At 38.5% G+C, this 144,179-nt stretch overlaps 4 protein-coding genes across 4 annotated transcripts in view; all 4 read right to left on the bottom strand.

The window, feature by feature from the left end:
* Positions 1-6,530: 6,530 nt before the first annotated feature.
* On the bottom strand, positions 6,531-10,448 carry LOC148836273 (chymotrypsin-like elastase family member 1). Its single transcript, XM_088913870.1, has 8 exons — positions 10,406-10,448; positions 10,020-10,102; positions 9,804-9,904; positions 9,313-9,432; positions 8,756-8,892; positions 7,434-7,579; positions 6,938-7,087; positions 6,531-6,669 (listed from the first exon to the last, which is right to left on the bottom strand). Exons 1-8 carry the CDS (start codon positions 10,446-10,448, stop codon positions 6,652-6,654), a joined length of 798 nt encoding a protein of 265 aa, XP_088769996.1. The 3' UTR covers positions 6,531-6,651.
* Positions 10,449-33,717: 23,269 nt separating this feature from the next.
* On the bottom strand, positions 33,718-39,290 carry LOC148836272 (chymotrypsin-like elastase family member 1). Its single transcript, XM_088914020.1, has 8 exons — positions 39,248-39,290; positions 38,517-38,599; positions 37,430-37,530; positions 37,110-37,232; positions 35,437-35,570; positions 34,855-35,000; positions 34,293-34,442; positions 33,718-33,735 (listed from the first exon to the last, which is right to left on the bottom strand). Exons 1-8 carry the CDS (start codon positions 39,288-39,290, stop codon positions 33,718-33,720), a joined length of 798 nt encoding a protein of 265 aa, XP_088770146.1.
* A 25,147-nt stretch (positions 39,291-64,437) lies between these two features.
* On the bottom strand, positions 64,438-130,785 carry nr1i2 (nuclear receptor subfamily 1, group I, member 2). Its single transcript, XM_088914617.1, has 10 exons — positions 130,453-130,785; positions 103,289-103,397; positions 95,833-96,040; positions 87,009-87,139; positions 85,707-85,900; positions 84,056-84,303; positions 83,714-83,859; positions 77,373-77,489; positions 76,933-77,038; positions 64,438-71,318 (listed from the first exon to the last, which is right to left on the bottom strand). Exons 3-10 carry the CDS (start codon positions 96,033-96,035, stop codon positions 71,174-71,176), a joined length of 1,290 nt encoding a protein of 429 aa, XP_088770743.1. The 5' UTR covers positions 96,036-96,040; positions 103,289-103,397; positions 130,453-130,785; the 3' UTR covers positions 64,438-71,173.
* Positions 130,786-140,346: 9,561 nt separating this feature from the next.
* cfap91 (cilia and flagella associated protein 91) overlaps positions 140,347-144,179 on the bottom strand; it is a 25,172-nt gene continuing 21,339 nt past the window's right edge. The window contains exons 17-18 of the mRNA XM_088914359.1: positions 143,544-143,730; positions 140,347-140,608 (exon numbers count right to left, since the gene is read on the bottom strand). Coding sequence (XP_088770485.1) covers position 140,608; positions 143,544-143,730 — 188 coding nt within the window. The 3' untranslated portion in view covers positions 140,347-140,607. The remainder of the gene's footprint in view (positions 140,609-143,543; positions 143,731-144,179) is intronic.

Genomic DNA, 144,179 nt, shown 5'->3' with positions numbered 1-144,179 from the left:
AAACCAAGTCACCCCTCTAGTGGCTTAATGGGATACAACCCCCTCCTATTGCTTGTGTAGCAAATCAAAATTTTTGACCTGATAAAATAGCATCCTTCAATCCTTTTGATAAAAGACTGTGTGAAGTACTGGCTGTATTACCACAATACATACTTCATTCCCTTAAAAAAGTGTAAATCCAAATTATGAAATTAAAATACAATATAAGGCATCATAAGCGCTTTGAGAAGTCACATTTAAAGGCGCTATATAAAATAAAGTTTTTTTATTATTATTATTATTTCAGGAAGACATGGGCTATGCTTGGTTGTTATGAAAAGAATGGACAAAACATGAGTAGTTAATTATAATTATCAAACTTGTATGTATTACTCAGAAGATGTTAAGAGTTGTCCCAAATACAGGACGTGTAATCCTATCTCTCCTGAAAAAAACAATAAAAATTCCTGAAGGGGAGGTTTGCAAATCACAGATTTAAGATTTAAGACAGGAATGTCTTTGAGGCCAATAAAAAGGGAAAGTCAAGAACAACACCTTGGAAGTTATGCCTGGAAGTTAGGCATGTGAACACCAGAGAGTAGGCCTGTGAGACAGGAAGTTAGGCCCATGAGGGGACTGGAAATTAAGCCTATGAGGTCTGGGAAGTTAAGCTCAAGAGAACTGGACGTCAAGACCCAAGGAAGCCAGCATTCAAAGAAGAAAAAGTAGCAAAGGGCTTAAATGGACAAGGGAGGAAAAGTCTGAAATGCTGCTCCACCCTCTCAAGCCAGCAGCCCTACTTGTGCTCCACAGCAACGCTGGATTAGCTCCTGAGCTGGGTCACAGCACTCTTCGCCTACCAAATTTCCCCAGATTAGGTGATACCTACTTCCCCGCTATTCAGAATATAAGCAATAGGAGCATACCAAGCTCTCTCATTTGCACACCTGTTAAAGGGATAGGTTGCATTCACCTTGTGCTTGAGTTCAATGCTCGATGGTATAAAATAGTTATCTTAATGAGAGTTTAATGTAACTTTATGCCTTTTGCCTCAAATTAGTTTGTTAACACTGTTCTGTATCTTCGCAACTTGTACTTTTCTAATTCTTTATTTTCATCCATTTCTTTTGTGATATAGCCAGCATCCATATCACTCTGCAACTCACAACTGGCAACCCATTGAAGCTAAGCAGGTGTGAGCCTGGTCAGTACCTGGATGGGAGACCTCCTGGGGAAAAAAAAAAAGGTTGCTGCTGGAATAGGTGTTAGTGAGGCCAGCAGGGGGACTCACCCTGTGGTCATTGTGGGTCCTAATGCCCCAGTATAGCGACGGGGACACTATACTGTAAACAGGTAAAAATGAAGTCCTGACTCTCTGTGGTCATTAAAAATCCCAGGGCATTTCACGAAAAGAGTAGGGGTGTAACCCCCCATCCTGGCCAAATTTTCCATTGGCCGTTACCAATCATGGCTTCCTAATAATCCCCCTCTCTGAATTGGCTTCATTACTCTGCTCTCCTCCCCACTGATAGCTGATGTGTTGTGAGTGTACTGGTGCACTATGGCTGCTGTTGCATCATCCAGGAGGATGCTGTACATTGGTGGTAGTGGAGGGGAGTCCCCATTACCTGTAAAAGCGCTTTGAGTGGAGTGTCCAGAAAAGTGTGATATAAGTGTAGGCAATTATTATTATTATTATTTCCTCAAAAAGTATTTGTTTGTATTAATGTTATTTCTAATAAACTCACCTATTTTAATAAACTGAAGAAGTCCTGATTTGAATTCAAGCAGATCAACCTCACCGCTATCTTGAATTTGGTTTGTTAAGCATTGTGTTAATTATCACATTAACCTGTTTTCAGAGGACATGGTCATATAAGGGAATATTGTATAAACAGTATCTTAAATTCACATCCAATATCTATGTTATATTCTGACTTCTGTAGGCTTTACTCATGCTTAGTGTGATGCTGCTGGGGTCATTGCTTTTCATGAAGCCTCGTTCATATTTTGGAAGCTATTCCTTCTCCAAAGGAAAAGCCAGAGCAAGAGCCTGTGCTGCAGAGATGGAGAAGGCAGTGAAACTAAAACCTATCACTGATCTGAGGTACAAGCTGCTGTATTGGAATACAAGCCACAAAGCCACAGTGCTGAGACACCAGCCGTTGTGCTTGAATACAAACCAAGGTGCAGAAATTTAAGCCGTTGTGTTGGAATACAAGCCACAGTGCTGAGACACCAGCCGCTGTGCTTGAATACAAACCCCTGTGCTGAGATATAAACCACTGTGCCGGGATACATGTTATAGTGCTGGTATATAAACCAATATGCTGTGATACCATTTGCTGTGTTGGAATAGAAGCAGTTATTGAAGATATTCTGCACTGTAAATAAAGCACACTTTGGACTTCAGACTTGTGTTTGGGTGTGTTAAATTATGATATAATTTAACCTTAATATAGTACATTTTGATAAACAAATATTTATTAACAATTACAGTGACACACACTACGCTACACAGCATAAACATACAACACACAATTTAGTGTATTTACAAGTTTACAGACAAGATGTTTTAGAGATCTAGATCTACCAGAAAGCCCCAGACTGCTAACCTGCTAGGGTATGTATTTGGCTCTTTAATAATGCCTACAGAGGTCAAAGAATAGATATGTTGCCTTCTTAAATAAAAGGAATACAATCTACTATTGAACCTCTCTAAACTGGATGCCACAAAATAAATGCGAAGCTATCTTTCTATTGTACTGCAAAATGCACCAACCAATGTGCTCACCCAGCAGGAGAGGCAGTTTTAAACAAAATAATTTCTTTACTCAGGAACTCCAAGTTCCCTAAAAGCTACAGAATAGCAAGCTCTATTAGCAAGATTCAAATACCTAGCTCCATTCGGGTTTTTCCTGGGTGATCCTGCAGTAGGGACTCGGCAGCACAGTTCCGTCTGTTTCTTGTGTGGTCCTCTCTCTCCTCTCTCTCGTGTGGTCTGCCCTTTTTCTTTTCCCCTTTTCACTCTTTTTTTTCTTCTGTCTTGATCTGATCGTATATAGTGTCTTTCTGGAATATTGAATAACACTTAATCAGAACCTAATCGATTTGTCAGGAAATCAAGGTAAACTTCATGGTTGCTTTGTTTACAGACTCAGGACCTCCTGCATCTCAGCAAAAATCCCCTATGCTTTGAAGCTGGAAACGTTTACAGTGCCAGGTGCTACACTCTTTATCTACAGTCTTAAGACACCCCGATTGGCATCTATCTCAGCCTGTAACAATATACAGTACATAATGTTTCAGTGAATTATTTAACCATAAATGTTGTAAGTCTTATTTCTATGACCTTACATGTTTTAAAATCCAGAATATTCCTCTCAGTACTTGGTACAGTTTTGTCAGCCTTACAATATGTGGATGAGTGCTACATTAGCAATTTTCCAGTCAACTTTCCTGTCCTGAGTGACTTTACTAAATCATTATCTTTCATGACATTTAAAAATTCTTGACAGGTTAAAATGATTGATACTATACGTAAGCCCCTTTTCTCCCTCACACTTGATGTTTGCATCCCTCCACTTTGCAGCAGCCTGGTTTGGGCTGGGTTGAGCCTGGTTTGAGCTCAGATTTCATGTAAAATCCAGCACTTCAGAGGAGCAGCACTGTTTTGTCACCCTTCTATGGATGTGGCCATTACAATTACTGAAGGAGTGGAAATACTGCAACAAAGCAAACAATGGCCAGAAAGCATTATTTACTGAAGCTTGTTAATGTAGAACTTCAAGGAAGTGGTGTAAAGATCAGAGGCAAGTCACGCACATACAATTTGCCAAATAAGCCACTTATTTGGCAGGTGAGACAGATTAGAAGGGTGTTCAGTATTAATAAGGCTACAAATGGAACTCTAATAGAACAGTGATGATGATGATAGAAAACAGTATGAAAAACACTATAAACTATAACCTGGTGCCCACAATATTTTCCCCCTTTTGAACACTGGTGAAAAGATGGAGGTTTTTGGAAGCAGTTATGTAATAATGTAACTACCAGGGTGAGACAAGACAAGTGCTACCGTCTTTCTGTATTTGTGGAAGGAGGGTAAGACGCACGCCAAGGTTTGTAGCAAAGCAACAAAAAGAAATTCAACAAGTCATGTTTCACTTTCTTTTGTTGTTATTGTGGTAACCATTTTATGCAACTGAAACAAAGATTTTTGTCGGTAGCCTGAAAACAACACTTAAAGTTATTAAGGGAAAAAGGGAAACGGTTTTCCTTGCTTACATAGAAAAAGATTAAGAACGCTAATTGCCCTGATGAGGAGGTTAAAAACGGCGTCACGCTTGGAGGAAAGAGCACTGGGTGGAGGTGCAGGACCCATCTGGATCAGTGCAGCATCACGTTGTTTTTGTTATACAGCACCTGCAGCGAAATGACAGGCTGAAGCCCGATACAGTGAAGTACGACACAGTGGCTCTTCGAGAGAGAGAGAGAGAGAGACCTGCCAGAATCACAACGGGTCCCAATCCTACTGGGAGAGGGAGGAGGGAACTCAGTTGAACTGGCAGCCCAGTATGTGATCTCCTGTCACAGCCTGAGGAACAGTGAGTCTGTCTCCCAATAATGCTCCAGCCGCCTACAGAATATGTCAATATTGTATAATATGTCTTTGTTGTAAATGTCTGTAATATGTCTGTAGATTTTATTTTACTTCTATTTTTGTTTTGTTTCATGTAAATATCATTACTTTCATTTGCTTTGGCAACACTGATTGTACCCATCGGTCATGCTAATAAAGCACCTTGAATTGAATTGAATTGAATTGAGAGAGAGAGGAACCGGGCAGGCTGAATATGTGACGGTGAACTGAGCCAACAGAAAGCAAGGTGAGGACTGTCTGGAAAAAAGGTAGAAAGTCCAGTGGGAGAGAAGCAGAGAAGCGCAACCGGAGGCGCCTCAGCGAGACAGACAGCAGCTTCAGCTGAAAAAAAAAGTTAAAAAAAAAGTTAAGGGGATAAAGACTTCGGAAGGCTGACAATAGCTTACCGGAGTGAAGGCGAGTCTCCTCTGGTTCAATGCAGAAAGAATAGAAAAATGGCTTTTAAAATAGATTAAGTGAATACATTTGTTCTAGTAGCTCAATGTCGCAGCAATAATGTGGATAAAGCTGCCTTAAACAGTCAGCCTAATGAACTGATTGAGAGGACGATATCTACTTTTAAGGCAGCCAGTGTAATTGAGACACCTCCTGATTTTGTTCGCACAGGGTCGCAGAAAGGCAGATAACTTATTATGCGAATGTTCAGGTTGCTCCTGGCAACTGAGGGATGCATGCTGCTCCCAGCCCAGGTGTAACAATATCAATCCATTCCAGGAATGTTTGTTTTACAATTACCTCCAAGTCAAGAGTCAAACTGGTGTTAAAAAGGCAGAGGTCTATCTTTTTTTTTTAAATCGGCACAAACCTTAAAGATTTGTTTGTTACGCGGTATGTTGAATGCTTTCCTTTTTAATATTCACCCAGTCATGTTATGATTTATATTGTTGTTGTGTTGTGTTAAACATTTTATGTAACTGAAAAAAATCGTTCTTGTTGTTAGCTTATAATAGAAAATACTAACTTTACAGTAAAAAAAAGTAAAGAAAACAGGGTTTTCATGCTTACATACTAAACAAGATTAAGATTAATAATGATGCTTGTTGCAATTTTCAATGTTCAATAATGAATTGTGGTGGTACTTATAAGGAGCTTTTTATTAGGGAAATGTTTTTATTAGTATCAGTTATTATTATTTCTCTCAGCTGGGTTTACATTTCTTTGACCTTGAAAAATATTAGCTAAATTCTGTTAGGCATCGATATAACCCTTGTCAGGACAATCGGCTTTCTGGAGCAGAACCTGAAGAAAATTCTCTGAATAATGGTGAAAAATTTTTGCATGAATAATGGTGACTTTAAGTGCTCAGCTTAGTTTTGGATCTGTTTAGGTGACTACATGAGCTAGTTACAATAACAAATAAATTCTGAATATGAATGCTAGTGATATTAAATCTGTTATGGATATTTGAGTTAATTTCTGTTTTGACTGAATATGTCTGTGTATTAGTTTAAAAAAAATAGACTTTTTCTAATTGTATTCATGACTACAGTCTACGTAAATAAAACATGCTCAAATATAAAACATTCTACTTGTCCTGCAGAAGGAACCTCTCAAATAGAAGACTGTCAGAGATTAGAAGGGGTGAAAGTTGAAGTGCAGAAATGACCCACACCAATCAACATTTTTTTGTTATCAATTCATAACACTTGTTTTTTATGGGTGTGCCCTTAACTTTGAGAAAAAGTGACAGAGAATGTGAATGTGAAAGGGGACAGTGATTCTTCTTATAAACATATATTTGAGTAAAGTAATTATTAGTATTGACATCATTCTGATCCACTATTTTCCTGTTGTGAATATTTCTACATATATTTTCTTCATCATTAAGATTTTTGATGCAGTGAGGTGTAAAGAAGATCATGAAAACAGGTTTGCTTATAATGTTTTATTGTTTGCATATCTACCAATTACATGCTTTAGAGATTTCCTTTCCTCAGTGGCAGTGTTCACCTTATTAAAGAAAGAGTCAGAATGCTCCATGTGGTCCACACACAGCAGCCCAAAGTCATTTAATTATATGTGATGGTCTAGAAGAAAAGAAATATATCAAAAGGGTGTTTTAACAATAATGCAAGAATTGAGACATTTATGAATTTAAAAGAATAAATTATTCAAATCTAACATTTAAAGTGTTTCAAAAGTTTGATCTGTTTTGATCCAATTCATCTAAACTTTTAATTGTACAGATTGGTCAATACAACAAAATCTCAATATTGTAATGTAATGTAAAAAAAACTAGTATCAACAGAACACATTGTTCTGTAAAACACAAAACTACCCAGTTTGCTTACTCACATTGCTGATCCAAGTAGTGTAAGCTGAGATGCGAGTGAAGACACTGGGCTTCTGGTAAACATTGCAGCCCAGTGAAGACATAAAAGACATAATTCCATGAACCTCATATCTTCCATTTGTGTAGCAGTTCAGGGCTCCCCCACCATCACCCTGAAAGATCATTGTGGGATTGTAAAATTAGATTTATGGGCCCAACCATCAGAGATGAGGCAGTGCAACCTCTATGCACACACTGCACTGGGTAGATCAATGCAGTCATATGAAGAACAGAGAAATCCTGCTTTCATGAACAATGTACTTGTTTTCAGACTGAACACAGCAGTGAGGTAAATTATTTCACTAGAAATAGAAGCAAATAGTCTAATACAAGCCTTTAATGCTTGTTTTCTTACATTTCTGCAACTCATTAAAATCCACATTTTCAAGTTTGTTTCAACAGTATCTTGCACTGTTGGACTGTTGATCAAAGTAATAGTTCTGTAGAGGGAATACTTACATAACAGGCTGCTCTGTAGCCATCACCACCGGCGCAGATCATGGTGGACTTTACTGTAGATCCCCACCAGGAGCTGCTGGAGCAGGTGGCGTAGTCCACAGTGGGGAGGTAGCCCTGCTGGAGGGTAGCTGACAGCTGTCCATAAGCTGCAGACAAAATTCATGTAACTTGCCAAAATTCATGTAACCACTCTGTCACCCTGCCACAATTCAACAAACCCCTTGAGTAATATTTTCTATTTTGATAAACATAGATGATGATATGCGGAAGCATATCCGATTATATTTATTAAATAAATTATACTCTTGAAATTTCCCTTCAACATGAACTCTCAGGAAATATTTTCTATTGTTAAAGAAGACATAGATGTGAAAACTATGAAACCTTACTTAACTGTATTTTTCAGATACATATAAAAAACACAACCAAGAAGAGAGAGAATTTTATATTGACTACTTATTTTTTAAGTCTAGAAAAAATGGATTATCAACGATTTTATATCATCCTCCGTCCCCTTAATTTAAAATCCTAAGTGAACACTTAGCTTTATAACTTCAGTCCCTGTATTTCACAGCAGTTTTTCAGAAGTGCTAAAACCTGAATGTATTATTACCATGTGGCTTCAATATGCTGATCTTCCCTTTTGTTTACAAAATTGCAGATTACGACAGAAGTCAATTAACCAGCTAGTATGTCTAGCTACAGTCAGAGGAAACCCATATGAAATATGGAGAGAACATACAAACTCCACACAGACAGCACCCCAGGAACTGAACCCAGAGTCCCAGGATGGTAAGGCAACAAAGCTAACCACTCTGTCACCCTGCCACAATTCAACAAAACCCTTGAGTAATATTTTCTATTTTGAAAAACATAGATGATGGTATGTGGAAGCATATCAGATTATATTTATTAAAGAAATTAAGAAATACAATACAGTAAATAAATAATTTGCTGTATGCTGAAAAATTATTTTGCAGGTTTATGGCTGCAGTTTCTGTACTACAGAGCAGTCAGGACCTGCAGACATTCTCCCTGTGGAAAACCTAAACCTACCCATTAATTCAACCGGTAAAACAGTATTTATTTTACCCACTATACTATAGATGTACAGTATCCCCAATAGTTTCATAATCTATTCTCTTTTTATTTAATGCCTTTGATTAATAGATTCTTCACCCTGTATTTATTATCTATAATGTTTCCATTTTTAAGTCCTAAATGCAGTATGTTGTTATCAGCATGCTTCAATGCACTTATGTTCCCTTTTGCTTCCAAAATAGAACATTATGACAGATTAAGTTTTCCTGTTACAAACTTACTGCTGGTACGTCCCCAGCCAGTGATGTAGCAAAAGTTGTTATGGGGAAGGATAGCGCCACTACTGGGCAGTGTTGCCACAGAGACGTAGGAGTTCAGAACAGCATTCTGGGTCAGTTTCAGCAAGGCAATGTTATATCTGCACACAACACAGAGAGCACAGGAAGAGACCAATTCATGATACTGTATTGGAACTCCGTACAGACCATCATACATACAGCTGTTTCATTCAAATTTTCAAGTAGAGTGTAATAGCACTATTTTTCTTTTTTTGTGGATACACATTCTTATCATTCTCAATCTTAATAAATCACTCTCTCAACAATAATACCAAGCAATTACCAGCATATTCTTTTAGCAGATTGAAAAGTTGGGGGTATACAGGTGGGATCAGATGCAGCACACTGGAAGTGACACAGAGGGACTAAGGCAACAGGTAGCCGTTTTGTCTTGCAGAATCCCCTATCCTGTGTCCAAGTCCTGTAACTCACAGCTCTTTGTCAGCTTTCTACCAGTTATTTATAATTTAATTGAAAGGGTTACAGTTTAGGATACATACCCTGCAGCAAGGTTGTTAGTCCAGCTGGGATGAATGACCTTTCTTTCCACAGGAATGATTTGCTCCTGTCCTTCAATCCCATAAATATTGTGATCCCCCAGGAAAGCAACCAAAGCTTCACTGTCCAATGAAAAGGTATTAATTTTGACAAAGTGTCTTTACTTAGAACACACTCAGCTACTGTACATGTTAATTCCACCAAAGAATAAGACAGAGCCTTTATATATCCTGAAGAGATATAGGAGCTTAACAGCAACATTAACCACTTCCTTAACACTTCTTTGTGAAACCAAATAATTAACAATGTTTTATGCTTGGAACTCAGATTTAATTATTAAAATATCCACTTTCCATCTTTTTGGAAAGACTTACATAAATATAATGAAATGAGATGATATCCTGATGCCTTTTCAATGAACAATGTTTTTAATGATATTGATATTGACTATTGATCTTTTGAAATTAATTGATGTTCTAAATTGTTTTCCTACCTTCCAGCGCAAGAGGCAGCTGTCAGAACCCAGCGACTATGGATCAGGACTCCACCACAGTTGTGGGAATAGCAGTCACTTGAGCTAACACGAATGGACACCTGAGTAGGAGGAATAAAAACACTGAGTCAGAGAGTCATTGAGAGACAATGGTATGAACTTGTCTTAAGTAAATATTCCTGCTGTACTGTTTCTTTCTAAACGCTGCTCTCTTACCTGCCAAGGCCAGGAGTTGGGTGTGGCCATCACCCCTCCCACAACACGCAGCACAGTTTTATTCTGAGCATCACTTGCCTGCCCTGCAAACAATTGTGAACATACGGTAAGTGGTCATTGATTATCATCCCTTTTACAATGTTCTTCTGATATACAAACTTGCATTAATAATACCTGGAAGCAAATAGAATATATATAGAATATAGAATAATAGGATTTAAAAAAAATTGGGATAAGGATGTAAATCACTATGAAAGAAATTAGATTTGTTTAAACTGGAATGAAATGACAAACTGGAATGAAAAAGACAAGTTGTTGTCTCCACTTGCAGCGAAAGAAATACAATACTAATGATATAAACTGCAGTCATGTTAAATTCCACTTACCAGGCAGAATAAGAAATGCAATTAATACAACATAGGGAAGCATGATGGCAGTTGTCGTTCTTCTCTTGGGTAGTTTTCAACGGATTTTAAAACTAATATTTATACCCCCAAACACTTCAAATCCCACCCATGTCTTCACCTCATTTACAGGAAAAGGAGAGGCTCTTCCCATAAAGACACACTGAACAGGTTATATTAATCCTGCCCCTACACGTTTATTTGTGTATTTCTTTTTTCTTTTTTGTGATAATAGTATGATAAATTACTACAGTATATTCATAATGGACCAATCAATTATACTTAAAATATTTAGATATACATTCAACACACAGAACAATGAGGAATGCAAAGTTTAAAAATGAAAGTAACGGTTAAGAATTTTGAAAAAACAAGAGCTCTGGATTGTGATTGTTTGGCAATTTACTTTGATATTTATTCACTTTGGTTATTGTTTAACGAACTGGTCATATGAACAATGTACAGTCATCGGGATGACGTACAGACATATCTAACTCCCAAAAAGTTAACTATATTGACTAATGCAGAAATCCTATGTGCAAAGTTTTACAAAAGGATATGTTTTTAGCCTTCAAAATGTGTAGTGAGTTAGCAATTCTTGTAGTATGTACAGTACTGTACCTTGCATATAATTTTCATATTATTGTAATAAGAATATCATATTTTAATTATATTTTCTCTAGAATGATGCCTAAAAAGTGGGGAATTCATTTACTGAACAGGATAAATATACAACTGGTATCATGATTGTTAATGAAACTTGTCAAGCAATCAGTCATCTGCTGCAGTGGATGCCAAGGCAATTTTAGAAGATATCAGTCAGACCATCATCTAGGTGAATGCAGGAGCCCAATTTTGCTCCTGTTTGAGATGAATAAATTGCACATTAAGAAATACCCTTCTTACCAATTCAGTAGTTTTCCCATATCCCCAATTAATGCAAAGTAAAGATGCAATGTGGATTAACTAATAAAATTGCCTGCCTGAGGAAACATCAGGATGAGACTGACAGAACCACTAAACAAAAGAGTGGGAACCCTATAATAATAATAACAATAACAATAACAATAATAATAATTGCTTACACTTATATAGCGCTGTTCTGGACACTCCACTCAAAGTGCTTTACAGGTAATGGGGACTCCCCTCCACCACCACCAGTGTGCAGCCTCACCTGGATGCTATTGATGCAGAATCCTTCAACAGCAGAGTTTATGGTGAACATGCTTTTGATGGATGAAATCTGAAATAAGAGTTGTGGCATAGGAAATAGTGTGAGAAACCACCTGTTGATTCTCATTGATGAACAGTGGGATGGATGGGTTGACTACGGAATGTTTTGACAGCATTCGGAATAGAGGGGTTCAAAGGGCCGTTCGTGTAATTTAGTTTAACGTATTCAATGAATGCACCTGGCATTGCGTGGTGTGTTTTAGTTTTTGAGATGAAAGGTGTACGGCTGGAGCAAATTAAAAGATCTGATGAGCAGGAATACAGAAGAAAGTCGAACGAGCTGCAAATGGCAATAAATTCAGATCATCTGAAAAGATGGAAGCCAGAAAGTATAATGGGTCAAGGGCTGAGGTGATAAGTGAGCAGAAGGCGTTTTGGAGTAGGAAGATGCAACAGGTTAAATTATTGAAGGTAATAGGTAATTATTTAGATGGCAAAAGTGCCAACTAATTTGCAGAAGTGCTAAGAAATGTGAGGGATGATACTTACTGGAATGTTACTGGAATGTGGCTTTGACCAGGGGGCAATTATTTTGTGTGATTTGGTTTAAGTAACCAGGGATATGAGCAGTGCAAATAATGAAGTGGGCATGTAAATCACTAGTGAGACTTTTGGTGGGAATTTCAGGTTCTCCTTATTTATAAAATGTATGTACTGTATGGATATGTGTACTGTAAAAATGAACTGACTGCTTTAAGAAACCACAGTGAGACTTGGCAGAATGTTCTTGGTATTCAGTATGGGTATTTTGAACACCTTTTATTTAACATGTACACTACAGATGTGTTGTCTGAGTGAATGAGAGGATATTTGGGTCTTGGTGGAAACTCAAAGAATAGCAGGTAAGACAAAAGGGTAAGCTTGTAAAGTGCTCTGGGGAAATCTGAAAGAAAAATTTATGAAATTTTGCGTGGCCGACGGGAGCCAACTCTTTTCCTCTGTAATAATTGCCAAAGCCATGGAGAGGGTGCAGAACCAGTGAAAAATTGGAGGTGTTGGATAGATGAAAGAAAGCAGCCAGTATAAAAGAAAGTGATATTCCACTTCTCCAGGAATAAGTGATCAGCATTAAATTCCACTGCAGCAGTTATCTAAAGAAACCTAGTGACAGCAGGAGGTTGCAGAGATAAGAAATGAAAGTGTGACCATGGAGAATGATCAACATCCTAGTTTATGTAACAAAGAATAGTTTAAAGCTCCCACTTTGAACAAGAGCAAGAGTGAAGGAAAGTGGTAAGAAAGATCTCAATGTTCTTACTAAACCTGACTCTGAAGCAGCTGATGTCTCAAAATTTTTTTCACTTTAAACTGCAACAAGACTGAAGTTATGCTTCTCAGCACCTCCCATCACCTGCTGTATGTAAAGCCAATGCAACCCTATCTATAAAGTAACTGTTCGGTATGCTTGAATGTCAACCCAAATTGAAGAATTTAGGGTTATATTTGATCCTGTCTTTACTTTTGACCCTCATGTGCAGAATATTGTAAAAACATCAGTCTTTAATCTCAGAAATATTGCAGAAATATTGCCAGACTACAGTATGTCCTATGATGTCTTTCAGTATTGTAGAAAAGCTGGTCAATACATGTCTTTTCTAGAACTGAATCCTGCAATGTCCTACTTGCTGGGGTATCTAAATCAACAAACATGTTCAGAATTTGGCAGCTAGAATCCTGACTAGGATGCATGCAAGTGATCACATTACACCTGTCTTGGAGTTCTTGCACTGTCTTGCTATCAGGATTCAAACTAACTCGAAATCCTGATGCTCTCCTAAAAGACTCTCAGTATCTATCTGACTTCTAACTATCTACTCCCCACCTCACAACCTTCATTCGTCAGGTTCTGGTTTCCTCTCTGTCCCCCAAGCTCATCTACAGTATATTCTATAGCTGACAGGGCTCCATCTATGGGGCTCCTGCTACTGTATGCCCCAAAGCTCTGAAATTTTATTGCCAAGGATATCAGGGAGTCACCTACCCTGAGTGCATTTAAATCCTGAGTGCATTAAAAAATGCAAAACCTTACTTTTCAGAAAGAATTGTACTTAATTACTGTCTGTGTCTTAGCCATGTATCTAATGCTGCACTTCTAACTGTCTTTCTTTTACATCCTTACTTTGTAAATTGTAAACTTATAACTGTTTTTCTTATTTTAACCCTTTTACTTTCACAAAGTACATGTTGTTGCAAACTCACTTTCGAGTTCCTACGAGTTGCGACAGGATGTGGCCCTTCCTGCACACTAGTCTGTGTAATGATGTACTAGTGAATAAATACAGGTTGTTTCACAGCAGAAATGTTCCAATGTGATCTGCATTGCAGAGTTAACAAGTAAGTAGTATTTGTCGAAAAAAAACGTCTCGAAATCAAGAGCAATAGTTCCATTGGACTTAAAGAGATGTATTCACAAGCCTGCTTATTTACAGTGTCATAGAGCCACACTTGTCACCGGATAATTTGTTGCCTACTTCTGAATTACAGAATATGGTGTTGCGCATAAATGTAAATTTAATCTATTTTGTGATGTAAATTGGAGGTTTAACAAGTTACTGTGTATATTTTACTTTTATTGTGGTTTTAAATGCACTCATCAATGCTGATTTTTTCTTACCCAAAAATATGAAAAATAGCTTTGCAGTTCCCCTTTAACTGTTTTTTAACAACTACAGGTACTTAAAGAACTTTGAGATGCAACTATTAAAAGGTGCTGTATGAAATAATCGTTGTTGTTCTTCTTCTTCTTCAGTTTAGGACTTGCTGCTCAGAAGGAATATGGATTAAGCGAGAGTGACTAAGATGTGAAAAATGAGAACTCTGTAACACTTAAGCAGAATCTTTTTTAGTGAAAGGAGGATAATGTGGATTAATAATGATTGGGTTCAGATTTCATGTAATCTAACTCCAGCAACTCAGAGGAGCAGCACACAAGGATTATTATGGCAATTACGATTCTTCAATGAAGAGTGGAAATGTTGCACCAAGGCAAACAATGGCCAGGTTGTATACATTGCCATAAGCCTTTTATTTAAAACTTCAAGGAAGTGCAGTAAAAACCAGTGGCAAGTCACGCACTTTCGATTTGTCAAAGCATAGTGGTCCAGATATGATGGCTGTGTAAAATGATATCAGAATTTGGCTCTAATTGGAACCCCAAAGATGAATAGTGATGATGACAGAGTACAGTCTTAAACACTACAAATGAATCTGAAAAGATTCATTATGCCTGGTGGCCTAAAACTATTTGCTGCAGTAGTGACACTTAAGTGCATGATCAGTGAGACACTGGTGAAAATATGGAGGTTTTTGGAAGCAGAGAGTAATCATTATTGAGGTGATCCATTCTCTGGCTCTTATAGAAGAATCCACTGCCTAAGTCTGCCATGTAGTTGCTTTCCTGTTTAAACATAGTGGTGACAATGTGTTTTTTAAGTGTCAGTAGAAGATGAGCAGGAGGGGGGTGAGCCAAGTAATGCAAGTGCCATAATAAGGAATTGAGAAAAATCCCTAGAATTTTAAATAATTTTTTCCTTTGTTTTCTCTAAGCTGAAGAAAATGCTTCCAAAAATAGAGTCAAGAACGAAAGGATTCTAGTAGTGGGACCATTAATGAGATAAAGTCAATCCGAGAAATGAGGGACGGAGTGGAACTTGTAAATGAAGGAAGGTCCAGCAGAGGGACACGTTTTAAGTAGTGAGACAGCTGAAACTGAGATGGACTATAAAATCATGCTGCAAAGGAACAAGTAATAGGTTTATTCCATGCTGAAAAGAGAAGAAAGAAAACACAACATTTCGGCTGTGGAGCCTTTTTCGGGTGTGAGAAAGACAGGGCAGTAAGCAAAGGCAATGTAAAGGGAGAACAAAAGCTGGGAGAGAGGAGGAGCGAGGGGCGGGAGCAGGGGACAGAAAGAGAGGCCAATCAGGAGTTGTGAAGTCAGGATAGGTGAAGAGAGGTGTGAAATGAAACCTACAATGAATAGAGAGAATTTAGAAAAAAAGTAGTCTGTCGTTAAAAGAAGGGGAAAGATGTGATCCTAGCTGCAGGATAATTTTAGTTTCTGTAGTCTTTCTGATGTATGACTTCGGAAAACTGTCTTTGAGAACACAGACGTAGAGATTAGTGTGATCATGGCCGTCAGAGGTGAAATGAGAAACAATAGGCTTGGAGAGATCTTTAATCTTCATAGCCCTAACATGTTCTCTGAAGCGGTCTCCGAGTCTCCTTCCCGTTTCTCCAATGTAGACGTCTGGGCATTTACCCAGAAGGCTCCACGGCCGAAACATTGTGTTTTCTTTCTTCTCTTTTCAGCATGGAATAAACCTATTACTTGTTCCTTTGCAGCCTATGCATGCTGATGCAGCTACCCACCTGAACTATAAAATCATGCTTACCACACTGATGCACGCAAGGCATGTGAGGTTTAGGAAGAGGAAGGGAATAAATGACAAGGCACATAGAATGCAGTATATGCTGGTGATTATACTTAGCTGGCTGATATTGAAGTGATCAAAGGGAGTAATTGAGAAAGGTGGGCAGGGAAAGCAAGCATCAGTGGCCTGGAGGGCTCCTGTAGTAAGGGAAGAGGTGAGTGATAATGCAATTGAAGCATGCAGGGTTACAGATCTGATGTTGAAGGAAGTGTGATGACTCCACTATACACTATGCATTTTTCCAATATTAAAATATCGTCTGTATTCACAAGGAATGAAACCCAGAAAGAAAATGCATTTTTATTCTATGCATAAGAAGCTAATTTACTGGGTTAACTGAGTTAACAACTAGGCCATAGGATAAGAAAGTTAGGACCCTCATACAGAGAGAAGTTAACCAGTGGGTAGGTGTAAAAGTGTAGATGTATTTAATTAAGAAAACAGAAAAGACACGTGAGCAAGAGAGAATTAAGGTAGGTACAGTATAAGAAGGTAGTTAAAACTGCAAACTAAGGAGTTATCAAACCAATATAAAAATATTGCCATGCAAACATATTATAAAGATAAATACTTACCCTAATACAGGGTTATCAATGATAAATGATAATCCTACAACCCCCATAGTCAGGGAATTCTGAGTGTTATGTGTTTTCTTTTATTTTCAGTACAGCCTAGCACAATGAGAATAATGATGGAAAACGGCAGTAGAGCCTTCTTCGGGTATGTGACACTTTCTGTAACCCTCACAAGCGTCAAGACCCAAAGATATGCACAGCAAAGCTATTCTCATAAGAGAGTGGGTACTCTGGCACCTGTGAGAAGATCTGGCAAATTCTGGCTTTCCAGAAGAATTAATTTCTTGCCCTTCTTTTAAATAGGAAAGGGGCATTTAATCAAATACTGCAATATTAAAGGAGCTCCAATAAATGGTGAAAGAAACAAAGTAGCTTATGTTGTAAACCTTTTAATTAGACAAAAAAAATGCTTTATTGAAGCAGCTCAATATAAATACTCAATAATGCATATGAATGAAGTATGGATTTTCAATTGATAATAGTGTAAGTCTGTAGTTAGGCTTGGAAGATTCAATGCTATCTGTAAAACAGGAATAGAAAAATCTATACCATATAAGAAAATGATAATTCATATGGATTTCAATTAAATGGTCTGTCTTAACACTGCTACTCTAACTCCTAATTCTCAATGATGGCTTCCCACGAAGCGTAGTTCAGGACCCTATGCAGACGTTATAATCTGGAACTAAGTGGAGAAGGACATCAGGAGAGGAGATGAAGAGGATCAGGACAGTTAGACAGACAGGTGGGTGTGACTATCGTGATCCGGTGCTCGGGGACCGTGGCAAGGGCAAACAGATCCAAGACAGTCCAAAAGGGGGAATCCGGGGTGCACTCCAAAGTCCAAAACTGGGGGATCCATCCAAGACAATACAAACAAGGTTATAATCTGGAATGAGATCCTGAACATGGACAGGGAACAAAACCAGAATAATGAGGCCAGGGGCTCCGAGTAACAACTTCAGGACAGTACTGTATATTGTACTGGATGAAGGTGCAGGTGAAGGGCCCATCTGGATCAGAGTAGCATCACACCTCGTATTATTTTCATTCTAGGAATGTTTGTTGTGGCCTCCAAGCCAAGAGTTAATTCTAATCCAATTTCACGAGGAATGACAGCAGCCGAAAGCTTGGGAGAAATTAGAATCGGTTATTGTGATGTGGAGATTTGGCGTAACCCGCTTGGCTGAGGGCCAACCTCCCGGCCGTTGGACGGGGAGGATAGGACCCCCATGCGACCAATGGGGTAGCTGCAAAGGTGGAGAGGGGGTGGAGGAGGGATGCAGAAAACGAACGAGGAAGAGGAGAGGGTGACGTTTGATATTTATGGAGACCGGTTGCTTACGGCAGGATTAGTGAGAATTGCAGCAGCTGTGTCGAATGAGCGCGGCTGCCTTCATTCCTCCCGCACTTTCATTAAAAACTCCATTTCACGAGGAATGACAGCAGCCGAAAGCTTGGGAGAAATTAGAATCGTTTATTGTGATGTGGAGATTTGGCGTAACCCGCTTGGGTGAGGGCCAACCTCCCGGCCGTTGGACGGGGAGGATAGGACCCCCAAAAGAACCAAGCGGGACCCGCAGTCACCAGTGCAGAAAAACAAAAACAAAAGATTAGGCCAATTCAACTGAGGAGAGAAAGTGCCTGCTTGAGGATACCGGGGTTAGTTTTAATGTATGCATGGTAAGCCTCGGAGGATCAACAGCCGAGTTGCTTGATGAGATACTCGGGTATGCCTTGGCGAGCGGCGGAGGATGCGGCCCCTGATCTAAAGGGGTGCCCGGAGAATTGTTTAGGAGGGTATCATGATGCGGCCCTTCTCTTTTGCGAACAGAGGGGCAGTAGGCGAAGCTCCGGCAGAGGTGCGAAGATGTGCGTAATGGGATAGAGGCTCGTAAGGGCTTACGTAGGAACAGAGTTTGAAATAATAGATGAGAGTGGCGGATCCGAGTTGGTTGGTTTTGCTTTTCTTGAGATAGAAGGTCAGTGTCTCGGAAGATAAGATGGAGATGTTGGATAAGCAGGGTTGAGGAGAAGGATCGAAGGATGTGGAATTAGCGGTAATTTCGGAGCGCCTTAGGAAGATAAAGAAGGCTAACAAGAATAAAGATTCAAGAGGGCGGTCGACCCAGGGTGAGTGGTAACCTGACCTGCCAACGTTGATGCAGGTTTCAAGGATGTCTGAGGTAAGTGGTGCGCGTAGGTTCGGAAGTGGTTTTCAAGCCACTGAAAGCCTTTAAGGAGAGTAATTTGAGGGTGGATAAGGGATGGACAGATCATGCTGAAAAGGAGTGGATGCCGCACAGGTATACTTTGGTGGTGGATGCTCGTACCTTGAGTGAGTTTCTATGATGGCAAACGAAGGATGATACGGTGAGAATATCGAAAGAACGGAATTTTATGTTCACGGAGAGGTGGAAGGATTGGAAGCCCTCCCAGGCAGTGCAGTAAGAGTTGAGAGTTCGAGGGGCGATCCCTAAGAGGATAGTTTGCTGGGCCAGCTGGAGATAGCGATGGAAAGGATGATTCAGAGGAACGTGAGTTCCGAATAGGGAGGTACTGTGCACGGGTTCGGTACGGGTTCGATACGCATGGCGTAATTGAGGTGGCCGAGCGGAGAGAGAGGTTCCCTCTTTGTGCGAAATTTGGCGGAAGAATAGATAGAGATATACATCTGGATCCTGTCGATTTTGTCGCGAGGCAGGGAAGCAGAGAAATTGATGGAATTGAGGGTGATCCCGAGGAATTGGATTATATGAGAGGGGCCAGTTGTTTTGTCCATGGCAAGGGGTACCCCTAGTTTCCTAAAAACGGAAAGAAGTGTGGTGGAGGCTCTTGCAGGTGGGGTGTGAGGAAAGTCTATGGTAAGGAAATCGTTGAGAAGGTGGACGAGAAAAGGAAGCTTATAGTTATTCGACGGGATCCAGCCGAGAGCGTCGGCTAAGGTACCGAAAATGTTTTGGGCTACTCCTACGTCCGAAGGTAAGGCGGACTGCGAAGAACTTGTTCCGCCAATGAACTCCGAAGAGGTGCCAGATGTCTGGGTCAGGAAGCATAACTTTAACGGCACTGGAGATGTTGGCCTTAGCGAGCCAGGCGCCCAGACGGACCGCTATGCCAATGGGATTGATGTGGTATGCAGGGAATGGGGAAGAGTCAAGTGGGCCAATCGTGAAACCAGTCTCGACTTTGGATGCTAGCAAGGAATCAACGGACTGGGGATCGGCGGTGGCAGATTGCAAATTTTTGCAAAAGACGAAGGAAGAAGGAAGTGTGCACGGGCCTGGTGAGAATCCGAAGGAAAGGCTGTCGAGTAGGATGTGGGTGGAAGAGGGGTCGGGGTGACGGAGCAGGCCGAAAGCAAGAGCGGGGATGTCGATTGGGGTAGACGGAAAAGCCAGTAGTCTTTTGGGAACGCTGAAGGTGGAGCGAGCATGGAAGGGCCGGCGGGGGCAGGCAGAGCGAGCATGAGCTTCGCCGCAGAAGCTGCAAATGTGAAGGAAGCGACGAAGGGGAGAGGTACGTGTAGAGGAATTGAAGATGTTGGAAATTTGTTGGCCTCTGATCATCACGATGGGGCGACTGCGAACATCTTTGGACCGGGAAGGTTTGAAGAAGACCTGGCGGGAGAATAGATGCTGTGGGGGAGAAGGGGCGGAGTCAGGGTTGGGCTTGCGGACGGTATCTGGGCAAAGATTTGATGAATGTGTCCAAGAGGAACAGAAGTCGCAGGAAAGAGCTTGGACACCAGTGAAAGTGCGGCAGTAAAGCTCAATGTCGAGGGCTCCCCAGTAGGTGCGCTGGTTCCGTTGGAGTAGGCGGGCAGCGGCCTCGGCCAAGAACTGCTTATGGTAATCGTAGAACAGGGAGCCCTCGAAGAGGACAGATAGATCGGGGATACTGTGCATGTAATCGTCGAGTTCCTGACAACGTTGGGGAAAGGCGGAGTACGTGATGTCGCAGAAAATGCTGAAAGCCAATCAGAAGTCGGAAATTCGAAGGACTGAAGCAGGGTGAGGGTCAGAAGATTTGAGAGTAACGGAAATCGAGCCGCAGTCGACTGTTCTAGAATCAGAGTTGCAAGTGGAGGAAGAGAGAAGGTGAGCTAGATTGACGTCCGCACCTCAGAATTTGCTGCCGGAGTGAAAAGGGAATGGGAGGAGGACTAAACGTTAGTGCGTTAGGAGGAGCTAGGAGAGGAACGGCTGTTCGGAGAGAAAAGTCCCTAGTAAAGGGGAAATTGGAATCCAGGGCCGAAGGCATGGGATGACGGATGCCGTGTTTGACACCGGGGAAGGGAGAAGATGACGAGAGAAGAAGAGCGGAAAGCAGATTGTGGTAGGAGGGGTTTGACGGATCTGGGGCCTGAAGCTCGGTGGCTTGGGATATGGAAGCCGAAGACTGTTGAGGAATTGAAGCAGGGGCGAAGGCTGCGTTAGGGACTGAGGAGGCTGCCGAGTCTTCTTGGACGCCAGGGGGTGGGGGAGGGTAAGGGCCGCCTGCTGGCTGAGCTGGGGGTCGTTTACTAGCTGGCCTTCGGGCCGTGGAGACAGCAGCATGGGCCGAAAGAAAAGAAACCGGGGCCGAAGGCACCAAGCTGGCGGATCTTGAGCCGTGTTGGACGCCGGAGGTAGAGACAGAGGAGAGTGCAGAAATTAGATTAAGTGGAGAAGGGGGGGGGGGGGGAGGGGCGTGAGCCTGGGGCCTTAGACTCGGCAGCAAGGAGTTTAGGGCAGGAGGCTGGGTGGAAGAGGCTAGGTGCAGTTGTTCAGCAGAGGAATGGATTGCTTGGGAGAAGAGACAGACATGGATATATCAGGACAAGACAAGACAGAAGATGTGACAGGCAGAGGCGCGGGCGGCCTCAGGGTCCTCACGTTGGGATGAGTGGCGGCGGCGCGGGTGATGTCATCAGAGGGCGCCGGGGGAAGCTGGGGAGTTGACGTTTCCTTGTGTAGACTGCGGTTAAGTACAGGGAAAACAGAGCTTTTTTTTTGGAAGCGTTTCTTTTAAAATGGACGGCATGTTTTCGAAGTATCCTCTGGAGGCTTGCTACGGTCCGGTTGGAAATCGCGAGAGATGATCCAGGAGAAGGGGGAGCCGATGTGCATGGAGCGCGGCAGGAGGGACATCCTCGAGAGAAGCGGGGGTTATTTGGAGATTTTGCCGTGGAGGAACGGGAAGGCTGGGTTTGTAATGAGAGAGGGACTACGACGGCGGAACGCAGTCTTCGGCGAGGAGTTGGATCTTGTGAGGACTGGCTGGGAGATGAGCGGCGCTGATGTGGCACGGCGGCTGAAGGAGGCGATGAGACGGAGGTGAGGGGAGCTGTGGGGGTGGACTGGACGAGAAGGGTAGGAGAGTCTCCTGCGCTGCAGAAAAGGTGTTCATCGGAGCGGCGGATTTGTAGATCCATGAGAAGGGAGCACGGATTCAAGCTAGGCAAAAACAAACCATGCAGAAAACGAACGAGGAAGAGGAGAGGGTGACGTTTGATATTTATGGAGACCGGTTGCTTACGTCAGGATTAGTGAGAATTGCAGCAGCTGTCTCGAATGAGCGCGGCTGCCTTCATTCCTCCCGAACTTTCATTAAAAACTCCATTAGTTTTTTTTTAATCAGCAGAAACTTTAAAGCATTGTTTATTAAGCAGTACATTGCCTGCTTTTTAAAAAGAAATTCAACTAGTCATGCTAAATTTGTTTTCTTGTTATTGTAAACATATTGTTACTGAAAAAGCTTCTTGTTAACTTACATTTGAAAAAATAATGTATTTTAAAAGTAAAGGAAAAAAGCAACAGAGCTTCTTCCTTGCATACTAAAATAACTGCTCTTTTTGCAATTTTCAGAGTAATTTTTTAATATTTAAGAGTGAATATCATTGGTTATTATAAAGAGCATTTTATTAAGAAAGTGTTTTTTATTTAGCATAAGTGTTTGATACTTCTGTTGCTCTTGGCTGACCTTTGATATAGAAAAACATTGTCTATCTCTGAACAGGTCTACTGATGCACTTAAAATAATAAAATACTGTGGGGTCAACCAGCTTTTAAGAGTAGAGGTCACAACCCATATTTATAGCACAAAAGGGTGACTTCCACTGTTTAGGTTACTTCCAGTGTTCAGGAGCCTACTTACGTGACCATTTTGGTCACACTATATCCCGTAACTCAGTACAACACCTTACAGAAATTCTGAATATGAGTGATAATTACAATAAATGTACAGTGCTTATAGAAAGTCTACACCCCCCCTTGGACTTTATCACATTTTATTGTGTTACAGCATGGAACCATGATGTATTTAGCTGAGAATGTTTGCCACTTATCATCACAAAGTACTCTATAATGTCAAAGTAAAAAAAAAACCTGCCTGACATTTTACTAAATTAATTAAAAATTAAAAACAGAAAATAATTGAATGCATAAGTATTCACCCCCTTGCTTTGACACACCTAAATTACCTCTGAAGTAACGAACTCCAAGTCACATACAGTAATTACTTGACTAGAGTCCACCTGTGTGTAGTTGAACTGTTTCACATGATTTCAGAATAAATACACCTGTCTGGGAGCTTCCCCACTTAGTGCATTTCCAAGGAAACACTACACCATGAAGACCAAGGAACATTCCAAGCAGATCCGAGACAAGGTTCTTGAAAAATACGTCAGGGCAAGCATATAAGAAAACTTCCAAGGCATTGAATATACTGTTCCTTGAAGCACAGTGAAGTCCATCATTAAAAAGGTGAGAAAATATAGAACAACTGAATCTGCCCAGAACTGGCCATCTTCCAAAACTGAGTGTCTGTGCAGTAAGAGCCGTAGTAAGGGAAGCCACCAAGAGGCCTATAGCAACGACAGAGATGGGAGAAATTGTGCATGAGACAACAATAGCACGCACACTAGATAAATCTGGCTTGTACAGCAAGATGGTGTTAGGAATGACCCGCTGAGCGATCGGGAGGATGGACCCTGTGCGGTACCTCAGGTGGCCAGGAGACCAGCAGGTAACTTCCAGAGCAAGCGAGGGCTAGACGAGAGACGTGGTCAGTGGCAAGTTCCGTGGTTCGTATCGTGAAGAGCGAAGAGAAGGTTTAGAAATAGAAGGCGAGGTAGGAGTTCCAAAGGGCGACCAATACCAGCCAAAGAGCAGAGGGTTTTGGAGGGTTTAAATATTGAGAGGAGAAAGGTGCGCTGATTGATGGAGTGTCGTGGTTGGCTGATTGGCAGAAGCGGTGTCGTTTGGAAGAAGTGCTGGAGGCTGGAGTGTAATTAGCGGTAGTGCGCTTCCGTGTGGGGATCTGGTTGGATGAGGGCGTGACAGATGGCAAGAAGAAAGCCTTTGTTGAAAAAAAACTCGTATCACATCTTGGCTGGAGTTTGCCCAAAGGCACGTGAGAGACTCAACAATTTGGAGGAAGATTCTATGGTCTGATGAGACCAAAATTGAACTTTGTTTGGCGCAAACCTAACACAGCACATCACACTGAGAGCACCATCCCTACAGAGAAGCATGGTGGTGACTGCATCATGCTTTGGGGATGCTTCTCTGCTGCAAGGACTGGAAAACTCACAAAGATAGAAAGAAATATGGATGGAGCTAAGTGCAGAAAAATCCTGGAGAAAAACATGCTGCAATCCACAAGAGCACTGGGACCTGGAAGACGATTCATCTTCCAACACGACAATGACCTGAAACAAAAAGGTTAATGTCCTGGAGTGGCCTAGTCAAAGTCCAGACCTCAATCCAATTGAACATCTGTGGAATGACTTAAAATTGCTGTTCACAAATGGTCCCCATCCAATTGATGGAGCTTGAACAATTTTGCCAAGAAGAATGGGCAAAAATTTCAGTGTCAAGATGTGCAACGGTGATAGAGACTTACCCATAGAGACTCACAGCTGTAAATTGCTGCCAAAAGTGGTCTTTCCAAGTATTAACTCTGGGGTTGTGAATACTTATGCATTCAATTATTTTCTTTTTTTATTTTTAATTAATTTAGTAAAATGTCTAGATTTTTTTTTCCTTTGACATTATAGAGTACTTTGTGTTGTTGAGTGGCAAACATTCTCAGTTAAATGCCTCATGGTTCCATGCTGTAACACAGTACAATGTGAAAGTCCAAGGGGGGTGTAGACTTTCTATAGGCACTGTAATTATCATTAGTAGTGTGCTATTGTACTGCATTTTGCAATTTCTTTCTTAAATAAAATACATTTAAACACATACGAACTTTGGAAAATTGTCTTAAATATATATTAACAAATAGCAATAAGTACTTTAAATGTAATGTAACTTTAATAAGTAATTTATTGAGGAAAGTCAATTCATTTTGTTAAAAAAACTTTGACATAAAAGAGATGTCACATATACACATTTTTTAAAGTGAGGAGAGAGATGTGGTGACTGCCTGCTGTGAATTCTGTTTGGCTGTTTGCCTTGCCTTCTTTCTCTCCAAAACATTTAAGAAAAAAAGCTAAACATTCATGTGGCAATTAGGAAGCTCCCACATTCAAAGAGCATACAAATATGCTTTAGAAATTAAAAAAATACAAGAACACCCCTATAATAAGCAAAAAATATATTGATAATAATATTCTGCAAATTCCACTTGTGTAGACAGCAGTGTCCTCCAGGGGGTGACATAGGCACACAATGCAGAACAGACAAAATTCTGTACTGATATTTTCCTGAGGTCTAGAATCAAGGACAGATGACCCTATCTGTAGTAGTGGAGACTCGGCTCTAATAATTATCAGGGAATCTGTGTGAAGATTAACCTGGAGAAGGTATTCTGTGGCATCATGAATGCCAAAATGCTGGCTTTCTATTTTAGAGTAAAAGTCAGATTGGCTTCCTACCATACTATCACACATACAGTACCTCCATAAAATATGGTTGTGAATATTTGAGTGTGTAATACTATATATGGCAGTGGAATCCAACCGTAGACCAGGAATACACAAAATGGGATAGAAAACTTAAAAACTTAAGTAGACATATACGTTCTGTAAAAAAAAGTCTCCATCTTCAAAGAAAAACACAAACAGCACGCAGGGTCGAATTAGGCCAATATCCACCGCAATAAATTTTTTGTTGCACTTGAAATACATTGACCAGAACCCCTAACACTGCAAGGCCCTGCTGGGCTAAGAACTAACCCCAGAGAAAATGCTCTTCAACCAGCCAGTCCAACTAACCTTAGGACAGCACAACTAAAACAACACACATAAAAGTCAATCTAATCACAGAACAAGCCAAACAACACTACCTGACCCACTAGGACACATAGACATAAACACAACACAAATTGGACTATTACGGGATGCTGAAAACTCAACATACACTAGATGAGTATCTCATCAGGGTAAGAGACAGCAAAGAGAAACTGACCCTGATGAAGCATGGGCTTCATGACAAGAGCCTTGCCTTAGAAACAGACCTGGTAACCCAGAAGACAGACTATGCGTTCACTACAAGCAGTATGCAGAAATGTCAAAAATAAACTGGCCCTAGAAAAACATTCTTCCTTAAAATAACAAATCGAATCCCAGAATTCACCCATCTGCCAGACTCAGAAGAGCTTCTGCTGGATTCTCCTGGGGGAAGGAGGAAGGATAAAACTGGTAGCCCCATGTGTGACAGCCTGAGGAATAGAGAGTGAGTCTGTTTTACAAAAATATTGCATGTGATGTACAGTAAATGCCCAGAAAACATGCTTGTACTGTAAATGTCTGTAAATGTGATGTTAATTGTACCTGCTCTGGAAACACTGCAATTCATCAGTCAATAAAGCTCTTTGAAGAATTTGAATTTGGATAAAAAAACTTTAGTTTTGTTATTGTGTGAGTGTAGGATCATTCATTTGAGACCCAAATGTACTTGGTCAGTGTTCTTTGGATAATTTTGCTATATGCAATGCTCTGCAAGAATATTTGGCCCCTTCTACAGATATCTCCTGAAGTTTACACATTTTTTAAAGTTAATTCTCAAACTGAACACTTTTATGGGTGAAAGAAGTTACCATAATACCATGCATGACAGTAGAGATTGTGCTGATTGGGTAATGCATTGTGTTGGATTCATGCCAGCTGCAACACTTTGTATTTAAACAAAAGGTGTAATGTGTTTTTATCTTGTTACTTAAATGTTTTTTGCAAATACCAAAGTGGGATTTGACATTGGTTTGCCACCATTCTGACAGTCCATATACTAAATTATTGGCATTAGTATACTGTACTTAAAGGAGTTTTCAGTGTCTTTGACATAATTTTATACCCTTTAAATGTTTTGAAAGCTCCTTGGTCTTCATGTTTAAATATCTGGTTGAAATTCACTACCCGACAGAAGGACTTTAAAGAGCTGTAAGGGTATGTTTTACATTTGTTTCTGCAAAGTAACCACAAGTAAGGCAGGAGAAAGGGGTCAGCTACAGTATATATTCCTGTCTATAATCATATTTATTTTTTTTATTGTTAAGAAGTTAGTTGCATCCATTGAGTTTGGATTATTAAATTTGTAACTGAATGCAAAGCTTGTTTTGACACAAGGAGTTGGATAGAATGGATTATCTCTTTTTCGCTGAACATGTTTAGAAAATATTTTATACTGCTTTGTTTCACATTTGATCAAAAACAGGTCACTTGAAATAAAGTTGTATTTGTTCTTCATTTATTGATCTACAGTATGGTTTCTTAATACAAGACAATCAGTGTAAAGAGTGTGTTGATTTGTTTGATGGGCTGTTCAATTTGTTTGGCAAATTCTGTCACTCTACCAAATTTTAGATTCTCAGTGATTGTACAGAAACTGTGTTGTACAGAAGTGTTGTATTTTTCATGTATTGCTCTACGGTTGCACAGCAGGTGTCTTCATATTCCAATATAATGGTTACTTTTTTTGTTTTCCTTAATATATACAGTGGTTAAATAGCCTAGTGTTATGATATATTTATATATATCAAATATATTATAAATATATCAAAGCGCACTGGATGAAAAGTGATCAAGCTTTTTTATTTTCAATAATACTGTATTTTCATTACATCCATATTATTGAAAAAGGACTTTGTGTGAAATTTTGTTCTGCTCTATAACACTGTATAATGCTGCAGTAATCTGTACGCTAAGGCACGCTATCATACCAATGGAGGCCTTTACAGTATGCCCAAAGTAGTGTCAAGATCACACAAGATTTTTAAAACTGTTTAAATCTGTTAGTTGCCTTGACCACATTACACTGTCAGCTACAGATATTTGATTATTGTGCCATTCTTTCACTGGTCTGTCCTAAATACGATTCTAGGACACATTACTTTACATTTGTATACTCTGACTTAGGAGTGTTCCCAATTTGCTAATTCTAAGAGCATTTAATAAGACTATCCGTTTCACTTCTTTAAAGATAATAATTCAAGCTGTCTGTTAACAAGCTATCTCTACATAGAGATCATAAATCACCGTGTAGAGAGATTGCTACAGAAGAGAACATCGATTCCTTGCAATTTTGATTTGAGATCCCCTTCAATCACCACAGTGGAGTTCTTTGTGGAGAGATGTTTTTTGAGTGAAAAAATCCAGCAGATACAGATCTGCATTTACAACATATGGCCATGCTGTGCAACACACAGGATTGCCTACCTCTTGTAAAAGCGTACTGTGATCGCTTTCATTTTGGATTACTAAAAATTAATATAGATGTTTTTTTTATTAGTAATTTGTTTTTGCAATAATGTAATACAAAGTACTGATGATTATTGTTTTTAATCCCTTATTTACATACTAAAAACTCAGTTTAAAGCTGCTGTACCTTACATGCAAAAAAATCGAATTTAAAAACGTGTGGCTATATCATGAAATAACAGTTATAATTCAGGAGTATTGGGAATGATTAAGCTTGTCAATATTAAGAAAAAACTTGTACATCAGAAAATGAGGCAAAATAGATATATGTGAAGCAGAACTAAATAAGCAAAAACACATTTAAAAACTTGAAGTAAACATTTCCTGTACTACCTGAGAACTAAACACATTTTTAGTGAAATGGTCTTGGAGAACTATTTATCTTGATTAACAGGTAGCAAGTAACATGGCCAATAAAGAGCTTTTGTACTATGAAAATAAATTAAAATTAATGTTTTCTAGTAACTACTTGATTTGTAGATTTCCATATAGAATTTGCAGTGAACAAAATCCTTATGAAAAAAACGTTATGTCAGACATTCGAAAGTAAAACCTACAGTAGCTGCCAATTCAATTTCATATCTTCACTTCCTCAATACATGTACCTAAACCTCCAAAAAGACTTAATAAGGTAAGTATGGTGTTATAATAAGGAGTTATAATCATGTCTCAAAACAATTCAAAATGGATCTGAAGGGGCATTATGGTTTTTAGAAATAGTTTCAAACAAATTGATTCAACTTAGCTAAGGTTTTACAGGATGAATTTGGCTGAAGCACTTTCTCAATGGGCACAATTGCAGTGTCCCACCTGAGATGAGATGAAAAAACAAGATCCTGACTCTCTGGGGTAATTAAAAATGCCATGGTGTTTCTCAAAGATTCCCATCTATGAATTGGCTCTCTGTTCTCCTTCCCACTGATAGCTGGTGTGTTGTGAGTGCACTATGGTTGCTGTCGCATCATCCAGGTGGGGCTGCACACTGGTGGTGGTGGAGGAGTGTCCCCATTACCTGTAAAACACTTTGAGGAGTGTCCAGAAAAGTGCTATATAAGTGTAAGGAATTATTTATTATCTATAGTCTCTGGGTTCTGACAACTGCTTTTTGTGTTGGAATGTAGATAAACACTTATAATTAAAAAAAAGATTAAAGATAGAATTTAAACCAACTTAGTACAAATGTCAATTCATTCTACTGATGTAATTCTTCACAGTGTCACATAGACTGTAAATGTTTTAATAAATCTATTATTATTATTTTTTATATTTTATATTTATATTTTATAATAAATTTATTTATAAATAATTAATAAATCTGTTTTTTTTTTTGTTTCACACAGGAGTTTTAAGAAAGAAGTGTGATGCCGTGAGGTTGCCACAGGGTACACAACTGGATGGGACACAACGCATAGATGCATGCCAAGGTCAGCAGATAGATTTTTTAAGAAATTGATTTGATTTACAGTACTTATAACAGATATAAGTACAGTACAGATAACAAAAACAACAAGCTAAAATAAACCCTAGATACTCTCAAGCTTCTAAATAAACTGGAAAAAGGTAACCAACTACATACAGCTTGACAGCTAGGCTGCTCACCAGCAATCAACTATCTTCTTAGCATCTTCAATTCCAACAATTTCCAGGATGCTCAGAGAGAGTAAGGGATTTTAAAGATGCCCTTAAACAGGAACACTTGTTAAGCACATCAATGCTAAGATTAGTAAATAGCACACATACAGATGCAGCCATTCAAAATGGGTGGGGTATTTCGCGGTATACCCCGGTGGGCGTGTCGCAGTATCACACAGTATCAAGGGGTAAATCGCGTCATTTGACGTCATGCCGGAAAGTATCTGGCATCATCTTGTAAAACCGCCAGGAGGAGCCAATAAAGCTTAACCTCTCATGTACAGCATTTGAGCTTTTAAATTTAAACTGTGTATTACAGCATGTTAATCATCAGTCAATAAAAAGTTGGTATATTTTATGAAAGCAAGATTGCTCAGTTGGACAAAAGTACACAACCTACCTTTATCAGAAATATTTATGCATCAAAGCCTTTACCGAAGATATTACTAATAGTATTAATAATGAATGACTTTGGACAAGCTGTAAACTCAAAGTATAATTTCTTTAGCACATTTGTACAAGCACTTGGAATCTGTCCAAGCCCTACTTTGTCAGGCATTTTCTTTTACTGCAACGGACATAAAAACTCCCTTGCTTTTAACAGAGCATTTCATAATTTCTAACTACGAAAATTATTTAAACTGCGACACTTATCATTCAACCAGAGCTCAAAATATCACAAGGATCCTCAAGAGCACAGTATACCAGATATTATGGAACCACTTCAGAAGGGTGTCAGCCAGTCAGATTCCAGGAATCGGTACTTTAAAGAAAAAATACACACCAGTATTCCATTTCTCCCTAAACATTTTAAGCATCGAAGTCTTTAACTAATGTGAAATAGCGTGTAAAAAAGTGGTAGTTTTAAGCTTTTCTGCTAATATAATATGGAATCGGTATCTAAAGAAATTAATAACGATATGATTATATTCGTGTACTGCGACATTTCTTTGAAAAAATAGAATAGCAATATTATGGACAAATAATTGACTTTTATATTTCTAAATATCACAACATGATCGAATTTAAGTCATTTTAATAACAATGAATAGTCACCTATGCGTTACAATATAAACATATTGATTTAAATCACGTTTTGATTTAAATCGCAAACGCGTGTTTAAATATATGTGTTCTTTTATTCACAATCAGACAAATGCAACATAAATTGATATCTTTATCTTCTAAGTATCTTAATAAACTTTCAGCATAGCTTTCTCCCCGTTTAGATTTATTTTTCTTGGGATCTTGGGATCAAACGTGGAAAGATTAGATTGTAATCGTTTTTATTTTTTAAATACATTTTAGAAAAGTGTAATCTATACTAAAAAGCTGTACACCACCTGCTATAAAGATACATATTGTAATACTTTCGGGTTCGGATAGGACAGACACAAGAACTCAGACTTGCGTAGTTAAAGCAAGTTAAAGCCTTGATTTTATATATCACCTTTAAAAGTGGCATCTCAAAGTCACTACCAAGTAAATACCCAACACTGATTGTACCCATCTGTCATGCTAATAAAGCACCTTGAATTGAATTGAGAGAGAGAGATTTAAACTGCGACACTTATCATTCAACCAGAGCTCGAAATATCACAAGGATCTCAAGAGAACAGCAAAGACTGTATTAAAAGTATACTAGTGACAAACTAGTATACTTTAGATCTTTTTTTCTGAACCGGGGAAAATCTGATCATGTTTCTCTATAACAATAATAAAAAAACATTATTTTACATATCACCTTTATGTGATATCACCTTAAGGACAGCACATACAAGGGTTAATTGCACAATGGACCGCGCAAAGAAATTTAAAATAGTCTTCTTTAGGTGTGAGGGCAGGAGTGGATCGCAGAAGGCATAATCAGCAAATTAGGAAAACAAAGAACAGGACAGGCAAGACGTTTATCCAGAGAGCGAGTGATCAGAAAAAGGAACAGCTGTTATGCCCAGGTTTTACGCTCTCTCTGCTGAATGAATAAAAGCATTTTATTAAAAACGCGTTTGCGTTTGTCTGGGTATTTACTTTGTAATCTGTGGTTTACATCTACTGTATTGCTTTGAGATGCCACTTTTAAAGGTGATATGTAAAATAAAGTTTTTTATTATTGTTATAGAGAAACATGATCAGATTTTCCCTGGTTCAGAAAAAAGACGATTAAAATCTGTAATCTTTCCATTTGTATGTCATCGGAAAATACAAGAAGTTTCTGCTTTGTGTAAGGATGGTATCAAAAAGTAATCTAAGTGGTGAGAAAGCTGTGCTCCTCAAAGCGCTTTACAGGATAAAAACAATAACAACAATAGTGTTAGGCTGGGCAAACGATTTTTTTATAGAAATACAAAATGAGATATAATGATGTGTTCCGGCTCAGACATTAACGAGTACAACCCCCCTCTCTGCGGGAGTGCTGGCTGTGACGAATTAAACCGGTTTCACAGGTATTTTCAAAGTAGAAGGGGGCGAGATTTCCAGCGAAAGACACCTCCCCCCTCCAAAACCAAGGAAGTACAGTACTTACTAGTTAAGAAAGCTAGGCTCCTCAATGAAATCGCTTTAACATGCTAATGCGTTGGTGTAACAGTCCGGTAGAAATGTAACAGTCCGGTGGAAATTAAAATTCATTCTATACAGCAATCGCATATTTGGGTACCATTTCATAAAACTTTCATGCTTAAAATGTTTAGGGAGAAATGGAAGACTGGTGTGTATTTTTTCTTTAAACTACCAAGACCAGCCATACACAGTACAGTTTACGTACATACAGTAATGTTTATGTTCCTAAATTAATATCGTTTATGACCTTCAGATGTGTTATGCTCCTCTTCTTTTTATGCTCAGCTACTAAAATTTCCCTTTAGTGGTAAAATTCCATATAAATATTCAAAACTAAGCAGATTAAAATGTGCACAGTAAAGACAGTAAATGATTAAATCTTTTCACTACCAGCCAATGCACCACGAGTGCCCCTGTCGGTCATTTTGGCCAGCCAATCACTTGTGGGTAGTTTACCGTACCGCGGGTTTGTACCGCGCATTTTGAATGGCTGCATCTGTACTGTAGCAAGCAACATTGAGTGCATCAGCAAATTAACATCTTCTTACTAGTCCTTCTGCCAGCTGTTGTTCATGCGTACAGTATTTTTATCTTCTTGACATTGTAATTAAACATTGTAAAAGGTTTACAGAATGTTATAATATGAGCATTTTAAGATAATTACTTCTAAAAGTGCTGTATAAACACACGTTGTGTTATATTGTACGTAAAAGTACATTATATAAATTGCAAAATACCTTTAAATCAAACAATTCTCCAGTAAGATGGAGAAGCAATAGCTCCAAGTTATAACAATAACTTGCACTTTAAAAGGTTTCATAATTCCTCTCATTATCGATTAAATAAATAACGAGTTGGCAGAATAAAATCTGAAAAAAAGTGGATGGTATGTACTACCACAGTTCAGTAGCCCTGGTTTAGAGAGTGAGCTCACCAGTGGTACAATATAGCTTGATAAAATTAATCAATTAAAGGTCTCTAAAACATTCTAGTGATAATAAAGAGTGCTGAAATAATGATCATAAATACAAATTGTATTTGCTTCAACAATTTTATTGTTTACTTTTTTGGATGTATAATAGTTCCATGCTCTGCTATATTCCTCATCAGGAAACAGGTGTCCACATGATTCTAATGTACTGTAGGAATTGTGGTCCATGCACAGCAGCCCACAGATATCTAATAGCTGGCGATGACCTAGATAAGAGAAACGTCAAGAGAGTGTCTTAAAAGTACCATACATTTACTAAATGTTCAGTTCTGAATAAAGACAAACGAAGTATCTTAAGAAAGAAAGTTATAGTTGTTTTGAAGCAATACAATAATTTTAGTGTAAAAATCACAAGAAATGTGATTATATTTACAAAAGTACTGACTTTTTCCTCGACTGAAGTGCAGCTCCTACCTGAGGGTTGTACCTCATCTACCCAAATATGCAGTGGATTCAGTAGAAAGTGAGAGATTTCTTTATCAACAAACTTAAAGGGTTTTTTAGAAGCGCTACATTATGCAAGTTAAGGTATGAATTTAGCCAGCTCACCTTAATTTAACATTTTATTCCATTCTGGTCCAAATGGAATGGTGTTATCTACTAGTCCACCAACACCACTTATAGCAGGAGCCTAGTTTACCTTCTCTAATCCAAATATTTGGGGAAAATGAAAAGTATCACCGCAACACCACTTAAAGCCTTTTGGTTTAAGCTTTCAAAACTCATTTAGAGCCATAAGACAAAGGTGTAGATTGCAACTCACAGTGTTGATCCAGCCAATGTACGCAGAGATGCGTGTGAAGACGTCGGGCTTCTGGGAAACATTGCAGCCCAGGGAAGACATAAAGCTAAACACTCCATGTACTTCATATCGTCCATTTATATAGCAGTTCAGGGCTCCCCCACCATCCCCCTGCAAAATCATACAGATTAGACAGTAAAAAATATTCCATTTGCATTGTACTCATAAAGCATGCTTGTGGTCTGCTCAATGTGTTAAAGTGTGTGCAAGGCAGACCAGTAAGAGAAAAACTGTATTTTTGTGATAAAATGTCTTAACCCAAGTACAATATAAGATCACTTAATGTAACTGTGAAATAACAGACTTCTCAAGAAACAGAGAAAATATTACAACTGAGACACTGCTGAAACCAGAGAAAAAGTTAAAACTGAGATATTGCTGAAAGTTTTGCGGAATTCCTCCAACTTATCAAAATCCATCATGGCTATGTCTATGCAATTAGCACAGGCTTGTGCCCAAAGCAGGCTGAGCTTCCGTAGGAAGAGACTTGTCTGCAGAATGAGACTAGAGTAGTAATACTTGCAGCACAGCCTGATCTGGCTCCATCTCCACCAGCACAGATCATGGTGGTCTTTACAGTTGATCCCCACCAGGAGCTGCTGGAGCATGTGCCATAGCTTATAATGGGGATGGAAGCCTGTTGAAGGGTAGCTGACAGCTGTCCATAGGCTGTTGACAAAATTCACAATGTCATTGTCAGAAAGGCTGTTATGTGCTACTGTCTATTTTTTAAGCAACTGAAATGTCATATAACTATAGAGAACGCGTATTAAGTTGGAATGGTTTTTACAATGTCACCTTATATTAAAAATAACTCAGAAATCATCCAACCAATTTAGAATTGGCACTCAGGATTTGGGAAAATGGCTACCACATAGGGACACTAAGGACTGGTAGACATGCACCTTTTACAGTAAATGTCTTTTTACAAGCTGTAAACTCATGTGGCTGATGATGTAGCCCAGGCACAAGCCTGTGATTTGTGGATCTTAGGAATGTAAATCATTAGCATTCTAGTAATGTCTGACCTTAAATGTCTTATTATGCAAGAGGCATAACTACGTTGGCACAACCAAATACAACATAACAGGTTTTGCAAACTTACTGCTTGTGCGTCCCCAGCCGGCAAGGTAGCAGTAAGTGCTTGGAAGGACGGCACCACTGCTGGGCAGTGTCGCCACATTGACATAGGTGTTCAGAATGGCATCCTGAGTCAGCTTCAGCAAGGCAATGTCATATCTGCAGATGACACAGTAAGCACAGGAAGAATTCCATGCAGTTAAACAGGATATGAAGGAATAATGCACAGCTCTCTGAACTAAGACACGCTCTACTGACAGGTTTATCACCATTCCACAGGTACACCTAGACTTGCATGCAGTAGAGAGGGGTGTTTTGTAAATTTCCGTAACACTATTCTTCATAATATGCTGCCATGCATATGGCAGCCAGCATAAGGTACTTCTGCCAATTAGTATACAAGGTGATATAAGAATTGAAACAGTTTTATGCTGCATGGGAATGTCAGTCATTCCAAAATCTATATACTGTATTGAAGATGAATATTAAGAATATTGCAGAAGTGGTGGTTATCTAGAAAAGAGACTGTAGACACTATGTAAAGAAGCACATTGCATTTGTACAGTAATTTGTCAAGTATCTGTCAAATACCCTTTTGCACTTAATAATAATGTACATAATTGTTATTTTATATAGGATTTTCATGTGAAATCAGCTTAAAGGGCCAAAAAATAAATCTTCTGTCTGCTCTGTTGCAGTGCTGTAGAGATCAACAATACTGGACTAGGTTCATTGAGGAACTAGGAAATTCACTTTTCCTGGAAGTCCTGTGTTTGTAGTTTATTGTTCTCATCTTTTATTTTTTAGTACATATTGAAATTCCATTTTAATATTTTGCTTTTGTTCAATAGTCTTTCTGCTCTTGAATCCTATTTTACATCTTCTGCATCTTACTGCATTCCCACTTGAATCAGAGTTCCACTCAGTAACAATCCCATACAAAATGTGTGTCTTAGGGTTTTCAAAAATGCTTACTTTGTGCACATTTACTGTAATGTTTTTTAACTGGTCAGTACCTGGATGGAGCCAGTAGGGGGCACTCACCCTGTGGTCTGTGTGGGTCCTAATGCTCCAGTATAGTGATGGGGACACTATACTGTAAAATCTTTCGGATAACACCCCTAATCAAAGTCCTGACTCTCTGTGGTCATTAAAAATCCCAGGGTGTTTCTTGAAAGAGTAGGGGTGTTACCCCGGCACCCTGGCCAAATTCCCCATTGGCCTTTACCAATCATGAACCCTAATAATCCCCATCTATGAATTGGCTTCATCACTCTGTTCTCCTCCCCACTAATAACTGATGTGTGGTGAGCATACTGGCGCACTATAGCTGCTGTTGCATCATCCAGGTGGGGCTGCACATTGGTGGTGATGGAGGGGAGTCCCCATTACCTGTAAAGCACTTGTTTAACATAATATAATAATGAAGACTAAGTAATCTGTCTGTATAAGTATATCCCCCTTTCTTACTAATTTACATTAGTGACACAACAATAGAATTACATACACAGTACACTGAATAATAGAACAGTCACAAATAAGTACTTATATTTAATTTAAAAATCTGTTTCATGACTCTGTTGTATTCATTTTTTTGTGGCTCTCAGTTTTTAATTTTGCCCAGATTCTCCAGTTTCATTAAATCAGTCCCTTCATTAAAAATGTGAGTTGAAAACAGTGTGTGACAGTAATACTAACCCAGCAGTAATGTCATTGGGATTCCAGCTAGGATGAACAATCTTCTTTTCCACAGGAATGAACTGCTCCTTTCCCTCTATCCCATAAATATTATGCTCTCCCAGAACAACAACCAAGGGTGCACTGTTAAAAAGAAAGTTTTACTTATCAGTAAAAGTATTCAAGCAGTTTATTAATTGAATTCTTCTGCATTTTGAAAGTTGAGCATCACAAAAAAATGTGCTATAAGGAAAAATGACAGCAATGTGGAGTGTTCAAAAACGAACTACTTTAATAAAACATATGCTCTCTTAAAATTAAAAACTGAAATATTTTCCTACCTCCCAAAGCATGAGGCAGCTGTCAGAACCCATCGACGTTGGATTAGGACGCCCCCACAGTTGTGGGGCAAGCAGTCACTCGAACTAATACGAATCGACACCTGAGCAAAAGCAAGTAAAGAAAAACACTCATTGAGAAACAGATTTACAACAACACACCTGCCCTAAGTAGAATAACTTTATTCATAATGTACCTAGGAGATCTCATTGATTCTCAATCAATATAGATTTAAATTGCAGTACGTCAGAGCACAGCAGTTGTCTAGATGAAAAATAATAATATTTTGCAATAGTACAGTATATTGCTGAACACATTTTATTCAGGCATTTGATATATGACTTTTTAGTTGGTAGATATTGTCATGTGTAATACCAATTTTAAGCATTGTTAATGTATATTGTATATTAGTTCAGGTGGGTAGCTGCGTCAGCATGCGTAGTCTGCAAAGAAACAAGTAATAGGTTTATTCCATGCTGAAAAGAGAAGAGAGAAAACAAAGTTTGAGCTGTAAAGCCTTCTTCAGGTGTGAGCAAGGGCAGACAGCAAAGATTAAATAGCACAGAAAGACAAAAGCTGGGGGAGGGGATGAGGCAGGAGGGGCAGAGAGGCCACTCAGGAAGTGCAAGGTGGAGAGGGGTGAAGGTGTGAAGTCAAAACCTGCATGAGAATAGAGAATAGAGAATTGTATATTAGTATTTTATAAAATATTACATCTTTTTGAATGTGTTACATTATATCTATCTGAATCAATATAATGAAATAATCAAATGAAATAATGAAAGTTAAAAGAAATTTTAAAACCAAACATTTAATTAAAATTATTTACTAAGAAACAACATTATTTTGGACATATCAGTATTCTGTAAATTCATATTCACTGTCTAGTTCTTTTAATTAACATTAGCATTAATAGAGGCAGAGATAGATTGTCCAAAAAGACTGTGAATGTGTACTTGGATCCTACAACCAGCGCACATCTGACATTATATTTCAAACCAACACTGGGAATCTGCCAGTGAAATCCTCTTCTTTGTGCTCTCATGGTGGAAAGAGATCTTCATTTCTCCATGCAATCAGCATCCTTACCTGCCAAGGCCAACTGTATGGTGTGACCTGCATACCTCCAATGATACGTTCAGATGTTTTATTCTTCTCTTGCTGTGCATGTCCTTAAAACACAAGTATGAAGGAAAATCATACTTCGTTGTGGGTAAAGCATACATTTTGGACTGAAGATTTTGAGAAGCTGTCCTATAGAACTGTGAAGTGTCAGGAGGTGCACCAGTGGCCCTGGGAGATTTAAGAATGGATGACTATTTTTGATGCTCACCAGCCTCAGTGTTTATGCGTGTGGCAGCCACAACGTCTTGTGAGAACTAAGATCTCTGTGCTGGCAAGAGAACTAACTACAAAGTGAAGTAAATTTTTAGAAATAACTTTTCTTTGGGCAACACCAGGTCTTCAAGGAGATGTTATTGGCGTTTTGTTTGTAGCTCAGTAAATGAACTAGCCAACTGTTTTTTTAGAAAGAGCTGTTTGTAAAAATTAAGAACTCCAAGCCGTCTGTATATTTGTTTTGTTTATTTCTGAAAGGTGTAAATTTTAACTCAATTTTCAATTTACCATATGACTATTAAAAAGAGTACATTGATATTTCTATTAAAACATGTCAATTTAAGAGATGGCCATATTAATATTGTGATGACATCAAGAATAATAATGTTCAGATTTGTCAAAATTATACTTTTGGTCAATACCTGGGCCAGTTTGCAGTCAAATATATTGTTTTATATTGCAATATAGAAAATATAACTCACCTGGCACAAAAAGGATTGAAGCCAAAATAATGTAGAGAAACATTTTTTCAGTTGTCCTTCTCTTCTCAGTTAGCTCTGAGTGAGTTTTTGGTCAATATTTATTCACATGTTCCCATGTAAAACACACCCATTTCCCACTTTTTTAAAGAAATTCCAGTTAATTAGTTTCATAATATGAGCCTCGTTTTATATTACCAATGTTTCTTGTTACTGACACCCTTCCTATTCATGTTATGTGATATTTCCTTCTCACATATTACAATGGAAATTGTGCCTATTGCTTGCATGACACAAGGCTGCACAGTTTTTTCACGAGGTTTTTTCATGTATTTCTTTGATTCATGAATAAAAAAACTTTTCTGAGTCATTGTAGATTGTGGTCAGTGATGACATGTAATTTAGGTTTTTGAAGGAATATGTTTAATTTTGAATGTAGTTGATTAGTGAACACAAACAGAGCATTTACTTTTAATTCTGTGGGAGTTAATACTGTACAATAGTTTTGTTAGTATTGTAGTGTCAAACAAATGACAAAGTTCAGGTGTCTGTGAAGCAGAAGTCCCTTTATTCAAATGCATATGGAAGTCTGGCTTGCAACCACCAGACTTAAAAAATAAGCAGTTGAAGATGGTCCTTTATACCTTAAAACACAAAGAGTTACTATGACATATTCTAAACAAATGATAAGACAGCAACACATGGCAATTAATTATATCTAAGTTGCAAACTAGAAACAGTTAGTTCTTTTCATCTTCAGCTTACCAAATACATGCCCCTTATCTTACTGACCAAGGACAGGCAGCATCTTTATATATATTTGAGCACAAAGCCTACTTCAAGCCATTAGACTGCATAGTTTGCAAAAACATACAAAAACAAGAAAATAATATTATTATCTCACTTCCCGGGCATCTCTCTTATCTCTTTATTCTTCAGTATAAACTAGTTTGTTTACTAAATACTTTTGGTAATTTTATTTGGCAATTCAAACTACAACTTAATTATTTATCTTGTCTTTAATATCTATGCCCATTCATCTTGCACTTCTTGCACTTATTGTTATAACCTCTTGATTTAAATTACCTTGATTTGAGAAATAGTATTATACTTGCTGTAAGAAACATATTTGAAACCACTTCCTTGTGAAAGATGAACCAGAACACACAACAGAAACAATGGGTAAATCCATAACCTCATAACAGAAGGTATATTTTTACACAAAAGATTGTGAGAAGCCATTGTGAGATACCTTCTGGAAGAAGCCATTCTGCCATATTGTAAATAATAATACCCAGGTTTCTTTTTTTCCCTGTGTTTACTGGTGTAATTTTACTTATTAATTAATAATTGCTTACACTTATATAGCGCTTTTCTGGACACTCCACTCAAAGCGCTTTACAGGTAATGGGGACTCACCTCCACCACCACCACCAATGTGCAGCATCCACCTGGACGGCAGCCATAGTGCGCCAGAACGCTCACCACACATCAGCTATCAGTGGGGAGGAGAGCAGAGTAATGAAGCCAATTCATAGAGGGGGATTATTAGGAGGCCATGATTGGTAAGGGCCAATGGGAAATTTGGCCAGGACGCCAGGGTTACACCCCTACTCTTTTTGAGAAACGCCCTGGGATTTTTAATGACCACAGAGCGTCAGGACCTATATAATACAATTGTATTGTTGTTTTTTTGTACTACTTATCGTCTGAGAGCTAGCTAAATAGCATTTCGTTATACCATATACCTGTATATGAGTATAATGACAATAAACTTGAACTTGAAACGTGAAACTCAATTTATCTGTCTCTGGTTTAGAATGGTACAGGAAATATATTAATTGTTAAAATTCTTTGAACAATATATTAAAAAAATCCCAACATTCCCCAGGCTAAAAAAAAGAGGAAATGTAAGCTGATAGTCAATATATCTTTATCTTTTCTGAACATCTTTGGTGCCCATATTCAGTAAAATCATTGAATGATTGGATCACATTGTTATATGCAGTAAAGATCTGAGCTGACAACTAACACACACCAGTCTTCACAGACTATAATTACTGCCTTGCAGACAGATTTTCCTACATTATCGACATGTTGAAGAAGATGTGTATCCACTTTTTCTTGAACCCATCTCAAATTATTGCCTTCAGCTACCATGTAGCAGAATTCATCTCATAAAATTAAAAAAAGAGGATATACTGTATGAGGAACCTTTTTGAAAGCCTTTCTGTAAACCTACTGTAAATATACAGTATAATCTCATAAGCTTCAGAGGCTTCAAATGTCTTTGTTGCATGTTGATAAAAATGTACCTTCTATATTTATGTAAATAGAAGTAACCTATGTAACCTATCTTTAAAATCCTATTATTTTGTAAAAAATCTTATTTAGCTTTAATACTTCCATAATTTTATGAAAATTAAATGAAAATCTGCAGTTTCCTTGTTCATTGTCATTTGCCTTTTCATGAACTAGTGTCACTAGTCGAGAATTTGTAATTCTCTATTTTTTGGGTGTACCAGATCTGGCAAGCTCAAACTAGGAGATGATGACACTGTGTCTTCTAATACATCTGTGTACTGAATTTATTATTCCTTGAAATTGCAGCTTATGTTATATCTTATATTAAGGTTAATCTTTAGAAGTCAAATATGGATCCTTCAGAAATTGAATATGACTTCTGCAGACTTATTAGACATTGTTGTATTATGCATAGGCCAGTGCAAGCTGTGGGTGTCTTATCATAATTCTAATTAATGAAAGTTAAATTGTCTAGTTCTGTTTCTGTTTTCTACTCTAGTGGAAGCAGTTTAGACACAGTAATTGAAAGAACAGCAGTTCTGATATGTTGCTCAACATAGGTATTGATGGCATTTAGTATTACTTCCCAGTCTCACAGTAGTCAATAACTTGAACATTTATAAATGTTATCCTGACAAAACTTACATGGAAATTATTTTTTTATAGGGGACACAGACTGCACATTTAAAAGCTTCACTAAGGTGAATCTCAAAGTATTTACCTATTATATAAACTTATAGCTCTGAATTTGATACCATGTGTTTGGACTTGTGATTAAATTCACAATAATATGTTCTATTTCACTCAAAGTATATCCTACACATTCCCTCAGTCTTATTAAATTGTAATTGTAATTTAATTTGTATCTCATTCTGTAGTAGAATTTCCAAGCATTTTTATTACATGAAATTTGTCAGACTGCTGTTGTTTGGAGATTTAACTGACACCTGTGGGTCAATATTGTATTTAGTCATCTAACTTCTGACTTTTACTGTAGGCACAAGAATGAGGTCAACTTCTCCAGCTTGCTCTCCCATCAATATGACAACCATTTCATTTATAAACAAACAGTGCAGGCTCAGTCCTAGCATTGTCCAGGTTCTAATGACCAGACTTCAGCTAAGAAAACTGACAACATATGCTTATTCCCTCAATACATTTTTATACTTTATATACTGCAAATATTAAATCGTTGATTTTTTATTGTATTTTCCTAATTCAACTACTGTATATATAAATATTAGAACTAAGGAGGTAGGTTTAAATGACCTCGAATCCATTTTCCATTTCTACATCTACTTGTCAGAAAAACAGTTAGTATAGTTAATATAGAATGAGCAAAAAAGCCCTTTATTCTTCTGTACTATCCAGTATATCCTCCCATCTTACACTTTCTCACCTAGAGGAGGCTCAACAGCTTTATTCCTTTCTATTTTCTAGTGTGGAATTATCCTTTACTTGTTTCTTTGCAGCCAACGCATTATGGTGCAGCTCCCTACTCTTACATGTACAGTATATTTTGTATGTGTGCATGTGATTTAATGCTAGTTTTACTAAAATATGTTAAAACACTCTGAATGATGGCTACCTAATTATCCATGATATTCAACCAAGTACAACAATCCATTATAGATTGAGTGCACCTGCTTTGGATTTGAATTGATCCGGTGTGTATCACATTGGTTTTAAATTTTATTGATAAATGACACTTCAGATATATGTAATAACCCTGACTTATGGGCAAAGACATATAATATATTGCATAACTATGTCAAATACTAGTTTTGTGTATGTTAAAGTGTACTGCATAATATATACTGTATACAGAATGGCATATAATAAACTGTAAACTGTCTCTATAATGTATATGTGTAATATACAGCATTCTATTAAATTCTGTAAAACATGCAATACAGGAACTTAAAATAATTGTATATAATACATTTCAAACTAAAAGAACAAATTAATTAGTGTACTGTTTTTGTGATACAGCTAATTAATTCGGCACTGACTGTCATTGTCATTTTCTGGGATTTTAGCAGGAGCTTTGTAAAATAAAATTTTGAGGAAGGTATGTACTTGAGGTATAACTGGAGTCCTAAAAATCATTGAATGTGCCTTAATGAATGGAATTTCATTAATGAGTGGAATTTGTTTAACAATCAAATAAGAATCAGCAGCATCACTGTAGCATGTGCAGTCCTGCTGGTATTTAATACTCTGGTGTTTATAGGTTATTATACCATTGCAACAAAACAGAGGATTTAGTAGAATTATCAGAATTATCATAGATTTTCTTCAATTAGTGCTTCAGTACTTCAGTAGCTTCAGTTTGCTACAATCCCCCCAAAATATTTAACTCAATAGTGCATACTGTACTACAGACACTTTGTGTATTATAACAGTTGCAATATTGATGACACCCGTTCTTCATTATGAGTACATGAGATGCAGACATATTTTACTGTAATGTTAATGCAATTTTTACTTGACTATTGTAATAAAATATCCTCGCAAAGGACACAATCACTGGAGTGACTTTTCAGTAATATGCTGCCATTACATTTTGAAACTGTCCCATGTGTTACACTGTTCTGTTTAAAGCGGTACTAAATTTCTACAGCAAAAGCTGGACCTAGTCCTGTCCTAGAGTATCCTGCAGGAGGCAGAAGCTGTTACTTCGTTAATGCTGCAATTCACAGCATTTGTAATACAGAGCTGGTGACTGATTTCAGCAGTCCAATTTGTTGCATTAATATTACCTAGTATACTAGTTTAGTAAGGAGTTGCATAAAAAATACAATAAAAATACAAAATACAAAAAATACAAGATTATCCCCAAGCAGTAAACTGCTTTGACTTCATTGCAATAGGGCTTGAAGGTCTGAGTACCAAATATGATTTCAACCAGTTAATAAAATGTCATGCTCAGTTTATGACATCTTAGTCCTCATCAAGTTGCTATTATTATAATACTTATTCTCACACTTTCCCTAGGTCACACTCAAAACCCTTAAATTGTCATGGCTGAACTAAACTGAATGTGCAAATGCAGTGAATTTTGTTTCCTCTATCACAGAAGCTGAGCTCAAAGCACAAAACTGAAACTTCCCTCCGAAAAATATTTTAAAGAAGCTTTTCAAAATGTGAGTGTGATGACATTGTCCCCCTGCAACTGTATAGCTGAACACATAAATAGGACTCTGCCCACACATGGAACTCAAGTTCAATGTTCTCTTGGAAAAGATGTACCCTATTATAATCTTGAATTATCTTGGAAACTCTATACAGTATACTGTAGGCCTGGTTAGGGTCTTGAATTCAAGGAATATATAGAACACACATTTGAAAGAAATATTTAGAACAAAAACAGGAAAAAAACATCAAACATTTTAGTCTTTCTTCAAAAGTCAATGTATCAAGTCATAGCACACCTTGGGTGTACATTTCTCTTTCCAAGTCTTCTTAATACTGTATGTCTACTAACTGGGATACAAAGTTGAGAGCAATTGAAGAACTTGATTGAAAAAAGTGTGTTTTGCACTTTCTTGCACACAGTTCTGGTGCATATTTATGAGAGATTGACAAGAAGCCATGTGATCTTCCCTTCATTGACAGGCAAAAATAAAAAAATGTCAAGCTGTGACTGCAGGGACTTTCAGGCACTCAAGCTGTGACAGGGGTCCCAGAGCACAGGCTGAATGAAAAGGGAAAAAAACATGATCCAGTTTTTCACACAAATCTCACAAGTAAAAATTTTGTCAAAGCAAAATGGCTGTAAAAAGTCTGATAAATCCACAGAAGAGAGAGACCACAGAACAGGGGCTGCAGCAGAACGTGGCACTTCTGGAGCAGTATTGTCAGACATAGGCACTGACAGTCAATCTGGACAAGACCAGAGTTATGGTTTTCCAGAAGAAAGCCAGACTTCAGGGAAACAGGTACAAATTCACACTCAACAACAACTCATTGGAGCACACATCCAGCTACACATATCTCGGTCTCACCATCAGCTCATCTGGGAGTTTTGACCTGGCAGTGAAGGCACTGAGGGAGAAGGCAATCAGGGCTTTCTATGCAATAAGAAGGAGGTTCTTAAACATCGACCCACCAACAAGAATCTGGCTCCAAATATCTGAAAGCATAATCCAACCCATTCCCCTATATGGCAGTGAAGTGTGGGGTCCCCTCACAGACCAGGATTACACTCAATGGGACCAACACCCCACAGAAACTCTGCATATGGAGATCTGTAGAAACATCCTCCATGTACAGAAAAAAACACCTAACAGTGGGTGCAGGGCCAAATTAGGCCAATACCCACTATTAATAAAAATACAGAAGAGAGTATTAAAGTTTTGGCTATACCTAAAAAACAGTGACTAAAATTCCTACTGCCACAGAGCCCCCTGATCCAGCTGGTCCTGAGGCTCACTGACCCTAGCCACATAAACACCAGCCAGCCTCAAGACAGCACTTATAGAGCACCACAACTCAGACTCAACCACATCACAGCACGGATCAAACAGCAATATCTCACACACTGGGACACACACACACAATATAAACTGGAATGCTACAGAACCCTAAACAGATAATACACACTAGCCGAATATCTAACCAAGCTAAATAACAGCGAACAGAAACAGACCCTGACGAAGTACAGGCTCAGTGACCACAACCTGAAACTAGAAACTAGAAATTGGGTGACACAGGCAGACCTGGCTGCCTAGAGAGGACAGGCTGTGCTCCCACAGCCAGCGGGGAGAAATAGAGACAGAGCTGCACTTCCTACTGCACTGTGACAGATATTCTGAGATTATAGAAACATTCTTCCCTAAATTCAGAAATCTAATCCCAGAGTTCCCACACCTGCCAGAATCACAACAGGTCCCAATCCTACTGGGAGAGGGAGGAGGGAACTCAGTTGAACTGGCAGTTGACAGAATATATGTTCTCCTGTCACAGCCTGAGGAACAGTGAGCATGTCTCCCAATAATGCTCCATATGTTTACAGTATATGTAAATATTTTATGATATTTCTTTGTTGTAAATGTCTGTAGATTTTTTTTGTTTTCTTTCATGTTAATTTTTATTTGCTTTGGCATCACTGATTGTACTCATCGATAATGACAATAAAGCATCTCGAATTGAATTCACTAAACCCAGCAGTGCGGTTACACTAAATGGACTAAGAGGCAAGAGAAAGTCAAGTTTTCAGCTTTAAAAAAATCATGTTTACCAATAAGAAGTGACCATTAAACCAATGCCTATTTGGCAGTTAGTAATTAGTAATTGAAGATATATGATCTAAGGATTTTATCTAGCTGTTTCATGAATAAAGCCAGGGTTTCAGCTTCAATAACATGACTGGGGAACAGATTATAAACTGGAAGATTCCCTTTACTGCCATATTAACTTAATAATAGGGTATTCTCTTACACAAGAAATATACCTTTACTAACATTAATAACCTTGAAAATGCTTGATAGACATAGACATACAGTAGTAGCTGAGTAGGACCTCTGGAACCTTGCTGCTCTCACACAACATGCTTCAGTTTGAGGAATGCCTGTCATTGACATACTATAATAAGTCTTCAGATTAGAACTGACTGTGTCTCCATTACAAGGTGTTGGGACCGCCATACAGCCTCCTGAAGAAAAGCTGGTATCAAGTAATGTTGAAGGGCTCTAAAAAGCAGCTGTGAGAGAATGGCTTGTAAAGGCTTTGAATGCAGAGGCAGACAGACATGCTGTTGTCTTGCTGACTCAAAGCAGGATCAGCAATGACAGAGTGCCAGTCCTATGAAAAAGTACTACTTAAATACTGTGAATAATTGAGAAATTCATTAGAGGATTGGCTGCCTGACTGAAATCTTGCAGTGCCCATGGGAATGAGTGGCTGGGAGCCACTCTCAGCCAGGGTGGGACAATAATACAGTCAAATGACTGATGATTTCAGAAGTGATATTAAAAAAGTGCTTCAAAAAACTGGAAAAACAAACTTTCAGATTGATGATATATTTTAGCAGATACTATCAGCTCATAACCATTGTAAATAATATTCAAGCCAACAAGGAGAATCTTTTCTTTTGCAAAGAATTGCCCAGTCACAAAATAGAAGAGGACAATTTCCATATAACAACAACTTATCTAGAAGAAATCTCACTTAAAAGGACTAAAAAGCATAGCATCTGCATAGACAGACAGATTTTCTGACTGTAAAGTAAAATAACAGTCAGTCATTGTATCAAGGCCCTGATAGATAATCGTATTATTTACGTGTTTTGTAACATGTTTTGGTTCAGATGTTATTTTAAAATCAGACTTTTCTCATTTGTTTGGAGACCCTGTTAGGTAACAAAGCAACAGTAATTCCTGAATTTAGGGGTCACCCTATCAATGACACATGCATACACACAAATACTGAGAAACAATTTATAAACACTATTCAACCCAACAATCATGTCTTTGGGACATTAAGGACAACATACCCCAATCCCAAGACCCAAGTGTAATGAGGCAGCAAGCGGTGAAATTAAACATTGTGTATGCTTTGAAAATATGTGCTGCCTGGAGCTGATGTACAGTATCTTTTAACCCATATACAGTATGGAGAACTATGTTTATTTCAGCAATACAACAATGCTTGTTAAATTCAAGAATCAAATTCAAATATTGTACAGCACTACATTTATTCTACAGCAATGAGATCATGCTTCTAACATCCAGCAGATACACACTCAACATGGTGGTACAGATGAGTAGGTAAAACTTGCTTTCAGACTCACCCCGATTATGCATTACTAAAGCAAAATTGGGAACAAATAAAAGTGAGTTTTCTGGAAGTATTGAAAATTTTGAAAACTGCTTTGATAACTACTATTCAAACATGAGAAATGAGAACGGGACCCTAAATGAATGCATCAGGATATGCTAAAAGTCTAATCTAATGAAGGCAAGGCAGGGTCTGTAGCTCATACACTCTTTTTACTTGAAAGAGAGTTACAGAAATTGGATTTGTTGCAAAAGGTTGTAAATAATTTCAGTGACCTGAAAGATGCCGTGACTCTGCATAAGACTTTAACTGAAGAGCTTCCAAAGGGAAACAACAAACACCAAAAAAAAGTGGTTGCTTTTACCAAGACTGCAGAGAAAACGCTAATGAAAATCTACAGCTTAAAGAATCTGGTCTGGACTTGCAATTGGAGAGCATGAGAAGGAATATTATAAAAATGGTGGGAAAAGAAGGAAAGATTGAGACACACGGACAAACTGAAAAGGTGGTGAAAACAAGTTGGTGAAGAGATGAATCTAAGGTTGAAAGAACAGGCTTGAAAGAGTACTTAGCATTGGGTGAAAGAACCTGGGAGAGGTTCAGAATCAGCTAATCAGTCATGACCAATTGTTGCTTGGTTCTCTTATTTTGAGATGAAGATGGTGATGGATAGAGAGAAAGAACTAAGGGGAAAGACCTCAGGAAATTGTGGTAAGAAGAAGTAATGTGTATCCCATCATGAAAAGTAATGGGGAGCAAGGTATCAAAGTTCATCTTGCTGTACACAAATTATGTCATGATGGGGAATTTTTTAGATATCCCAAGATTATCATGTATTATCATGTTGTGAGTAGCCTAAGTACTGTAACATTGATATCAGCATTTTGTAAGATTATGGATGAAATGTAAATCAAACTAATTATTTATCCATAATAAGGGAATGAACCTGCAAATTTAGGCTATAAAATGTGCTGTTACTGTCATTTGACTAATTCATTTTGAAAGCCAGATGTTTTAAATTTTAGTCTACTTCTCAAAGTGCAAACAGTGAAGACTGAATGACTTATTTAATAATTTCTTTTTATATATTTTCTTTTTGTCCATTTATATTATTTATCATAAAGTTTTAGTAAATAATGTTTCCTTTGGAAAATGTATGTAGTACAATTTGGGTGGGAATGAAGCATTCTTTTTTAGGATGAAGACTCGGGGAAAAAACAATCTCCACAATATACCCGAGCAACTGGTATAATTAGAGGCAGGTGAATTCTTTATTCTCTGGCACAGCTTTGTTGAAAAGAGTAATAATCCAGGCACGCTTGTTAAACAGAAGTTTATTAACAATGACAAGACAAACACTATGCTGCACACAACAAAACATACAACACAAAGGTTACTACATTTATCGTATGTACAGACAAGGTGTTTCAGAGCCTTAACATCCTAATCATCCAGAAAACACCCAGACCTCTACTAAGTATTGAACTCTTTAATTAAATCAGTCCAAAAAGTTCAGAACTGTGGCTAACATTGCTGTCATTCTGTACCAAAACACAATCAATCGTTTACAGAAAACCACAAGGTTTCCTTTCCATTAAAGATGCAAACATTACTTGGTCCTGGTGGCCCAATAATTTTCCTTGGAATGGCACACATTCTGCTGATATTGGTGCCTTAACTAAAAGGAAAAGAGCAGGGGTGTGCGATATGGCAGGCTCCAGTCTGCTGGCTTTGCGATACTATCTTACTATATTACATTAATCTGAAAAGGGTTACAGGCTTTCCTGGTCTTACATTACTGTTAAAAGGCATGAGAATATAACAATATTGCCTATTCATGACTTTTTCTCCCCCAGCAAAAAGCTCTTATTTCATCTGTATGTTTGCATAAAGGCCACACAAACCGCTCAGATAAAATGTTATTAATACTGTATTGTATGTAATTAAAGTTAATTATATAATTTTATTTTCATCGTACTGTATTTTAGTGTGTTGATGGTTTAATATTTTTGGCATCACAATATTTGTAAAATATAAGTATGTATACTATACTGTATATACACTCACACAGCCCCATCAAAAATAGAGAAATTGATGTTCCATAAGAGTCACACTTCCTGCACAGTGTGATATACTATGAGATATGTCCATTGATTTCTGAGGATGGCAAAGTAATACCAGACCAGGCTTTTTCCTTAACATATCGGGGACACTATACTGTAAACAGGTGCTGTCCTTTGGATGAGGCGTAAAACCGAGGTCCTAACTCTCTGTGGTCATTAAAAATCCCTTGTTTCTCGAAAAGAGTAGGGGTGTAACCCCAGCGTCCTGGCCAAATTTCCCATTGGCCCTTACCAATCATGGCCTCCTAATAATCCCCATATATGAATTGGCTTCATTACTCTGCTCTCCTCCCCACTGGTAGCTGATGTGTGGTGAGTGTTCTGGTGCACTATGGCTGCCGTCGCATCATCCAGGTGGATGCTGCACATTGGTGGTGGAGGGGAGTCCCCATTACCTGTAAAGCGCTTTGAGTGGAGTGTCCAGAAAAATGCTATATAAGTGTAAGCAATTATTATTATTATTAACATGCTGTACTGTGAGAAAGAAAACTAATTTAAGTGACTTTACACTTGACATGATCGTTCTGCTTATACATTTGGTACATTACTGAACCAACAGTAGTCCTAACTAATCATGTCCTTACCAATCATGTCCTCCTAATAAACCCCAATTGGCTTCATCACTCTGTCCTCCTCTCCACTAATAGCTGATATGTGGTGAGTGTACTGGTGCACTATGGCTGCCGTCGCATTATCCAGGTGGGGACTGCACATTGGTGGTGGTGGAGGAGATTGATTAATATGCATTGATTAAGACAGCACTGTTCACAGAGAATAATTGATGAGTAAACAAGAAAATGCCAACATGAAGCACAATTCAGTCTACTAGATTCCTTTCCACTCCCATTCCTTCCCATCATTCAAATGCTGAATGATGAAATGCTACTTAATCAGCTAATGTTGGCCAAGTGACCCAATGTCACCAAGAACATTTGGGTTCTTGTTGCAGTTGACTGGAATGTGCTGCAGTTTTAATCATCACTGCTGGAGGTGAACTGACTCCACTTACAGTATATACTCAGAGTACATAAAATGTACTCTGTACATGTACAATGGGATTTTTGCAAAATGTGCAAACTTAAATATTGATATTGTCCTGTTTTCTTACATCTCTGTGATACCAGGCAACTTTGCTACAGTTTTCTGCATTATCTTTTCAGCATTGAGTGTGTTTTAGCAATCAACTGGTATACCATTCAAGTGAGCCATTCATGGGATTTCCTGTCTTATCCTTGTTTATATTATGTTTGGTCAATATATAGTGTGGAGCCATGGTAGCTCAGATGGCAGGGGCATCTAGCTCCTGACCAGAAGGGCCTGGGTTCAATCTCAGGTAGGGGCAAGAAATGTAGCTTGCTCTAATTCCTTCCAGATGGCTCCCAGGTCCACTCAGCCTGCTTTCCAAATGAGTACCAGGGGTTAATCCTTCTGGAGGTAATAAGCTGGTTGGAGTGTGATGCTGACCACATCACCTCCACCTCCAGTGTCTGATGGAAAAGAAAAATGGTGGCCCTTGCCCCTCATTCCCCACGAGACTTTATGGCTTGAAAAGGGACCTACCTACCTACTATACAGTACCTAAGTAGTCTGGAAAAAACTGCACACTTGTACCCAGTGTGTTTATAAGAAGTTCCTATAATGCAGTGTGAAGTTTGAGTCACCACTGTTTTGTGGTTTACTACGCAAATATGTTTATTACTGTTCAGATATGTGTTCTTATGGTGTGCCATATTACTGAGGTATCTAATATTGCAACCCTATTTAGTATATACAGTATAAACATTAGCCATCATAATGGCTAAATTATGATGGATGACCATACTTTGTAATGGAACGTTACATCCTAGTTTTTATTACTAAGGAAAGTAATTAAACATGGCATAAAGACACAATTATAAAGACATAATTGGGATGATGTTCATTGTTCACATAGTGTGGAATGTTTTTTGTGCCTTTTTGTTCATCAGGAGTACCATCACTCTTGTAGCGGCAGACTTATTAAAAATACAGGAATTACGTTTGCTGCTCCCTTGCCAGTCCCTCTCTCCCTTATCTCAGTGGTGCTGGATACAGAGAGGCCATTCTATTTTGTTCACAATTAAGGTGTTTTTCTAGCTGATAGAGTTTCCTGATAAGGAACAACTCCCAAGGCTGAGATTCTCCAGCCACCCTAATAAATGGTCATCTCTGGAGCCTTACTGTCTGGGAGAGTCTCATCCTAAGTTGTTTACAACCCTAATGTCAGAGAGCATGGTTACTCATCCTCCACCTTGATCAGCCAATCTAGAACTGGTAGGGCAGGGTAACCCCACGTGGGTCTCGAATGCCCACGGAACATTCAACCAATGAACGACTGTAGTTCCTCCAGATAAACAGGCAGCACGAGGCCCAGAAGGGGCTCCTCCAGGACATTCTCAGACTCATCTCGGACAATCACGTAACGGCCAGTGTGTCCAAGTGCCAGGACTTTACTTTGTTCTAAGAGTCGAGATTGGAGGTCGCCGCGCGTAACCAAAGGATCCTCCCGAGGTTAGCCCAGCAGCAAGCCTCGTGAACTGCCAGTACCCCACCGCGAACACTCGCCTGATCAACGAGTGAACTATGGTCGGAACTGTCGACAGCTGAATCTCAGGATTTGGGACTAGCACTACATCGGGAACAAACTGGTCTTCTTCCCGTCTAAAGAGTGTGACTTGCTTGGACCCGCAGTCACTTTTCATGCACACAATCTCTGCTAGTTAATCCAACACTTACTAGCTGGTCTTCAGAGAGCTCACTGCCAGCGCGTCGCAGCAGGAATCTCTCCCTCCTTCTCCCACACCTCACGCCGAACCAGGACTGCCTGGCACCGGGCCAGAGGATGCCGATTGGACTCAGCAACAGCCTGCCACTGTTCCTTTGTGTCTGCGGGAGATCTGAATCCACACAGATTGGATGAGTATTCAACATTCTGCATTAACGCTCGAGAATTCAATTGTTACCTCAACCCCAGTTGATATCAATTTATGTGATGTACTTTCCTTCGAGTATCTAGTGTAGAAATGATCAAAGTTCATTTACAAAATGGTATAAATGAATGGTATACTGAATGTATGTCCCTGTTGGTATTTGTAACTCTTCGTTATTGAATATATAACTTTTGTATTCTGCTAACCCTCACATTGAGATCTGTTATGTTTATATGCAAATTTTATGTATTAAGAAATATATATTGTCGTGTATTAGTATCTGTGTGTGTGTGTTGCCGAGTTATCCTGCAAGGTCGGTTTTCTAATAGCCATCAAATAATTATTTTGTGACTTACTTCTACAATTAATAATTGTCCCAGTAAATGCACAAAACCCCTACACTCTCTAAATAGAAAATCCTGATTCATTATGAACATCACTAACAGGACTTTGAAAGTAAACACAGTCATGGGGCACCACCTGATGGTCAGCAAACACTGTTTTAGTGAAGGCTTATAGGAATAAAGAGTGCAATTACCTACCCCAAAACAAAAAGGGTATGGCCACCACAAAGGTAGACCAGGAAAACATCACAAAAGAGGCCCACAGCTGGAGAACCTTTTTTTTGTAGCTTACCTACACCTACACAATAGGTCAAAAACACAGTCAAGATCAGGGCCAAAAATATAATCCAGTAAGCAAAACCCAGACAAATGCCAACATTGCTCTCTTGTGGTTTGGAGGAGAGTTGTTTACTTTGCATATCACCTTTTTTTGGATTTCCAGGTGAGATGATGCTAGTAATATACCACTATAGAGTTTTCCTTTTTATTTCTTCCTCACATTGTCTAGAAGATTAGAAGAACATATAAACATGTGTTTTTATTACCTAAGTAGCTCCTTCAAGTACCTGTTTCCTGTTTAATATCTAGTGTATAGTTTGTTTTTGCTGCCTGCATGTAATGTTCTGCTCTTGTGTCACCTGATGGATGTTACAATCTTGAACTTAATTTAAATATTTTTTAGTTTAATTTGTTGCTTTTACAGCGCTTTCTAATCCTCCTATTGTAGTACCATAAGGCAATGTCATTAGTTTACTATTATAGACCATAAATCATTAGTAGAAATGAGGAAGGGCAGTAGTGCCAATACACAATTTTGACATGTATCTTTATTGGAACTCTATTTTTTACTGAAAATCCGCTTCTCATTCTGAGTTCTTCCATTTCTTAAACTATGGTAGCTATCTCTTATAATATGGGACTCAATAATATAATATAGAGTTAAGCTGTATTTAGCTATACTGTATATATTTATAGCTACAGAATATACAGTAGCTATATAGTTTAACTATCCTAAACCACCACTGGGTAAATTGGATCATGCAATAATTTTGCTAATCATGTACAAGGAAAACTTTAAAAATATCAAGCCAAACCTAACATTTGTCAAGGTGTGGTTCTCAGATGCTTTAGAGAGCCTGAGAGGGTCTTATGAATGTACAATAAACATATTTAGTTTTGCTTGCACTTCTCTGGGTGAATATACTGACATTGAATTTACTGAATATACTGACAGGCATACTGACTTATGTATGTTACATCTTACATAAGTTTCTGCAAAGAGGTATGCATCCCTACAAAAGCAATAAAGTTATATAGTAATAAGAAGCTTTTTTTAAAAAGATGGTTTTTAAAAGAATTGCAAGACCCACAGTGTAGAAAGGACAGGGCTTTTAGCAAGGTTGACTGAAATTAATATATCTCAGCCAAATATGAACTGTGCCCTGCAGTGAGGAGAGCAAAGAGCAGCTATACTTAAATGCTGTACTAAAATCCTAATTTGCTGACTGCTCCCAAAATAAGTCTGGAAAAAAAAATCAGGAAATGACCAACATTTCGGCCCAACTGTGTCCTGAGTACATCACTATTTCTAATTCACTTCATCTGCAGAAAGGCACAGTTTAAACTACTATAATTCTTATTCATACATCTTCAAAGATATCCTGCTTTAATGACTACAGACCAATTGCTCTAACTTCAGTGGCTATGAAAGCCTTTGAGTGTCTAGTGCTTAAGCACTTCAATTTGCTCATATCCCCCCTGTTGGATCCTCACTAGTTTGCCTACCTGGCCAACAGGTCCAACGAAAACCAAATTTGGAAAAACCAAAACTCAAAAGCTTGTATGCTTTTTTTGGATTTAAGTTTGGCCTTCAGCAACATTAACCCACATAAATTCTATAATAAATTGTTGGATTTGAATATCAAATCTGCTATATGTCATTGGATTCTGGACTTTTTCACATGTCAAAGTGAATAATTGGACATCCTGCCCTCTGACTTTTAATATACAGTAGACGTTCCACAAGGCTGTGTCTGTGTTCTTCCTTTTTACAAACAACCTCACATCTCAGGTTGACATGGTTGACTATCGTTGTCCTCATTTCTAATCATGATGAGGCTCCATACCGACAGGTGAATGGCTGGGGAACAACCTGGTGCTCTGATAATGACCTTAACTTCAATGTATCACAAACTTGCGAAATCATAACACAAGTTTAATACAGAACTTTAACATCTCCATCATCATTAAGGACTATGCTATAGTAATTATACATTTCTTCAAATTCTTGGGAACATATACTATATAAATGGTGATCATAAACAGTGCATCCACACAGATCATACAGGTGTGGCAGAGAATGTACTTTCTCAGACTACTTAAGAAACAGAGTGAACCAACACCTTTATCATGAATTTTACACAGCCATAATTCAAATTATTTTGACAGGTTCCATCACTGTTTGGTATGGGAATTTGGACAGCTATTCTATTCAAGAGCTCTCATCCTGTTCATAATCTTTTTCAGTTTCTCCATTTGGAAAAAAAGGTTAGAATCGATCCTTTCAAGAACCGCCCACTTCAACTTTAGCTTAATTTTCACTGCCAACCAAATTCTGAACTCCCCCACTTCATCTACAGTATGTAGTCTCTCATGAACATCTTTTTTACAATTATGGTTGCCAAATGCAAGGTTTGTAAGGTACATGTAAGAATTTGATAATGATTGTGTTTTTCTTGTCTTTTCATTTTTTGTGTTGTACAAGTACGTACTGTATGTATACTGTATGTCTGCTTCATCAGTATTTTCTTGCTGTACTGCAAAGCAAATTCCATCAACTATTGTTGTGTGGCAATAATGAATTCCTTTCTATATGTACATTTACTATCTTATGAAACAAGCATATTTCTAATAGCTGGAAAATTCTTTCCCAAGATTAGATCTTTCTTGAATTTTCTTATTAATTCTAGCTGTTGTACATTCTGAGTTAGCAGTTTATTGCAATGCAGGTATCCAGTATTTATCTGGCACAATGTCTAAGTTTAGCTAGAGTTGTATTTTTTTTCTCACTATTGTAAAATTAAGAAAGTAGCCATCATTCAACAAACGGGCAAGGATCAGGTTTGACATTTTCGCCAATTAGTTTGTCTAGCTCAGTGGTTCTCAAACTTTTTGGACCAAGTACCACCCCTAATCCAACCAAAGCATCCAAGTACCACCTACAAGTCATCATCTCATAGGAACCCCAGAAATTCTCAACGACCAACATGAGCGCGCGTGCACACACACTCACACACACATATAATAAATATTATAATAATAAACTTTATTTGATATAGCACCTTTAAAGGTGGCTTCTCAAAGTGTTTTACAGAAAAAAAACATTAACAACAACTAATAAAAAAGCACCATTTCAGTGAGAGGGGTGAGCCTGTTTAGTTGAGCAAAGCAGATGTGAATTGATTTTTCGAGCCTTGATACAATTCACAACAGAGTCTAACAGATATTAAATCGTCAGGCATTTTCTTGACGGCAAAGGTCTCGCGGTGGATGTTGCAATGCGTCCATTAATTTCTGGAGCAACCTCTCTAATTCGTGCAACTACACTGTTATGTCGGCTTGTCATTGCTCTAGCACCGTCTGTACAAACTCCCACACATTTTATCCAGTCGATGCCATTCTCTTCGATAAATTCATTCAGAAGCTGAAATATGTGCTCTCCTGTAGTTCCTGTTGGTAGCGGTTTACAGAACAGAAAGTCTTCATGGGACATGCCCTCAAACTCGTATCTAACGTAAACGAGCAAATTGGCCAAATCGACTACTGACTCATCTAATTGCAGTGAAAAACATCTGCTCATCTTAACGCGCTCTATCAGTGTACTTTTGATATAATCCTTCATTTCAATAATTCTATGAATGACTGTATCTTTCAGGGGGAGGGGGGCAGCACGTCGAGCTGTTTAGCAGCTTTTTCTCTACACATAATACGTCAGCTCTTTTGCCAACGGTAAATAAGGTTCTTCAAAAATAGTGTAGCTTACCTGCTTTAGCAATCTGCAATCTTGCATTTTTCGCGTTTCCGTTATTTCCGTATTTATTTAAAGTTTTTATTTAATGCGCATGGGAGCGAAACACAGAGACGCTCGGTGTATTTTTCTCAAATTAGAACAGTTCTTAAATATTTTTCTGTTATCACGCTTTCGTGTGCTCACAAGATTACCTGCGTTCGTAGCACGTATTTCTATGCATTCCTGTGTTTACAACGTTGGCATTGTTCCAAAATCACGCACATTCTCCTTTCTCCCTATTTGCTGGAGATATAGTAGCTTTTTTAAAATACAATTGGTCACTTGCATCCGTAGCACGCATTCCTATAGAGTGGTATAGAATTACAGAGTATCTCTTGTGTCCACTGAAGTATTAGAGCGCACTGTATAGTAGTACGTAGGCTGCTTATTTGACACGTATTAAAATACAAAATATGAAAACCCATCCCGATTTTTCAAAGCACATGACACAGTTCCATGGTCATTTGGCGTACCACCTGGTGGCACTCCACGTACCACTGCCGGTACGCGTACCACAGTTTGAGAACCACTGGTCTAGCTTATAGTCCAGATGCTGTACTGTAGGTAAATTGATACTCACAAATCTTGTGAAACACATTGTCTACAGTGTTGGTTTGGCATAATGTACATATTGGGTAATATATTTGTGTGATGGGCCTGGTCCCATACACTATAAGTTTGAAGTAAATATAATTCTTACCTTTTTGTGGGTGTTTTATTGGCCGTTTGTTTACTGCAGCTACTTCACCTCATTTTGGTTTAACAGTCAAAACCACATTCAGAGGCAGGGCCAGATTTAAAGCCTGGGAAGCAATTACCGGATAACCGCCGGCTTGTTTCCCATTGTGCCCTCTCGTGGACTGCAGGGGAGCCGGTCTTCCCATTCATGTATAAACATCAGTGTTTTAAAATAATAACCTATATGTTTCAATAAGGTATTAAAATATTAAGGGAAATCTGAAATGTATTTGACTTTGGTAATGGATTTTTGGTTTGATGTTTGGGTTTTTATTGAGGTGAATGTGTCTGTTTGGTAGTGGGGTTCTTTAAGAGTGTTGTGGGTGTTTATAAAGGGGAGGAGCCTCTGTAATAAAAGGCAGAGGAAAGATGACCTCCTGGATGAATATGACTTACCTATTGTGTACATCATACAAAAGTATTCTGTGTTTGAATGTGTACATTTTCACATGGATCTAAGTAGCAGTGTCTCACTATATACTGTATTTGTATAGAGCTGGGTTTGGCCTTCTGTTCTAGATTAGTTTGTAGTGAATATTATGATTTTGTACCTATAAAAAATTAATAAAAGAGTGAGATGATTTCACAATTTTCTCTTAGGGCATACTACTGTAAATTAGTATCAAAATCCTCATGCCAGAAAGCCACAATAAGCAATACTATAAATGTTTTTAGTTGATTATATACTGTACTGTATTTACAATGTACTGTAATTCATTCAATATTAATATTGGTTACTGAGTCTTGTTATGCTGTATTACATTATTGTAATTGCATAATATTTTAAGCAAACAGAAACATACTGTAGAATTGTATAATGCATTGGCCATTGTTCTACTATTTTCCCTCAATGATAGTCTTTCTTGAGAAACACATTTCAATAGCTGTCTTTCATTGATTTTTTGTTTAAAGCTAAAGGTTCATTCTGATAGCCCTGTATGATGTAATATAAAAAATAACCTCATAACATTTTGGGTATGAAAAGAAACAAATGATGCTAATAACAAGAAACACCTGATATTTGAGTTAATAAGATTTGACTGATAAAAGAGATTAGCTCCGGAATAAATAAAGGATAACGGTATACGGCTTGTGATTTGGACTCGGCGCGGATTTGTGGGATTTAACGGACTTTTGGAACACGGACTGAATAAGGATAGAGAAAACGGATTGCGGACTGGTTTGGAAGACGGACGAATGGAAGAAAAGGCGAAAACTTCACGAAAATAAAAGAAGAGTGGGTGGTGTGAGTACTTTCGTACTTATTACATTTACCTATTCCCCCGGAGACACCACAATGTCTTGAAAAGCAATTATCCCGCCTTGATTGTTAGGGCTTGATTAGAGAAAATAAGTCAATTATGCCGAAGTGTACAGTATATGATGACGAAAGGAAAAGACAGGTTGACTGACATGGAAGCATGAAAGAAAGCAGTGTAAAATTAAATATCAAACCTACAGTAACATTCAACCAAAATGCTTTAAAGCCAGAACTGTACCTTATGCAATCAGACCTAAAATGGAAGCTGACCTGGACCGTCTAGTCAAGGCAGGAGGTCTGGAGCTGCCAGTATAAGAAAGAAAGATGGTTCCGTTAGACTTTGTGGGGACTTTAAGGTCACAAATAACCCTGTATTACAAACTGAAAAATACCCTCTGCCCTGTATTGAAGACATTTTTGCTAAATTAATCTGTCAGGCCTTCCTACAGATGCATGTTAACAAAAAGTCACAGGAGTCGCGGTCCACTGTTACACACAAAGGACTTTATACATATTGCTGCGTACCTTGAGGCACCTCTGCTTCAGCTTTATTTCAAAGAGCCATGGACCACATCTTGAGTGTTTTGCCTGGGGTCCTGTTGTTACCTGGATGATATCCTGGTCACAGGCAGGGATAAAGAGCAACACCCAAAGAACTTAGATACTGCACTGCAGAGGCTAAAGAAGGTGTGGTTACGTGTACGTAAGGACAAATGTGAGCTCTTCAAGCATTCTGTGGAATATCTGGGGACATCACTGATGGATCTAGACTTCTAAAGTCTAGGCCATTGTGGAAGCTCCTGCACCTCAAAACATCAGCCTGTTTCATTCTTAGGACTACTAAATTATGAATTAATCATTCCTAATTTAGCAACCATCCTTAAACCACTACATGAGCTTCTTGGAGGTAGATACACCTGGAAGTGGACAGATGTTTAGAATACAGCATTCCACAAGGCTAAGTAATCTTTGTTAAAATCAGAAGTCCTAGCATATTTTGATCCATCCTGACCTCTTCAACTGGCATGTGACACTCTCCCTATGAAGGAAGAGCAGTGATATGTCACATTCCTTCAGGAGAGGAGAGACCTATTGCTTTTAGCATCCTGAACATTAAGTGCAGCCTGGAGGAACTACACCCAGGCACTGGGATTCATCTTTAGAATTAATAAATTATATTAGTTCTTATTTAGATTGAAGTTTACACTTCTTACTGATCATAGCCTTTTCACTTCTATTTTAGGACCATACACAGGTATTCCTTCTATGGCTGTGAGCAGGAAGCAGCTTTTTTGCACTCACAGAAAATGTAATTTTATCAAAGATCAACACCGCACAGAAATGCAGTCAGACAACTTGATACTGTACACCAGGACATCTTCCACTTTGCACATCTAGAACACACACTTGTTACTGATAGCCAGGTGAACAAAGCCACCCGTGTGGATCCTGTAGTGCCTCAGATTTTGGACTTCCGTCACTTCTGAAATTACCACTTTTAGAGCAGTTGCACTTGGGGCATTCAGGAATTGTTTGGCTAAAGTAGATTGCATGAAGTTCTTTCCGGTTGTCTGGTCTGGATAGTGCCAATTATGCCAAAATATGAGAAATAGTCTTCAGTTGGTACCCTTGCATCCATGGGACTGGCTTGAGAATCCTTGGCAGAGCACTCACATTGACTTTGTGGGACATGTTGAAGGTAACGTGTTCTTGGGGGCTGTTGATGCCCATACCAAATGGTCAGAGCTTGTTGTAATGACATCTACCATGACAGGTTGCACAATTCAGAAACTGAGAGGAATGGTCAGTCATTTTGCCAGAACAACTGCTGAGTGATAATGACCACATTTTGTATCTCAGGAATTAAAATACTTACCGACTTGGAAAAGGGAGGGAATAAAGTGGGTTAAAGTCAAAGACATTTCTCTGTCTTGTGTGAATTATGGAGCTGAATAGTAGTCTAAAAATTTAAGTTTCTAGTATAGAAAAATTGTCCTTTTATTCCACTATCAGAAGCCTTCTCCACCCTCAGAAAGAGATCCTTCCCAAAACCCATTCCACTACTAGGGAACCTTGAAAGAATAAGGTTATAAGTAAAGGATGACAATTAGTTTAGTGGTGTCTTCATGTCATCAGCCACTGCCTCCAGAGATTGTACAGAACGTCATGCATCTCAGTATTAGATACTTTCATGAGAACAACATCAAGAATGTTAAGGATGTATTAGCAGCAGAGTTCTATAATTGTGGCAACAGTAATGACAGCTAGTCACACTCTTTTCAGCAGCAATCTTAGACCAAAAGAGGAGTCAGCATTAAATGACAGTAGCATTCCTAAATACTTTTATGATGAATGCCCAAAGTTGCTTTTAGCAGAACAGATAGCTTGGGAAAGTTTAACAAGAAATAAGCTTGAGTCTTCAGACCAAGACTTGGCAAATAGTGGCCTCCATCTCTGCCAGAGCTTCAACAATCATCATGCCACAACTACTGGCTCAGTATAGTTTTCTAGATACCTGGAATTCTACGGATACAGAAAAGGTTAGCACAAGCCCAGTAGTCCACTTATTGTCACCTTGGTTTAAGTTAATGTCAAAATGTGGGATGAGATGGGTCATGGTTTGGGACTCAGTGATTAATGGGAATCTTTTTCATTTAATAAATGTGGAGCAGATCTTGGAGATCATGTATGAAGTGCAACTGCACTTCTACGGGACTGCCCATAATGCAGCACCACCTTGTAAGGATGACACTCCAGTTTAATTCTCCTACATACATAATAGTGTATGTACTATATTTCATGAACAACTGCCCACAGTGTATATCAGAGCTGTGATGCATATGAGTGACCTTTTCTGATGTTTTAGACGGTGGAGATCAATTCCTCTCAGCTGCATTCCAGGACGTTTGTTTACCTGTCAGTTGAGTTTGTTGCTGCTTTTCAGGAAGCACATCAGCAGAAAATGTCTGATGAAAAGCTACATCCGGTAGCTAACCGGATCTTAACATTCGAAAAGGATGATGTCTGTGTCTTTCTGTGCTGTTTACTGTGTTCGGATTCTCATTGAAGCAGAAAACAGCTCAGATTTCTTTGCTTGGACTCAGTTCAGCTTATTTGTCATATTCACAAGTGCAATGAAATGGTTATGTGCATGTATGCTCGGATACAAAGACATTCAACGCATCTGAATAAGTTCAGGGAGTTTGACCACTGAAGACTAAATTGTTGTTAGAAATGTTGTTCTTGATGAGAAATGAATTTGAATAGGCTGCACTGAGTGTGCAGTGTTTGTTGTATGCCACAGAAAGGGTTATTTTCTGATTTCTCTCTCTGACCCATGCACTGAATGCGGCGTCCTGGTGCCATGAGGAAAATGTAAAAAATATATAAAAAAACTCATATGTAGCACTTTCTATGTACTTTATCTCCTACATAGGAGTTTATAAACACTTAATTAGGACTTTTTATTTGCTACTTTTTATCTCTGATAAAATGATTTTGTGTTATGTACAGTACCTCACATGGAAGTGGTTGTGTTTTAAACTTGGACTCAACACTTTGCCTACAATTCATGGAATACTGATTAGTATGAGAACATTAAATGAACCTTGAAACATTTAAATTTATCTTGCAGGAAAAACATTTCAGACATTGTGGATTTGATGTTATATGGTTCCTTATATGATCATATTTAAAAGAAAATAAGCTGCCAGAAATTAAAAGCTGAGATCTATATGCATAATGACACCGGAGGCCCACAGCAGTATCTTCTGTACAATGACAAGGAGAGTTACAGCAGACTTTTAAAAAGTTAGGGTGAGCACATTGATGAAAGTCTGATTATATTTGATGCTACAGTACGTAACATTTTAACCTGTCTACATCTTTTGTATTTAGAATTTTGCTGAATTGATTATTTTATCATCTGATTTGCTACCTAAACTGGAATACATACAGTAGATTTTATTGTGCTACATTTACTTCATCATTGGGCATACAGTATTTACTTCCACAATGTGGTGCATAGAGTACATTCTGTAAGTATGATTGCTAAGACTGAGCAAACAGATATTCCTGAGATTTCTGGTGGGGAAAAAAAAGAAGGAACATTTTTTTAATTTAAAAAATAGTAATATCATATTACATAAATACTATACGCTACTTGCTATAACTACAATGGTTAAAAGTTTCCTGCTGGGTTTTTATGACCTATTATAATGACTTACATTTTACCTAGGCTCTACTGTAGGCTGTTATGCAAGTGATATGAAAACTCATTGATAATTAGAGGAAATGGATTTATATGACTTCCCAAACTGTTTCTTTTTTTATTGTGCTTGATTCAAACCCTCAAGGTCCATACATAACTTCAACAATTCTGCTGCACAAGAACAGCTTCAAGGCAACAGTTTTATACTTTAAACAGTGTAGAGTTATTGCAATAAGTGACTAGGAAGTGTCTATTTCAAATAAGTTTAGATAAAAGTGTTTAACACCTGGCAGTGTAAACACTTCCAGCTTCAAAGCAAAGGGGATTTTTGCTGAGATGTGTTTACCTTGGTTTGCCTTATGTTCTGGGTAAATGAAGTGTCAATCAACAGTCAAGAAAGACACCATACAGGATCAGATCAAGACATCTTTTTTTTCACCAAAGATTTACAGTACATTCCTCTAACTATACCAATCACTCATGTATTCTTGGAAAAATCCTTACAAGTTGGGGGTTATGATTAATTATTTAGGTTATTGGCTATTCCAGTCAGACAATGCCTATTATTCACCATTTTCAAAAGCCCCATATTTATAAAGCAAACAATTAGAATACTCGGAGCCATTTATTTGAAATCCGGTTTCTCACTAATTCATATTTCTCAGGTTTTTCACAGGAAATGTTGACCCACCCAGCTAAAACTTATCTGGAATCTCTACTTCAAGTGAGCTTTCAAAATATTTCAAAAGATTAACACGCATACACAGTATGTTAAAGTATTTACTAATCTAAAACGAATTGATAAATACAGTAGCAATGTTCTTGAACTCGCCTGTATCATCAACTTTATTTGATTGAAAGGCAGTCTTTGTTATAAAATTATTCAACAACAGAACAGTTAAGATCACAGTCAAAGATTTTATTAGTCCACAATTCAATGTTGTGCTTTGTATATCTCTAAACACACTGTCTTACACTGTACATGAGCTATTGAGATATCTCAGAGTTGCCTTAGAATTAGAATTATTTTGTGCTCTTTCCCATTTCTACATACTGTACAGTAGGTAATGCATCTTTCACTAGATGTTTCTTGGAATTGTGTAAAATTGGGTCGGACGTAGAAAAATCTTTTAATTTGTAACCAACCATTTTAATTAAAATAATTTGTTTAATCACTTTGTTGAAAATGAAGGAGTGCCTTCAATGCACTCTTCACAGATGTAGAATTCACACATACAGTATATATCTCAAAAATAGATCTCAGTTTATCCCTTTCTCAGTATAATAAACATTACAGAGTAATTTCAATCCTCTTTCAAATAAATGGAAAATGATACATTTGAAGGCCATATTTTACCATTGTATTGTTACATAGTGCAGCATCACAAAAGAAGGGAGTAAGAGACCAAACCATTTTTAATATGCCTCTTAATACCCTAGCAAATTTTATTTAGAAATGTCTGTAAAATTTCCATCTGCAATACTACCTTAAACATCAAAAAGAATAAACAGGTGGTAACATTTCCTTTTAATTCCCCTAAAGGAGTCAATCACATTTCTAAGACGATAAAATAAGATGTTACAGCTGGCAACACCCCACTCAAGTTCAATTAGAACAATACATGCACACAGCAGAACAGGTCTATAGCAGTCTAACTGGGAGGTCAGAGGAATAATTCATAAATTATTTTGGAAGAAAGGGCCAATTGAAAACAGACTGTTGATAATATGGGAGAGATCTCTAAAATGCCCCGTGTAATGCTGTATGTGGGTTGCACATAACTATTTCTCCTTTCTATTTTCCTCAGTTAAAACCCTGCCCCCACCACAATCACAAATTTACTCAGAAATTCACAAACAGCATAGTCAACATTAACACAAAAACACCTTACTGTACTTGGTCACAGACATGGTAAAATATATTTAAACTTAAATTGTCTAAACAATATTGTGAAATTGCACTACTCAATGTTGCCCCTCCACTGTTACTGACTTCAGTCTTGCCAGTTTTGCTTAATGTAAAATTTTTGAGATTAAGATGTAAAACCATCTGGTGGTTTTAAAACCCTTCGTGCATTAAAGTATTAAACATTGTTGGGTACCATTTCTGCTAATGACAGAGAATCCTAATTAACAAGAAAGTTTTAAAGTGGTTTATCTGTGTCAAAGGGATATTTCAAGACCAAGTTGTTCTCAACTGCAATTTCTTCACTGTCTATTCTTAAAGATAAAGCTTCATAACACAAAAAAACTCTTTGCTTACTTTTTATTTCAAGATAACATTCAACCTTGAAATTACTGTATCATAGCAACATGTTAAAGATTCAACAGTGCATGTAGCCTATTTTCTTTTTGTATTAAAGACAGATCCAAAAGCACAAAACTGAAGGATGTGTTGACCTGAGTTACTTAATTTTACAAAAATAAATAAAATTAACCATGTATCTATGCACATATCTTTTTTAACTCTGTAATGGATTGTCACCGCTTTATCCTGAACTATAAACTATAAAAATAAAATATTTAAACATTGACCTAGCAAAGTAATTAATTTGAATGCCTAGATTAGGTGATTAGATGCAACTGCATACAGTACATTTCAATGCCCCAATTTTCTTAGGTGTTTAGCTTTCAGCCCACTGTACGCGGTTTGCCAAGCTTAATGAAGTTTCAAAGTAAATTTTAATCTCCCTGATAAAGCCACTGGTTGCCTATACCCAGTTGATGAAGTTGTCTGATGTCTGGTTATTATAATTACAGTAAGTATAAAATCAAAACAGACAAAAATGGGCATTACATCAATTATATCATACAGATAGCAGGGACGTCTTGAAAACCTTTTAAATACATACAGCAGTTCAAATAAATACAAAAATGTTTCAGTTTTTAGACGACATTTAGATGATAACAGTACATGAAAGAATGCTCAATCAAAAGTAATCAACAAAGATTAAAGCAAAGTAATAATAAAATGACTTGCATTAAATTCACTTACAATACAATATGTACAATATTCTCCATATTGAATTTAATACCTACAGAAATATGCACAGTTTTACTTCTCAGACAGTACTGAACAGGTGTATTGATCCTGCTCATATTAAATGGGCCAGTACTGAAACTCAACCTGTTTTTTTCTGTGGCTTCACACCCAAACAACAGAACAGAACTCAGGCTCACTTACTATTCAGGACACTCTCAGACAGCAATTGTTTGCAGCAGGAATCTTCAGCCATTCCTGAGGGTTAATGTCAGGCAGCCAGAATAGCTCTCTTGAAATCCTCACCTCATTCTGTGCTGGTATTGTTTAGAAAAGACATGAAGGCCCTGTGTGCCTTCAACAGTTGATGTCGTTCAAAGATAATGGAATGTTTTAATTTTAACACATAATGTCCCTGTGGCAGAGATGTTGGATGTCACAAATTGGTTAGATCTGCTTTACTATGATTGGTTTACATCAGCAACATTGTAGAAAGACAACACTCTTAACCTTAGAGCTATTTACTCTATCCTCTTCTTACAGTAAGTTACACATATCAAAACAACCTTTTGCATAACTTCAATATTATGCCTGGATTTTTCCATATAAAAATGTAAAACTCTTTATATCTAAACATATTCAAAACACATAATGTTCATGTTTAAGGCATGTCCCTGATATTCTGTCCTTGCACACAGTCAAAAGAAAACCAGACTGTAATGAGCACCCCACAGTAGGGTCATTACCTGCTTGACTGAGCAATTTCATCTCTGCAAATATATCCATTCATTATTCCTTCTCTAATTTGGAAGCAAAGCTTGCATATAACAAGGGTTGCATGGCATTGCACTGAAATTGCACTGAAGGGATAAAATTGTGTAATTACAGTCATGCTTGAAAGTTTGTGAACCCATTGCATAATTTGCATATAAACACAAAATGCATATTTAATCAGAATTTGTCACTTCCCTAATTGGAATAAAGTATAATAATTCACCAATAGTATACAGAAATTGAGCAGTAACCCTTAGTTCTCTGACCTACATCAAGGTAAAGCAGGATCAGGTGGGTCAATGTCAGAGTGTTAACCAATTAACCAGGATAACCAATGAAATTGAAGATCTGAAATTATGTTAGGGAAGAGCAAACATAAATAATTGCAAGAAAGCAGGTCAGTTATTCTTTTTTCAAGTCTAGCATCATGCCTCAAACTAAGGAAACATCAGCAGAACTGGGGAAAAAAGATTTCCTCAGATTTGGACTCCACAAATCCACTGTTGAGCAAAGAGTATACAAGTGGAGGGCATTTAAAACAATGGCAACCGTGCCAAGAAGTGGACGTCCTCCTACAATTTCACCCAGGGTCACAAGGAGAATGATAAAAGAGGTAAAAGGTAATCCTAAAATAACATCCAGAGATCTACAAGCCTCCCTAGCTGCCTCTGGAGTAGTGGTGCATAGACCAACAATAAGAAGAACCCTGAACTGAAATGCCATCTATGGAAGGGTGGACAGGATGAAGCCTCTTCTGTCAAAAAAGATCAAAGCTGTATGTCTGAAGTTTGCCAGAGATCACCTGGACAAGCTTGAAGAGTTCTGGAAGTCTGTTCTCTGGACAGATGAGTCCAAAATTGATCCTGTCAAGCATGGTGGTGGGAGTGTCCTTGTATGGGGCTCTGGCCCTGGGCAACTTGACATCATTGAGGCAATACTGAATTCTGAGAAATATCAATGAATTCTTGAGAAGAATGTCAGGCCATCAGTTCAAAAACTCAAGCTGGGCACAAAGTGGATGTTTCAACAAGACAATGATCCTAAACATTCAAGTCCACTAAAGAATGGCTTAGGAAGAAGAGGTTCTGTGTCCTGGAATGGCCAAGCCAAAGCCCTGAATCTTATTGAAATGCTGTGCCAGGACCTGAAGAGGGCTGTTCATGCAAAACCTACAAACCTCACAGAGCTGGTGGAGTTTTGTAAAGAGGAGTGGGAAAAAATCCCTCCAGCAAGAGAGTGATAATTGGTTATAGGAGGCAACTGTGTGAAGTTATTGCTGCTAAAGGAGGTGCCACAAGTTCATTTACTTTTGCACACAAGAATATCTGGTGATTTGTTAAATATCACAGTCTAATAATCTATGTGTTCAAATCCCTTTTTATGTGTGGGAAGTCTTTATTTAGGATATTAATTCTATATATTCATTAAGAGTTCAGGTTCATATAATATCTCTATAATATCTAAAATAATGACCACCTTGAAGGGTTCACAGACTTTCAAGCATGACTGTACATGTAATGAAGGTTCTGCAGTGGCTCAGCTAGTATACTGTAGGTGTATAGTCATCTGGAGTTGAGTCCTGTAGTCCAGACCCTCCCAGTGTGAGGTTGGGCTCTGTCATCAGCTGGCACAGCTGGCAAAGTATGAGTAGGGTGTGGTGGACGTGAGCCAGAGAGGTCACACCATGGTGAGCTGGCACTGCTTTCAATGAATCAGAGGTGGCCTCCTCTTGAGGCTGTTTCTCCTATAAGGCACTGCTGAGCTCACAGTGTGTAGAACAGCCAGTGGCCTTTACAGGCACACATTTTAGAAGGACATCACTATGCTATACACCAATAGATTGTGTTCTTTTTTGGGGAGGGAACTTTTGAACATACTGCAGGTTCATGCATAAGCAATTACTTAGGAACTTCCTAATATTGCTTCCATTTGAATTTTTATAGTACTGTATATTGTATTATGTGTGCACTGCTTTTTGACATGGTCCATAGAACATATGGAAATCATCACCACATGCTCATGTGCTTTAAAAATACATATAGTTATTAACATATAATATAAAAAAAGAAAATATTTAATAGTGCAATGGCCCAATGCTACTGCCAGCATCTACCCTATTTGTGATGACTGCCTGAATTGGATTGATTCTTGTCTGTGCAGAAGAACAAGAGGAAAGAGACACCACAATTTTATGGGCCAATCAGTCAGTAAGCTGAATGCCAGGGGGGGGAGTCACTGCATTCTGTCTATTAATTACACAGGAGCCCTGATTCACTTTTTGACAGATAAACACAAAACCTGAAATCTGCCTACACATCAATAATGCAAGGAACACTTCAGTGAGGAGGCCATGAACTCCAAGGCGAGGCTCATCATTTCCAAGCCTGTGGTGGACTACCACATGTCCATATCAATAATTTGTAGAATATATTTGTAAAAACGACTCTTCAAAAGAATCTGAATTTTCTTCTAGTATGTGTATATATTTTCCTTGTGCACATGTGGACACTAAAACAATAAAAGTAGAAAGAAAACTTTTCAGCACCTACTCAGGTGTCACAATGTGTGTTTTTCTGCTTTTACTCTTCAGTGTAGAATCAACCTTAACTTGTTCCTTTGCAGCCATGTTGACATAGTTCCCTGCTTAAGCCTCCCAAGAAAATATATTAGTTTTTAAAAAGATCTGTTAAAAGTAAGGGAACATAAAATGTCAGTCTTATGCCAGCCCATGACTAAATTGGGCCAATTTACAAAAACAACAAAAAAAACACATACTGTAATAGAGCAAGACTGCCACACAAGTCACCTGCTTTGTTCTGTGAAGAGGCCTTTGAGGTGTGGAAACACCTCAGGACTTTCTCAGCTTCAAGAGGCTTGCTTCTGTGACTCATGCCAATTGTCTGGGCCCCTGCCACCTTGAGAGAAGACTAAGGAGCTTTATTAATTCCTTGCTGTGAAAAGAAAGACAAGCCCCAGTCCTCTGGTGTCTAAACAATGGACATTCATCATAATTCACACATAATGTTTGTTGAACTGGCAGGGAAATTAATTTTAAGGAGATTTCAACCTCTTCAGGAAGAACTGTTCAAGAAAATAAATAGAAGTACATGGCGAAAAACATATTTCTTTACATTGTGCACATAGCAGCAGAGCTCTGGGACAAACCCACTCTTCTTTGCTTTTTCTTGCTTGGACCCTTTGTGCTTTCAAAGGAAAAAGGCAGATCGCATTTGGAGTGGTGATTTAGGGGAGTTGTAAACTTTGTGGCGTAAGGACAGGACATGAGCAGTGATTTAGAGATGCTTCAGAAGCAGCCCCTAAGTATGCCCACTCTTCATCTGTGTTGAGCTTTAACACCCTCTTATACTGAGGTTCTCCTGTCAAAGTGCTACATAGCTTCACTCAGGATTGTTGCTAAACACCTCCATCATGAGAGGTGTGACGTCTGGCTGGATGTCCTGGATCTGCAGCACCTGCCTGGTGTACTCTTCATTCATTGTACGCAGCTCCGTCAGACAGGCAATTATCTTTGGGAACAACAGGCTGAAATAGGAAAAGAAAAAGATGGTCTTCACAGTTACGTACAGAAAACAGGTGGCATAGTGGCGCATTGGTCAGCTTTGCTGCCTTGCAGTGCTGCAGCCCAGGGTTCAAATCTGGATCTGGGGAGCTGTGTGTGTGGAGTTTGTACTGTATGTTCTTCCCTTGTTCATGTGGGTTCCCTCTGAGTGTTCCAGTTTCCATCCACAAATCCAATTTCCAATCCAAAAACAAACTAATAGGTTCAACGGCTTCTGTAAATCAGCCCTGTTGTGAGTGTGTGTTTGTGTCTGTGTGCCATGCAATGGACTGGTGTCCCATCCAAGGTGTATTGTGCCTTGCGCCAGTAAATTTCCAGGATAGGCTCTGGTATTCCTTGTGAATGTGTACTGGATAAAGCTATTTAGAAAATGGAAGGGTGGAAGAGGGTACATTATGGTAATGACAAAATCATGGGTGTTTTGTCCTGTCTTCAAGATTATGTCTACAAGACCAATGAGAACTCAGGAAAGAAGAATATTTTGTTAAATGAAATAATCAAAGATTGAAAAATATATTTTTAATCATGTTAAGATTGGAAAAATGCAGATAGATGAACTATGGCAACTATGGTTAACTGCAATGGCTTCAATCAAATGCTGTTTAGAATGGTGCCATTGCTCTGATTATTTTTACAAGATAAAAATTCAGAAAACAAACTGGAAACTAATCATTACATAAACTGTTGTAAAACTGTTAATTGTTTCAGTTGGATGACAGTCCTCTTTTTTTCTTTATTTCTTATAACACTTTTTGCCTCCCCTTTTCTAATAAATATATTGGGTGACTCAATATGTTCCACAAGAGGTCAATAAACTTGATTTTTATGTTTGCACTTTTTGTTATATTAATTAATCTTATTCATTATTGCTTTCATACTGTATATTTTCCCAAGGAGAAACTACTGTATTGTCAATTTCAGTAAAAGCCACAGTGAGAAATAGAACAGGAAAATCTGACAAAACAGCCACATCTGGACATCTGTTGAAGATCTGGGTATAAGTAAGGGTCATTTTAAGTTAATCTATATTTTCTGCAGGGCTTAAGCCTTTATTCTAAAAAGAATACTTCCCAGAACTCCTGCAAACCCTGTAAGTGATCCTGCTAAACCAAGTGGAGGCAGAGTGCAAAGCTAATCTATAGAGTTGCATCTATAGGGACATTTCTAAAAAGGCATAGCTGAGAGCCTTTATCTCTGCCTTTGAAACCCAAACCCATGAGGAACATTCTTAAATACAAGTGCCCATCTGCATAAAATACACAAAGTTACATTTTTTCTTTAATTTCTACTGAAAGACTCCCTTGGATGGATATAAAACTTGTGCACAAACCAGCTGGAAATGTTTGCTTATTTAAATGAAAAGGTATACTTAAGGGGTTACACCTAACAAACTTCAGTTCTCCTAAATGTTTCTCTACATTGCTTGTTTTTTCAATGATTACACACCTTAGTAAGTGCTTTTTTATAAACATTGCTCATCTCAATCTAATCGGCACTTATTTTCAAGTGTCTTCCCTATAGAGTCCACACTCATATCATGCTAGAGTACTGCAACATGATAGCCAGTACTGAAGTGTAACAAATGGGAATGAACCTTTAGAAGGCAACATGATACACTCCAAGACGGCAAACCTCTACATTGTCACAAGAATAATAAGGAATTGGCTGCACCTGTGGGAATTCGATTCCCTATTAAAGCAGTGGTTCTCAAACTTTTTGGACCAAGTACCACCTGCAAGTCATCTTCTCATAGGAACAACAGAAAATCTCAATGACATTAGTGCTCGTGTGTGCACACACTCACATACACTTTATTTGATATAGCACTTTTAAAGGTGGCTTCTCAAAGTGCTTTACAGAATGACAACAGGAACAACAACAATTAAAAATAAACAATAAAAAAGCACAATTTCAGTGAGAGGGGTGAGCCTGTTTAGTCGAGCAAAGAAGATGTGAATTCATCGGTCGAGCTTTGATACAATTCACAACAGTCCAACAGGTTTTAAATCCTCAGGCGTTTTCTTGACTGCCAAGGCCTCGCGGTGGATGCTGCAGTCCGTCCACTTCATATCAAGAGCAACCTCTCTAATTTGTGCAACTACACAGCTGTGTTGGCTTGTCATCGCTCTAGCACTGTCTGTACAAACTCGGATGCATTTTTTTCAGTCGATGCAATTCTCTTTGATACATTACATTACAAGCTGAATATGTGCTCTCCTGTAGTTCCTGTTGGTAGCGGCTTACAGAACAGAAAGTCCTCATGGGACATACCCTCAGACTCGTAAAACGAGCAAATTGGCCAAATCAAAGTCATCTACAGACTCATCTAATTGCAGTGAAAAGCATCTGCTCACCTTATCGTGCTCTATCAGCGTACTTTTGACATCATCCGCCATATCAATAATTCTGTGAGTGACTGTATCTTTCGAAGGGGGCAGCAGATTGAGCTGTTTAACAGCTTTTTCCCCATACATAATACGTGTCAGCTCTTTTGCCAACGGTAAACAAAGTTCTTCACAAATAGTGTGGGGCTTACCTGCTTTAGCAATCCGCAAGCTTGCATTTTCCCCATTTCCGTTTCAGAAGTCCGTCTCAGAAGTTAAAAGAAGTTTTTATTTCATGCGCATGGGAGAGAAACACGGAGACGCTCTGTGTATTTTTTTCAAATTAACCTTTAACAGTCCTTAAATATTTTTCTGTTATCTATCACGCTTTCCTGTGCTCACAAGATTGCCAGTGTTCTAAAACCATGCACATTCTCCTACCTCCCTATTTGCTGAAGATAACTTATTTAAAAAATACAATTGGTCACTTAGGTTCATAGCAAACATTCCTATACAGTGGTATAGAATTACATTGTAGCTCTTTTGTCCACTCAAGTATTAGTGCACGCTGTATCGCAGTATGTAGGCTGTGTACAGTATTTGACACAAACTATGAAAATATGAAAACCCGTCCCAATTTTTCAGTGCACACAACAAATTTCCAGGGTCATATGGAGTACCACCTGGCGGCGCTCCGCGTACCATACCGTACTCCCCATCCTGTGCGCGTACTACAGAAAATGACAACAAAGGATGATGTTGAAACCTATCTTGTAGCGTTTGTGTGTACTGCAGAGAGAGAAAGGGCTGGAAAATATTGTTGAACCATTTTTAATTGGTGAAGCTCAAAAAGCTGATCTTGATCTCAAAGACCCTGTATGATATCTTAAATCATGGGATTCTGGCTTGAATAGGGGTTACTTGTCATGAAAGGGCCAGAGCTTCCGTGCCTGGAAATATAAAGTAGGAGTTTCAGCCCATTCTCAAATGTTTGATCTAATTCATTCAGCTACGAAATGGCTTAATTTAGCTTCAAACAGAGATTAACTCAGCAGCAAAAGATGTTGAACTGCTGGTATAGGGTATACACCTCTGGAGTTAACCATCCTATTTAAATTACAGTGTAGGACAAGGATCCCCCCAAAACATGAATTAATTCATTGGTGGAGACACATTGCAGCACTGGAGCTCATCAGGGAGGATGATAAGCTATGGCACCAGTACAAGCAATACTGGGTTAAGACACAAAGGACGCCAGTGCCCACGTGCCCACGTTCTCCCTCAGGAAACAAGATATGAACTTTAAAATCAGGTTCCAAATATAGTGACAAACAAATCTAAGACAAGTATGCAATTTACGTCAGGGAATAAAGAGAAAAATACTATAAAAATGTATCTATCTCCCAGGAGGAGAGTGGGGTCACCCTCAAACCAATGGACTGCAGTGGCATTTACACTAAAGGCCCTGGTAGGACACACTGAGTTTATTGAGCAGAACAACCTGAAAACAGGGTTGGTGGAATAGAAACAGGGTGGGTAGGTTTGTTAACAACATACCGTAGCTATTCCCTGCAGATTCCCTGCTATGCTACCATCTAAGAGGGATCCTGTTCCAGGTAAATAATGTAGTTTAAAAAATCCTCCCAATTCAAAACCAGTGTTTCCCTTCTTCATGGTTATTGAAAGTGAAATCATTATGTTTGCAGCAGTTCCGTTTGCCTTAACTAGCAAGCTGAGATGGCACATCTAAGAAACTCAACTTGAAAAGGCTAAACTTTGCATGATACAGTATATCATTAACAGTAATAATTACACTGGTAATACAAAGTTAAAACCAGTCCAGTCCAGTTCCAGTTCCAGATCCAGTCCCTCCTACAAAGATTCAATGTGTACATTTTCACTTATTTATCACAACAGTAATGAACAATTAACTGACATGAGGGAACATGTGCAGTATCACTGGGTAGCTCACCAATTAGTACAGCACCACCTTTTATGCCCATGGAAGTATTTTAAAAATTCACAAATTACCTACCTACTGTAACTAAGTTACAGTCTTTACTTGAGAATGGTGATATCCACCTATTAGGTTAAGACCTTGTTGCTGATGATAATGTCCAGCTGTTCTGTTAGGACAATGAACTGACAACTGACAACCTTCTGTCTAGCAAATGCTTACTCTCAAGAGGTATAATATCAAGACTGTGAATGTACTGTATATGGATTGAGCAGTGACACAAAGCTACTACTGTGTGATAATCTGGAGATTAATATACTTTACATTGTGCAACAAAGACTTGTGTTTTTGATAGAATGTTATCACATGTATAAAGTCATGTAATTATGTAGAATACACATACAGTACTAGTATATGTCATGCTGTTCAGTTAGATTATTCTCATAATAAAAGTTCTCATTTGGTTCAAAGGAGAACATTTATTATAAGAATAATTCTTGACATTGCAGTAGTGAAAGTAGAAAAGTTTTCATCATTCTGTTACAGTCTCATATTTTTTTCTTCTGTTAATTGTCTGGTCTTCCGCAGATCTGTGTCTTTTAGCCCTACTTTGGAAGACCAAAGAAAACAGTCCACTTTTCCATCTTAGTACAGACCATTGAAGAATCAATTTTTAAGATTTATGATTTTTGTCCGTGTTTGAATTCAAATGATTTTTTAGGCTCATGGTTCTTATGTGTTCAAAAACATTATTTGATATATATATATAATAATTTTATTCCTTATATTACACAGACTAAAACTGAATTGAACTAAAAACATGTATATATTTTATATAACTAGAGTATATTAACATCATGCTGTTTGGTTAGGATCTGAATGTCACTGAATGTCTAGCCAGTGTTAATTTCATTGACAAAATTTATGACAAAAATGTTTGTGAACAAACTGTTTTTTATTTTAGTAAATGATGATGAAACACTGCCAAAAATTAAACACCATGCTGATAACATCCTCATCACTGATGGTGTCTTCCAGGTGTACTGTTAGGAGTTTGTAACTAATAGTATTATCCAGCTGTTAGGTTAGCACCTCATCACTGATGGTGATGTCCAGCTGTTCAGGAACACCAGTCTACATCCTGGGCAAGACTTCAAGGGTGCATAAGTCCCCTGGTAGTATTCTAGTTATTCTATATTACGATGATTATTCTTGGTTCCACTAATAACAATACAACATTAATTTGATGTATATCCAGCAAGCCTTTTTGAAACATGTACTGTATGTTGTGCTCACCTGTGATCTGAAGAAGACCTCTTAGTGTTAATGTAACTCTTTAAAATCATAGCGAACATCTCCTGATACTTGTCAATGATCTCATGGTGTGTAATACCAGGACGATCTACAAGTAAAAGTCAAACAAGAAATTCAGAACCTTACAAATATCACAAAAAAGAAAGTTGCTCAGTAAACATGACCTCCTGTTTAAAGTAAAAATTCCACATGCACCCATGTCACAGGTGGAAATCAGAATTTTGAACATTCAGGACATAAAACCACATTTTTGAATCAGACACTTCAAGAAACAACTTTTTTATATTCTTGGATCTTTAGACTGCTAGAACCCAACTAATGAAGATGGGGCGACTAGAATCCTCTCATTTTGTAACCTTTCTTATTTATTAATCTTCGAAAAAGAAACATTAAAATATTTCACTTGCTGTATCACACAGTACCTGGGGAGAAGAGGGAGATGGCCTGCATAAGCACGTACTCTACATCGTGGAGCTTTAGGCTGCGCAGGGTGTAGTGGAACTTCTGCAGGGGGTCCAAGAGGTGTTGCTGGAACCCAGCTGGAGAAGGACAAGAACGAGTGACATCAACACCAACCAGAAACAGACGAAACCATAAGGCAGAAGAAAGAGAGGCAAGGAGTTAGAGGGAAAATGGACCTCACCAAAAGAACAGAGATAACTATGTCCATGTTATTTGATGCTTAACATTAACACATGCATTTAATCTAGAACATTTTATTATGTATGTAGATAAGTAAATATCCATATATTATCATAAATAATCACCTCAAAATCTTTCCAGGCAAGGAATTTAGAAGGTTTGCACAATGAAATTCTGATTCATCAGTCTTGCATAACTACTAATAAATAAGGCTAAAGTTGTTTGCATAAGGAACTTGCACTGCAAACAGACTGTATGCTACACATACAGCACATGGGGAGTACACAAAAGCCATGTTATCAATCTGATGGCAGAGTGGCCTCAGAAGACAGACACTGCACGAAGTGCAGCTGCCAAAACAAAGGTGATCGAATCTGAAAAAGAAGTTAAAGAAACATTGTATTTGATTTGTTAAGAAGCGAGCTGATGACTCAAAAGGAAGAAGGCAAACCAGCAGCAATAAGTAATGACCGTTATGGTCAACATATTGTGGCAAATCGGCCCAAAACCAGGTTGTCAGAGAGGACAGCAAAAGCGAATATGCAGGAGGCAGGTTTTCAGCTTCACAAAGTGTTTATTGCCCCTTTACTTACAGAGAAAGGTGCTATACTGTATAAGGCAAAGAGATTGCAGGTAGAGAGAAAGGGAGAACACAGCTTCCCATAGCTTCCCATGCAGTGCAATGAGGAAGAAAGCTAAGGGGGCCACCCTTAAATAGGATCCTGGGGAGGGAGAGGGCAGCTGCAGCTCAAGATCATGGAGCAACGGCACAGTCCTTAACTCCAGGGAGGAGCAGAATGCTACAGTATTATCAGGGAGCCGGACACACAGAAGTGAGGAAAAAACAGCTTGTGCAGTGCAGAAAAGATGTGACCGGGAGAGGAGGTGGACAGCACCACCCCTTAACACGAAAGAAGGGTGGTGTCACAGAAGAGATAGGACTGTCTGGCGTGCTGGATACACTGACTTCCTGTAGGAAAAGTACTACTTCTCTCTGCTCCCCCTTACTCCTCCTGAGGAAATGGCTATCAAGCTCCACACTGTTTTTAAGCACTTAAATATTGCTACAGCCTAAGGTGACTAAGAAGTGTCTCTTGGATTTTAGATAACATTTATTATTTTTATTATTATTGCTTACACCTATATATCGCTTTTCTGGACACTCCACTCAAAGCGCTTTACAGGTAATGGAAACTCACCTCCACCACCACCAATGTGCAGCATCCATTTGTTACACTTGGCACAGTAAACACTTTTAGCTTCAAAGCAGGGAGGATGTTTGCTGACGTCTTCAGCAAAAACAGTTGTAAAGTTTACCTTATGCCAGCGTCACAGTACACGACTTTTCCTAGGATTTTCAGTCGTAGCCTTCATTTACATAATCATAAGAAAATCACAGCAAGTTCTAGAGAGTCGCAGCACGCACCTGTTACCGTTGGTTTTGTAGAGTGGCCAGCAGTCTGGGGTTTCCTGGGTGACCAGAATGTTAGGCCTCTGAAATGCCTTGTTTGTAAAAACTGTACATAGTATAACTTGTGTGTTGTATGTTTTGTTGTGTGTAGTGTAGTTTATATCTTGTCATTGTAATAAATACTTGCTTAACCAATTGTGCCTGGATTATTACTCTTCTCAACAAAACTGCCAGAGAACAAAGAATTCATGTGCTTCTAATTATACCAACGTTCTTATATTCTAAAGAAATCACTTTCAGGTTGGGGGTTATGAATGATTATTTTACTTATTGACTAAACCGCTCAGTCTGATTGATTTTCATAACCCCCCATTTGTAACAATATCAAATTGTAAAGATAGTGTCTTGCTAAATGTATATTTGGGAGATTCCATATTAACATCTCCATAGAAAATGATAAAAAATTCAAAGTTCAATTAATCCATTAGGAATCATTTCTAAGTGCAAAGCATGACATCTTTGTGCACACAGAGCAGGAGATTCAAATCCACAACTGCCAGTCCACCACACATACTGACAGATCTTCCACCTGTTCCCCTATAGCAGTGCCAAACACTGAGCTCAAAAAGCAAGTTAGAGTTCAGAAGTCAGTATAAAAAATTACAGCATAAAATGGGATCACCACGTGTTAAATTGCATTTGCTTTGTTCTCGCTTTGTGTGGCAGACCAGATACTGTATGTGGATTAGAAAACTGTGGCAGGAAAGGGATGCAGTGAACTCTGAGCATTGCAGAGTAAGCCTAAACTCCTTTATTTCTAAATAATGGTACTCTTATTTCTTATTTCTATTAGCATCTAGCAACCAAACAAGCTAATTGGGCCAAATGGCCTATTCACATTTTTAACCTTTCTGATGTTTGTATGTGTCCTCTGTGTGTGCATCACTAATAAATTTGTCTCCTGGTGAGACAGACATGTCACAGCCCATGACACAATATCCCATCAGAAAAAAAAAACTTTTCTTGGAGAGAACAGTGTTTTTGTTGCAGACCCAGATACTGCATGAGCACTATTCCTTCTAAACATAATTGAGGGGAGCAAAAGTGCAGTTAACTCCAATTTAGTTCAAATCCGGACATTATCTGTTGAAATCATGTCATGATTGACAAAAATGTCAGGATGCCATGCATCCTTCACATTAAAGATGGCTGGGATAAAAGAATTACTTTTCTTTTCTTGTTTAAACATCACCTATGTGAGTGTGGGCAATGAGAATGAGAAATAAATTCTAATTACTAAGGGATGCCCCTCTGGGAAAGCCACAGAAATAGAACAGTGCTTTTGTAAAAGGAGAACAAAGCAGAGAAATTGCACCCAGTCTACTGTCCAACTAGCAAAAAGGCAGTGTTAAAGGTCAATCATTTTAAATGATAGGCAAAACTCAGATAATCTACAAGACATTGTTCATATTTTTTGGAAGACATTTTAGATGGCAAGTTTTACTTGCATTAAAACAAAGTTGTTCATTTTTAGTGATTTTATAGATGTTGTCAGTTAGATAAGATTTTTGTTTTGCACAGAGAGTTAGTATTCACAAAGCATAGTGAGATTACTTATTTCAATATTTTTGTTTTAAAGAAATGTAACAAAAAACAGCATTACTACTGCTCATTATAAATTAAATATAAATCATTATTTGTCATGAGGTTAATGATAGCTGAGTAACAGAAATAGCATAGAAACACCAAACTAAACAATGATTTAAGGCAATTACACTTTTCCTTTTATGAAAAAATGAAAATATAAAACAAGGACAGCAAAAACACCTATTATTATACTATCATCTTCAGCAATTATTTTGAAAAAATCCAGTCTAATATTTATCTCAGTGTTCAAAGCTTAAGTTTTCTGCAGGTTGCTTGGCAGCAGTGATATCACCAGGCAGGAATGGCCAAGAGCAGAACCATTAGACAGTAATTGGCTGATTTACCTGAAAGAAATAAGGTATTTAAAGGAGGATCAGGAATCATATCTTACTGAAAACTGATGTCAACCTCCCTGTCAATTTTCTCCTGAGCCAAAGAATTGTAGTCCCTTTTACATAATTAATAACCTGAATTATAAAAAAGATCAAGTCACAGTAACTAATCTAAATTTACAATAACTATACACATTGGATGCAAAAAAGGCCAGGGATTTCAAATGTGCAGTTCATACCCAAAAAGTTAACTCCCAAGAGTTCCAACAACAATGGAAATACAGTATGCCTCAAAACACCATACAATTTTATCAAATTGGTGCATCTGCTTTCCCTTCATTTTTGTTTTTACCACAAAAAAAACAATGAAGCAAAAGAATACACTTGAGAACAACGTGAAAGATGCAAATCAATATATTGCCACTTTTTCTGCTTTGTCAGTTTACTAGGATAATTGTTCCTTTCTCTTCATTGTTAATACAATAACTAAGACACACCATGTTCTCTTTAAGAACTGTTTTTGGACAGAACAAGTAAAACAGTAAACAGTAAAACGTGTGGCATTAGCTCATTAAATGACAATGAAAACAGTACAAAGAAAATGAGAAGCCCTTCTTTCAGTTGTAGCGGCAATGCTTGTTAATAAGGCAGAATTAAGTGTTTCTGAGCTTCCCAAATGAGGCCCCATTTCTCTGTTCATCTCTGTGGTGCAGCCACAGAGAAACTATTCATGCAGGCTGATTTAAAGTTCTTTTGATAAGGTTTCCTAGGACAGCTCCCAAAGGGGGATGCACTTAGCTAAGCCTGGCTATCATGATCAATGGTCATCCATTGGTGCCTATCTGTCTAGGGAGTGCCAGATGGACATCTGGACTGCATTCCTAAGTGTCAGGAGTAAGTGACTCATATCTCACCTTGATCAACCAATCAGGGACTGGTAGGGCCGAGTAACCCACGTGGGACTCTGATGCCCATGGAACTTTCAGCCAATCAACGAGCTGAAGTTCCTCCAGGTAAAAACAGGCAACACAGAGATTCAGAGAGATTCAGGGATTCAGTGGACTTCTGTGGACTTTTCTAAAGGGAATTCAAAGGAGAATTCCAGGGCAGGACAGCCCAGGAGCAGAAGGCTCCCAAGGGCAGGACATTCTCGCAGCGCGCCTCCTGACCATCCTGAGACTCAGCCCGGACAACCACGGAACGGCCAGTGTGTCCGAGTGCCAGAACTTTCCTTTGTTCTAAGAGTCTAGAGCGGAGGTTGCCAGAGAGTAACCAGAGGATCCACCCGAGGTTAGCAACAGCAGCAGGCCTCGTGAACAGGTCGGAACTGTGGACAGCTGAATCACTATTCAGAACTAGCGCTTCATCAGGAACGAACCGGTCCTCTTCCTGACTTGCTGGGATACACAGTCATCTTTTCTCCTGTGCACAAACTTTGCTAGTTAAAGCCAACACTAACTAGCCGGTCAGCGAGCATCAGCAGCGCACCGTCGCAAGCTGCACAGCACAGCCTGGCACGGAGCCAGAGAGCGCGGATTGGACAGCAACAAGCCTGCAGCTGATTGTTTGTGCCTGCAGGAGATATGAATCCCCAGAGATTGGATGAGTATTCAACTTCAATGCATTACAGCTCGAGAATTCAATTGTTATCCCAACCAGTTGATATCAATTTAATTCCTAAGAGTTATGTACTTGTTTTGAGTATCTAGTGTAGAAGTTATAACCAAGTTCGTTTATGAAACGGTCTTAATGAATGATATACTGAACGTATGTCCTCTTGATATATGTAACTCTTTGTAACTGACTGAATATATATCTTTTGTATTCTGATAACCCTCTCGATAAGATCTGTTAGGTTTATGTGCATATTTTATGTATTAATAAATGTATCCTCGTGTATTAGTACCTGTGTGTGTGCGTTGTTTGAGTTATGTCGCATGGTTGGATTCTAAAGCCATCAAAAGAATTAACTTTGTGATTTACTGCTACAATTAATAATTGTCACAGTAAATACCCAAACCCTACAGAACTGGTGCCTTCAGAGAGCCACTACATTTACATTTTGGCTATGGCTATGATTACACAGTTTAAAATGGTACTCCTTCCTGGCTTCTGTTAGCAGTCCCTGTTGCTGAGGCAAAGAAGCTTCACATACTGTACCATCACTAAACAACACATTTTAAAGAACAAGTAGCACTGATGTATGACTCTTCCCACATTGGTTTAAGTGTTAATTAACATTTCTGTCCCTTTTTTTCTCTTGAAAATTGTTTTCAAGACACACGGCTGTCTGTTCGGTGTCATTTTCTTTAAACTGTCTTTCAACAGCCCTCTGCAACAACAGCTGAAAAATGTGAAGTTGTTGGGTCTGTTATTGTTGTGGCCCATATTTCTGTAATGAGGATCATGTAAAAAAAGTAGCAGTAACGCAAAAGCACTGGCAGTATTTTTCTTCTGGTAAAATGGGAGGGCAGAGGGCATGAGAGCAGACATTTTAAAACTAAGGCACATAGAATTTAGTCGGTAAGAAAAGGGTGTTAACTGTAAAACTAAAAATTATAGCCCTTGTCATTGAACAGCAGTAGCAACACATTTCATTTTTCAGAAGCCCCAATATCTGTTCTTCAAACCACACATGCCTCTCCCCAGTTCAATATTGGCAGGATACTGTCACAGACCTAACCAAACACTACAGTGGGCACAGACTCCACCCGATTTCCAACTAACTTACCATGGGCTGCATCATCCATGTGGTAGGTGAGGGGGCCACATTCCCAGGTCCCTTTCTTATCGTTGAAAAGCATGTTAAAACGGATCTGGCAAATTTCGAATGTGGCTCCTTTCAGCAATGAAATCTGGTCTTCAATCATGAGTCCCCTTTGAACACCAAATTAAAAGCATAACTAAACACACTTGTGCTGTAAAATGTAATAAAGAGAAATGCTTTCTAAGCATAACTTGACATCATGTTCAAGTAAGACTGTGGGTCACAGCTCTACAGCTGTAATCACACAACATTCAGACCTTTAACAAGAGAACATCAGTTGCAATCAGAATTTATATAGATACTCACTTAAAAAAGCTGAGAACTTTGGCAAAATTAATTATCTGCTGGATCATGTAGGTGGACAGGTCGGCTATATGAGGTAGCGTGGAGAAGACAGTGGGTTTGCTCCTGTACTGCGTTTGGTCTTCCTTGTCTCCTAAACAGGGGTAACTGAGTTGGTTAAGGGAGCTGGTCACTCCCTTGTCCTGGGACTCATCCTCGGGGCTGCTCAGAGGTGTGGAGCTGCATATGTGCTCTGATTTGCGATTCATGGGCTGCAACAAAGGAGACAAGCAAGTTACGTGACCTGTAATCTGCCTTTTACAGAGTTTGTATGTATTTTGTTTGTATTTTTTTCATGTAAAAACCATTCTCAATATGAGCTTCCAGTTTTGTTTTTAAAGTTCTTTACTGTTACAAACAACAGTTATTCATTAAGAATAAGTTATTTAATATTGAATAAGAATGACTTGGCTAACATAAACATTTATTATGTGTAAAGACACCACACTGATATAGGGATTGGCATTTCATTATAATTGATCAAAACTCAATTCAGTAAGCAACAGAAAGATCATCGTATCATTCTTCACCATGGTATAAAAAGATATTGTTGTTCTAAAATCTGTCTAAAGAAGAGCAAACAGATACATTCTGGGGTTTAAAAAATGTTCTACACTGACAGCTAAAGAAACTAAGCCCCTTTTTGCTCTGAACAGTTATTACTTGCCATGATTCAAGTATTCAAAACCCTAAAGCCTTTTTTACCCATATGGTTCAAGAAACAGTTGGACAAGATTCTTGGATCAAGTAACTTCTTACAACCAAGTGAGACAGATAGGCTGTTGATGAATCAATTCAGGACATTCTACAAGTATCTTACCTAACAATACAGCTTGAAATGACACGAGGAAAGCTAAGTAAACAATTAGTAAGAATAGTTATACAATAGACTAATTGTTGGAGTTTTTCAAAGTTACACAATTTGAGGATTAATAAATACATAGATCAGTTAATTACAATATCACATGGATCTTCTGACAGTTGACTAGAAAGATTAAATGTTACTTTTTTAAAGCACCTCATGGGTTCCTTACAGTGGAAAGTCTATCAACACAATAAATGTGCAGATTTGATTAAGTTAGCCTCCATAGGATTTAAATCCTGGATTCTGTAATTCAGAATATAACCATCCACAGAATGTTAAAGACAATAGTTATGTGAATTGTCCTGGCTGATTGTTCCTCATTTCAGTTAACAGCTTATATGACACAGATGAGATATTTTAATATGAGGCTAACATAATGGATGTAGTATTTGGTTGTGTTCAGAATGTGCTCAGAATACATAAAGAACAGAGGCATAACCCTCAGAAACTCTGATGCTCCAGGCATGGAAATGGAATGTACGGTCTTCTTTAAAGAAGTCAACGGCAGCCTTATTAACTTTTTTTCCAGTTTTAACGTGACGTAATCTCATGACTGCTCCTGAAAGATCTTTTCAAGGCTTACATTCTCTCAATAAAAAGTTCATGTTAAGGACAGCTATGCGACATCCTTCTAAACAGCTGTATTTGCTCCATGAGCTACTTTAAGAATGAACACTAACACTCTTACTGTTCTCCTCTGCAGCGGCAGTATAATTTTTAATTTCCTTCTTAACAGTTTGGCTGTCGTACCCGGAATGTCTTGCTGCCTGAGAAGCTGAGGTCAAAATGATCTTTCTGGGCCTGCAGCAGCTCACAAATAATTCTCTCCTGCTCCGGCGTCAGGGTAGGCTCCTCAGCTGTGCACAGCTGTGTCTCTTTGTGAATTTCTCTCTTCTTCTTGATCAGAGCCCGTCGCTGTTCCACTGCTGCATCAGACATGATTACTAGGAAACACAAATCAGCACAGGGGACGGGGTCAGAGTGTTATATCGCTTGTTTTCAGTCCCATTCAGTCAATTTGGGCAGTACAGTGTGGTGGACAAATCTCTGGAGTCAAAACTGGTGTGTTGTGGGTTCGAATACACACTGACTCTGCCTTTGTAACTTGCGAAAGGTACTGTACCGCAATATTGAGATTGCTGCTGTCCACCCAGTATCACTGGGGACCAGCGTTTGCTAGAGGTTTGCTCAGCAATGGACTGACATCTCATCCAAGGGAGGTAGTCTGATTGCTTCATGCCATGGAAACCTTGACCATGAATTTGGAGCTACCTGCCTGCCTGGCATAGACAAATCAAATACAGGGTGTATACTGTAGATGATGTGTAAATGAAATAATTTTTTTGCTGTTGATTTCAGAAGAATACATCATGACAGCAGTACAGTATATAATTTAGAAAAGGGCATTGTGTTGACTTAACTGCTTTGTGATGTGATGACTGCCTGATCATAAAATACAGGGGAAGGGGTAGGAGACACATGTAGGGGGCAACATGTGAGATGGGTAGGCAGAAAACAGAAATGATTAATTACTTTTGCTAGCAAATCAGATAGCATGTGGTATGGGGCTTCAACAGGGGCTCTAAACACGCTAAAGATGACAACCAGATCTTTAGGTACATCACATAAGTGACAATTATGATCATTTCAGATTCTTCCAAGACAATTTTTAATAATTCTAATAATTAGTTACACTTATATGGCACTTTACAGGTAATGGGGATCCCCTCCACCAATGTTCAGCATCCACCTGGATGATGCGACGGCAGCCATAGTGCGCCAGAACGCTCACCACACATCGATTATCAGTGGGGAGGAGAGCAGAGTGGTGAAGCCAATTCATAGATGGCGAATATTTCGAGGCCATGATTGGCAAGGGCCAATGGGAAATTCTGTCCAGGACACCGGGGTAATTATGTCAGTCACTGAAATGCAACCAGGAAACAAGACACATACTGTAGAACAAAATGGAGGTGTTTTTGTAATAAGACAATAAAAAAAAATCCAACATAAGACTGCAAACTACCAAGGTATATCACTGAAAAGACTTACACTCCTTGCGCATTCCAGCCTCCAGGCAGATCCGGAGGCGACAGGCTTGGCACTGCCGGCGGTTATTCTTGGTGATGATGCAGGAGTTCTGGAAGGGGCAGCTGAACTGAGTACGACGCTTCATGGCACGTCTGATGAGAAGAAACATGGGACAAAATAGATACAGAATCAGTAGAGAATCAGGTTGGTCTGCTTGAGGCACAGAGCAATATCATCTCACCATCAGCTGCATCAAAGTCCAGAAGACTGTAGCCCAAATGGTGTAATACCTGGGTCGCAGAAGGGAGTCTAGGGGATGTGGGAGCAATGAACAATTTAAACATAGAATGTCCTCCCAATATACTTCAAAAGTCATCAGGACAGATGGAGAAATGCCACTATTGTATACAGTATATGCTTGGTCAGTATGTGTTTTTTGTTTCTTGTGTAGGTGTAACAAACCTCCACATGTCATAACACTCAAAACTTAAATTAAAACAAAGTAGCAAACACTGGACTACTGCCTGTCACCAGCAATAAAGAGTTAAAATTTCTACTCATTTTGCTTCTGTTTCAAGTGCGCAGATTTTTCAGTCGCTTGTGCTGTTACAGTTGTTCTTCTATATGATCTATTTAAAAACTTCAAATTTGTCATAATTTGTGAATTGAAATGTTAATTATAGTTACTTATTTTAATTCTGGACTGTTATTGAGTCTTGAATTGAAGGAACCAGATGTAATTTTTTTACAATCTGTACAGTACATTACCTTTTGCAATCCATTAAACAGCTGCAGGGGGTGCGAGGCCTCTAAAAATTTAAGAACCCCTGGTCTTAGAGATCAACACAGAAAAAAAGGCAGAAATACAACACTTTATTGAGCAATAATAAATAACAAGGACTAGTTACATAGAAGGAGTACAGTGAAATTCAAGAAAAAATAAGACTTGGAATTTCTTAATCACTTAAGATGGCAAGGAATGTGTTGTGGGTCAGTATTGGAAAGTATTGTAATAGCAGGGACTTGCCATTAGAGGGTGTCAAAGGCCTCTGATATTTGTATATAGACATATAAGGTGGTAATTACTGTATACCGAAGAAGGCTTCACAGCCTAAATGTTGCATTTTCTCTCTTCTCTTTTCAGCATGGAATAAACCTATTATTTGTTCCATTACTGTACACCCTCACTTTACTGGAGTAAAAGGGTGGAAGGGATGTCCTGTATTGTCTGCTGTCCATTAAATTACCCATGAGATATTTCAAGTAAAAAAAAACACACTCGTCCATGCATTCATTTTCTAGTCACTTCTTCCAATTCAGCGTCAAAGAAGCAACAGCTGGAAGGCAGAGTACACCCTGGACAGGATGCCTATAAAACACATTCATATATGAACATTTATATACTGTATATTGTATATACAGTATGCATACTGAATATGTATATATGTGACTGCACTGTATTTAAAAATAATACAGTATACTGATATGGTTATTGGGAAGTGTCATAATATTGAGGTGTCATAATCTAAGGGACAATAGTTAGCACCTGGCTAATATCAACATTTCCAGTGGGGGGGTTGAGCTTCAAAGTAAGGAGATGTTTGCTGAGATGTACATAGGTGTCTGAGATTCACTGATCGAAGCAATTGTAACATTTACCTTGGTCTACCTTAGTTAATTAAGTGCTGGGTAAATCATTAAAAATCATCAACAGGCTAGGAACACAGTTTTATGCTGTACAAGCAGGTACAGAGAGAGAAGAAAGGAGAAAAAGGGAGACATAAGAGAAAGAAAATTAAAACAGAAAACAAGAGGTCCTTGTCCAGATTATCCATAAAAAACAGACTAGAGTTAAATACAGTATGTGAACTTTGTGAGAGAGCTTGTCATTCTTTTGTTTAAAAAAAAACGATTTCTTGTATAGATAAGCCGTTGGTTAAAATGGCATCTCCTGGTAAGTGGATGCATTTCTAGAATAGAGTGGTTCCCACTCCTTTTGTAGCATCCAGGTTTATAGAGAGATTTAACTCTAACTTGTTTTTCTGTTCAGTTTAGACAGCAGATTTATCTCTGTTGTTAGCCTAAGAATTAAATATTAGGTATCAGTCTGAGTTTTCTCTGATTCGTCAGAGTGTAGACCTTTGGGACACCTTGTTTGTAAAGAATAATTGTATGTTGAATGTTTATGTTGTGTATTTTTTATTGTGTGTATTGCCATTATTAATAAATAATTGTTTAACACAGTGTACCTGAATTATTACTTTAATCAAAACTGTGCCACAGAACAAAGAATTAATGTGCTTCTAAGTGTACCAGCTGCTCAGGTACATTTTTGGCAAAATCTTTATAATTTGGGGGTTAAGATAATTTAATTTACTTATTGATTAATCCGTTCAGTTATTTTCTGACACTCCCTATTTTTGTAACCCCTATTTGTAACAATACTGTTTTGTATTACACTGTATTGTAAAAATAATGTACTGTATTGTTGACAGGCCAGTCTCATTGGTATTGTACAGTTGGGATAATACAGTACAATGCCTTCATCTTGGATTAATTAATTCAGAACCATCTGTCTCTTCAGTGGGTGGACTCATAGCATAAACTAAATTCTTTTATTCACTATACTATTGTAGGGGTTTTGTATATTTACTGGCACGATATTTAGTTGTAACAGTAAAAGTTGTAAAAGTAAATAAAGTTTACTTTGGCTATTAGGAATCAACTGGCAGAACAACTAGGAGTTTTCACAGGGATTTACACATGAAAGACATTTGTTGATACATTAAACCAATATATACATAAAAGCATTCAAAATATCAAGCTAATACAGAAAAGATACATAAAATAACATAACAATTTTATTGTTGAGAGGGTAAATACTGAATTATACTCATCCACAACTGGGGATTCGTAATTCCCGCACAGAAGGGTGGGGGAACAGCTGACTGGGTCTGTCCAATCCATGCTCTGCTGGCTCAGTGCCTCTCCAGTTCTTAAGCAGCTCAAGGTATCTTGGAGAGCTGCACTGACTTCACCACCCTCTGCAGTACTTTGCGATCCCGGGCGGAGCAATTCCCATACCAGGCAATGATGCAACCAGTCAGGATGCTCTCAATAGTGCACCTGTAGAAGTTGGCCTGGATATGTGATGGCATGCCAAATGTCTTTAGCCTATGGAGAAAGAATAGGCGCTGCCGTGCTGTTTGGACCTTGGTGTTGGTGTGGTGGGTTCAGGTTAAGTCCTCTGAGATGTTAACTCCCAGGAACTTAAAACTGCTGACCCTCTCCACTGCAGTCCCACTGATGTAGATAGGTGTGTGATCTCCTCCCTGATGTTTCCTGTAGTCCACAATCATCTCCTTAGTCTTACTGATGTTCAGAGAGAAGTTGTTCTCCTGGCACCATGCTGCCAGGGTTTCAACCTCCTCCCTGTACGCACACTGTTCACCATCTGTGATCAGGCCGATGACTGTTGTATCGTCCGCAAACGTGATGATGGAGTTTGAGTTATGCCTGGTGACACAATCATGGGTAAATAAGGAGTAGAGGACAGGGCTAAGCACACAGCCTTGGGGGGCTCCAGTGTTTAGAGTCAGGGTAGAGGATATGTTGGTGCCCACCCTCACCACCTGCGGACGTTACGTCAAGAAGTCCAGGATCCAATTACAGAGGGAGGTGTTCAGTCCCAGGTCCTGGAGCTTGATGACAAGCTTTGAGGGCACTATGGTAGTGAATGCTGAGCTGTAATCAACAAACAGCATTCTCACATATGTTCCTTTCTTATCCAGGTGCGAGAGGGCAGTATGGAGGGCAGAAGCAATAGGATCTTTTGTTGACCTGTTCTGGCAATACTCAAATTGCAGTGAGTCTAGGGTGTCAGGCAGTAAGGAGGTGATGTATGCTTTGACCAACTGCTCGAAGTTGGTCATAACTGATGTGAGTGCAACAGGGCGGTAGTCATTCAGGCAGCTGACACTGGGGGAATGAAACTGAGTCGGGGGAAAGTCATACAAAAAGGGGAGAAACAGATGTGCTTGTGTCCCTCTGCCAGTCATTCAGGCGCCAGCTGTGGATATCCATCTTAAAGGAATATCGATAATGGATCTGGACTGTCCTGAGAAAGACTATTATCCAAAAGATAAGCTCCGCTCCCTCACTTGCTTACGCACAAAGACCATGAGGTCATCCTGTGGCTGAGACCTCCTACACTATATTCCTGTGACAGGTGACAGAGCACACAAAGCACACAAAGATTGTTAGAAATACTTAATATCACTTAACTCTAATTAAAATAATAGACCATGTCCCTACACCATGATGTTACCAAACTCCCAAAGCCACCCGTCACTACATTTGAAATTCAATTTAATGTGTTTGGGCAATGTGGTTTACACTGAAGAGTGTTGCTATACTAACAACTTTAAAACAGCATTATCAAGTAATCTCACCTGAAGAAGGCTTCACAGCCAAAACGCTGCTTTTTCTCTGTTCTCTTTTCAGCATGGAATAAACCTATTACTTGTTCATTATCAAGTAATATTTCATGACTTACTTTCATATGTTTTCTTGTACCAAGACCGTTTTTTAGTTATGTGTTCTACATCCTATTTCAGTTTAAATGGTAGCAACTTGTCCTTCAGTTTGCACATATCAGGAATGTTTGCTTTTAAATACAACATTCCTCTTACACATGAGACAAGGACACTCCAGATTATAATTTTTCAGTTGACTAATTTCTTAAATACACTGAAATTGAGTCTTTTTCTTTTCTCGCTACCCTGTTAGGACACGGTTTTTCACTTCTTTACATTTTTAGAGCAAGGTGCAGCAGCAGGGCTTATTGATGAGCCTCAGGAGGAGGGGTTGCTGTGAAACTTAAGTGAGTCCCCTCTCTGTGATCCACAGCCACAGAATGACCTAGTAGTCTTTGCGTGTTGGAAAGTAAGGGTGATGAGTTTGTCTTCTGGATAAGCATCTTACCCAGTATAGGGAAGAACTAGTATCAATACTCCCTATGATGGATGTCCACTGCTGGCACCTGGATGTCGAGGCACATCTGGACATACCTTAAAACTCACAGGGCATGGTCAATCATTCACAATGATGACCAATCAATCGGGGACCTGCAGAATGTGGATACCTACTCCACCTGGTGACTTCTTGGCCAATCACAAAATCTATTTTCCCCAGTCAAAAAGCGGTGAGCATTTTACCTCTTCTCTGCCTCTCTCCACCAAACTAACTTGGCTGATTGACAACAGACAACAGAACCACACTTAACTTGTCTAAACTTTGGGACTTAAACTTTTTCCTGAAGTGCCAAGTTAGGGAGTGAGCCCATACTGTACATACAGACAGAATTCTGCGATTTTCAGTGACTCAACTGAATATAGCATTATTCAACAAAAGCTGCTATGCAGGGAGCAAACTGAGTTTCTCCATTTCTGTGTAACTCACACCAACTAAGCAATCAATACCCTGTGTTGAGACTTTGTCCCAGTTCAGCTCAACATTAACCTGGACACTGATTGAAGAGAACTGACTGTCAGTGTGAGGCTATTGTAGAATCCTTCTCTCTCTTCCTGATACCTCGATCTGCCTAAAGACTAGAGTGGTATCAAGGTAGCAGAACACCGATTGGACAGCTGATGAACCCAGTCAGCTGTTCCCCCATCCTTCTGCGCAGGAGTTATGTTTGTGGCGGCATAATTCAATATTCACCATTACTGCTCTTGAGAATTCATTGCTGTCTTGTGTCTTATTTCCTAAAGAGCACCTGAATGTTGATCATGTAAATTATACTGATTAGTGAGTTAGTGTAACCAATACTAAATGTATTATCCTTGCTTTTATGCATCTCTTCTTTATACTATCTATAGCTTGATAATTTTCATGTGACGAGCTGCCATCTGTATCTAGGCAGACTCTCATGTACTTATCCAGAATGCTTTCATGTACACATTGTGTTGTGAATCCTTGTGAAGACTCCTTTTTGTTCTGTAGATTGATTCCCAATGTAAACTCAATTAATGTACTGTTACAACTAAACATTGTGCCAGTAAATTCACACAAAATCCCTACAAAATACTCATCACAGTAAACATACATACAGCAGTTGCAAGATGATGAATTGTGCACGGGGAGGCAAAGACTAGGAATACCCTCTTTGACAGATTGTGTTAAAGTGAATCCATTAAAGCAAGGGTTTACTGAAGTTAATGGATTAGAATACATTTCTAATTGAAAAAATGACTTCAGTACTGTTTCTCCATGGTGACTGGGATTTGAAAAAAGAAAAACACAAAATTTGTAACTTCCATGTCTTTTAAAATGGTCTCCTTCCATTTTTTTATTTTCCAAGCTGCTGCTCTGGTGTGTGGTAACACACTGTATTATCGCTGTCCACAAAATTAGAGACATTTTCTATTAACCTCATTTTAATTTCTATTGCAGTTTAGCTGAGCCTTTGTCTTTGCTTTGTCTGAGTGTACAATGAATACTGGTACAGTTTATGGCATCATCAGCTCTTGGTGCTGCAATTAAAACAAAACCAAATTACAACATAAGGGTAAAAACATCTGCATGACTAATATGCATTTTCTATTTTAAGCATAAACATCTCATCAACCACCACTGAGGGCAGAGTAGATACAGCAGGTTTTATGAAGACATTTCCATTTAATAATTATTAAACAAATATTATTATTATATTAAGTCCATGTAATAAACATACTGTAAACCCTTAAAGAAAATACATTCACAAGATATACAGTAAATAAAATTGCCAAAACTGAAATTCAGCTGGTTGCAAAGTTACAGGGCATGCACCAGAAAACACTTTTATTTCCATGATTTAAACTACTCAACACTCATGTCACTGTGGTAGTATATTGTACAATTATTTTCTAACAATTTTCTGTTAGCTTGATCTGTAATCCTCCCTCTGATAGGACAGCACCTGTCTTTAAACTTAAGAGTTTCCTTTGATATATCCATATTCATCTAGCTGACTGTGTTCAGGACATCTTGGGTCTTAGTGAAGCCAGAGGTTTGTTGGCACTGAACTCTGCCAGTGAAGATTCAGGTTACCATGTCTTAACACTACCCACTGCAGGTTGGATGCCTAGCAACATGCAGCATTATAAGAGGCAATTAATTTACTGTACGTTCGTTGCCCAATACAAGAGCAAGATCTTAAAGGCAAATCTGCTTTCAGAGGATGTATTCATGTCATCTTTAGCTCTTCAGTTCTGGTGTGGGTGTAATGGTAGCGAAATAAGTTGAACAGTAATCGATGTACTGTGAAGGGAGCCATGGAAGACTGCAGAAAACATTAATGACAAAAGTCAAAAGAAACTAATTATAAAGAGCTGCATTGGCTGCCGCATTTGCGGTACTGTTGGTTGATCTTAACCAATTATTAATAATATAATAACTCTCCAGCACTGAGATTATCTGTTTCTCTCTAACAGGCAGTACAAAAACGGTGGGCTTATAATTCTATTAGTGCTTCTTTTCATACCCTTCAATGAACATTTCAATCTTGCATATAGTAAAGGAGGGCCACTGGGGAGCATAAAGGTCTTTGCTAGCCCTGATTGCAAGCAGAAAAAAAAACATACCACAATAAAACAGAGAAAATAATTTTGTCCATATACTAAAATAATAAAGACTATTTCATGATTGGACAAAATGTCTTACTGTGTCATTCACACAGGATTCTGCAACTGTTTTTTCAGTATGAGGGATACAAGTTAAACATAACCATTTCCAATCCTCTGCCAAGTGGCCCCGACATACTGTATGCTTGAGACAGACTCATATCACTCCGAATACACAAATTCTGAATGCACTCATTCAGTTCTCCAAAGAACAATGGCAGATCGACTGATGACTTTTGAAACCAAACTCAAGTATTACATGGAGGTTTTACTCAAGAGTGTGTGTGAAGTTTTAGACATTTTCTGAAAGCAGGACTTGCAATCTGAAGACACAGGGCAAACTTTGTGCTATTTATCAGATTCTGGTGAGACGTTTCACATGGCACAATTTGTTGACTGTTTCAAAAAGAAAGAAAATGAAAAATTGCTTCTCCAGCTGAATTGTGGGGGAACTTTAAGAAGGCCAAACTGCGCCTAATGTGCTGTGCAGTTGGGTTGCTGGTGAATGGCTACTGTGAGTCTCCTAGGTGAGCACTTTGGAATCCTTTGTGATGAAAAGTGCTATGTAAATGTAAGGAGGTGTTATTATTAGCAATCATTAAAATTGTACAATTGTGTTTACATAAAAGACACAGGAGAAAAGGCTGCCTGCCGTTTGTGTATAATTTGCCTGTCCATTTAAAGCATCTTTGCACACATTGATTTGACAAGCTTTTCTTATCGGTGACTGGCTTTGAGCATCATGCTCAGAATTGATAATACAGTGGACAGTGGAAGGTTGCCGGATCGAATCCCGTGGCCGGCAGAGGAATCCTACTCTGTTGGGCCCCTGAGCAAGGCACTTAACCCCAACTGCTCCAGGGGCGCTGTATAAATGGCTGACCCTGCGCTCTGACCCCAAGCTTCTCTCCCTGTCTGTGTGTCTCATGGAGAGCAAGCTGGGGTATGCAAAAAGACAAATTCTTAATACAAGAAATTGTATATGGCCAATAAAGTGATTATCTTATCTATTTTGTGCCTGCTGCTGAGAGACATACGCACACTCTCTTTGTGCAAGTGCTGCTTATTTTAATGTGACAGGGCTTTGGAACTTTCACCACAGGAAAGCAAATAAGGTTCCTACTGAAGAGAAACACCTGGAGTATCACTGGGGTATCAGGAAGGAGGGGGGTTGCACTCACCGAAAGAAGCCCTTGCACCCTTCGCAGGTCATGGCATTGAAGTGGTAGCCAGTGGCCTTGTCTCCACACACTCTGCACACTTTGGGCTCTCCGCTGTCGTCGTCATCTTCTTCCTCCTCCTCCTCTGCCAGGCTGCAGTCGCAGCTCTGTCCTGCATCTTCCTGCTCTCCCTTCTCTGGTGTGTCCTCACTGGTTTGACTCATGGTGCCTGTTAGGAAGAGACAAAGATACCCCAAAACACTCTTCAGACATTCACAAACAGGCTGATGGAAGCCAGTTTAACAACTGTACATTGGAGAAAAATGGCTTTTTTACAGTGTGTAAAGAGATATTGTGGCAGCCATCTCTCTTTTAAGTAGTTTAAGTAGGTAGCTGCGGCAGCATGCATAGGCTGCAAAGGGACAAGTAAAGGTTAATTCCATGCTGAAAAGAGAAGAAAAAAAGCACAACGTTTTGGTTGTGGAGCCTTCTTCGGGTGAACCCGAAATAACCTTTTGAAAGTTATGATTTCCTTATTTCTATTGTCTTCCTTCAAACTAAGCAGGTTAAAGTCAAATCTTTAAAATTTTCTCTTCTCTCCTCTGTGACGTACCTTTTTAGTCTTATGTTCCATTCAAACTGCAGGTTATGTTGCTTTATATTATACATCCTAATGAAGGCTTTTTCTGCTGAAATACTGTAGTAGAAAAGCTTATAATAAATTATGAGAGTATGCCTCCTGCTCATTTTCTTGTTTTTGATATATTAACAACAATGCTGTGGACAATGCCATCGGTTACACAAATGCAACAGCATCGTGCCCATTAAATCTCCTTTTTCACTACACGTGATTAAAAAAGCTCACAGTCATGAAGTGGCCATGCACACACACCATAATGAAAGAAGTCAGCTGCCTGCTTATCCTCTCAAATTCTGTTATTGACTCTAAATTAGTATGGCTGTCAGCAGGAGTAAAAGCTCCAAGTAACTATTCAAAAAAGACTATGGACTCTTCCCAGAAGTCACTGCACACTTCTCCAATAATACAGAATTGACATACTGTAGCAAACCTCGCAACACACACAAGCAAACATCAGCAGCTTTTAATCTGAGATTAATGTGGCCACAGATCTTGTTTGAAAAGAGACCTAAACAATAGCCAAAGTAAACAGTAACAGTTGGCAAGCAACAGTAAAGGTGCCACTTTTCCTTGCATTCCACTCTTAAGAAGCAAATTCTAGGAGTCAAAAAGCCAAATTCTTAACAGAGATAGTTGAAAATAGTATTTTAATAGTAAAAGTTCATATTTTAACAAACAAAATACAGATAGCTAGGAAGAACTTAAATGACTGATAACACACCTAATAATTTGTAGCTCTGCATTGTAACATTCTCAACAGCTACATGAGGGTCCTTCCATTTATTAGCGAACACTTGCAGAGGGGACATGAGGAGGGGCAGGGTTTTTACGTTGCCATGGTATCTCTAGAATCAAGGGCTATGACATCATGATTTTCTTTCACTGATGTTAAAAGCCCCATAACATGCAAATGTTACCAAGGACATGCTTTTGTATCACTATGCAAATACAAATCTGAATGATTCTAAACACTTGATAGTCACCATATTTAGCCCAGCTAAATTACAAAGAAATATTTGCCCTTCTAATGACTTTTAAGTTCTTTTGCTTAATTTTCTTGCATCTTCATCACTGTACATCATCACGTTGCTAGCAACAGATCCTAAAGAGAACACTGACCTGAGATTTGGGTTACCTTCACATCAAATTTAAAATCCTGCAGACTGATAGCAGTTTAACAATTTTTTTTACAGTATTTTTGAATTTGTGCTTTGAATTTGAATTATTCAAAATCACATCCTTAGGGTCATCAGACAAGGTGTTTATCCACGTTTGTGTAATATTAAGTGGGCCTTGGAGATGGGATTTGCCTCTTGATGGGACACTAGTCCATTATATACAGCTGGGTGGAGTGGAGAAATTTGCACAGCTTGAGCTCTCATTTGTAAGAAATCTTGCTGAGTGACATTTGTAAGGAGTCACTGCTGAGCTGGAAGAGGAGCTGGCACAGTAAAAGTTGGATTTATCCTGAAAGTTTGGATTAAGCATAATAAATAATATGTTTTTTTATTGAGTAACACAGCAGTCTTTCTATTGTAAGGAGTCAATCTGCAGACATGAGACTTTAGTGAGAAAACGTTATACAAATCAAGGTCACCGATTGCTTATGGAATAGAGCAGGAGTACCTAATTCTGGTCCTGGAGACTCAGACACCTACTGTCTTTTTTTCCAGCCAAGATCTCAGTTGGACACTTGAACCCTTAACTTGACTCAAACCCTTAATTGAAAAGAATTAGTTTGAACTATTAGATTGTTCAGCTCTTACACATATCATAGATTACCTTAATAACATTCCAACAGATATAAATTCCCAAATTTCGAGTAAAAAACAATGTGCAGATGTTCCAATCAACCTCTCCTGGGATCGTGACCTTGAGTGCTCCAGGGAACATTAGAGGTATGTTTTAGGAGCTTTCTATTCCTGGTATGGTTACCTTTGGCAATTAATCAAAGGTGCGGGGACAGGCAAAGAACAATCTAAACTAGGTTCCTGTGATGGTTCCTTTAAAAGCTCTGAGAACCATACTGGGATCATAGACACCAGGCCTTGGTGATGGGTTTGCCAGTGTGCACCTGATGGTTAACCTACCCACCTAACCCCACCAAAAAATGAAGACATGGTAAACCTAAAATGGATATATGGAGCTATTGTGTGCGCTCCCCACACACAAGAGGAAGAATGGGGTAGCGATGCAATGCCAGCTGGGTGACGGGCACGAGCAGGAAGGATCTGTATAGACTTGACCATTGCCATGGAAACTGGGTAATGGGACGTAAAACATCACTTCACTGATGGGGAAGGAGCTGGGGCTGGTGAGGGAGGTTAAAAGTACCCAACGGATATAGTTGGTCATATCTCTACACACAGCATTGGACCTAGAACCGGACTCCATTGTGGGGTGCCTCTTCATGAGGGTAGTCTTGAGTTCCCACAAGAGAGGATCCGGTCAAGTGTGGGGATATTCACAGGTCCTTGGCTAGATGCTGTACAGCTGCAGTTCTTCCCAATGGACAAGAGGGACACCTCAATTCAACTACGAGTTGCAGGGAAGAAAACTCAGAATGTTGATTACGCTTATGCGGCCAAAATCTGTTCAGGCCTACTTAAAGATGGTTGATGCAGTGCCAGATAGGTTGCCACCTACAGACTCTGTACTCCTGCTGGTAAACGTTAGTGCTCACATGGTTATTGTTGGAGAGCCCTGGGGGTGTGATTGGAGGGAATGGCCTCCCTGATCTAAACCCTAGTCGTGAGTTGTCATTGGACTTCTGTGCCAGTCATGCATGGTCCATAACGAACACCATGTTCACAAAGTTGCTCACAAGTGTACTTGGTACTAGAGCACATTGGAGCACATGCAGCAGTAACAGTAACAGCATTTACAGCAGCTCTATCACAATGGGAGTACTTAGCAGCATGTCAAGACAAATACAAGAATATCATCCACATGTGGTTCTTCTTTGGTACTATGCACAATACAGTGTAGTGCAATTTCTAAATGAAAATGTTCCCTAATTTTAGTCAACAAGAAGAAATGTGCACAGAGCAAGACTGTAGGATGGGGGATCATCATTATCAACACAATAATGATTGTACACCTTTATTGGGATATTGTCTTTTTCACAATATTTTTGTGGTGTGAATCAATTATAATTATAATAATAATAATTGCTTATACTTATATAGTGCTTTTCTGGACACTCCACTCAAAGAGCTTTACAGGTAATGGGGACTCCCCTCCACCACCACCAATGTGCAGCATCCACCTGGATGATGCAACAGCAGCCATAGTGTGCTAGAACGCTCACCACACATCAGCTATCAGTGGGGAGGAGAGCAGAGTGATGAAGCCAATTCATAGATGGGGATTATTAGGAGGCCATGATTGGAAAGGGCCAATGGGAAATTAGTACAGGTGAGCCCCCCCAGTTGCTGAAAGTCTTAAGCAAGGTAAAAATGTCTATTTTTTAGGCCATAGTTTTATTTTTAACTGTATATTGATACTGGAAATTGATTTCTTGTTAAAGAAATCAGCCTCATTTGAGCGTGTGGGGACTTTAATGAGGATGGTTGTGTAGCCCAGAGAGCCTATTATATTAGGAAATGCTGCAAGACATGTTTAGATCATGGCTCATACAGTAACTACAGGGAACAGAAGCTACATTTACAGTAGATAAAATTAAATATGAGTATAACGTATTCCGAGTTATTTTTAGGAAATCCAGTCGATGCCATTCTCTTTGATAACTTCATTCAAAAGCTGAAATTCAGTATGTTCTCTCCTGTAGTTCTTGTTGGTAGTGGCTTCAGAACAGAAAGTCCTCATGGGTCATACCCTAAAGTAAACAAGCAAATTGGACAAATCAATGCCAACTACAAACTCATCTAATTGCAGTGAAAAGCATCTACTCATCTTAACGTGCACTATTAGCGTACTTATGACATCATCTGCCATATCAATAATTCTATGAGTGACTGTGTCATTCGAAAGGGGCAGCAGGTCGAGCTGTTTAGCAGCTTTTTCCCCACACATACTGTACTACGTGTCAGCTCTTTGGCCAACGGTAAACAAAGTTCTTCACAAATAGTGTGGGGCTTACCTGCTTTAGCAATCTGCAAGCTTGCATTTTTCCCCATTTGCATTTCAAGAGTCCATCTCAGAAGTTAAAAGAAGTTTGTATTTCATGCAAATGGGAGTGAAACACAGAGACTCTGTGTATTTGTCTCAAATTAACCTAGAACAGTCCTTAAATATTTGTCTGTTATCTATCACGCTTTCCTGTGCTCACAAGTTCCAAAACCATGCACATTCACCTACCTCCCTATTTGCTGGAGGTAACTTTTTTAAATACAATTGTCCACTTACGTTCATAGCACGTATTCCTATACAATGGTACTCTATAGAATAGTTCAGGTGGGTAGCTGTGTCAGCATGCATGTTCAGGTGTGAAGAAGGCTCCACAGCCAAAATGTTGTGTTTTCTTTCTTCTCTATTCAGCATGGAATAAACCTACAATATTACTTGTTCCAATGGTACAGAATTACATAGTAGCTCTTGTGTCCACTCAAGTATTAGCTTGCGCTGTATTGTGGTACGTAGGCCGCATTTTTGACAAGCTCATTTTATTAAAATAGAAAATATGAAAACCCATCCCGATTTTTCAGTGCACACAACAAATTTCCAGGGTCATCTGGCGTACCACCTGGTAGCGCTCCGCGTACCACAGTTTGAGAACCACAGGTTTAGAGGCTCTCTCTTTACAGTTTTCCAGAGTCAACATTTTCAGTTCATACACCCATGCTTTTCAATTTGCATGTCTACAGTTTTTTATGATTTCACATCCTCACTTTTTAATTTGCTCTTCCATACTTTTTAGAATGCATGTCTATCTGTTTTGGTTTGTAAGACATCTTTTTCATTTGCATATCCATTTTTTTTGTTTGAGACATTCTATTTTTTTTTAGTTTGTGCCCCGTCTTTTTTAATTGTGGCAAACATGTTTTAATTCCTTATCTTTTGCACTTCTTGGCCACCATTGGGTCAGCCTCCGTCCTGCTGCACAGGGCCAGGAGAAGTCAAATTAAAGTTTGACTTTAATCGTTGAGTCATTGCAGCCAATGACATTGAAACTTTAACAATGAGCTCTCCACTTGCAAAACAATGTCTTTTGATGTCTTTTACAATATGATTCGGGTCTGTAGCTCAAGGACACTGTTTTTCACTATATTCTTGTGACCACACCATTTAAAAATTGAATATTGTAATGATGACTGTGCAAAAGTCATACTAAGAGACTGCTACTGCAAAGGCAGATGCATCTGGCTTGTGAGGGCTAGATAGCCATTCTACAAACAAGCATCTAAAATTGGAGATAAAGTTCTTGTTATTCCTTCATTTTCTTTTACTCTTTCTCACTCCTGTTTTGATTTAATTTAGCAAACAACAGTAGATTTGACATTAGTGTAAATACTGGCAATAGTTAGACAAGGTATGCGAATCATAACACATGGACTGATGCCACTAGTAGTGTGTGCCAAACAAACCAGAGCATCTGAGCTTGGCCTGCTGCCAGGACAGAATAGCATAATATTGTTACAGGCTACGGTAGGTGACAATGGAAGTGTGTCTATTATGGCCTCTATGGCCTCCTAATAATCCCCATCTATGAACTGGCTTCATCACTCTGTTCTCCTCCCCACTGATAGCTGGTGTGTGGTGAGTGTACTGGTGCACTATGGCTGCCGTCGCATCATCCAGGTGGGGCTGCACACTGGTGGTGGTGGAGGGGAGTCCCCATTACCTGTAAAGCCTTTGAGTGGAGTGTCCAAAAAAAGCGCTATATAAGTGAAAGCAGTTATTTATTATTATTAATCTAGAGACAATGGGTAACTAGTGCTAACATTTTCACTTTCTAGAACTTCAAACAAAGGACTTTTACTTAGTTGTGCTGGGTGTGAGACATACTGATCAAAACAGTCTTCTGATTTACCTTAGTTAATTAAATTCTGGGTAAATGATTAAGAGTGTCAAAAGTTTAGGATAAAAGACAGAGAGACATAGAAGATCAATGGAGAACTGAGAGAAGAGAGGAGACAGGAGGACAGATCATAAAGCGTATGCCAGGTGAGAGGTCCTTGTCGAGATCATCCTTAGAAGATTGGAGCTAAGTGTTTGAATCTTGCTAAGAGAGCTTAGCAAGGTCAGCCAGCTATTCTGTCATTTAAGGAACTCATTTACTAAGTGAAAAAAGTCCTCATTCAAAACGGCATCTCCTGGTTGGTGAGTGCATTTTTAGAATAGGGAGATAGGATCCCATTTATTTTGTGGCATCTGGGTCTGCAGAGAGAGATTTAACCACAGGTTGTACTCTAGTTTAGAACACATGATCATATTCTGGCCTTTGTAGGTATTATGAGTTTGAATACTTGGTAACACTGGAGTTTTTCTGGTGGGTTGGGATGTTTGGCCTCTTGAACGCCTTGTTTGTAAATTTGTAAGTAGAGTAACTTGCATGTCGTAAGTCTATGCCGTGCACGGTAGCATAGTGTGTACATTGTCATTGTTAATAAATATTTGTTCATTGAAGTGTGCCTGAATTATTACACTTTTCACCAAAGCCATGCCAGAGAACAAATAATTCATATGCCTCTAACTATGCCAATCGCTTGGGTATATTCTTGTCAGAACTCTTTTGTTTGGGGTTAGGATTATTTATTTGACTTATTGACTATTCCACTCAGTTATTTCTTGTAATTCACCTTTTTCATAACCTCCCATTTGTAACAATATGATGTGTATCATGTTAACGTCTGCATCAGCTTAACAATTTCCTACCTGTTTTTGTAGTGTTGAAAAATCACTGGATGATGTTATGCTACCACATCTCAGAGAAACCTCCAGTTTCACAGCACATTTATTTTGGACACCTCTGCCTAGGGGAGATCTGAAAATAAGCACAAACACAAATTTTAAATTTATCTTCCCTGCACGTCTCAACATATAGTGGTCCTTTATTCATGTTTAATTCTGTGCGTCTTAGCATTCCATCCACCAACACAAGACTGTTTTCAGCTATGAAAAACTGAAACAGCCACAGGGAAGTGAATGAGCTGATTTAAGCAACCATTTCCAGCCATATGTGTGGGGGATTTTAAGGACATGCCTGTCAAACTACTGTAAACTTCCCTGCCCTCATGGCCACAGAGCAGCAATGCATAGCAGTGCCACAGCATCTCACTTCACAGTACATACTGTAACATATGCTGACTGTGTAAATGATTAAAACCATTTGATATCTTACATTGGAGGGTATATGCAGCACTATACCCTGTAAATTGCTGACCTTTATAGCTCATTACAGATTCTGTGATTTATTGCATTGGATTGTATTTTTTAATGAATTACAGGTTAAAGGTTAAAATGTTATAGTGTTTTATAAAGTATATGAACTTGATAAAAGTAGAATGAACACACACAGAACTTTTCCAAAATAACTACAGGAAGTGATCAAGTTAGAAAGTGGAATGTTATTTATTGTGTAGTTTATTTTTTTTTATTTATAGCTATCAATAAAAGTTACAGCACTGTATATACTGTACAGTAGATATAATATATTTATATTAATAAATGAATTCCATAGTGGTTTTCGCTGTGCTTAGCAAGTTCTGGAGAAGTTAATTACCATATGCACTAGATATTTCTACTCATTCTAAAACCAATATTAGTACCACATAATTCAATAGTGCTTTAACATCAGGTTTGCAAGTACAAAACTGTCATCTTCTCTTAAGTCCATTTAAAATAACAAAACTACTTTGGTTTTGTGGAAAGAAAAGGCTTCATTAAGGTAAATGGAAAAAAAAACAACCGGAAATTTTGGTCTTTTAAACATTGCTTGTTATTGCTTGGAAGACAGCTTGTGATAAATCTTTGCTATCTGCAACTTTCTAGCTACTGTAGACCTGGAAAGTCAGCCTTCTAAGGCGGAGGTGTTGAGCTTTCAATCAGTTTTGTTTTCAGTTTAAGATACCAAGTCTAGAAAATGAGAAGTGAGAAGTGAGAAGAGACCACATGGTTCCAGACCATAAATCACTTTCCGCAGCCTGCTCCAGGAACATGCAGGTTTGTGATAATGAGCATGCAGGGCGGTGGCTCTGTGGCTAATGATCTGCGCCTGTGGCTGGAAGTTTGCCAGTTCGTATCCCATGGCTGGCAAGAGGAATCCAACTCTGTTGGGCCCCTGAGCAAGGCCCCTAACCCCAACTGCTCCAGGGGTGCTGTATAAATGGCTGACCCTGCGCTCTGACCCCAAGCTTCTCTCCCTGCCTGTGTCTCATGGAGAGCAGGCTGGGATATGTGAAAAGACAAATTCCTAATATAAGAAATTGTATATGGCCAATAAAGTGATCTCTCTGTTAATGAATGGATAAATAAGTTACACATCACTGAGTGCAATTCTGGACAACTAATTTTGTTTTAGTTTTGCCACAGGGGTTGCAGGAGTATTCGAAAGAAACAATACTTTGTTCATAACGTGTCACTGCTCTCAAAGTAGGTATGTGCATTACATTTTCTTGTATGCAAGCCATCACGTAACTGACAATGTTTCAGATTAATTGAGATTTCTGTGACTTGTGGTACTGTATTTTACCTTCACTCCTGTGCTTTATTCCTCTTAGAAAAGTTTGCTTTTTCTGAGTGCTAGAAAAGGGAGAATCAAATAAGCTATGTTGTTGTAACCAATACCCTGGTTTCACTTAAGAAACAGCTGGATGAGATCCACCAGTCAGGATAGGAGGTAATTCTTTACACAAAGGGTGGTGGGAGTGTGAAACAAGCTACCCAGTCACACTGTTGAAGCACACACACTGGCTTCTATCAAGGAATGGTTGGATGATGGCATTAGAGCAGGTAGCTACTAACTTTTAAACGGATGGGGCCATCTAAGTATAAATACAAGTTAAAAAAAACCTTTTAAGTGCTTATTCCTTTGTGTGTGCCAGGAAATGTGGTGTTGTACAGTACTTATCTATGATCACTCCTGGGGAATATGCTTATGCCACCCATTCCATTGCCTAGGCATGTTTTGAGGATGATAGGATTGATGCAGATTCCTTGCTGTCAGTAACATGTCAGGCTCCAGATGCTGTTTTTTTAAGTGTGTGCAGGCTACAATCAGACTGTCAATGAAGTCGTTTTGAAATGCACCATAATGGCAAAATTACTTGTGAAATAGGTGCGATTGATTATAGCTAAGGATTTGGAAATTAGGTTCAGAAAAAATCTTTGCAAAATGTTCAGGAAACAAAATACCTCAATTCTTATTTTTAGGAATTTAAAATGATTTTATAAATTCAAAAAACTGTTTAATGATGTTTTATATCTGTGACATGCGTAATAATGTGTGGTTTTATAAATAAAATTAATCAAATTGTTTGAATTCAAATGCACAGGCTAAAGTATATAGTACATTCCATGCAATTTCTTAACTACAATTTCTAGGCAACATTTTGCAAAATGCCTGAAATGTTTAAGCATTTCACAAAATAAACCAATTTCACAAATACACATAAGGTTTTCTAAAGCATTTGCTTTCAGTATTTAAAGAAATTGATGCACTTTTCTTTCACAATGAACAGATTCGTACTATAATATATACTAAAATTATACAAGATCTGGACAAAAAATAAAACTGGAAGATTGATTCCCTAAGCGTATTCTCAACATTTTAAATATGTATGCATTCCTAATATATTAAAGATTGAATGGCAAAGCAGAGAACCCATGTGACTACAACACACCATTATGTGCTTATTGGACAATCCTGCTACAGTACGTGCATCAGACACACAGTGTCTTTTCTACAGCCATGCCTATCACATGCATCTTATTGATGCCAGAGCAGTCTAAAGAGGTCAGCTGGCAAAATACAAACAGATGGAACACAGTGGCTGTCGATGCAACATAAGCTGAGCTTAGACATAAACCACTTTTTTACTTTATCTGCTTTGCACTGTATTGAAAGCAAGCATTGGTAAGACTTTGGAGAAATAAAGACATCACCAAACACTCGTTGCTAAGGTAACGACAGGGAAAAGGAGTTTTACAAGGTATTAAGCAAAAACGTAAGAGAAACCCACTCCCTGTACCCCCAATGACACTTAATAAAGCAGTCTTCAAGCTGAAAAAAACTGTCCTGGTTACAGTATTGTCATTGCCTAGCAACATAAGACATTTCAGGTATTACAAGCCTCTTATATTTAAGAGAATAGTCCAACAACTATGTAATCGAACTTATAGTCACTTCCAAGTGGAAGCCTCGGATCCTCGGATTATGTTCTATTTTGCTGAACATAATAATGTATTGATTTGAATATATTACTTTAACTTCAAAATCTCAAAGTGTAGAAGTCCCCTCCAATCTTATGGTGTTGCTGTCTAACCTGAGATGATATTTTTACTCTTGTAATTGAAGACTAGAAACTCCGCTTAAATCCTCAAGAGCCTCAGCTGCTACAGTATGTTGTTTCTGGGTACTGGAAACTCTTTACTGTAAATTTCTCGAGGCAAAAGGCTCCAGTTGGATCTCATCAGAGGATTGCTGTTTCCTGTTCAGCGGGCAAACAAAAGAGGGCAATTGTTTCTCATGCAGAAATAACATACTCTTTTTAGTACAGGGTTTACAAGCCTGTGGTATTTTTATACTACTTACAGTATTTTTCTTTTAAGAATTAATTTCTTTACCTCCGTTTATTCTAATCTTGAATACATCCCAATACATCTACATCCCCTCCCCTAAATTGAAGGTCAATGTCCCTCTGGAATGGATATACCCTTTTATATTTTGAATTATCTTGGAAAGTATACACAGTGCAGGCCACATGAAACATATAGATAAGAGAATCTGTATTGATTCCGTGTTGATTTTAATTATATTCCCCTGTTTTGTATTCAGTTGTAAAAGATGCAGTTTTGAAAGTGATACAATTTGTCTGCACCCTTTGCTTGACCTTTTTTCTTCAGTTTAATACAATGCTAACTCAGAATATTATACAATTTTATTTTATTTAGAACATACTTTAATGTACCACGATATTAAAATGCCAAATTATTGTAAATTCCCTAAATTATATTTGAAAATTCAAACATTCTTCATATTATATAATAAGTAAAAGAGATTTTTTAATCTTTAGTCTGGCATTCTGCTTTAATTCCTTTTTACTGTCAGGTTGCCATGGGAATACAGCCATCACTTTTGGGTGCCTCCACATTGATCAATACACCTGTTATAGCCTGTTGGGCAAAAGTTTTGCACTCTTCCATCTCATACACACTGTCCTTTGAAAGTGGTGCTGTTGCGTGACTCTATCATGGGGGCAACGAAGACACAAGGACATTCTCCAGTTTCTTAACGTTCACTCCGGACTCTCAGGCTCAGACTCTCACACCCTTGACATCTCCCTTGGATCAACTCATATCTCCCATTGTTTCTTATGACCTCCTCTCAGGTCAACTCACATCATCGTCTCTCTCTCTCACTATTGTCACATTCCTGAGTCTACGTATGTTCTCTTGGAGCCTCCTGCTCCCTCTTTAGTCTCTTTAGCTCCTTGCATTCTCTCCCAAAGCTACATAGTCCCTTTCTCTTGGAGCCTCCTGCTCTTGATGTCACACACCTGAGTCCACCTCTCTCTCTGTTGTGGACTCCTTCTCCCTTCAGCTTCTTGAAGGAGGGGATCACTGATGGAGTTTTCTTGCTCCCTGCTGGAACTTCTCACTCTGCTGCTGGCTCATCCACTGCCAGTCATATATTCACTCACACTCAAACCAGTAGCCAAATACCAGTCCAGTCTAGCAGTGATACCCATGTGCCTGTTTCCCAGGCAGCCCGGATCCTGTCAGCCTTTCTGTTTGTTTCCCAGGAAGTCCCGATCCTGTCAGCCCCTTTGCCCGTTTTGAGGTAGTCCTCCCCAGCCAACATACCCATCTGCATTCCAGCTCTCTCAGATCTTCACAACATCACACCAGAAAGCCCAAAGCCCTGCACTTGGATTTCAGCATGTCAGCCTGCACATGGCACTGCTCTGCAGGATACCGCAGATAATGAATTCTCTCCCATTGTTGTTGTAGCTCTTTCCCTGTGGGGCACAAAATCACAATAAGAGAATCTCACTATTCGCCAGTTTTCTCCAGAAATGTTGCTCTGACATTTCCCTTTTGAGGTATCGCAAACACAATGTAATATACCACAGTGAAAGATGCAGCCTACTGTCTTTCATACCTAAACCACAGCTGTCAGCCTTCTGATAACAACAGGCAGTTGTGCTCACTCAGGGCTGGATCTCTTACAGTCTGGAGCCTGCTTTCTCACAATGCAGCACTGCAGGCAGGGCAGGCACCACTGCTTCACAATTAGAAATAGTAAGACCTTCCACAGCTTCAGCCCAGCCACTCTTGCAGTTGTGCTTCAGTGTGTTAGATGGACACAAACACACCTACACACCGGTACCTCTTTTGCACCACTTGGCTAGCTCTGCTGCCTTGCATGTACCAGGATAATGAGTCACATTACCAACATATAAGATGGGAGGTACTGTCTCCCACCTTCTCTGGCTTGAGCCTAGCTCAGACTGACTCCTTAGATGTTTCTCTCACAGGGAAGTGCTCTGATGGCACTAATTGGAATGCCCACAGATGTTACTAATTAAATCCCACATAATCCACAGCTGTGGTCGCTTTACAGATGACCTCCCTGAACTTTTTCATTTCTCAGGGACTACATCTGCTGCTATAAACTCCAGTGCTACTCCAGTGCTCACCCTGCCTGACACATCCTGACACATCCGGAGGAACAGATCCTGAAAGTCACAGAAAACATATCTTTAAAAATGATGGATCTGACATCTGAGGTTAAACAGCTTAATAAACAACAGGAACATTTTAAAGATTTCAATTCAATCCCCACGTGAATCACATGGGTCAAGAAAGATGAATATAGCTGCTCTGAACTTTTATGACTGCTGTCCTGACTCTTCACAATATGACCCTGTTGCAGATCTCCAGAACATGCATAGTACCCTTGGAATAGACCCATATTGCCTGTATTGCCTGAACATCACAGTAGACCCAAATAACGCTCCATCCAACCTCTCTCACCGTGTTATAGAACTGAATATGGTCCCCTCGACTATGACATACCACACATTAGGAGCAACAGAGGACTATTTCACCGGACCACTAGTGAACACAGCAGTACTCCTGCCCAAGTCACTACAGATTGCACAGCCCTCACCAGTGGCACAAAGAATACTGACCAACATTCAGGTCCAGTGACCTTCCATCTTCTTGGCATTGTGGCAACAGCCTCAGGCAAGAACTCCAGAAAGGTGTTTGGTTCCAGTGTGACACTTATCAGGGAAACCAAGGCCTCACCTGACCTTGGACCTGACCTGTACTGTATATCTCTATAAACAACAGCTTTGCAACTACAGTACGTACATTTCTTGTTGTGCTGGAAGACATGGCGGTTAATGCATTTGTTGATACTGGCTCTGATATTTCACTCATAACTGAGAACATGTGTATGTCCATTCCATTCTTGAACTCCTGACCTGTTATTCACAGCTACATACTGGGAACCCTGCCCTTTATCACTATCAATTGGATGTCCTAATGCCCCAGTACAATGACGGGGACACTATACTGTAAAAAAGGCACCATCCTTTGGACGACACATAAAACTGAGGTCCTGACTCTCTGTAGTCATTAAAAATCCCAGGGCGTTTCTTGAAAAGAGGTGTAACCCTGGTGTTCTGGCCAAATTTCCCATTGGCCCTTACCAATCATGGCCTTCTAATAATCCCCCTCTATGAATTGGCTTCATTACTCTGCTCTCCTCTCCACTGATAGCTGATGTGTGGTGAGCATTCTAGTGCACTATGGCTGCCGTCGCATCATCCAGGTGGGACTGCACATTGGTGGTGGTGGAAGGGAGTCCCCATTACCTGTAAAGCGCTTTGAGTGGCGTGTCCAGAAAAGCGCTATATAAGTGTAAGCAATTATTATTATTAATTATTGTGAAACAATGTGCTCAAAAATTCACAACCCAATAACTGTAATATTTGGGGAAAACCTCCCTCTACTAGAAACTGCGCTATGTGCTTCAATTGAAACTTCCAGAACTACAGTTGAACTTGGTAGAGTGCTCCAATGAGTCACAGTGTACATTGCTGACATTATCCTCCTGTGCTGTACAAATATATTTATATATGTAATATATTAAATAGGGTATTGTTATAGGTCATTGTGAACACTATTTTTTACAGGTTCACATTTACATAAAAAGGATCTATATTTTATTTGTACAGCTCAAGGCAGAACTTTATTTTAGATTTTGATTATAAAAAATATATTACACACATACTGTACTGGCTTTAAAACCATATAGCAACATAATGTATTTAAGAGCAAATAAACACAAACAGTACAGTAAAAAACAAAACAGACTTTGATTCTCCTGCACAGCTGTAGTGGAGCTGAAAAAAAAGTAGTTAAAACAAGCAAGTCAAAATGTTTCTGAAATAGCCACAAGAAATGTCCAAGATATAAAAATATCTAAATATATATAAATAAATACATTAATGATGTTCAGACTTATTTTTAATTTCAGCTACCAAAATTTCCGTGATACATGATTCCATATTAATATTCCATATTAAGTGGATTTAAAGAAGTAGAATAACAGATTAAACGAAGCTAATGTTTTCACTACCATCCAATGCACCACAAAGTGCCAGCTATAGATCTTCTTCGGCCAATGAATATTTTCTGGAAAGTATAACACGGTATGGTGAAGTTGTTTTGGTGCGGTAATGAATTTTGATGTGGCTGCATCTGTATATAGCTGGTAGTTAGTTATAGCAGGTAGTAAAGCTATTGGTACAAAGAGGTTTGAGTAAGGAGGTGTATCAGCAAACGCTGGCTGTAAAGGAACAGGTAAAGTTCATGCCATGCTGAAAGGTAAAGAAAAGAAACAATGTTTCAGCTGTGGAGCCTTCTTCAAGTTATTTGTATGTTCTGTTTAATTTAATTACAGCATTTTTACTTCACATCTGTAGTACAGTATGTTCTTGTAGTGTTAAGTCAGTTTTGTGTTTGTTCCTGTCCCTGTAGGACTAGAGAAGAATCCAGCATAACATTGACCAGCCTTCTTAGCAACTTTGTCGTGGTTGTATGAATGTATGCCCCATCTTACAAAACACTCATTCACTGTTATATGTGGATCTCATCGCTTCTCTAAAATTAGATTTGCCTCTTGGCATGCCCAGCCTTAGTGTAACATTGTGTTAAGCTAGCTTCACTTTTACTGATTATTAGTGTTTTTTTGCTACAGATACACTATGTGCAGTAACTACCTTATCAAATTCTGACCAAATTAGGGAAATTCTGACCATATTGCACCTGGACTGTCTGCATTAATGGATAAGGTGTCCTGAACTGTTTTGTAGCTTCAGAAAAGGGGCTGTATTGTTTTCTGTCACCAGTACTCTCAAAGATACTGTTGATGAGGCTAGAGTTTATAGTCTTGAATGTTTACCTTCTTAGAGGAAGACATTCAGTTTGTTATGGGATCTAATATTTGAGGAATCCAGTCTGCTGCTGGGATACATTTTTACTGGTACTGTAGCTGGGCTTTGTATTGATTTTGGGATTGAAAATTATAGACCCATAAGCTCCAGTCTCGATGATGGGTCCAGAAGAGTCTTCAATACTATGTGCATTGGAGTGGTCACAGGCCTGAAGAACGGTCCTGGGCTCCCGCCAAGGAACTACAAGTTCCGACATCAAGTTCCTTCCTAATTCTTGGTATGATCTTATGGCTTTTGAATTCCTTTTCTGTCTAACTTCGGCTCTGTGTTTCTTCTCTGACCTTCCTTCTCACTTTGACACTGCCTTGGATTTCATCTCAGACTGTCTCTCATGTTTTTGAACCTCACCTGTTATATGACCTTTCTTTGTTCCCCAGACTTGTGCTGCAATTCCTCCCACTTGGCTCAACTCCAGTCTGAATTACTACATTCCTCTCTTCAGGTGAATTCTTAGTTTCAATTTTGTTTTCTGCCTGCATGCCTTCAGGATCCTTTACCTGTCTCATGATCACATCACCCGTTTGGTTAGTGTTGCGACACTACATGCACCTTGTAATATTGACTAATATCAGTAAATAAGATTATTTAATTTTTTTGGGTTTAATTGTTTTAACTTTAACTGAGGTTATATATATAAATGTATAGTACATTTTTTACTTTATTTGAAAACACTGCAGAATTCAACCACACCACACACTGAGTGTGTTTTAAAAAAAAAATCACATAGCTTAAGTGCTCACATCTTCCCTTCCTGTCAGTCATTCTGCTAAAGGGCATTTACAGCAAATCTTACAAGCACATCTTGCCAAGGTTATTTAAAACAGATTATAAGGTAAAAACGTTAACCTATAACTGTTAAAAATGCATTTAGATAATAGCATTGTCACTCATAGCTGCTGAGAAGATTGGAAGTAATGAAATGGGGTTCAGTTTTGACAACAGTCTTCAGAGCTATTGTATTGGGTATTGGCAGATGACAAGTTCTACATTTCCACACAGTATATTTTCCTGTTCCTTTTTGACACATATCACTCTTTGACATTTCATTGTACTTGAAAACTTGAGCTTCTTTGTGAGACACTTCAGAACCCTTTACTCCAAGTGACTCAATATGACTGACTGACTGCCAATTGGGACGGCGCAGTGGCGCAGTGGTTCAATTTAGCATCTGGCTGCTATCTGTGAGGAGTCTGTATGTTCTTCACTGGTTTGTGTGGGTTTTCTCCCATGGTGCACTAACATACTGATAGGTTAATTGGTTTTTGGGAAGATTGTACCCGGTGTGAGTGTGTGTGAGTCTGTGATTGTTTCCGTGTGTGCCCTGCAATGGACTGGCTTCCCATCCAGTACGTATCCTGCCTTGAGCCTGTCACTTGCTGGGAAAGGCTCTGGATCCTCCACATGTATTGGATAAACCTGTTAGAAAATGGAGTGATGGATGACAATCAAAGCAATGATCTTTATTTTATAAGTCATGAGAGGCACTACTGTATATCTTAGTATTTTACTATCAGAATACATATACATAAATTATAATTACAAATGACAATATAAAAGTGAGTTTGAGGACAGGATTGTAAAGTGCTGATGGATTTGCAGGATTTAATATGGGAGGGGAAATTATTCAACAGTCTTGGAGCCATAGAAAGCCTGGTCTCCCAGTGTTGTGAACCTTGTACTGGGAACTGAAACAAGGCCAGAGTACAAAGAATACGAATGATGTGTAGATGTGTAGGGAGAAAATACTTTACTCATTTAGTCGGTACTTCACTCATGTAGTCAGAAACCAAATGTTTCAAGCAATTAAAGGTGAAAAGCTGCATTTTGAATTCTATATTGGATGCAGTTTATCAGGTAAAACAGAGACCAGTCCGATTTCTAAATATTAATAAAAATTCCTTACACTTATATGGACTTTCTCTAACACTCCACTCAAAGCGTTTTACAGGTAATGGGGACTCCCCTCCACCACCACCAATGTGCAGCATCCACCTGGATGATGCAACGGCAGACATAGTGCACCAGAACACTCACCACACATCAGCTATCAGTGGGGAGGAGAGCAGAGTGATGAAGCCAATTCATAGATGGCGATTATAAGGTCACAATGGAGAAAGGCCAATGGGAAATTTGGCCAGAACGAATGAGGAACATCCCTACTCCCAAAAGACTGCTACATCCCTACTCTTTTCGAGAAACACCCTGTGATTTTCAATGACCACCGAGAGTCAGGACCTCAGTTTTACATCTCATCCAAAGGACAGCGCCTGTTTACAGTATAGCATCCCCGTCACTATACTGGGGCATTAGGACCACTAACACCTCTTCCAGTAGCAACCTTAGTTTTTCCCAGGAGGTCTCCCATCTAGGTACTGACCAGGCTCACACATGCTGAGCTTCAGTGGGTTGTTAGTTGTGAGCTGCAGGGTGATATGGCTGCTGGCATATTAAACTCACAAACAGTGGACAACTGTGAAGTTTAAACTGACTCCAACTGATTAGGCACCATGCTAAAATCTGAACAGAAAGTGTTCCTGAGTATGTCAAGCTACAATCTTTTTCTAATAATTTAAAATTCCTTGCCTTCTTGCTGAATTTGTACAGTCTCAACCATTGCCATCTTCCTGGGCATTCCCTAAGTTACTAAACTGGAATGTTTCTTCTCAGATAGACTGAAAAGCATGTCAGTCCTTACCTGACATGGCTCAAACTTACAATCAGATCAGGAAAGCTTAACTGCAGTGTTTAAAACACAAATATGCAGCCAGCAGTTTCAAACATGGTTTATTTCTGCAGAAAATGGAAAAAAAAATTAACTTTGCGTAGTAAGACCAACTTTTAGTAAGACCAGATCTTACTAATCTTACTGATCTTACTTCAGTTTCAGTCTAAAAATAAAATCTGAAAGTCGTCATACGTACAGTACAGTATCTTTTATTCAGCCACACAGGACATGTTCTGAAGAGGAACATATTTTTGTTATTTTATATTCTTTTATTATATTCTTATTATATCCATAATATACTTTATACAGTGCTTAAAGTCTGGACTCCTAGAGCCCGGATCCTACAGTCCGTCGATTTCTGCTGACTTTTGTTCCAACAGGCATCTTCATCACCAGCGATAACTGGTGCCTGTAACTGATGTGCTAGCTGGTTTAACTCTTTATTTGTTATAGTCTTTGTTGATGATAGGCTAATTAAGGTGAATTATTTCCAGCAACCTCAGCACCCAGCACTAGTGTCTCCTTTACTTGCCGATTAAAACTTTTCTCCCTTATTTCTGGCTTTGAGGTTCTTTCAAGGTGATCAGTTGATGATGAGCTGAATGAGAATGACTCTGTATCAGACACCCCAACAGTCAGTCAGTGTTTTTCTGTCCGATTAAATCCACTTGGTTAAATGTTAGCTCACACTGAACAGTCACTAAGGTTCAAATAAATTACAAAGCTCGTTCACCTTTTCAAGAGCTGAAAGCAAAAGTAACACAGGCCTCAAATGGAAAATTGAAATAAATTAGGACTGGTGACTAAGAGCACAGTTGGAACACGAGTGAATTTTTAGTCCACTTTCTGTTTGACCTCAGAATTAACTCTGGCCCAGTCAGCCTTTATCGATCATTTATTTAAACTGAGAGTTCAGTTCAGTTAAGAATAAAACGTCATTTGGAATTATGCTCCTCCCAAAAGGCTGCTACCTGTACATCATAACAGGAAAGAAAAGAACCCTAAGAGATAACCGGCACAGCAGGGTTTAGATTTAATCATTCAAAATGCCCACTGATACAAAGGAGGCTGTTCCAGCTGTGGCAGTGGCAAACTGAAATAAACTGCACCCAAAGTGTAAATTTTGATTTGTAGGATGGTACAAAGAAACACAACCAATCTTAATAAATAAAACATGAAGAAAGGAAAGTGTACTTCCAAATAACTATTTGTATATTTACTTAGTGTAAAATTTGTCTTGTATACAGAAAATCTAGATTTAACTGTAGTTTGTTAATCTGTAAAATGCCTAAAAGTGAGAATGCCTAGATTTATGCTGAATAACCAGTGATTAAAATTTCAGGTTTAAATCATAACTTTAAATTTTCAGTTTAAAACTGAAAACTATCACAAACCATTTAGTAAAAAAAACAAATGTTTTCCATTTGAAATAATACCAAAAGAGTATTGGAGCTGAATGGCTTCTGCAAGAGCATTAAGGGACTAGGTTTGAGAAATTTGATAACCTCTACTTTCAAATGCAGTAAAATAACTGAAAAATGTATTTTGTGTTACGGGCAAATAAAAGCACACAGCAAATATCATGCTGTTTACTCAAGTTTAATCCAGTAGAATGAGGGACCACATGTTCCAATATCCTGACCGACCTTTTAATTGTATAAAAACAGTAAAAAACGCTGAGAGAACAATTTCTACCTGGAGCTGGAGTCTGTCTGATGAATCTGGAGCAGCCTGTGACTGAGCCTACTGTTCTGCTTGCTCAGTGTACTCAGCGGGTGTGACTGTCCTATAGGTGTTATGGAATGCATGCATATTTTTTACAATGACATTCAGCATTTGTGTTATCTCTCAGTTCTTTAGATGTATTATATTTATAGCTATATTTATGCTTTCCATGTTAATGAAAAATTTCTTCCGAGATGCAGTTTTTTTTATTTTTTTAGTGTACTTCTGAAAATGTAATCTAAGGCCCATTGAGATCTCTGTGTGTTTGCTTTCTTTTTCCAGCAGAAGGTGATGAAACCTGAATTAGTGTATTTATACATGCTAGCATTTGCAAGTGCTTCCATGGGTTCTGAAGAATAAGGAGGCAGAATTTGCAGCTTTGGTTACAATGGTCAGTTTTATTGAGGTACACAGCTGACAGAAGGAACAGGCTCCTTGCCAGACAGCCTGGCATTATTTAACAGAGTATCCCAGGGATCTGTACTGAAACTGCTTCTCCTTCTCATTTACTGTATATCTGTTATCTAGATTCTGGTATAACATCAATCTTGTGGACAATACCAAAATAGAACCATTCTCCTTTGAAACCTTACTTATGTTCTTATGGTCACTGTAAGCTCAGAACTAGTATATGAATACACAAGAGCTACAGATGCGTTGTAAGTTTAAATCCTCTGCTGTTTTTTGTCATACAAAATGTTGGTACAACTTGAATCCTGAGCTTTGTTCTCCTTGACATTCTGTGCTTGGACATCAGTATGATTTCTCTGGCACACATTCCAAAATTAAATGTGCTAATTAGTTCCAAACTTAAATATGACAAGGCAACAGTACTGATTTTGAACGCATTCACCAACTGAATTATAAATCAGTCACAGAAACAAGCAACATCAGAACAATCCTGACATTATAGGAATCTAATGGTAATGTGCTTGTGTTCAAGGGAACTACGGGTATTTTGAAGGCCTGTATAGTTATTATGAAAATGCTTATACTAAAACTAAGAACACAAATGACAAAAAGCAAATAATAAAGTTTTGAAATCATGTTCCCTTATTTCATGTAGTATTCACATTGGAAACATTATTACACATTGCACCAGGAATGCTGGGTGGGAGATATGAGAACTCTGGGTGTCTCTGGTACTGCATACCTACATACCTATAGAGTTGTAGGTCTGTAATTCATGTTTCAGGTCTTATTTGAAATCTGCCTTGCTTTATCACACTTTATGCTTTATTTTGTTGTTTTATCACACTCGTCAAATTCAAACTGAAATCACAAGGAAGTAGTAAATGTTTTTATACCTTCATTTAACTATTATTTAACATCAAATTAAGAAATAACTATTTGTAGTGCAGAACAGGATTTCCATACTTATTTACACAAAAGTTTGAGAGAGTATGGAACACAATACAGAACCATATGACTGAAGTTGACACTAGGTGTTCTTTCAATAAACAATTGAATAAGCTACTAACTACCCACCCATCTAAATAGGCCAAATGGAAATCATTTGGAAGTATTCTTACGAGAAGGGATTTGTACTCAGAAGATTATAGTCCTAAGAGTTTGTTTCAGCTAAGCAGGAGTTAAATCTGTACTGTTGCGAAATGATGGATCTACCAAGCTGGTTAAGATGGTCTGTCTGCAACCTATCCCCTTAATACTCTCACTTAGTACTTTTGCAGTCATGCCACATGATTGCGTTGCTAAAGAACATACTAAAGATATAAAACCTGAAAAGGCCCTCTGGTTATAATCATTTCAGTTTAACTTCAAAAACCAAAGACCTGGCGTATATGAAAACAGAATTCACAGATATTTTCCTTATTGTCTCTACAGATTATTCAAAATTATCTGAAGTGGAAAACAATGTCAAATACTGTTACCTTCTATAGTGAAAAGTGTAGAATTGAAATCAAGGTATTTTATATAAAAATTGTACAGTGCAATCAGGCAAATTTATTGTGGTGTAGTCTTTTGAAATGGTTGTGGAACAAGCTTCCAATCAATGTGGGTAAAGACTTCTTACAAAAAAATGGCTTGATGAGATCCTGGAATTAATTAACTACTAACTACCAAACAGGTCAGATACTGTAGGTCAAATGCCCTCCTCTCATTTGCAACCTTTGTTATGCTCTTATGTTCCTACAACCCTTCGCATTAAGAAATGTTGTTCTCTTGTTCCAGGACCCTCATATGTAAAGGACACTGGTTGCTCTTAAATTTGATTAATTACCGATAACCAGGAATGGGTAGTGTGTAAACTGAGCTCTCTTTCAGTATTTCTTTTACATCACATGATAAAAACTATTGTTGTAACAAACCACTTACCCTTCAGAGGATAGTAAACATATTAGGACTATTGGTAAACAAAGGGTTAGAAACAACCTGCCCCTACATTAATCTAAAATGTTGAGGTTTAACATGTGAATCTTTAAATTTCTATTGAACAAAGTGCCGACCACATTACAGCAGCAAACCCCATTTCCTCCTGCACACAAGGATTTGAAACAAGCATTAAAAATGCAACTTAAGAAAATATTTTTAACTCCAAAGTCTCTTCTCCCTAGCACTTTTATTTAATTGGACTTGTTAATTGTTATTTTTAACAAGACCATCTAAAATCATTGATCAGATTTGACTTACCTTTCAGTCATAAGAGGAAGCATTTACTTGATCTAGCTAAACCAGCTTGCTATGAAGCACTATGCTGTGAGCTCAGATTGTAAAAGACAAAGCTTGGCAGATCTTTAGTGTGATTTAGCAATATTAATCTTCAAGCATGGCACAGTGCGGTAAAGTTTAGCACACACAGGAAATGTTGGAATTACAGTTAACCACTATGGGAAATGCTGAGCTTGAACAGGCTGCTTACAGAAAACACAGGTGTTTGACGAGATACTGTGACTGATAAGCTACAGTACTATTGATTCTAGGCTGGGGTACCCTCTGTGTGGAGCATGCTTGTTCCCAGTGGTCACATGGATTTTGTCCAGGTGCTATGGTTTCTTCCCACTGGCCAAACGCATGCTGATAGGTTGACTGGCTCTGTTAAGCTACTCACTCATTGAGGAGCATGAGTGGGGCCCTTTTCTCACTAATACACCTTGATAATAACAGAGCAGCTCTGTGACAATACTTCCGCAGTTAGCATAAAGTTTAGGTGAATAAGAGTGTGTAATCTCCAAAACTACTTAATGTTGAATTTACAAATTTAAGCCACTTCCTTCCTGCGACTGCAAAACAGAAAATACTTAAGACATTAATGTAATTCCTAAAGCTAAGCTAAACAAAAATCATAGCAACACATTGAAAAACAATATATTTCATGTAACAGCAACAGTACTTAATCAGCAGCTAGAGATACATGGAACCAACACTGCTGCTCCATCTCTTTATGACACCAGCTGGCGCTACACCTGTAATCAGTTGTGTGACGTGTGAGGCAGTGGTGCGTGGTAGCTGTCAGGGTTCCAGTCTTTGGACCAGAATACCGTAATTTGATATCCCATGTGAAAAAGAATGGTGTACCCTTGAGCGAGGCACTGCACTCAGATCAGTCTAGCAACAACCTTGCTGTGTACATTGGTCTCCGTGTTGTTACTGCAAATGAGAATTTGTTCTCAATTGACTCACCAAGTAAAAGCAAAATAAAATAAATGTATAAACATAATTACCAGTAATACTGTGCCTGCTGTTTAATAATAAGGTAACAAACCCTTCTGAAATGTTGCAATGATTGATTTACATGGCTTCTTCTTGACCTTTTTTATTCACCCACGCTTCTGGTGGGTGATATAACAAGCTTCCCTCTTCTTTACAGTAGCTCTTCTAACAAGTCCAGAACGCTCACAAGAAGCTCGATATTTCACAAGCAATTAAAACAGCTGTACTGCATAGCTTGTTACAGTTCAATTCCCTTCTTCTAATAAATATATCCCCTTTTGAAAAACAAAATACTTAATCTAAACATACACACCTTGATAATGTCATCAAAATGCTGCTAAAAGTGATCATTCCAACTTTGTAATTAATGTTCACCTTAATCATTAGTATATCTCTCTTACGTGCTCATCCCTATTCCTTCATCACTATTTTACTAGTTATTTTTGCAGTTCTGCAGTTCTCATTCTTTTAGTGTAGGCGTATGGTGTTAAAAAACTACATTCATTAAAAAAACCTCATGTGTATGTCTACTAACTTAGCATAACCTGTGCAATACAAAGTATTTGACTTGTTTATATCAGTTAAGAAAAGTTTTCTATAGGCAAAAGCTTTGCTAACAAAAGTGAAATGTAATTCTAGACAGCTTTAATATCACCCTTTAATCACTTCCTGCTGACCTTTGAGTAGATGTCACTGAACACTACTAGACAAGATTACTGTTTAGCATTACAGCCAGGTTTCATTATTTTGAAATATTGTTATAATAAGTGCATTTGATTACTTATTTTGGGATATGTATATGATATTATGTTTACATCTTCTTTCAGACTCATTCTTTACAAGAACCAACTATATTATTTTATTCTTTATTAAACAAGATAAGCCAGTTGAGAACAAACAATGAAGATCCTGTTCAAAAATGTATCTCTCACATAAATTATGCCAATATTACCTATTTTAATTGCTTAATATATACATGACATTGCTGTATGTAAAAGGAGCATACAAAAGTATCTAATGACATTTATAATCTTTAAATTGTCAGAGACAAATGACAGTAAAACTGGACTTCTATCTGAGCCTAATCTCTTTTTTCATGGACACGCTCACACTTTCGCCTGACCAAAGCTCTTGAGCAGTTTTTAAACATCATCAACATGCAAAAACTGCTTCGATTAAAAGGAGTAATCAGATCTAGATGCTTAAACTTTTAGCGCAAACAAAAGAAAGAGTAGACTCTGCTGAGAAGCACAGGCAGAAACAACACAGCCTTCTCACTCTGAAACTCACCTTGCTCCGAAAGCACAAAGGCAGTATCTGACATTTTGTATTCCAGTTACATACAAATGCCCTCATCACACAAAAAGAAGTACTTCGTACTCCAATCCCAGAGCTCACAGCACACACCGCATACTGTGGAATGCTAGAATACACAGCTGCAGAAACAAAGATACTGCAACACACCTTGACCTGAATTTTGGTCAGCCTTTGACCCCTATTTCATCCATCGTTTGGAGGCCGACTCTTGATTCCTCTTAATGTCGAGCTCTGGGCTCAACACCTTTGCACACAAGAAAGACATTTTGTCACTTGTTATCCTAACATGTTGCTTGTTAAGTTGACTGCACCTAGCATCCGTTAAGAACGCACCAGAAAAATACCATCACTGTTGGAGCTGGCTGAAGATAAAGATACTACTAACTTTGTAGAATCAAATCCAAAAAAGACAACATTGCACGGACCCTGTATTAAAGAAGTGTAAAAAGCTGGAGAAATAAACTGATATAGAAGCTCAAATTTGTAGGCCATTCACAATCACCAGAGAGCTTTATGTGTCCGACAGCCTCATTTACTGCATCTCTTGCAGGAAGTGCCCTGCTGTTTACACGGGTGAAACAGAAACACTGGATGACCATTTCATGTCAGATGTGTAAAATAAGTGAGGATAAAAGATCTCTCCAAAGCCAATAATACAATAATGGCCATATACAATTTCTTGTATTAGGAATTTGTCTTTTCACATACCCCAGCTTGCTCTCCATGAGACACACAGACAGGGAGAGAAGCTTGGGGTCAGAGCACAGGGTCAACCATTTATACAGCACCCCTGGAGTAGTTGGGGTTAAGGGCCTTGCTAAGGGGCCCAACGGAGTAGGATTACTCTGCCGGCCACAGGATATGAACCGGCAACCTTCCAGCCACATGTGCAGATACTTAGCCACAGAGTCACTGCCCTGCCTCAATTAAACACTTCAACACTAGATAAGCCCAGCCCCTGCAGATCCAGCGGGGTCTGGAAGGCAACGGTCAGGGCGCCGGCCCTCACTGTGCCGGGCTTGCGGGACCAGCGGCTCAGAGAGCTCGTCCTCTCCCCCGAGGAGGCAAGACAGGTTAGAGGGAGAGCAGGCCAGTAGATCCTCCTCCCCCCAGCCCTGCGGTGTCCACCATTACCCATCCTTGCCCTACAGCTTCAGCTTCACTGAACTCGGCTCATCAATACGCCTGGACGTCTCTGGAATTCGACATCGCCACTGCAAAGCCCAGACCCTCAGCCGGAGCTGGAGACCCTGCTCCACGCTGCCTCCGTGGACCCGTTCGCCACAGCGACTTTCTTACTGCCAGAGTCACTTCTCTGCACTTCTCTGCTTAATCACAACCACGCCTGACCAGAACAACCTTTACATGGGTGTTTAAGCCCTTTTTATGCTTTATTACCATATCACATTAGTCTGGATTCTTTTTTTCCTGTAGTTAAATAGATTTGTTGCATTAAAGGGGCTATATGAAATGCACCTGCTGAGTATTATTATTGTGGTGCCCATTAACAACTACACTGAATACCAACACCCTGACGGTTACTCTACCATGTAGCAAAGATAGCAGTGTTTGTTCGGCAGCGCACATGCTGCGTGCTAAACTCAAACAATACTCTCCCATTTCACTAACCTTTCTGTCTGTATTCTTTTACAGAAATCCCAGGACTCCTATTTCAGAAAGACAAGAGAAGACAACACTATCCTTAAACTTGGATCACACTTTACACCTTCTCTCAACAGTACACTCATTTCTCTTTAAAACCTCTCCTTCATCTGCAATTTTTCTCCGCACCTCTCTCTTAGATCTACAGATTCAGACACTTTCTCACCTGCTCCGTTCTTTGTCCTCCTGTGCTTTGTACCCCTGCTACCTTCCTCTCCCTCCTCCACAGCTGAAGAAGGCTTAAGGACCAAAATGTTTTTAATTTCTACTTTGAGAAGGGAATGAACCTCTCCACTGATACAGAAGAAAATTGTGTTATTCAAAACAATTAGGTGGGCCACATCAACTTGAAAAGAAAAATAAAAGAATCTAAATGGATACACGTGTAATCTGCCACCAATTCATGTTCAAAATGAACCTCATTACAAGACATCTGCAGAAACCTATAATTACAATCATGTTCTGCTTGGCAACTACAGTATATTATGTAGTGATCTCCAAGCCACTGTTGTATGTGCCTGTAGAGGATGTGCTGTATCGCTCTTTCTTGATTTTCATTTTAGAACACAGTGTTCTCTAAGGCTCTGTAACAGTCTGCATCATTCACTTTGTATAATATCGGTCTACCTTCTGTTGATCCTATTTCACCTAATCTTCTTATAGGACTAAATCCTATAAGACTACACCCACTATAGTATAATGAAGCACAATATGGAACTGCTCTTAAATATGATATTTCAGAACTCAAAAGTTGAAAGGCTTGAAAGAACTAAATGCGTTTGCCAACCCTGAAAATGCATTCTTTTCCAAATGTAAAATAAAATCTTAAATTGTGGACACAAATGCCATTGTTTTTATTCAGTTGTCATAAGACAGGCAAAACACGGGTGATATTTGACCACAGCTCGACTTTTGAACCTTATGTGAAGAACAATACTAATATTGCTTTTTTTTTTAATCTTAGGAATATTTCTCAAGTACATTCTGTTCCATCTGTACCTTACACAGAAAATGTGCTTCTGTTTCTTCCAATTTTGACCATTGTCCAGCTTACAGAGGTGACTCAAATCTGTGTTCTAAATTCACAACTAGAATGCTGACCAGATTGAGTTCCACCTTTACCTTAAAATTCGTCTTTTGATTTGTAAAGGTCAGAATTGTTCACCTCCCTGTGTTTGTCTGAACTTTTATCTTTATCTCCAGATCACAACCTTTGATGCACTGATTGCAGTGCTCTATGTTCCCATTACAAGACTGCACAGTGTGACTGACATACTGTACTGTAGCCTTCTGTTCTGAACTCTAAACCCTGAAGACATTTGAGACTGTGGATCCTTCAGTTCTTTTACATCCCACCTAAAACCATGCCTTGTTCAATTTGGCATTCCCCACACTTATTTTTTTTACAGTATGTAAAAGTTTCTCCAGTTCCACCCAGCTGTTTTAAGTGGAACTGCAGTCCAGTCTCAATTTCTCAGACCAGTTATTAAATCTTGGTAACACAATTCATTGACATAATAGAAAAATAATATTTCTATTGGATTAAAAGAGATGTACAGTATTCACAAGCCTGCTTATTTACAATGTCATGGGGCCACACACACACACACATCACCAGGCATTTTGTTGCATTGTTCTGAATTGCAGAACATGGTGCTGAGTATACCTGGAAATTTAGTCTATTTTGTGATGTCAATTTTATTACGTTTTGAAATGCACTTATCAATGCTGATACTTTATAACCATGAAATACGAAAATAGTGTTACAGTTCCCCTTTAAATGGAGTTAAGCACTGCTGGGAGGTCATCCTTCTTTCCTGTCTTTTCCTCCACTGCCTTCACTACGGCCCCTATGGCTGCCAATAAGCTCCATCCTCCACGACCAAAACCTGGGCTACTCCTGGCTGCCAACAGCACCTGCCCCACCGGATGTGAAAACCTTGCTGGACCAGGACATTACACTAGAAGATAAGAGATCCCAGATTGATCAACACACTGAGAGTGGAAGTGGAACGTCCCAGTCCACTGCACATTCAGTTACACACACTGACCCAAACAGAACCACTCAACCTCTCCAAACATGGCTCACACACGTACTGTCACTTAAACACTGCCTCCCTAAACACAGGTAGTGACAGGAGGGGAGACAAACCATTTCCTTTTGATTTATTGTATAACTCTGTCTGTGTTAATACCTGTGAAAGCCCTCTATGACCGAAACTTGCGATTAATCTCCATGATAGACTCCCTGCAGGGGAGCAACCACAACCAACTTCACCACAATCAGGAGCTCTGGCCTGGTGATCCTAAGTGGCTTGGTGATTGAAATTACCTTCCTGTACTTTATGTACTTAAAATGGGAGATACAGGGAGGTGGCAGCTAGCACTGCACCCTAGGAAAATGACAGAGTGGTACAGTGATCAGGGATTCTGAATTAGTAACTAGAAGGTTGTGGGTTCAAATTTCATTGCTGTTGTACTCTCAACAAGGTTTCAACTAAAGTGCTCCACTAAAATACTCATCTCTATAAATGTAAGGTGTTTTGGATAAAGGTGCCAGCCAATTAAATACAGTAAGTACTAGCACTTGGGTATGAGAATTTCAAACCTGTGGGTTTCTTTAGAAACAGCATCAATTACCTAGCTGTATATACATCTTAACCTGCTATTATTTTCCAAAAGTAATTGCAAAACATTAACGTAGAATGAAAGAAAGAAAAATAAATATCTATATTTTATAAATATCATTTAAAAAATAAGTATCTATCTAAATAAATGTGACTAAAAGAAAGTATTAACACTTCATTTAACATTTACCACACCGACACAGGCAGTGTAATATTATTAAATTAATGTAAGTTTTTTTTTAAATATTTTTATTTTATATAGTGGCTTTCATGTGAAGAGATATCGGAGTTTTACAGTGGAGGTAACAAATCAATATATACAGTGCCTTGCAAGGTATTCAGATCTCTCCACTGCTTTTACATTTAAATCATCCAGTCCTGACACTCTGAATCAGTACTTAAATATTTTCTATATACACAACCTACTGTGCAGATTCAAAGTAAAAAACAAAGAGAAATAACTAAATAGATAATACAAAAGTAAAAAGAAAATATCTTGATTACAGACGTATTCAAGCCATTGCTGTGGCAAAACAAGTAGGGGATAAAGTCACTGAAAAGCACAGTCAGGAGAAGGGTACAAAAAATACTGACATCTCCTCTGGAGAGGGGGGCCACCTAAGGCCTACAACAATTTTAAAAGAGTTACAGAGTTCAATGGTTGACAAGATGTGTATTAGTTAACAATATCCTGGTCTCACCACTATGCTAAGCTGTATGGCAGAGCAGAAAACTTAAACTGCTGACTTGAATCCTCCTGGAAAGACTTGAAAACTGTTGTCTATAAGCGACCCCCAAGCAACTAGATGGTGTTGAGCAAAGAAAAAGAAATGTGGTTGTATTTGATGCCAAAGGTGCTTCCACCCAATACCGAGTTCATGGGTCTGAATATTTATGCAATTCAACATACAATAGGAACCATAGGAAGGGAATGCGAACAGCATTTTCTGTTAAGTTAGGAAAAGCTAGCCTGTAAAAACTTATTTTTAAGTGAATTTTTGTAGACCAAAATATTGAAGCTTGTACAGTCTCGGGTTAAACATTTTAGTTTTTCACATTTCCACAGAACATCCAATCACACTGTGTATGGTGTCACATCACAGGTACTGTACACACAGCAAGACAGAACTTAAAGAGCATAATAGCTCAGCAAATTTCTCAGATAAGAAGAACCGAAACTGAGTAGTGTCTTCTATATATGTTTCCCAGCTTCATAGTTATACTGTATGGAACTGGAAGCCAGTGCAGGGTGGCTAGAACAGGAGTGATATACGTGTGTGGCTTGGATGTACAGTAATTTAGGTTCTACCAGCTGGGTTATAAGCATACTGAAGTTTGTTGATAGTACACTAAGAAATACTGGGAAGCAGCGCATTACAGTTATTACAGACAATATTACACATATGAAAGAGGAACTCCTTTGCAATATTTGCTTAAATAAGTCTCAAATGGTAAACCCCAATTTGACACAAGCAGTTCATAACATGTACGTAGCCTACTTAAAAATTGAAGTCATATAGTTATAGAGATGCTGAGGTGAACATCTCAATTAATGGCATTGCAGATATTCAGTACTTGGTACATGTTTCATTAACTACTGTTAGTGTTATAAGAAGTAAAAAGATACCCTTTTCTCATTGGCAGAGTAAGAAAAAGTAAGAAATGCTAGAGTTAATATTTCGATTAGGATTAGTCAACCTTATGATGATTTTTATGTAAAGCCTTCAACTCAATGCTGAAAAGATTATAGTGTTACAGAACAGTACATTGGTACCCTACAGTGAGAACTTGATATCTTATATACATATATTAACACTTTTTAAATGCAAACAAAGGCATTCTTTCAACTGAATACTTACTGCCTTGCAAACTGAATCAGTGTTAGAAAAGCAGTGAGCTGCTAAAACTGTTTTCAGATCATTTGATTTGATAATTATAACCACAGAAATCTGTCAGTTTGGAAAGAAGCTTGATTCACTGGGACTTAAAACTGCAAATCCACAAAGTCATTCAATTTGATTCACCTGCCATCTGTTTTATTATTGAAACATGGCCGAGAGGCAGCTCTAGTAACTGGTGCCCAGAACTGTGTGGTACGCATTTCATTGTTTCTTTAATGTAATTGATCCTCCAAATTTTCTCTTACCTTTGGCTATATTTATCATATACTGTAATAGGTGATGATAATCTACTGCAAACATTAAATATCAACATATGAACACATTAGCAGATACAAAACTAAAAGAGGAGGGGTTTGTGTAGACCTCAATGGATGTCAGCAGGTGGGGCACAATACACTAATTCCTGTGGACAACACACCGATCGATGGGGAAGCCCAAGTGTGATGATCTGGAGGAGCGTCACCTCTAGGGATCTGTAACCCTGGCTCAGGACAGCCGGTGTGTTTGCAGGTTTTCCAAGTCTCTTCAAACGTCATCATCAGAAGAGCTAAGAGGAGTTGATAAATTGGTCCCATTAAGCCAATAACGAACTGATTTCATTTGTTAACTGCTGAGCCGATAGGAAAATCTGCAGACACACCGGCTCTCCAGGACCAGGCCTAGCTATTTTAGAACTCCACCTGACTGCATAATGTGGCTTTGATCATTTCCTGTCCTTCTTACCCGACTCATCCTGACATGACAACTTTACAGCAGGACAGCATGTCCTTGTGTCACTTTTTTTTCTTCTTGAGGCATAAAATGTTACAGTGATTCCATGTTTGCCCATCTTACCAGACTAGAACTTCATTGAATATCTGTGGGATGACATGTGACATCTAGGGCTCAGAGATCGGACAACAGACATATGCCTGTCCAGTGTCTAAAAGAGAACTAATCAAAGAATCCCACAAGACAAGACAGCATTTGTAAGTTGACATTAAGCATCTGCGAACGATAAAACTTGTAGTGCCTCCACCTGTTCACTAAAATTGAAGAGTATGCGCTACAAAACGTTCTGATAACTTTGTGGATTTGTAGCTGTGAGGGTTTTTTATATTCGGTATTTTTGCTTTCCTATTTAGAACCTCCTTTCCCATCCTGTAACAGAATAAAATAAAAGCAAATAAAAACAAGGGTATATACAGCTTTGTCATTAAATACTCACACAGAGGTGATGCTGACCCTTAATAACATAGACTGTAAAATGCATAACATGGTGTTGAACTCAAAAGTACAGTAATAATAGATTAATCTTTTTTAAATGGAATTAGAAGTGTGTCCTGAGTTTTGATCGCACATTCATCCACTTCTCTCACTTTACTCTGTTCAGCATGGAGGCTGGAAGGAGGCAGTGTTGAACACTCTTCTCTTCATTAAAACACAACGGGTCGCTTAAAACGCGGGTTTTACGAAAAGGACGTCACATAAGAAAAAAATAAGAATGGTTACAAACATGAGGACGATACTCAGTCCATTTAGCTAATTTAGTCGTTACAATAAAAGTGATCCAAGGGTTTCATCCAGCTGCATCTTTAAGGAAGCCCGTGTGTGAGTTTAGACAGTATTGTTCCATACTCCTGCAAACCTCCGTGTAAAGCTGTGCCTCCTGGCCTCAATTTGAAAAAAACTCCTCCCTAACATTTCCACTTAATTCTTATACGTATTTAAGTGTTATATTGATCAGTCGTTTAAATTTGCTTTTTACCCCACAGTTACCGAAAGTCAAGCTACAGCATTTTATAGCACTGAAATGCGTTAATCAATGCATGCACTGTCCGAAATGAAGTATTGATTAGGTATCGGTTTTAGTCCCTAATACACAACAAATAGGTCGTGATTAGGTTTGATTATTAAGAAAGTTACGCTACCTTCAAACCACAAGAACAACACCGTTTACAGAATTCTGTCTCAATAATGTTAAAGACTGTCATTTGTAACGCTTCGAATAATGCTTAAAAACTGCCTAAATGCTGCAGTCGAGGTGTTGTTCAGTATATCACCTGCTGAGGTAAGCTTACATATATTTGTATTAGTTTGTCGAAGCTTTCAAAGCTTATTCTTTAAAGGGCATTCTACTGTATGCACAGTTTCACGTTTTAATGACACTTTCTTAACTCGTTTCGACCAGAGATCACTGCCGGAGAGTATTTCTTTAGGTAAGGAAACTGGCACGCGTCGAAGGGATCGGAGCCTATATCCGCGTGCTCCAAATACAGTACATTTCATTTTGATACACAATATCTAATATCTTGACTAATTATTGTTCAATAGTAGTCTGACCTCAGGATTGTACAAGTATTTTTAATCAGTAATTGTAGTTGTTGGCTATTAAACATTACATATCTTCAACAGGTTTTTCAATGAATCGTTAGCCTAAGTGTAGACACTATCGACCAAGATAACTCACCAAATTTTACTGATGTCTCGACAACATGACCTTACCCAATTGGACGGGGCCTAATAAACATGCACAAACTGATGAATATAATGGCCTATTTTGTACAGGTGGCCTTAGTTAAAACCATTCACTGGTCACTCAGAATCATTGGGAAAAGCAGAAGGAAACAAACGAAAAACAATTTTGTCCCTCTGTCATCAGTTATTCTGTAAACGCGATTTTAAAATATAGTCGTTCTATAAAACATTTTAAACGAAGAAGTACAATAGCTAGGCTACTCACAGGCATGCCAATGCAGTAAAGCGTCACTTCTTCTTCGAGCGTAAAACAGCACTCTACTTCCCATTCCTATTTTCTGAATTCTAACTGTGTAGATTTCATTTATACAGTAAAATACTGCGAGACAAATGATCAGTCCCAGGTTCTTCCCACGGTTCACAAACGCCGGTGATTTGCCTTGCCCCTTTGTGATGTTCCAGGTTTCGCTGTAGTGCTTGAATTGCATAAAATTGTTCGTCCACCCCAGCAGAGATTGAAAGATGACACTGAACAACGCAATACTCCTAGGGACACCCTAACAACACCTCGACGTTTTAAATATTATCATTAAAGTGCCTGGAGTCGGAATTGACTGACGAAGTAGGAACTAGTAGTTACTGAAATGTAAACGGACGGCTCTACCAGTCCAATCAGAAGTGCGTGTAGGTGGAGACAGAGCGAAAGGGCTGTAGTTGGTTTCGGCGTTTATGTAACGAGACAGGGCAGGGAGACTAAAGACATTTAACCCTTTCTACTAAACCTCTTCTCTTCTCTATGTGGGTAGATTTCATGTACCGTAGGACATGGAAAAGTTCAAAAAGTACATGAAACCTCAACAAGGATTATAAATACACTAGTAGTACTACATACAGTAACTGTATGTCAATTCCGACTCCAGGCATTTTAATAACTGTATACTCAATTTTCTTTTTAATTTTTACTGGACTTCTCACTGACTGTACTTACTGTATTGTATTGTGTATTGTGTATTATTGTATCATTTCATTACAGTGTGCTGTGTTGACTTTGCCAGGCTGCTGTTGCACTGCAATTTCCCTCACAGGATTAATGAAGTATCTGTAACTCAGGCTGCACAATGTGTTCTATATGCGGCTGGTAAACATAAACCTCTGTAATAGAAGCATTCGTTGTTTTCAGGTAATTGCTATAGTGAGATAAAGTGAAAAGTGTGCGATAATCAATTTCTGTATCTGAATTGATAGTTAGCTATCTTCAGTGATGATTGCAGTTTATGCTTTTATTAAGCGCGAACTGGTAAATTAGATTTACTGGTAGGCAGTAATATACAGTAGCTTTGCTGCATTCTCCACAGATAAGACGGAATTTCTATGTGGTCATTCAACCTGCTTCAATTGCTGGAAAAGGAGAGCCTGTACTCTTATCTAAAACAGTGCCATGTCTGAACGTTTATGAGCAAACGGTCTATAATAATTAACAACTCCACAGCGTAGTGAATTCTCTAATTGTCCTCTTTGAGAACAGAAAGCAAACTCTTCCGTCCTCTTTGTACATTTAATTTATATTATAGACGTAATTTATATTTATATTTCATTAAAGGATTTAAGGGACGATACGCTGAGACATAATGTTCCCTCTGGCGACGCTTACCGGTGAACGTAACATGAAAGCCAAATACATTATTTTTTAAAGCCTGCAACATGTAACAATAGCAAACAACATTGTTTAACTAGCATGCCTGTTTCCACACCACAACACAAAATAATTATATACCCACTGGATTGTTGCACTACAACAGCCTGATAAAAATACTATTCTTTCTCTTTAACACTGGACAGTAATGTAGTTACATTTAAAAGGACAGGCAGGTTGTAGGAAAACACCAGCTCCTTTGAAATTGTCTTATCAAAATTATTGTAATCTCAGCTTTTATATTAAAGAAGAAACATAGGAGTAGAAATAATAACCCATGATATCACACTGCTCTTAATATCTTTTTTAGGGGGAAAGTTCAATTGTTGTCTAATTAGGTGTACAATAGCAATACTTATCTGTTATCTGATAGATTACTAGTAGCTGATGTGTTACTTAATGCCAGTTCCCAGCTCTAGATGTTTTCAAACAGAAGTGAAGTTCAGTCATATTGTTCTTCTTGTGCTTTTTACAGGCCATGATGACAAAGCCAGCCAATCAAGCAGGCACTGTGTCCTGTTAAGAAGGGCTTGAAGAACCTGGATACAAGAGAAGAAAAACTACCTAAGCTGTAGATACAGTGAAACATAATCCTTTTGCAAAAAGAGGCTCTTCATCTCAAAGGAAGAGAAAACAAGCCTTAAATACACAAAAGGAAGAGAGTAAAAAGAGCCAACGTGAGACTCACTGTAATGAGACCTTGGATTGTGAACAAAGCGAACTCTGAGTGAATTTCAAGGAAGAGGAAACTGCCCAAACTTTCTCCATCCCTTGAATTACTGTACACAAATCACTGAACCCTGACATCTGTAGCACTACAAGGCAATAAAATTCTCTTTTTAAAGCCTGCTAAGGAAAGTCTTTTGCTCATTATTATTATCCATCATTATTAAGTCTGTACGAAACACATTTGTCAACAGTTTTCGGATTATCCATCTATCCATCCATTTTCTAACCAATTCAGTGTCGCAGGGGAGCCGGAGTCTAACCCAGCAGGCAACGGCACCAGGCAGGGTATATCGTGATTGGGACACTAGTCCATCGCAGGGCAGACCAACACAAACACACACACACAATCACAACAAGACCAGTTTTCCAAGAAGCCAATTTACCTAACAGTATATTTTTAGACTATGGGGGGAACCCACACAAACACAGGGAGAACATAGAAATTCCATGCGGATAGAAGCCCAGTCACAGAGTTGATCTCAGGGACCAGTGGTGCAACATACTGTAGCAATGCTAACCACAGCACCACTGGGCCACCCTTTTAGATCATTCATGCTCATAAAAATGAATCTGAGAAAGTCAGATTTAGTAATCCAAGCAGTTAAAAAGAAATGAAAAATATGTCCGTGTGCAATTCAATGAGCTATAGCTACCTTCCTAATTTAAAACCAAGCTAAAAGATTTATTGAACAACTTCAAAGTTTTGTCTAGAATAACACAGGTCACTATACTGTATGTGTAGGTAAACCAGGAGAGGTTGGATTAAATAATGTGAATCCATGGATTAAACCATTTTAGTAAATCTCAGAGTAAAATATACAAATCTCCAAATCACAAAGCTAGTACTTGAAGGTGGGCATCAATTAGTTCAGAGGATCCAGTCACTTTAATGTATCAATTGATCAATTATCAGTTAGTACAGTGGATCCAGATCTAGAAGATGCAAATGAACATCAGCACAAGTGGAACTGGGGATGTCTTTGAATATTACCAAAGCTAGAACTGGTGAAATGCTTCTGTCCACTGCAGTGAATGGAATAACCCCAGAAGGACTGCAACTCCTGCAATGTGTGAATTTCTCTCATATCGTCTCTGTGCAAAGTGTCCAGATTTGCAACTCGAACAATGATTAGGTCCTATTTGTGTTAATTTGTTTGAAGGGTGATGAAATAAACAAAGTGCTTGTGTTTCAGACGGCTTTATGTAAGTTACTTACTCAAACAAGATCTTCATCTAACATAATGGACTGTTGGCAAAAGCTAATTATTGGACTTGTGAAACATTCAGATGTACTGTAGTGGAGCTGCAGCCTTTTTTAACTTTCCACCTAACTGTACACTATGATTGACCTTCAGCCTTTGACTTGTTGTCAGACTTTCTCTAGAGCTTGCTAACCTTGCAGTATGATACAAGTCATTCAGATCTGAGACAGATCCTAGACATCTTTTCATTAGAATTTTCACACTAAATCCATATACAATTTGAGCTGGCATACATCTTTTGTGTTCCTGTAATATTCAGGCTTAATTTGAATTAATATTACCTTTCATTTTATTTCCTTTTATACCACTTCAATATAAGCAATCAAACTGTTAACTGGATCAACTTTACCAGTACTTTGTATCCTTCTACAAGCATGGGCAGACAGAGCATGTACAGTACATGCACACATGCCAGATACAAACTCCTACTGTATGTTCAGCAACTAACATGGGCAGCAGTATGTAGCAGTGGATAATGACCCAAGGCTCATAACTGGAAGATTCCAGGTGAGGTGCCACTGTTTTATCCCTGAGCAAAGTCCTTCACTTCACAGAATTGTTCTGGTGAAAAGCTTAGATGAGAAGAACTGTTATTGATGGAAGTTCCTTTGGATGAGAACATTTCTCAGAAGCACAGAAGCTTCACAGAAGCACATTTCTTCTTGTTGACTAAAATAAGGGAACATTTTCATTTAGAAATTGCACTACACTGAAATGTACTCAGCTACAATCAGCTAATGACAGCCCAGACTATTCTAATATTAGATGGGTAGCTGCGTCAGCATGCGTAGGTAATAGGTTTATTCCAAGCTGAAAAAAAGAAGAAAACACAATGTTTCGGCCATGGAGCCTTCTTCAGGTGTGAGGTGTGCTCACACCTGAAGAAGGCTCCACGGCCGAAACGTTGCATATTCTTATATTAGTCAACACTTGCTAAATCTGGACTCAAGATACATTCTGTGTTGTGTCTCTTTTTGCAAAACAAAGATATAACACGATTCATATGAAAATATGCATAGTGCACTAAATTATCAAAACAACACTGTTTCTGAAAACTGTTTCTTTAAGATTATAAAACCACGTATTTATATAATTGAATGTGGCTTCACATTGCATATTCACAGGTCTATCATAGCTGGGCTGACTAGATACTGTATCTTCCTTTTCACTTTGTTGACCAGCCTATTATTATTAATCCTGCTTGATTTTTACCTCCAGTTAAACACTGTTGCTTTTTTCAGATTCTTAATTGGCCACAGATGAGAACAGCTCAACCTGACGAGTTCACTCGTGGGTTCGTACACACTGGTGATCTCGTTCTGTATGCTGGGGACGGTGCAGAGGAGTGATTACAGGTGATCACCCATTGCAGTGCAGAAGAATTTGCGGTTGACCAATAATATTCTCTTAAAGACAGCCAGCTTTTCTGGTCAGACACATTCCTCTCACCCAGTTTTGATTTTAATAACCATTGTGATTTTTGAACTTCATTCATGACAAATATGAGTTTAAACCATGCAGACATATCATAATTAGAGCATAATATTTTAGATGTTTCAAGCAATGCAGTTATCTAATCTGTAACTTATTCTGTTACAGGATATTTTGTGTTCTATATCTCTTTCCTAAACCTTCAAACACAAATATGTCACAATGAAGTGTTTATTCATTAAAAACATCTTTTTACAAGTTTAGTAAAGTAATTTGTTAACTACTGCTGCAAAAGTCTGCATAATAAGTTCCCCAAGGACATAGTGATAACAGCATGACGTGGAAACAGCTGTGTGGAACAATTTGATTAAAAGCTGGTTCAAGCGCCAGTGTAGCATTGTCCTCATTTGCTGAACATTAGGAAGACACTGCTGGACGAGGAATCATAAAATCTGAGCTTCCTCCTATTTACTTCCGCATAACCACCTTTTTTTTAGATGAAAATGAAGAATTAAAACGGTCTTTACATGAAATAAAGATTGTATGGGGAAGAACTGATTTCTGGTCAATCACTTTCTATTGACTTTGATAGGGAATTCATCAAACAAGCAAAGCATTGAAACCAAATTAAAATGAGAAAAATGAGTAATCTGCTGGAGCCCCAAATAAGGAAAATATTGTAATTTTACATTTGAGACTTTAGAATAAACTGTATTTATAAGGCTCACTCTCAGTAATGGCAATGATGTCAGCTGTGCAGTTCAGATGTGTCTGAGCTCATGACTCCTGTATTTTCCACACAATTCACCGCCTACTCACACCAGTTTTCCCTTCACATTATACATGAAATTGATAAACACTAACATTTAGTTTAAAAATAACTTTTTTCATGAGATGATGTGTTTAATTGATGTGTTTATGTTTTCAAATCTCTGGTTAAAAAAGAACCTTGGAATCCATCCCCCCATTTATTTTAATTCCTGTGGGAAAATTTTTATTGAATTATTTTTTAATTGGCAAAATTTCAGGAATGTGTCCTTGTGTAAATTCATATACCTATACTGTACCTCTTATCTGCACAAGAAAAGCATAATGTATCATATATTTAGCAAGAAATTGAGAACTTTTAGAAACCTGAAGATTAGTCAAGTTTAAAGATCACACAGGGTATGGCACTCTTTCGGTTGTAATATTTCTTTGACAGACATTTAACATCCTATTACTGTTTTTCATGGTGTGTTAAACCATAATTTAAATTTATTTTCCACTGTTGCAAATTACACAATGGTGCTTGTAAATGTGGCTGATTTTATGTATTTATGTTCTAAGCTTTTTTCATATTACACTGGTTAAGAATATCGTTGATCACGTTGAGCCATGTAGTCCAGACAGCACCAGAACAGTCTGGATGGACTGTGTCATTAGCATACCAGGACGTTTCCAAGCAGACACACAGTTGGCGAGAGGCTGGTCTGAGTTGGCTTAAGTTGGGCAACATGTCCTTATTGTGTGCGCTATGCAGCTCATGCAAAATAACAAATGGGTTCTGACAGAGCACTCTTTGGAGGAAACTACATGGTTTTCATCCATGTGTCAGTGGTTCCCAACCATGGCCTAGTGGGACCCCTGTGTCTGCTAGTTTGCAGACCACTTCCAGTTCTAACTGTTACCTTTAATTGATTGTTTAGACTCTTGGTTTACCTGTTTCTATACTTATTCCTAATTTTCCAGCAAAGTCAGGAACAGCTTTTAACTGACTGGCCTCAGCATTCTTACCCTTAGTACCCTTAGTTATTTCTGATTAAAGTTTAATCAACAGATACAGGTAGGAATAACACTGCATCAGACATTCTCCAAATGAACATTTCAGTTTCTTCTGCAGAGGTACATTCAGTTTCATTTCAGGTAACACCCCTGAATGACAGGAGCTTTGAAACTCAGAAACTAGTAGAGGGTTGACATTAATTACACATATTATTTGACATTTCAAGAACAGAATGCAAATTAAAAAAATATGCCCCATACAGAAAACAGTAATCAAATGGCATGTTATTAAGGACCTGACTGGAAGAAAATCCAGAAGACAGTGTTCCTCCAGAATCACTGCCTTATGTGACTTTATGAGGGTTGCAGAATTAAATCTGAACTTTATTATCAACTTCCAAATAATTTAGTTATTTCAATTTTTTTTTAAAAAATCAGGTTTGTTTCATTTTTTCTATTCATGACATTGCAATGACTAAGCATAATGTAGGTGTGTCAAAGCAAGGTTACTCATGCATTCAATTATTTTGTTTTTTATTTTAAATTAATTTAGTAAAATGTCTGGATGTTCTTTGACATATAGAGTATTTTGTGCTGATCAGTGCCAAAAATTATCAGTTAAATGCCTCATGGTTCCATGCTGTAACACAATAAAATGTGAAAAAGTTCAAGGGGGGTGTAGACTTTCATAGGCACTGTATGTAGTACAGTGGAAAACTGTAAGGTACTGTACATTGCTCAAGGGTACAACAGAAATATCATACCCTGCACCTAAACCCTTAACCCTGTAGAGTACAGAGCTCTACCCATTATCCCACACTGCCGATTTGATTGGAATTGATTATAATATAATATTGATTAGGCTTACTTGTTTTTTTGATTAGGCTTACTTGTTTTTAAAATTAAAAGCTAGTGAAAATGAACTACTATTGTCTGCCTGATGTATGAACTGAATCTTCTAGCCTAAACAAAGGCAGGTGCACTTCACAACAATTGTTGTTTTTGACAGATAGCATAGTATAGTGCTTCAAATATGCAAAATTAAATAAAACACAAGATACAAATTTAAGTCAAGATCTATGAACCTGAGAAAAAGTGTACAGAAATTCATTCTGAGAAAGTGTTGACAGCATTGAGAGCAAAAAAAATTAATTGCGTGTATTTTCACCAAGCATGGCATTTTATGGCAACTGACGACAAGAAAATAAAGTTAGATACTGTACAGTGAGCATCAAAGAAAACCCATCACTCCATGCATTAATGTTTTAAGAAAAATACAGTATGCAATTCTGGATACCTATTAAAGGTTTTTGTCATCAATTTGTGAAAGCTGATCAGTCTCATGACAGCACTTAAGTTACCTTTGCATAAAAACTAAATAACTTCTTGTTGAATGTCAAGCCTCAGGTAATTCAAGAAATTACCTGAATTAGAATTCACAGAAAGGAACCAATATGTCTGTCCCGCTTATCACAAGAACAACGACCACATGCCATCACTATGAGCAACACTTCACGTGGAATTGGAGCCAAGTCCCCCTTAGCAACAGATATAATAATAATTGCTTACACTTATATAGCACTTTTCTGGACACTCCACTCAAAGCACTTTACAGGTAATGGGGACACTCCTCCACCACCACCAATGTGCAGAATCCACCTGGATGATGTGACGGCAGCCATAGTGCACCAGAATGCTCACCACACATCAGCTATCAGTGGGGAGGAGGAGAGAGTGATGAAGCCAATATACAGTACAATGAATCCCCATATATGGGGATTATTAGGAGGCCCTGATTGGTAAAGGCCAGTGGGAATTTTGGCCAGGATGCTGGGGTTACACCCCTTCTCTTTTCAAGAAATGCCCTGGGATTTTTAATGACCACAGAAAGTCAGGACCTTGATTTTATGTCTCATCCAAAGGACGGCGCCTGTTTACAGTATAGTGTCCCCATCACTATACTGGAGCATTAGGACCCACACAGACCACAGGGTGAGTGCCCCCTGCTGGCCGCACTAACATCTCTTCTAGCAGCAACCTTAGTTTTTCCCAGGAGGTCTCCCATCCAGGTACTGACCAGGTACTGACCAGGCTCATACCTGCTTTGCTTCAGTTGGTGGCCAATTGTGAGTTGCAGAGTGATATGGCTGCTGGCTAATAATGCTTTGTATAGACAACCCTAAATGATCAGAGAGACGTGCACAATGATTTGTTAATTGTGGTTTACAGGAAACACATGTGGTAGTCCAGGTATGATGGTCCTTTGAAGAAGTGTCTAGTTTGTTGGAAACTGCAGGGTGCTGCATTGATAAAGTCCTGAGACCTAATTTGTTGTTCTGGACAATCAGAAGGTCACAGCATTCTAGCAGAACAATACATATTCTAATGCTTCTTGTGTAAAAACCCCATTGAACATTTGTGGGATGACTTGGGATAGCATGTGGCATTTAGGGCTCAGAGACCAGTGAACAGGCACATGTTTGTTGTCCAGGCTCTATAACAGGAATGAGCCAAAATCCCAGAAGACATTCCTGCAAACGGAAATGTTAAAACCATCAAAGTAACATTTCATTTTTATGGAATCATACCCAAACAAATAACAAAACCATATGTACTCCAAATAGACTATAAAGTCATCATTATTTCAACATAAAAAGAAATTGTTGGTGGTCTGGTAAATATATAGACAAAATGTGCTTGAGTTCTAAGTCTATGAAAGATACTGTATAGTTTTTTAGTAACATCTGGTCATTTGCTGTCTCACAATATTATGGAAACAAATAGAGCTGGGGTTTACACTGGAATAAAGATATCATCCATATAAGGCTGTAGTGCCCTAAAAGCACCTGGCCTAAAAGCACCTACTGCTGATTCAAGGATTACCCCTTGGATCCATTCCCACAGAATCCCTCTGGTATCTGCCCTTTTCTTAAGCTTCTCTTGGGTGTCGAGTACAACAGACTGTGCTCAGACCCCTAATCTCTAGCATGTAGGGCATTTCTGTATCAGGCTCTCATTAACACCCAATCCCAAGCTCTCCACATACAGCCACTTGATTCAGCGGTCCACTCCTGTATAGATTAGGGCCCTTAAAACTTCAGATGGGGAGCTTTGAACAAAAGAAATAAGATAGTAGGAAGTGTATTCTCCCAATACTTAAGTGCATTTTTTGTTATACCCAACAATTAAAATTAATTAATATAAGTTAAAAAATTATACTGTAGTTCCTGTAAATAACCTGGCATTCAAGATCCATACATGCACTTCAAGATTCTTGTGAATATGATTTGACTTTATTCAGCAAGTTAAGAGTTTCCACAAGAAATAGAATTTTTTGCTTATACTGTTTGTTATTGTACTTTAAGACCAACTACAATTTTATTAAATGTAAATTAAAGATTTGTTGTTTCCTGATAAACATCATCTTCATAAATGTATATTTAATGTTTATGGTCTTTAAAATTTTCTAGACTGAAATACTGTCTTTGTTGCAAAAAGAAACATCTAAAGGTGGCCTTCCTTTACATTACGGTGGGGATAATCTGAAAAAGAAAGACAAACATTCGTTTAATGATTATAGAACACTTGTTTGACACTATGACTGTAACAGCCACGGCTTCTGCTGACAGTTAAATTATTTCAGTAAAACAATCACCAAAATAAGGTTACTGCCACGTTAAGTACAGATTCCAGAATCCACCCCCAAAAACAAGAAAGATAACCATTACAACAACACAAATGCATGTTACTAATCCATTAAACCCAGACGGCTACTTTGGAAGCCTTCATTATTGAAAAAGAACAGTGGGATATGGTATATAGAATGAATTATTTCAGAAATATCAGAGCTTTCCTGCATTTCCTAGTATTGTACCTATGACCCAGTCCAAAAAATGAAACACATCTTTAGTAAACAAACTGTGGTGGCAGCATATCACTCCAGAAACTGCTGTTATTATTATCATATTTAGACGATTCTGAAATATCAATAGTCAGGAACAATCTGCTGTGAAGCCAATGCAAACATGTCCATGTAATGCTGTGATACATTAGCGATCCAGCAGAAGGATATTACTGCATTATTAAAATCAAGGAATAGGAGAGAATACTACAGTGTGGACATGTCCTTACTATCCTTCACACTGAGGGTTCACAGCATATTACCCTCTCTGCAGAAAAAAGTATCAGAATAGAGAACTTTCTGACACTAAATGTCGGAACACTGATCAGCGGAGAATGCTGTATAAAATAGCCAGCTCAATGAGCAAAATGAATGAGAGCTACATTGATTGCCTGATCAAAAGATTTTTAGACAAATTGAGAGGCACCCCAGTCTCGTGTGTACGGGGTCCAAGGAAGGCTGTAAACTTGTGCCAATGTTCATGTTGCACCCTGTAACGGCAGGACGTGAGTCCATCCCAGCCGGTGCGTGACAGCACAAGCATGGCATTTTTCTCTCTCTCTAACGGAGATCTGTATAGACATGAAAAACTGTACATGTTCAGTAAAACTTAAACAAACACTTGAGCAATGTTTTGATCCCTCAATCAAAAGGGTAATATCAACTTTTTGTGAGCATTTTTACAAATGTAACTGGTTTATGGTTATTTGCTCACTTTTGGGCATACAAAAGGACAGAGATATCAATTTTATACTTACAGCTTATGTTATTAAGCTTATGTTACTGAAGTGTTCTGCTCATCAAAGAATTCAAGAAAAATGAAACTGTCCCTGAGGCTTTGTGGGCATTTCAAAAGGGCAGAACCAATTAAATTAAAATGAATTATTATTTTGTTCTGGCAAACAGAACTAATTAAAAATGTAGCGCACCATCTGGGGTTTCTGAGACTAAATTAAATATATTAATGGATATTGACATTTAAACTACAGGATTTCTATTAAATCAATATTTAATAAATGCTAATTTCTGAACTTAAAATAAATGTACCTCAACCAGCCCAAAGGGCAATCTTTTATGTAATTTAAAAAGGTTCTCAATTGCAAATGTGTTTAAAAAATGCAGGGAATGACACATAGGACAAATACATTTTTTCCAGGTTTAATTTGAAACACCCTTGTCTAATAGGAATTATTTATCTAAAATGAGCCTGCAATTATTCTCAATACTATATACTAAAAAAAACAACAGGTGGACACAGGACTGTTGTTTTATATTCCTATGTAAAATAATCCTTTTATATTTTATATTCCTTAAGTTATACAATTTATTGAAGTTTCTAAGAAAACAATGACCAATATTTTGCATTTCATCAGAACATCAGAAGGTCATTCGGCCCATTATTACTTCTCTGCAGTCCATAGCCAGAAGAAAGCCATCCAGTGTGATATGCAAACATCAGACAGACAGGGAACCTGAGGCTGTGAGGCACTAGTGCTAGCCACCATGCCACCCATTTAGCACAAACTACTGTTAATATACAATGGAAATAAAGAACAATGTGGATTTAAGATCAAAATAAGATAAGATCACTTTATTGGCTATATACAGTACTATTTCTCTTTTTATATACCCCAACTTGCTCTCCATGAGACAGACAGACAGGGAGAGAAGCTTGGGGTCAGAGCGGAGGGTCACCCATTTATACGGCGCCCCTGGAGCAGCTGGGGTTAAGGGCCTTAAACAGGGACCAAACAGAGTAGGATTCCTCTGCTGGCCGCAGCAAACCTTCCAGCCACAGGCGCAGATCCCTAGCCACAGAGCCACCACACCGCCCCCTCAACATTGATGCAGAGATGGCAGTACAAACTTTAAAACTTAGCTAAGGTCTTGTTAATAATTATATAATTCCTTACATTTAAGTAATATGTGCTCTACATATAGGAGGGGTCACTCTTCATCCACCAGTTACTCTGATGTGCAGCTCCCAGCACAACAGGAGGAGAAGTGAGACTGAGTCGCATTTAGCTATGTCTCCAGGGCTAACACCTCTCGTCTTACAAATAATGTCAAGGATCCTTAATCACCAAATGTTCAGGATTCTGGTTTAGGGTCTCATCTGAAGGATGGCATCTCCTACAGCACAGTGTTCCCAGTCTCTATATTGAGGAAATGGCTGGTTTGGAGTGGGCCACCAACATCTATAACAGTGGGTCGTTAACTACAGTATGTTAAATTAGATCTGTTGTTGCAAAATTAAAAAATAAGTTAAAAATACAATTTTATTCAGCTTGAACATAAAACATAATAAAAAGTAATTCTTACCACTTCTAAGATGCACCCAGTCATTTACTCTCTTCCCCTTTTGTATTAGGAACAAGTAAAGGTTTATTCCATGCTGAAAAGAGAAGAAAAGAAACACCTAAAGAAGGCTTCACAGCCAAAACATTGTGTTTCTTTTCTTCTCTTTTCAGCTTGGAATAAACCTTTACTTTTCCTTTGCAGTCTACTTTTTTGTATAATACTGGTTTATACCCAATACTTAAAATGATGTCTTTCCACACTAAAAAAAACCTCACCATGAAACTTCATTGTCAGCCTGACTTTCAGCCTTTCTTTCTGCCTGCGTGATCATCTCTTCCAGAACTCCAACAGCCGCCCTGGTGGAGGGTGACTCTGGTCTGCGCACGCTCCTCAGACTGCCCTCTGTATCGGAGTGGATCACATGGTGGGCAGCAAGGAGGTGTTTGTGCTGACTCTGCTTTACTGTGTGAAGAGGCAACAAACAGGGGTTTGTGAGCAGCTGAGAGAGCTTCTCATTGAAGTGAGATTTGTACTTTGGGCTTAGGGGCAAGGTTTTCATGGTTACAAATCCCAGAAGCCTTTAAAAAACCAGCACACTATACTACTATACTATACTAGGTTTCTACATTTCATGCCTTAGGTCCTATTTACTGTATGCCTGCAGTCCCTGTCTGTGTGTCTTGACTTGAAAGTTGTAACATTGTTACTGGCAATACAAAGGGAATTGTTATGGGAATTAATTTTGTCCTTTTAAAGCACTAAGAAAGAACAAAAAAGAGGTTCATGTCAAAAGGGATATTTTTTCCTGTCAGGTTTGTCACTTCTTATTATTTAATCTGTGTAATGATCCTTCTTCTAATCCCACAGACCAGGAGCTGTATGGCATAACCCATTTTTGGAGGGCAAAAGGT

Source organism: Atractosteus spatula, chromosome 4 (assembly GCF_055471065.1).
Source record: "Atractosteus spatula isolate fAtrSpa1 chromosome 4, fAtrSpa1.hap1, whole genome shotgun sequence".
NCBI classification, from domain to species: domain Eukaryota; kingdom Metazoa; phylum Chordata; class Actinopteri; order Semionotiformes; family Lepisosteidae; genus Atractosteus; species Atractosteus spatula.
This window is presented reverse-complemented; position numbering and strand designations above follow the sequence as displayed.

What these genes read in the sequence shown, in the direction of transcription:
- LOC148836273 (XM_088913870.1), bottom strand. Translation starts at nt 10,448, where the DNA reads ATGCTTCCCTATGTTGTATTAATTGCATTTCTTATTCTGCCTG. An exon ending in GCTGCCTCTTGCGCTGGAAG is followed by an intron (nt 9,433 to 9,803) that starts GTAGGAAAACAA and finishes TTCATTGGACAG; the next exon opens with TGAAGCTTTGGTTGCTTTCC. An exon ending in ACTAACAACCTTGCTGCAGG is followed by an intron (nt 8,893 to 9,312) that starts GTATGTATCCTA and finishes TGTTGTGTGCAG; the next exon opens with ATATAACATTGCCTTGCTGA.
- nr1i2 (XM_088914617.1), bottom strand. Translation starts at nt 96,035, where the DNA reads ATGAGTCAAACCAGTGAGGACACACCAGAGAAGGGAGAGCAGGAAGAT. An exon ending in CATCTCCCTCTTCTCCCCAG is followed by an intron (nt 77,039 to 77,372) that starts GTACTGTGTGAT and finishes TTTTACTTGTAG; the next exon opens with ATCGTCCTGGTATTACACAC. An exon ending in AGGTCTTCTTCAGATCACAG is followed by an intron (nt 71,319 to 76,932) that starts GTGAGCACAACA and finishes TTCCTATTTCAG; the next exon opens with CCTGTTGTTCCCAAAGATAA.
- LOC148836272 (XM_088914020.1), bottom strand. Translation starts at nt 39,290, where the DNA reads ATGTTTCTCTACATTATTTTGGCTTCAATCCTTTTTGTGCCAG. An exon ending in CATACAGTTGGCCTTGGCAG is followed by an intron (nt 37,531 to 38,516) that starts GTAAGGATGCTG and finishes GCTTTTGCTCAG; the next exon opens with GTGTCGATTCGTATTAGTTC. An exon ending in CCCAATGACATTACTGCTGG is followed by an intron (nt 35,571 to 37,109) that starts GTTAGTATTACT and finishes TGTCATCTGCAG; the next exon opens with ATATGACATTGCCTTGCTGA.